This window comes from Schistocerca cancellata, chromosome 12 (genome assembly GCF_023864275.1).
Source record: "Schistocerca cancellata isolate TAMUIC-IGC-003103 chromosome 12, iqSchCanc2.1, whole genome shotgun sequence".
Lineage (NCBI taxonomy): Eukaryota > Metazoa > Arthropoda > Insecta > Orthoptera > Acrididae > Schistocerca > Schistocerca cancellata.
In genome coordinates this window covers 129,708,696-129,832,881 of record NC_064637.1, presented here as the reverse complement: position 1 = coordinate 129,832,881, position 124,186 = coordinate 129,708,696, and the positions used below count along the sequence as shown (strand labels likewise).

Genomic DNA, 124,186 nt, shown 5'->3' with positions numbered 1-124,186 from the left:
CCGAGGGAAGACACACTCCGTGGGAAGCAGTGGGAGGATGACAGGGAGGTTACTGATGCGCCGAGACATTGGCTCTGACGTTAGCCAGTAGAGTGGTACCGTGTGGGCAAACAGGCCCTCCCACTAAGGTGGTGTAAGATTTTTGCACTGAATGGTGATTATATTGTAAAATAGGTTATCGTAGCCAAAAGAGTGAGGAATGGTATGGTATTTCGAATTCTGAATTAAAAAAAAAGGAAAAAAAAGTTGCATTACTTATTTAATGCCCCTCATACAATCAAAGGTTGAGTAAAATAGGTGATCATGTGCTTCCATTATTAGTAAAAATAGGAAAAGCTAATGGGCATAATACGTTGCTACTTTATAGAAAATGACTTACTTACTTTATCAATGGCAAACTGCAGTACTGCCATCCTGTTGTGTATTTTGTGCCTCAATGAACTGATTGCAAATTATTAACTTTTCAATAATGCAGAGGCCTTCAGTTATCAAGTACAAAGTACAAATAGAGTCCGATAATTAAGTATGGGATGTAGCCGAATTAAGTCAGGTGATGCTGAGGGAATTAGATTAGGAAATGAGACACTTACAAGTAGTAAAGGAGTTTTGCTATTTGGGGAGCAAAATAACTGATGATGGTCGAAGTAGAGAGGATATGAAATGTAGACTGGCAATGGCAAGGAAAGCGTTTCAGAAGAAGAGAAATTTGTTAACATCAAGTATAGATTTAAGAGTCAGGAAGTCATTTCTGAAAGTATTTGTATGGAGTGTAGCCATGTATGGAAGTGAAATATGGATGATAAATGGTTTGGACAAGAAGAGAATAGAATCTTTCGAAATGTGGTGCTACAGAAGAATGCTGAAGATTTGATGGGTAGATCACATAACTAATGAGGAGGTATTGAATAGGATTGGGGAGAAGAGAAGTTTGTGGCACAACTTGACTAGAAAAAGGGATCGGTTGGTAGGACATGTTCTGAGGCATCAAGGGATCACCAATTTAGTATTGGAGGGCAGCGTGGAGGGAGACCAAGAGATGAATACACTAAGCAGATTCAGAAGGATGTAGGCTGCAGCAGATACTGGGAGATGAAGAAGCTTGCACAGGATAGAGTAGCATGGAGAGCTGTGTCAAACCAGTCTCAGGACTGAAGACCACAACAACAACAATTAAGTATGCTTATTCTATAAAAAAAAACTTTACACACTGTTTATCATGTTGAAATGTCAAATGATTCTGTTACTTTTCTACATAGTCGCCATGTTTTGCAAGGTTTTTTGATAATGGGACACAAATTTTTCCAAACCTGTGTTATATCAGGTCAGGTCCTGTGCTTGTAACCAGCTGTTCACTGTTGATGCCTGACATCTGAGTTGGGGAAATGTGTCGGAATCACTTGGGGGTTAATATGGAGGATGCGGGAACACTTCTTAGTCTTCCTATTCGAATCTTCCGAGCTCTGCCTGGGTCATCCGAGCTGTGCGAGGCCGAGCATTGTCGTGAAGAAGGAGAACTTTGCGAGACAAAAGTCCAGGGTATTTTCTTTTGATGACAGCTCACAGATTACTCAAAACATTACAGTACCTATCTGCATTAATTATGGTTCTGCAAGGCAGGTAGTGAAGAAGCAAAATCCCAGACAGACGCAAAAGACGCAAAAGATGGTTGCCGTAACTTTCCCTGCCAAGGGTGTGACCTTTACACTTTCACCAGTTTTCTTCCACAATATGCCCCAAACATTTTGTCTCAGAAATTGAATGATGGATTCAGGTCTCATCCCTAGGGACAAGCTGCTTGAAGAGCAGATCTTCCTCTCTCTGACATATTTCCAGAAACATTCTGACTGAATCCATTTGTTGCTGCTTGTGCACATCACTCAGCAACAATGACATCCATCTTGCAGAGACTGTGCTGTGATAAATATGGTTCGTCAGGACCTTTGTAATGGATACACATCCAATTGCAGCCTCAGGATGTAGCTACATTAGGATGCTGTCAACAGTAATGTGACAATCTTCCTCCACAGTATTGCGAATTATAATAATGGCAACATTTCATGTCACTATAGTGCCCCCACCCTGTGTGCGATTCGTCATCCACATCTTCGCGCCCATTCACAAAACCGTTCAAATGGTCATGCAGTCTTCCCCATAAATCAAGGTTAACTCCTGACAGATATCGACAGCAGATAGTTGTTTTGCAGTGGGAGGGGAAAAAAGGAAGACAGAGTGCAGATCACAAACAGACATGCTTTCCAGTGGTAACTCCATGCTAGCTGGCAGCATACGGATAAGATGCTGCAGTATGCATCATAAGCAGGTATTTGTGTTCTCAAGTTCTCAAGACATACCAGTCAAACTCGCCAGCCGTTACATGTCAGGGGCAAGTTCATTTTACAGAGAAATAATACAGGGGAACTTACTTATTGGACAACCCTTGTAGCTTTTGTGGCCAGTGCTGTAATTATCCTTAACACTCTTCTTATTCAGGTGTTAAATAATTACACTATTTGAAAATTATGCTTCCATAAAAATATATAATTGCAAATATTATTTTAGACAAAATATCAATACAAGTTTGTACTACAAAAGACAGGACAAAACTGTTTGACGAAGCACTCTTTCTATACAAGACAATTTCTGACACGGTAAATAACTGACAGTAAAAATTTGTACTCTAGTAAATTGAACAGTTTCAGTGTTTCCGCTTGCCTCGGACAAACCTCTTAGCCTCCTTTTCCATTCTCTTCAAATCCTGCTCTTCTTCACCCTCGGATGTGGAGGCATCGGAACCGGAATCGGTAGGTTCGTAATCATCTGAGCTGGCATCGTTCAAGAATGGGTCGTCATAGTCGTATTCATCTTCTTCTGAATTCTCATCAGCATCTTTTGGAGCTAAAGGTGGTATAATCTATGTAACTACTTTAGAGACAATATAATTAAATGATACTACAACCAAATTAAATCAATAAAACAAGAGAACAGTTGCTGAAATATGGGAGGAGAAATAATCATGGAATTCATTGGCTTGATAACCTACTGAGAACCAATAATGCCCTTTCTATCTTACACAGATGTACAAATTCCTCATAAGCATTTAACACAAATACCTCATTTTGTTATCAGCAATCTGGAAATGGTAGAGGAGGCATGGAATTACAGGCAGGCACAATAAAAAATACTGCTAGAAATATTCAGCTTTCAGGTTAAGCCCTTCATCACACAAAGAGAGCACACACACACAGATCCTCACAAGCACAACTCACACACACGTGCTAAGTAAAAATCTATCCTTTCCACATTGTTATTCCACCCTAGATTTCCATTGCTTCATTTTGTTATCAAACATGTACATTTTCTTCTATTTATTACTTGTGTTCAACTCACTGCTAAAGTGCTAAAGTCATTTTATTTTATTACTACTGAGGATAATTTGTTTATTTCTGACAACAGTGCAATTTTCACTGGAAACTTGACTGTGAAGCCCTCAAGGGAGAGAAGCTAGAGGCAGGTATTTTCTTCAAAAATTCCTATCTGTTAACAGAGATATGAAATACAAAAGCCAAAACTTCAAGAGTCAAGATCGATAATTATAGTTTCAGTTATGATGACCAGTGTCGGCAAATCTGAGCTGCCATCTTTGGATGTGTATAGCATGTAGACTGAAAATACAAGCATAATGAGGTCAGGTATAACAGGCAGGGTGGAGTACACATTTTCACAACATGGACATATACAACATATCTTGTACAAATATATTTCAACAAAACTCCATGACGTGTGCAGGTCATAGAGACAAGTCATAACACGTCATTGCAGGAACATGAAGAAAGTGATACATTGGCATGTCAAAAGCACAACAAGATTTACACAAAATATTATGCATGTTGCACATGCTCTTATTCACACAACAGATGAAAGACTAGTGAGGATCAAAAGTCAAAGGCAAAGGCAAAAATGTTATGAACTATCAGCAGGTGGCATTGCAGCAGTAAACATACAGAAATACAATCGTAACATATAAAGCATAAGGCAGGAGTTACATCCAAGGAGTACACAAAAAATGCAATATACACAATTTTGTATGTAATTACATAAACTACTAATCCAAACAAGAGTGTACTGGAATAGCAAAACTCATTTTACATTTTTTTAAACAAAAATACTTCATTCTTAAAATACCATATACAAATCATAGTATTGTAGATCAACAACCATACAACAGATGGTCAAGATGCTACCATAATGTGGTGGTTGAGGTCTATGTTCAAATGTGTGTGAAATCTTATGGGATTTAACTGCTAAGGTCATCAGTCCCTAAGCTTACACACTACTTAACCTAAATTATCCTAAGGACAAACAAACACACACCCATGCCCGAGGGAGGACTCGAACCTCCACTGGGATCAGCCGCACAGTCCATGACTGGCGCACCTTAGACATGACTGGAGCACCTTAGATCGCTCGTCTAATCCTGCGCGGCAAGGTTGAGGTCTACTCTCGGTGTAATAAACTACTAGTAAGACTGGAAATTAAGTAATGAGTAATCGTATACAAACAATTTGCAATATAGTGATCTGTAAAAGGTATTTTAAGAATGCAACATTTGTTCCCTTTTATTACCTACATACAACATGCCATGTACTTTGTTCATTCTTTCTGTACCCTCATCATCTGAATGTTGATTGTACTTACCTTATGGATGTTTTGACTATATATGCAGTAGGGTAGTACAGTTGATATACAATACTTCCATTTAAATTGGTATAAAATTTGTAAATCTAAAATTTTTAAAACATTAACTTTTTTATAAAACAAATTTTGTCATTCCAGTATACCACAATCTGGATTATGCAGCTCATGTGACTACATACAAAACTGTGTTCACTATAGTCAAAAGTTTTCAATTACCCATGGCAGAAACTTTGTATGATGTGTTTGTACATTGAAATAAAGTAAATCAAATAGACCAACAAAATAAATATTATCTCTCTCTATCATTAAATACAATAAATATGTTTTAGATTTTAGCCTCTTCAAAGGAAACAGCCTTTGCATTCAGAACAGCTGCTCAAATTCTTGGCATTCTGTATGAGTTTGTAGTGTTTTTGCAGATATTGCAGACCAAATCCATTGTAAATTATTCCATAGATCTTCAACATTAGATGACTTCAGTTTTCTGACCTTCCTGTTGAGTTCATCCCATAAGAGTTTAAAGCAATTTAAATCAGATGACTGATTTGGCCAAATCACATTCCTCGGTTTGCCACATTTCTCTTTTCTACTGACACACCTTTTGCACAATTTAGAAGCATGTTTGAGATAACTGTCCTTCTGCAGAGCAAACCTACAATTAATATAAGCCTCCTGCCAGATGGAAGTGGACTGTTGATCAGTATCCTGTGATATCCTTCCTTCTTCTGGCACTGATGTCCTTGCTGTTTGGTCCCCATCCCCCAACCAGACACCCTTTCTTTTTTAATGTTCCATTAATTCTCAGTTGATCACCAACTTTATCACCCATGAAACATCACCACACCACAACTGGCAATCCATCATGCTTCACCGTTGGCATCACACACTGACCCTTCATATGTTCTCCACAAAGTCGACAAACAAACATTTACGTGGCTTCCAGCATTTCAAACATAAGAGTCATCTGTGAATAACGTTTTGGACCATTACTGCACACTTCAGTTTTTATGTCGCTGTGTCCATTGCAATTATTTCACTTTGTTTGTGTAATAAAGGTTTTTTGGCCGCTATGCACCTCTTTAAACCTGGTTCATGAAGACGGCGTTGCATGTTGAGACAGAGATTGCCTCAGCTCGCATACCATTTACTTCCTCATGAGTTTCAGGTGCAGTACAAGTCTTCTGACTTTTACTCAGTACACATATGAACCTATCTTCCTTGTATGGTGTTACTCAGGTTCTTCCAGATCACAAAAAACTTGTACTGGCACCAGTTTCCTTGAACTACTGCAATAGATACACCACTGTAGATGTGACTATGCAAACTTTTGTTGCTATTATCCCACTAGAATAACATCTGCAATGCAGGACTACAGTTACAGCATGTTTTCCAATACCAATCTCCTGCTTCTGTCCTGTTAGGAGGTAATATGGTATGAAACTGACCAAGTATACAAAAACCCACTGCAAGACAATCACAATATACTGCAAACTGATGCGAACCGATTGATAGAATATTCAGAACTAAATCTGCTTTAATCACAGATCCATAGTTGTGATGGGTGATCAAATGGCTTGGCTCTAAGCACTATGGGACTTAACATCTGAGCTCATCAGTCCCTGATAGGTGATCAAAAACTTTTGACCAGTAGTGTATATTGCATTGTTTTGTGTAATCTGTGGATGTAACTTCTTCCTTATGCTTTATATGTTACAATTGTATTTCTGTATGTTTACTACTGCCATACCACCTGCTAGTAGTTCATAAAATCTTTCTCTTTGACTTGTGATTCTGTCATCTTTCATCTGTTGTGTGAATATCAGCTTGTGCTATTGGTATAACGTGCATGATATTTTATGTAAATGTTATTGTATTACTGACCTGCTGATGTATCACTTTCTTCATGTTCCTGGAATGATGTGTTACATCTTGACACTACATATTACACATATGATGGACATTTATTCAGCTGTATTTGCATAAAGTATGTTCTATATATCCATCCACATCTTGGGTAAATTTGTGCCCCAGCCTATTATATCCAACCTGATTCTGCTTGTATTTTTGACCTGTATGTTTTACAGAGCCAATGATGGCAACTTAGATTTGCCAAAACTGGTCATCAAAAATAAAATTCAGGGTGTTTCAACATGAACATGCGGGTTTTAAGGCTTTGTAGCACATATTACATTCACCTCACAATTATAAATAATACACCAAATGAAAGATAAACACAAACAGTTTTTCTTACAATTATTCAGAGTGAACACTAATGACACATAGTGTCGATAGGTGAGTTGTTCCAAAACCTTGATCTTGTGTCAGGAGTAACTGTTGCTATAACACTGTTTCTAAAGTAGGATAGATCAGCTGGTATCGGAGGCACATACACACAATCATGTCAGATCGTGTGTGAATGTGAAGGTAGCACATAAAATGCTGTGTGAACTGGTCCCCTTGCTTTTATATCTTCAAATTTAACACATATTTCGGACAACACAACAACACATATAAGTCACTGAGTAAGTTGACCTGTGTACAAGTCGGCATTCGATTAAACACTGAGTCTCAGTCTAGCGGCCGCTGCTCGGCTGGCCGCTTAGGTGGCGCAGCTGCTGCCTGGCTGGCAGACAGCGCCGCATGTAGAGGACGTGCGTAATTGCGCGGCGGCACTTTGAATAATCGGCGAGTACAACACTTTTCCCCCCTTTGAAATTGTTGCACTGGTCTTGATGGAGGTGTCCTGGAGATGGCTAACGTCCATAGGCGTTGTTTGACTCGCCGTAAAGTCTCGAGGAGGAGGCTTCCTGTACGGACGGAAGTGTCCCCGATGATAACGGGTCGAGATGACAGGAGACGTAGGGGTTGAATCTGCTGGGGCCCCCTGCACCAATCTGCCCGTTGCGGCAAGTCCAGTTGATATGACAGGAGACATGGGCGATGTGTCGGCGTCTGTTGGAGGAGGAGGCGAGTAGATGTACTCTGACAGAGGACGGTCCTCCGGTTCCTGCATGGGCACGTCTCCTGGTGGCGTCCGTTCTGGTGCTGGCATCGCGATGACGGTGAGAGGGCTGCGTTGTGAGTATTGAGAGATGCCAAGATCCCGAGCATCAGGTAGAGCTAAAGGTGGTGTGGTGGCATTCGGAACAGGCGTTGCTGGCACCCGAGGCCGAAGCTGGTCCGAATGACGCACTGCAACACCCGTGTCCGTCTGGATTTCATACAGGCGTCTGCCACGGTGTCGTAAGATGCAGCCCGGGCTCCATTTTGGCCGCCTGCCATATCCCCGTACCCAGACGAGGTCGTCAGCGGTGAACCGGCCAAGTGAAGGCACCCGCGGTCGTGAGGTGGGAGGCCGCAGAAGATGAAGTAGCGTGCGGGGCTGTCGGCCATGTAAGAGCTCAGCCGGGCTGTGATCGCCCACGGGGGTGAAACGGTAAGACGCCAGGAACTGGAGAAGTGCGTCATCAGCAGCAGAAGAAGTCAGAAGTTTCCGCATCTGAGCCTTAAATGTGCGGACCAGTCGTTCAGCCTCACCGTTGGATTGTGGATGGAATGGCAGGGCCGTGACATGCGTAACGCCGTGACGAGCACAAAAATCTGCAAAGTCGGAAGAGGCAAATTGCGGACCATTATCAGTAACAAGAGTAGAGGGGAGGTCTTCCAAAGAAAAAATGTGGGCGAGAGCACTGGTGGTTGCCGCGGTGGTAGGTGACGTGCAATGGACAATGAAAGGAAAGTTAGAATAGGCGTCAATTACGAGGAGCCAATAAGTACCTATAAAGGGTCCCGCAAAGTCAGCACGAATGCGCTCCCAGGGCTTCTCAGGCGAAGGCCACGGCGACAAAGATGACTTCGGGGCAGCGGCCTGTGACGCACAAGGGCCGCAGGCAGCGACCATGTGTGCAATGTCAGAGTCGATGCCAGGCCAGTACACATGACGGCGTGCCAGAGATTTTGTGCGAGACACACCCCAGTGCCCCTGGTGAAAGAGGCGCAAGACCGAAGCATGCAAAGACGCAGGTACCACAACACGCGGCGAAGCATTGTCAGTAGAGAGGAGGATAACACCATCCCTAGCCGTGAGGCGGTAGCGCAAAGTGTAGTAGTTCCGCAACGGATCAGAAGTCTTAGCGGACGGGCGATCTGGCCAAGCCTTCTGAATACAGCGTAAAACCCGGGAGAGGGTAGGGTCAGAACCCATAGCAGCCGTCAGCCTGTCCCCAGTGATGGGGAACCCGTCCACAACCCGCTGCTCGGCAACATCCAGGTGGAAACACAAAAGTTCGTCCCTATCGAATGCCTGATCAGGACCCATGGGATGGCGAGACAAAGCATCAGCATTCGCATGTTGAGCCGTTGGCCGGAAATGAATCTCATAATTGAAACGGGACAAGTAAAGAGCCCAACGCTGGAGGCGGTGTGCAGCCTTGTCGGGAAGTGATGTTGATGGATGAAACAAGGAAACAAGCGGTTTGTGATCCGTAACAAGATGAAATTTTGAGCCATAGAGAAAAACACCAAACTTATGAAGAGCATAAATGATGGCCAAAGCTTCTTTCTCAATTTGAGAATACTTTTGCTGGGCATCCGTGAGCGTTTTGGAGGCATAAGCGATGGGTTGTTCAGAACCGTCAGAAAAACGGTGCGCAAGGACTGCACCGACCCCGTATTGAGAGGCATCTGTGGCAAGAACAAGATGTTGGCCAGGTCGATAAGTAGCCAGGCACGGGGCCTGTTTCATCATAGTCTTTAATTTCCGGAAAGCCGCGTCACATGACGCGGACCAGTGAAAAGGCACGTTTTTATGCAACAGGCGATGCAACGGCTGAGCAACCGACGCCGCAGATGGTAAAAACTTGTGATAGTATGCTATTTTCCCCAAGAAAGCCTGCAGTTCCTTAATAGATGTAGGGCGAGGAAGGGCATCGATCGCAGCAACAGTGTGTTGAAGCGGACGAATACCATCCCGAGAGAGTTGAAACCCCAAGTACGTGATAGATGCCTGAAAGAATTGTGATTTCTGAAGATTACACTTAAGACCGGCAGTCTGTAAGACATTAAAAAGTGTGCGGAGATTTTGAAGATGTTCTTCAGTGGTGGAGCCAGTGACAACAATGTCGTCCATGTAACTGATACACCCCGGGACAGAGAGCAATAATTGTTCCAAGAATCCCTGAAAAAGAGCAGGGGTGCTAGCAACCCCGAATGGCAAGCGTTGGTATTGATAGAGGCCGAAAGGCGTGTTAAGGACCAGAAACTGCCGGGGAAGCAGCGTCGAGAGGAAGTTGATGATAAGCTTCCAACAGGTCAGTTTTAGAAAAATACTGTCCTCCAGCGAGTTTAGTGAACAGTTCTTCAGGACGGGGCATAGGGTAAGTGTCGATGAGGCATTGAGCATTTACAGTGGCTTTGAAATCGCCACAGAGACGAATATCACCATTGGGCTTAGCAACTACAACGACAGGAGAGGACCACTCACTGGAAGTGACAGGAAGCAAGACCCCTGAAGCAGTGAGACGATCCAACTCCCGTTTTACCCGATCACGAAGGGCCACAGGAATGGGCCGAGCCCGAAAAAACTTAGGCCGAGCAGTGGGTTTGAGCGTGATATGAGCTTCAAAGTCGTTTGCATGGCCTAACCCAGGAGAAAAAAGGGACGAAAATGTCGTCAACAAGGAATCCAGTTGAGCATAAGGAATAGCGTCAGAGACAATATTGACAGAGTCATCTATGGAGAACCCAAAAACGCGAAAGGCATCGAAACCAAAAAGATTTTCTGCGGCACTCTGGTCGACCACAAATATGGGAACAGTGCGAACGACGGATTTGTAAGATACCTCAGCATTAAACTGTCCCAAGAGAGAAATCTTCTGTTTATTGTACGTCCGTAATTGCCGAGTGACAGGGGACAGGAGTGGAGAACCCAGCTGAAGATACGTCTGAGAATTAATTATAGTGGCAGCAGAACCAGTATCCACTTTCATGCGAACATCTCGACCAAGGATTTGGACAGAGAGGAATAACTTCCCTGAAAGGGAAGAAGTGCAATTGACAGACAACACAGAATCAGAATCAGCGTCATGTTCATGAACATCATGTATGCGGTCGGATTTACAAACGGAAGACACATGACCTTTCTTTTTGCAATTGTGACACACAGCCCAACATTGGGGACAATCCTCGCGTGAATGTTTCGTAAAACACCGCGGACATGAAGGAAGTTGCCAGGGATTTTGCTGTAGTTTCTTAGTGGGTTGTTTACGGCTAGGCCGAGGCTGCGCGTGGGAGCATACTGCGGCCACGTCGGCCGGCGGGGACGCGCCGCACGCGTCGTCAACAGCGCACAGAGGTTGTATTTCCCCGACGTCACCCCACGCTTCTATTTGCGCCCCAGCGGCGCGAGAAATTTCAAAAGACTGCGCAATGGAGAGAACTTCATCTAGAGTCGGATTCGCCAACTGAAGGGCACGTTGCCGAACTTCTTTGTCGGGCGCCGACCGGATAATAGCATCCCGTACCATGGAATCGGCATAGGATTCTTTGTGAACGTCAGTAACAAATTGACACTTTCGGCTGAGGCCGTGAAGTTCAGCAGCCCAAGCGCGATAGGACTGATTTGGTTGTTTTTGACAGCGATAAAAGGCAACACGAGAGGCTACCACATGCGTTTGCTTTTGAAAATAGACAGACAGAAGGGAGCACATTTCAGCAAAGGACAAAGATGCAGGATCCTTCAAAGGAGCCAATTGCGACAACAACCGATACATTTGAGGTGAAATCCAGGAAAGGAATAGAGACTTACATGGTTGTTCGTCCGTGACATGAAATGCCAAGAAGTGCTGTCGAAGACGTTTTTCACAATCAGACCAGTCTTCCGCCGTCTCGTCGTAAGGTGGAAAAGGAGGTACAGCCAACGACGAGAAACGCCCCGCATTGGACGCCGCGACGAAATTGCGAATCGCCGCTGTTAGAAGCGTTTGCTGTTCAAGGAGATTTTGCAAGAGCTGCTCGACAGTAGCCATGGAACCCTGTGAGTCAACGGTGAAAAGGAAAAATCCACTACCTCGTCGCCAATTTTTATATCTTCAAATTTAACACATATTTTGGACAACACAACAACACATATAAGTCACTGAGTAAGTTGACCTGTGTACAAGTCGGCATTCGATTAAACACTGAGTCTCAGTCTAGCGGCCGCTGCTCGGCTGGCCGCTTAGGTGGCGCAGCTGCTGCCTGGCTGGCAGACAGCGCCGCACGTAGAGGACGTGCGTAATTGCGCGGCGGCACTTTGAATAATCGGCGAGTCACAACACTTGCGCCCAATCCACTGGTCGCATACAATGTAGTTCATCCAGTCGCGTACTGAGTTATGCCAGTGAGGCGGTGCACCATCTTGCTCCCAAATAGAGATGTGTTGTTCAGCTTCTTTCTATTGAGGCACAGGCCATAGCTGTAGCACATCAAAATAAGAAACATCAGTTACAGTTGATTCACCAAAAAAGAAAGGCCCATAAACTTTCTGCAGGGATATTTCTTGGGGCTAAGCGTGACAGACTCGCACTTGTTCAACAAGTTTTTCAGTCACTCTTTGTCATTCCATACTCTTCTCATTGCACACAGGTATACAAACAAAGCTGTTCGAGTTGCTCTTTCATTTGGCATATTATTTACAATTGTAAGTTGAATGTAATAAATGCTACAACACCTTAAAACCAGTATGTTCATTTTGAAACACCCTGTATAATTAATAATCTTGGCTGTTGAAGTATGTACTTCTGCATTTCATACTACTCTAGATCATCCCCATACTTGAGTGATGTCAAGCATATATAATATAAGATAGAATAAGGATAGGACATTAAATAACAGAAATTTTACTAGAACTTTTGTACAAAGATACTTAAGCAAGTGATTGTTACTTTGCTTTACAGCGTGTTTTTTCCATCTGTACATGAGGTTGAGGATACCAGACAAGGGGGGATGAGGTGCAGAAAATTGTGACACAGGTCACATCTACCTTTTCACAGCTTTCATAAGCCTAAAAGAACATTTAGCAACACAAATATTCTTTAAAAAAGATCCAAGCAAATGACAATCTGATGGCACCAGTTCTGAGCTCTGCAACTGGTATTTCAACACCTTAAGTTTCAAATAATGAGGTGTATTCTTCTTATACAGAGCTGTATGGCAGTCTGTGTTGTCACAGAGCAGTAATATTCTATTTGAGAGAAGTGCCAAGTGCTTCGTTCATACGACAAGCCTTCTGAATGTGTCACAGGGTCACGCATTATCCCATTTCAACTGCCTTATTTTCTGGTTCATAACAGTGCGCTCTCTATTTCTACTGAAGAAAAGCACCAACATGTAACAGCTGAACTTCTCCCAAGACACTGTCTGTTGCACAGGGTCATTAGGCAGCATGTTCCAGTAGTTAAGTCCGTTATAGATTTTACTGTACGTAGGTCCACGATTAGTATAGAAATCCGCAGCAACACACTCAGTGGCCCATCCCCTGTTTCACTGTCTCAATTTGCAGACATACTGCTTCTCCAATGTTCATTGCTGACTTTGTGCATACCATGAATGACAGTAGTAGGCAGTCATATGCAGTTTAACACAACTCTACTTACACTGTGTATATGTGTGGTGTTCATTCTGTCTGTCAGACATTACTTTGTGTTTCACAAAATACAACTGAGAAAATGTAACGAATCAGCATTTTAAGCTGACTGCAGAATGATTCTTCTGCTGTCAATGTACATTTCATGTAAGGACCATGAAAATAAGATAAGAGAAATTAGGGCTCATACAGAGGTATGTCAACAGCTGTTTTTCCCTCGCGCTATTTGCGAGTGGAACAGGAAAGGAAGTGACTAGTAGTGGTACAAGGTACCCTTCTCCATGTACCTCAAGGTGGCTTGTGGAGTGAGTATGTGTGTATGTACACTCCTGGAAATGGAAAAAAGAACACATTGACACCGGTGTGTCAGACCCACCATACTTGCTCCGGACACTGCGAGAGGGCTGTACAAGCAATGATCACACGCACCGCACAGCGGACACACCAGGAACCGCGGTATTGGCCGTCGAATGGCGCTAGCTGCGCAGCATTTGTGCACCGCCGCCGTCAGTGTCAGCCAGTTTGCCGTGGCATACGGAGCTCCATCGCAGTCTTTAACACTGGTAGCATGCCGCGACAGCGTGGACGTGAACCGTATGTGCAGTTGACGGACTTTGAGCGAGGGCGTATAGTGGGCATGCGGGAGGCCGGGTGGACGTACCGCCGAATTTCTCAACACGTGGGGCGTGAGGTCGCCACAGTACATCGATGTTGTCGCCAGTGGTCGGCGGAAGGTGCACGTCGACCTGGGACCGGACCGCAGCGACGCACGGATGCACACCAAGACTGTAGGATCCTACGCAGTGCCGTAGGGGACCGCACCGCCACTTCCCAGCAAATTAGGGACACTGTTGCTCCTGGGGTATCAGCGAGGACCATTCGCAACCGTCTCCATGAAGCTGGGCTACGGTCCCGCACACCGTTAGGCCGTCTTCCGCTCACGCCCCAACATCGTGCAGCCCGCCTCCAGTGGTGTCGCGACAGGCGTGAATGGAGGGACGAATGGAGACGTGTCGTCTTCAGCGATGAGAGTCGCTTCTGCCTTGGTGCCAATGATGGTCGTATGCGTGTTTGGCGCCGTGCAGGTGAGCGCCACAATCAGGACTGCATACGACCGAGGCACACAGGGCCAACACCCGGCATCACGGTGTGGGGAGTGATCTCCTACACTGGCCGTACACCACTGGTGATTGTCGAGGGGACACTGAATAGTGCACGGTACATCCAAACTGTCATCGAACCCATCGTTCTACTATTCCTAGACCGGCAAGGGAACTTGCTGTTCCAACAGGACAATGCACGTCCGCATGTATCCCGAGCCACCCAACGTGCTCTAGAAGGTGTAAGTCAACTACACTGGCCAGCAAGATCTCCGGATCTGTCCCCCATTGAGCATGTTTGGGACTGGATGAAGCGTTGTCTCACGCGGTCTGCACGTCCAGCACGAACGCTGGTCCAACTGAGGCGCCAGGTGGAAATGGCATGGCAAGCCGTTCCACAGGACTACATCCAGCATCTCTACGATTGTCTCCATGGGAGAATAGCAGCCTGCATTGCTGCGAAAGGTGGATATACACTGTACTAGTGCCGATATTGTGCATGCTCTGTTGCCTGTGTCTATGTGCCTGTGGTTCTGTCAGTGTGATCATGTGATGTATCTGACCCCAGGAATGTGTCAATAAAGTTTCCCCTTCCTGGGACAATGAATTCACGGTGTTCTTATTTCAATTTCCAGGAGTGTATGTAGATGTAGATGTGGATTATTGTAAAATTTGTAAACTACAAAGAGCCAAAACAAAGATAAAAGTAAACCATCCAGTTTCTATTCCCCCCCCCCCCCCCCCCCCTCCTCCGGGTGCAAAATTTTTGTAAGTGGCTGAACCTCAAAGTCTTAAAAGAAGTTTCTAGTGTGATCAGAATGAAAGCAATTTCAAGCAACTATGTGCTATTGTATTTTTATAACAACTTAGACTACAGCACAAGTGAAACATTTGCGATACTCCAGCAGTCACATGAAGATAAAGGTTCATACAGTTCCAGTTTTCAGATGCTTGGATGTATTTTCATATGTTTATGAACCAGTAAGGAACAAAACTCTCAAAAGATGATAATCAAAATCAAAAGAAAGGAATACTAGAGTTTAACACCTACTGATGATGAGGTCATTATGACAGAGCATGATCTCTGACTGGGGAAGGAAATTGGCCATGCCCTTACTGAGGAACTGTGCTGACATTCCTTCAGTGTTTAAGGGAAGTTGCAGAGGACCTAAAACTTGATGGTCAGATGAGTCCAGTGTCTTACTGCTATTCAAAATCATTTGGTATCAATACACTGGCAGAGGCAACAATCTTATATTGCCTAACAGCAAAAATGATGGGAAGAAGAAGGTGAAAGAAGATTAGGGTCTACGGCCAACAGTGAATGTGCAAGGGCGCACGGACAGATTCGGTGCAGTAAGTTATGGAGAAAGAAATCAGACATGGCCTATTATAACATCATTGCAGAATGGATCAATTTAAAACTAACACTGCCACATGTAAATGAATTGCAAATGAGAAAAGATTGTGCAAAATTGGTTGCAAAACACCTATCTCAGAGACTGAATGACTGTAATGTGGAAGTGGTTCTCTTTTTTTGGAGACAACTCAAAGATGAACCTCACTGCTCTCTCAGGTTTTCTCAGTGCAATCAATTAATAGTGCACTTTCGGATGTTCTGTCAAGCTTTTGATATCATTTCGATTACTGACCCAGCCAACAGAATAGAATCACACTGTTAATCAATCACGCCCAGAAAACCTGAGAAATCACGTGAGATGTTCCACGATGCACCCAAATTGGACAATCTCCACCCAAAAGGTCAACTTCTCAGTGTGCTCAACTCAAATTTTTAATATCTGAAGAAGACAACTGGGTCAGCCACCAAAATGGAATCAACGATTCAGCTGAACACCCGAAAGCAGACATTTAGTGAACCTTGTTTCCGTAACATGTAATTACTGGTAATAAAAGTGACATTTTCAAAAAGGAGATTCTTTAATAAATTTCTGAGGACGAGAAACATCTCAGCGTCCTTTATTCTCCAAAACTTGTCCTCAAACATTCCTTCTATTCCACAGACTGAAAGAGCAGCATTTTGAGAAAATAGAGAACAGTATAGGAGGTGTAACCAACCATCAGAGAGGTAGTCCACGGTCCAAGTACCACCACTACAATGAAGTGTGGTTTTCCAATGGCACTGCTTTAAAGGCTCTAATATGAATTTATGGCACAGCTGGTCAACATCTTGTTTACATTCTGGGTTCCATAGTGGAGTAAAAGATTCCTGTACAAAGTCAGTCACATTAATTGTGATTCCACAGATTTACTGAGCAACTGGATGCAGCTAAGGGAGTGCTCACTGTGAAAGACATTGCTGACAAGAAGGAAAGATTTGTCACCAGAATGCATCACAAGTTGATGAGCCAAGCTCTGTAAACAAATACAAAAAATTTAAAAGTAAATTAAAAGATACACTGACGCAGTCTAATTACACACTGATTGGAACTACCAGGCCCTTCCGTCTACATGCTGTTTGCTTTCGGCTAGACTACATCTATTCTCTTTCTTTTTTAACAAATAATTGTTCATTTGGTTCGCTGGTAGGCTGCTGGGACTTCAGTCATTTATAAAGAACAGTTTAACATTTAAAGTAAACATTGTGGTAATATCAGAATTACAGCCACAACGAATGCCAGTAAAACAGATGGGATTCTTGTTACTGGCATGTGGGAATTAGGAATTCACATAAATTTCCATTAGTTCCTAAAAACTTATACCTTTACAAGAATTATTCTCTCATTAAGGTTTGCACAGCTGCAAACCATTAACAAAAAGGTGATTAATAGCACTGTAGCAAAGCATCCAATATAAGAAGTTTATAGTTCATAGTACCTACAAAGTGCCTTAAATAGCAACCATTTTTATGAGATGCACAAAAATTGGTGCAACACTGAAATCATCACAAATCCATTTAATTTTTTGTAAGAAATAAAATATGATCTGAAACTGCCAATTCTGGAGAAGTAATTTTAGTTAAACACTATGTAAGTTTTAAAAAATATGCATATTTGTTAGAACAGACTTTAAGTACTACAATACCATTTTAAAGAGGGCTTTCATAAATGCTTCCACTATAGTCTAAATACATTTCTATTGCAACATGTTAAATGAAACTAAATATATAATTATAATTTTTTTAAAAATTGGTGCTACAAAACCACCAGGCTACATTTTGACAATACTGAGTTTCAGAGAGTTTGAAATTTATGATGTATTACATGATAAAAGAAAAAAGAAATTTGAATATGTCATTCCACTTAGTATCAAGTGCTACCAGCTTGTTACACTTCACACTGAGGATTCTAATAGTAAAAAAGAAACAAATGACAGATGTAACATACTCTGTACATTGTCATTAACCAAAAAGAACCAGGCCCTTTAACACAACAGTTTCTTAGCAAAGACAACAACTCTAGCAAGAAACTATGAGACTTGGGAAATGTAGAGCTGAAAATCTGAGGCCCATAGGCACATCATCCCACTAAAAAAGGGAATTACTCTGGATAAGCAGTGTGCAAAATGCTGAACCAATGTCAGACCAGAGTCTCATGTTGTGAGGCAATGCTACCTGAATGAGGAAAATGTCGTACACTTCTGCAGAGGAACCCAGCAGTTGCCAATGTGTACAAATGTGCCCTTCAGAATAGAGGATCTCAGCCAAATACTGGATGAGCATAGACTTAATCTCCATTAACACGTCTCTCTCTCTCCTTTCTCATCCTGTTCTAATTCTTAACTGCACCATTCATCTCTCTTCCCGCTAATCTGTCTTTACTTTTCATTCTATCCTTGTCACCTCAGGCCTGAAGCCCGTTTAGTGCTTACCAATGTGCCACCATTGTCCTACTATCCCTGATGGCTGCCCCTGCAATTCTGTCTACCCTCATCCTCACTACATGTGGCTCCCTTTCACACTGGGGCCGACAAGGAGAAGACTTTTTGAAACCATCTATACCGTTATGTAGTTTAAGATCCCAGGTATTGCGGTCATTCATCCTGGTGGGCCCGCATTTGCAGGTCACTGATGAAAAAAATTTCGGAATTTTGTGTGAGGCTCAACAGTGTTAAATAGTTGAACCAAGTAGTCTGGTTGCATGGTGTAATAGATAGGATACCAGATTTGCATGTAAAAGATTGTGGGTTTGAATCTCGCCAGGTGCAGTAATTTTTTTAATCATTATCAAAATGACTTTGATAATTATTTTTATTCAATTAATCGAGTTAAATGTAATTTTTTATTTCCATCCCTTTGTCACATTATTTTAGTTATAATGTCAACTTCTTCATTTGCTCTCATTTTTCTTCTTAACAGTCTTTTCCCATTTGGAATATTTCTTCCTGTGTTTTTAATTAATTTTATGTGTTCATTTTGATTTAATTTCTTTTCTTTTATCGCCCTGTTTTTTTCACACACATTATAGTGTTCATTATATCTATTTCTCATTTTGTTTGAATTTCATTATTTCTATAAACCCTTCCTTCATATAAATCTTCATCTAAGTTATTTTGTCCATCGTACAATAGGTATTTAGGTAATGACTTAAATGTTTTTATGAGATTACCGTGCAAAAAAATGCACATCTGTTAACAAAAGATACACACCACTGCATGGTCAATATATGTAGGTTATCTGGTCTTTTGTTTTTTAAGTGATAGTTTGTAATTTTCAAATAACTGAATATTATAAAAAATAAATACAATTAAATTCATATTCACAAAAATTCCTATTAAAAAATGGAAGATATAAAGAAAAATGAAACAAGTGAAAAAAATTCATATAGTGATTAAAATAATGTGACGAAGGAATAGAAAGAAAAATTTATATTTAAACCAATTAACTGAATAAAAATAATTATCAAAGTCATTTTGATAAAGATTAAAAAAAATACTGCACCTTGTGAGATTCTAACCCACAGCCTCTTGCATGCAAAGCTGTTATCCTATCTATTACACTAAGTAACCGGATCATTTGGTTCAAATATTTAATGCTATTGAGCCCCACATAAAATTCCAATTTTTTTTTGTCAGTTAGTGCAAACGAGGGCTAACTGGGGTGAACGGCTGCAAGGTGTGATACCTGGGATCTTAACCTACATCATCCAACATTTAGTTTCAACAAGTTGATCCCACCACTGGGGACCCTCTCCTTTGTGAGTGGCCTGCCATTCCTTTTCAAACTATCCCTCACTTTTGTCTAAGGAAGGAAGTAATAGTTCTGAAAACTAGGAATTGTGTCAATTTTACTTTTTTGTGTGTCTATCAGCAGTATTACACATTTCACCAAACCCCCCCCCCCCCCCCCCCAAAGTTAAGTACTGGTCAGTAAATCTGTCTCATATTTATTAGACATTAACGATCCACCAGTCTTTGCACGGGTAGCACTGACGAGGAAACGTCACCAACTTGATGTCATATTTTAAGGAGACAAAAGCAAACATGCATGAGATCAGCACCAGCAATCACACCTACAAGAAAATTTGGGTCATAATTCTAACAGTACACAGTTATGGCCTTCTTAAAGTACAGCTTTCGAACTTTTGCACGCACCAGTCGGCTGTCACTTGTTCCACCCCACTGCTGTCCCCTAATGCCAGAACGTGTAGTACTGTACAATGGAGTGACAACCAGAGCCTTCCTACTTGTGGGGATGTTGAAGGTGATAGAAAAGGAGTGGTGAGGTAGATACATTTGCACAACATGCTCCGAAATCTAGTTTGAGGACATGTTATTCTACATAGAAAATGTATGTCAGCCTCACACACATATTTGTTGAATAGTATTTTAAGAATTTTCTTGTACTGGTATGCTGCAGCTTTTTGCACACCTCAAAATAAAAATTAATAAACCTAAAGAATTATGACAAAATGAAATTAACAATTTACAATTTAATCATGCCAATCCCATTGAAGAATATCATATCTCCTGCAAATGTACTTCTTCAACATTATCAGCTTTAAAAACCAAAGAAATAATGCACAACAGAGATGTTAATCACTACATAGCACTACACTAGTTCATTAATGGCACACTCATTTGTTTCATTCACTGTGAATTGCAACATAAAAGAGCTCAAAGTATAGAGATCTCTGGCACCAGCTGCAGGTTGGAAACTGCACACTTTGGCACAATGAAGAAAGCATGTCAACAGTGTGAAAAGAGCAATTCACAAACTTCCTTCTCACTCCACTGCATAGCACTTCACACTCAAGACATCAGGCGGCTGCAGTGGGGTGGAGTGAGTGACAAACATATGATGTGAACCAAAGTTTAAAAACTATATCTCCAGAATGTCCTGCTTGCATTTTATTAAAATTATGAGCCAAACTTCCATGCAGGCTCTAGTGATGGGGCTGAATATCATCTTGCAAATGTGCTTTCTTCTCCTTAAAATACGAGGCCAAGTTGGTGATGTTTCCTTGTGCCAAGTTGGCATGTTTCCTTGTAAGTATCTACTGTCGAACACCTTGTCTGGTGTAGCAGTAATTTTGTTTATGGTGTACTGGGTAGATTTACGATTAAAAATCAGAGAAAATATTAGGTAACTGAATACTATAACTTTCATACAAATTACGCAATTTAAGCAGTATACGGCACTTGGCAGCATACTGAAGTGCCCAGAGGCTTGAGCAGACTGCCCAACCAGAACCCACTAACAATGCAAGCTGTGCAGCACAGGCATCTGTGGCCACTCATTTGTCATCAGGGCTGTTGCACCAGTCCACTGCAAGTATCAAGGTTCTGACAGTAGTTCCAGAGAAAGAAAGAAAGAAAGAGAGAGAGAGATTCTGGTAATAATAGTTTCATGTGGCTCAATGTCCTGGTGCAGGTCTCACAACCTATAGTTTAGTGTGGAACCTGAAATACTTTTTAAAAAACAACAAAGACAACGCTTCACCGCTAGATTATCAACCCCAACTTTGATTCTGCTCTGAGAAAATGAAACCTACAGTTTAATCTCATTGAGAGGTGAATGATAGGTTGAAAACACAGTTATCCTGTGCCCTTTCAGTTTTCAAGCACACACTAGACCATAAGGCCTAAATAGTGTTCTTCTCATGCTTCTCAGCAGTTCAGAGTTGCCGTGGATGTACTGCTACATGGCTAGATGGCAATGCCATTGTTTTCACAGTGGCGGTGGACTTAAGTTCATCATAGTTCAGCTAATTTCCATGAAATAATTTATAAATTGTATACATGAACCTTCTTCTTGAATCATTCTGTCTATTAGTCAAAACCAGATCAAAATTCTTACAGTAGTTCCTGAGATTAGCCCGTAAATAAGAAGTGTGTCTGGAGAATAAGTACCGTTTTGTTCTACCACCACCACCACCACAGTACTAGTATTGCAGTTCCCACACATTTGCACTGCTCTCTCTGGCTCACTGTCTTTCCACTGATGCTATTACAGCCAGATTGCATTGTGTTAGCATTAATTCACGACTGTTCAAAATGTTTAAGTCAATCTCTGAGTCTACTGAGTGTGAAATGTTTTCTGTAATACGGTTTTTGAACACAAAGAATGTTAAACCAGCTGAAATTCATTGTCAGCTTTTAGAAGTTTGTGGTGAAAATATAATGACTGATGGAACTATGAGAAAGTGGCCGAGACAGTTCAATGCCAGACGAATGAATGTTCTTAACGTTGCGAGTGGTCTTCTGATGTCAGTGATGGTTTGGTTGAGAAAGTGAATCAGAAAATTTGTGAAAACAGATGGTTCTCAGTAAGAATGCTTTGCAATGAGTTTCCACAAATTTCAAAAACTGTTTTGCATGAAATTGTCACACATCACAAATTTTCACAACACGTTTTCTCGTTGGATTCCAAAAATGCTTATCAATGTCTACAAAACAAAGCAACTTGGCAGTGCTTTGGCATTTCTTACCTGACATAGTCATGAGGGAGATGAATTCTTAAACAGAATTGTGACCGGTAATGAAACTTGGTTTGTCATGTCACTCCACAATCAAAACAACAGTCAATGGAGTGGAGGCACTGGCAATTTCCCCCAAAATAATAATAATAATGATAATAATAATAATTTCAAAATAACACTGTCAGCACAAAAAATCATGTACACTGTGTTCTGGGACAGGCTGGGGATTCTGCTTAGAGTTCCTCCCCAGAGGTGAAGCGTCAATATGGTACAATATTGTGAAACACTGATGAAACTTTAGCACGTAATTCAAAACAGAAGATGTGGAATGCTCAGTCAAGGCACTTTGTTGCTTCATGACAACAGAAGTCCCCATTTTGCAAGGGGTCACTCAAAATCGTATCCAAAAATTTGGTTGGGAGCAGTTCGAGCACTATCTGTACAGCCCCAATCTTGCACTTTCTGACTCCCACTTTTTCTTGAACTTGAAGTGTGATTTTGGAAGGTGGTTCTCTGACAGTGATGATGGAATTCATCAGTGGCTGCCTTAACAAATGACTTCTTCCTACAAAGAGGGCATAGCAAAGTTGGTTTCCCAATATGACTAATGTCTGAACAGTGGTGGCAGCTACGTAGAAAAATAGTTTAATAAATGCTCTTTCTTGTAAAATTAACTTTTGGTTTGGAAAAAAAATGCTTTTATGGCCTTTTCCAAAACAGTTCTTACTTTCCATACAAGCCTTGCTCAAACAGAAGCAAGCAGGGAACGAGAGAGAGAGAGAGAGAGAGAGAGAGAGAGAAATTAGAGTGTAGAGTGGCAAATTTGAAAGTAAGCTATATGACTCACCGCCTTTCTTCACCCTCTGCCTCTTCTTTGGTGGCTTCTTTGTATGCTTGTAGGTCTGTCTGTGGAGTGGATTTTTTGTGTAGCATTCTGTTCCATAACGACATTCTGGCCGGTCATCTTTATAATCAGGATCGCCAGGGTGGCTGAACTCGGTGAAATGCTGAGGGTTTTTCCTAAAGAACGATACAGATCTTTTAGTCTCCTAAGATGATGGAAAACTTATAAACAGCCTGCAAAAAGATACAGTTCTAGGTTTCACACTGCATGCTAACAACAACAAAATTGACAAAATTAACACACACACACAGAAATGTTACAAGCTCACTGGACAAACTACTAGTCTCCCTTAATAGTGCGTGTCCAGGTCTTCTGGCCCGACCATTCTCTTCAGGTGGTGTGAGTTTTGCTGTTATGTGCACTTGCTACCTGGATTTCAATCAGAGTGTGAACTGTTGTTGGTCTCACACCATTACTTATAGCTGAGTTCATATTGTGCACAAAATGGAAATAATGACTCAGCAGAACCCACGGAAGCACACTATTAATCAATCGTGCCGAGAAGACCTGAGAGATCGTATTAGTTACCCTTTAAAAGAGCACAATGGTCGCTTTGAAGTGCTGTAGAACTGGTACCAGGCAGCTCGTGTGACCCTCCACCACGTACAGTGTCTGCAATAAAAGTATCGGGAACAAAATTTCCCTGACGTGACTGTAAGTCACACTGTGCACGCACCACGGATGCTCGACAGTGGGAGGGGGCTGAGGCGGGCCTTCAACATGCCCGAAGTGCCAGTCACCTGTCAGTGTTTGTTTGGCGAGATTGTGTTTTTTAGTGGAACTCTGTCGAGTGACTCGGTGTAAGTGGAAAATGCAGCGAACGGTCAAACACCGGTACGCCATCAAATTTTCTGTCGGACTGGGAAAACCGGGTACGGAGACGTTAGTTGTTATTCACTAAGTGTTCAATGACGAATGCGTGTCACAAACTGCAGTTTTTAAGTGACACGAGCTTTTCAAAGGGGGCTGAAAAGTGTGGAGAATGAACCCTACACTGGACTGCTGCTGATGTTAAGAACCAATGACAACTTGCAACACACTTATGAAGTGTTGAATTCAGACTGTCTGTTACACGTGCACACAGCTGCAGATGCAACTGGCATTGATAAGATGACACTGCACATCATTATCAGTGAACATTTGGCAATGCACAATATCTGCACTAAATCTATCCTGAGGACACTGACGAGCACCCGAACGCAGAGGCGAGTGTCTGCTTGTGAAGACCTTCTGCAACATGTTGAAGAATACTAAAGCTTTTTTGGCACCGTCATCGTGGGAGACAAAACTTGGATATTCTAATACAATCTAGAAACAAAGTGCCAAAGTTCTGAATGGTACACTGCAGAGTCACCTTGTCCAAAAATGGCTAAATGAGGAAACCCACACTGAAAGCCATCCTTCTCATTTCCTTCAACATCGAGAGGTGGTCGACTACAAATTTATACCCGAATATTGCTTTTTATCCGGAAGTGCTAAGAAGACTGAAGAGAAGGCTCAATCGAGTGAGGGTATCGCTGGAAATCGGACATTACGACACGACAGCCCCACCTGCTCCGAGATCGTCGACTACCTGACGATAAACGGCATCGTGATGATCCCCTGACCCCCTTACAGTCTCAATTTGGCACCGGCAGGCTAGTTCCTATTGCAAAAAGGTGAAATCTTCCCTCACAGGATTCTACCCTGGGACTGTAAGTGCTGTCATAGAAGCTTGCATATATACCCTCAAGGTCCTTCCTGAATCCATCTACCACAGAGACTTCAAATTGTGGAAAAGCCTCTGGCGAAAGTGTGTCGATGCTCGAGTACTATACTTTGAAGAATTTCCCAATACTTTTCGCACAAACTCTGTATGTAGTTGGTAGCGGTGATGTTTTGCGGTGTATATTGGTCACTTGGCTGTATGGAATAAGGGAAGTAAAATGGGCCAACATGGAGACATGACAGAATGGCAAAAATAAGAGGTCACGTGTGGACATACATAAGGTCACACTGTGAATGAAGTTGTCAGATTTGCTGGTGCATCATTGCTGCCTATACAGTGTGTCTATGAAGAGTGGTGTACCATCTGCAGCCATTTAATATGGCAAAAGAACAGTGGTTGTAAAAATATCCTAATGGGGAACTGTAAAAAGTGTCACACCGTGTCATTGGTTTCAGACCCAACAGAAATTATTGATATTGGTGAATGTGGTTTTCAGTGGGCCAAACAATGACACAGAAACTAGGACAAAAGATAACTGGAGGCACACAGCACAGTGTCACAAATCACAAATTTGCACCTTCTGTAATTATGTGCACCACTGAGTTGAAATGTAGCTGAATGTGGTCACACAAAACTAATCTATCGATGCCCCTTGCAATTGAAGATTACAATACCTGAATCGTGTATTTTGATTACTCATATGAGATAATTTTTATTTTCATGTATGAGGTGTGCTTTTTAAGTACCATTTTGACATAAAAATGAAACAAGTACACTTTTCCTAGCAATTTTATATCTACTTTTCTACATAATTCTGATCAATATTTAGTGTGTTTATGTTTGTTAGTAGTGTATGAAGTGCATCCTCCGGTTGAGAATCCTGCCAACTATGAAATACGTGCTGCGATTTGTTTTCTTAGTGCTAAAGCCTTAAAGTGCTGAAATTCATCAGATCAGTGGCGAATGTGGAGAAAACATTATGAGTGATGAGATGGTATGGAAATGAGTGAGGGCTTTAAAAAAATGGCTGTATAAATCAGCACAATGAGGAACAAACTGGGTGTCCTTCAATCATTACTGACAATTAAGTGCACAAAGTTGTTGAAAAAGTGAGAGATATCAAATGCTTTATGGTTTTGATGTTAAGTGATGAGCTTTTACAAGTGTCTAGAAGTGCACTTAATTCAACAGGCAGCAGATTTCTAAAACGATGGTATTCAAAAGTTGGTTGTATGATACAATAAGTGCCTTTCAACCAAAAATAAAATTACTGAGAAAACTCTACTTGTTTTATTTTTATTTCAAAGTGGTTCTTACTTAAAAGGCATGCCTCATACATATGTATACTTCACAGTAGAATGCCTATACTCATAAAAAATGTAATTAAACTATTTAGTGATGCAAATGATGAAATACTCATGAAAGCATCCAACTGCAAAATGTTTCATCACTGTCAGAACATAAACAAATTGGAGACTCAATATATAATGACCTTTGTGAATAAAAATGTTTGGTTCACTAAAAAGTAAAATAGCAGAGAATATGTTGGCAATGTTTTGTTTACAGTGAAATCATTGTAATTCATATTTTTATACCTGTCATTATTGTACTTAATTTTATGTAATCAAGCATCACAACATCAATGCATACACGAAATTATCATCCCGCAAAGAACTTTGGAAACTGTCAATGACTTCATCATCTCAAAATTCATTAATTAAAGATACTGTAATTTTTTTGATGTCTAGTTCCATTGGGAACCGTGTGCACAAGGTCCGAATAGTTTGCACTGAAGATGGCCATACAGTGACCGAATTTGATCTGTAAAACAAAGGATTTCAATATTTATGACCAATGCTGCCACTTATCCAAAATACTTACTGTAATTGTATCTTCATGAAAAGTATGAAATAAAAAATGTAAACATTTGTAAAGCATTACTTTAATATTATTTAAGAGATGCAGTTGATGCCACATCAGTGGCAGTATCGGTTCAGTTTCCAGAGGCGAAGTCTGTAACGTTTGGCTGAGTAAATTGTCTCAGAAAATATAACTACTCTCAGAATTCCAAATCTTGTGTCCAGCCTGATTCTTTCAGTAGATATGATCGTGCAGCAGCACAAAGAATCTGTGCACATTGAGATTTCTACAGCATAGTAAATGAGTAACAGCCACATGTGTACAATATGAAATCCAGTCACAAAGTTAAGTGTGCCAATTGCGTTTGTTTTTTAAGAGTGCACAGACAGCCCAATGAGGTGATTAACCTGGAGTGTGCAAAGGGTGTAGTTCGGGCTGGAGGTGATTCTGTGATGTTTTGGATGTTTTGCCTGGAGGTGGTTCTGAGATCTTTTGGGAATATTTTTCCTTCCTGGGAGTGGTTCCATGAAGTTTTGGAGATGCTTTTCATGCCATGACTCGGACCTACTCATTCAGATCACGCAATTCTACATCTTCATTACAAGTATGTTGTAGACACTCCTGTTTTCCTAGATCATAACAGCAATGTTCACAGGCTTGTGCGTGCGCGCGCCCACACACACACACACACACACACACACACACACACACACACACACACACACAGCTAGTGTATCTACATCTGTATCTACATCTACACTGTGAAGTCCACAATAGAGAGTAAGTCCCACTGTACCAGTTGTTTGGGCTTCTTCCCATTCCATTCCAGTATTAAGCATAGGAAAAATGATTGTCTAAATGCCTCTTTGTGTGCTGTAATTAATCTAATCTTGTTCTCATGATCCTGGTGTGAATGATATGTAGGGGTTACAGTATATTCCTACAGTCATCATACAAAGCTGGTTAGAAGGGCTAACTTGGCTCCAAATTCAGTATAAAATCTGAAATGGATTCCATTGGGCTCTGGAGCTTTGTTCAGTTTTAACGATTTCAGCTATTTCTCCACACCACCGACACTAATACTTACTTCATTCATCTTTTCACTGGCTTGAGGATTAAGCTGGGGCAATTCTACTGAGTTTTCCTTTGTAAAGGAACATTTGTAAAAAGGAGTTAAGCATTTCAGTTTTCACTGTGTTACCTTCAGTTTTAGTTCCTGTCTCATTCACTAGGGACTGGACCCTATCTTTGGTGTCATTAACAGCCTTTACATATGAGCAGAATTTCTTTGAGTATTGTGACAGATCACTTGACAGTATTATGCTACAGTAGTCATTGAAGGCATTACACAGCCAAAAGCGTTTCACTCAGCATCTCTCTATCTATATCCCTATGCTTTGTTTTACACCTATTATGCCATGATCTCTGCTTCTTTAGAACTTTCTTCACGGTGACTGTATATCATGGAGTGTCCCTCACCAAGACTCAGTCACCCTATTGCACCTAGACTGGATCTGTGAATCAATTGACCTTAAACCCGTGGAAAATATCTGGTACAGTGGGTGAAACATAGCAAATCAATATCCTCACGATTTGGTAGTTCTACTGGATCTAATCATTAATGAGGGGCTTTAGCTGGTGATGTCGTAACCAAAGATAATTGTGGATTCTCTTCCTCACCAAACTGAGGCCACTGCTCTGTCTAGATCAAATGTGACATGGTATTAGTGTCATGTCTCTCAGTATTTACTAATATTTTGCCTGGTGAGCTTAAAGAGAGTGTAAATGATAACAGTGTCCATGTATCACAGTGGTGTAGAGACAAACAATTTGATATGGGACATTTGTGCTCTATTGAGCTGGGAAACAGTCTCAAATTGATTTTATGTATATAGACTGAAGTTGCAAGTGAAAATTTGTACCAAGACCGGGAATCAAACCCTGGTCTCCTGCTTACTAGGCAGGTGCGCTAGCCACTAAGTCACCTCGGCGCAGCGGTCACACAATTGCTTGGATTATGCTGGCGTGCTCCCACCTCGATCTAAATTCTCACTGCCGCCCCAGTCTACTTTAAATTCCCCCTTCAGTCTATATACATAAAATAATATCTATATGAGACCAGTAAAGTTTCTGTAGTCGTGTCATTTCATTTGTACAAGTCTTAAATTGGCTTACACAATTTGCCTAAGCTATAGCACATGGGCACTATACTAGATTTTCAATATTCTCTTGCTCTCTTACACTATCAGGTTTGTTAGCTGTTTTATTAATATTATTAACTTAAACTTTCTTGTGAAGGTAATGAAAGAAAAAAAGGCTTTTGTAAATGTTGTGCACAACGTAATTACTTTTAATACTCAGTTTAATCTTAACCCTTTCAGGCAAAGTAGTCTCACAGTAAGAAGGCCAGACAAATAGACTGATTTTACTGTTAATTCTATGCTGTTAAAATTCACAGTGTTTTGAGATAAATTTTGAACAAATGCCAATTTCATATTTTGTAAGTGCATGAACGAGGGGATATTTAATATTAAAAAAACTAGCAAACAATCTCATGTGGCACACGTGCGCTCTAGCTTCATCAGTTTTAGTAAACCCATTTGAAGCTTTTTCTCGGCTCAATACTCATACATCAATTTGTTCATCTCAACTTCACAGACACTGCTGTGGTATGTTGCAAACAGTTATTGTTTATTTCTGGTATTCACACTTACTATAGGGAAATACTTGCTGATCACCTGGAACAATTTCACATCAAATAGAAAAGAAACAAAATCTTCCCAAGGTATACCTATCTCTGCCTTCCAAACTCAATGCCTAGTGATGCTAGCCATGTTTTAATCTTAGGGTTTCTCCAGACAGCAAAAAGTATATGCTAGAAGCTGAAATAGTTCTCTTTGCTAATGATATAAGTACTTAAGTCAGGCCTAATGGAGAAACTTCAGTACATGAAAAGATTATAAGATGGATATCAACAAAAGTAAACAAGAGTAATGGAATGTAGTCAGAATAAATCAGGTAATGAGATATTAAAGGTATTAGATGAGTTTTGCTATCTGGGACAGTCAAAGGAAAATGAGGCAGAGGAAAAAATTGGCCAGGTGCAAGTAGGACTTGCACTCTGAAGGTTCTGTACAAACTTAATCATGTATATAGATACCCCATCCATTATGGGAAATCCGATACTGAAAAGATATCAGTCCCAGGAATTACAAGACTTTTGAGAATGTCTGAAGTTTGAAGTTGGATAACAAATGACAAAAAACAATTTTTTTCATGTGATGTAATTACAAATTAACAACATTCAGATTTTTTCCTTTACTTGTACAGTGGAACTTCACTTCTCTCAAATTTTATGATTCTAGATCAAAGGGAGTATCCTATAGGTTTTAATGAGTAAGTGTCAGAGTATCAAAATATATGACAGAAATGGCCATATCTTTTGATTGCATTGACTTAGATGCTCAAATCATTTAGACCAGCAATAGACTATAGACTTTAGTATGTGACACAAATTTTAACTTGATTCGGCTACCTGTTCCTAAGGAAATAAGTTTTTAACAGTCAGTCAGTCAGACAGATAGACAACAAAGTGACCCTATAAGGGTTCTGTTTTTACCGATTAATGTTTCAAACCCTATAAAGAAAGTAAACTTTTAAAATTTCAAAAGTAATTGCCATAACTGATAACACATTTATCCCACTGTGACACAAGATAATCAATACCTTCATGGAAAAATGTTTGCTGTTGCATATGGAATCACGATTGTCCTTAGGTGTGCATCTCTTTGTCCAAAACAAATTGACAACCACAAATGTTGTTCTTCAGGGCTCCAAAATTAAGGAAATTGCTTGGGAAGAGCTCGAGACTGTAAGGAGGCTGTGTAAGAGCTTCACAGCAAAACTCCTGAAGCGTAGTCTAAATGACCTCGGCAACACGTGGGCCTACCAGGTGGGAAGCACTTACACATCATACAGTCCCAATCTCTCCCCATTTGATTTCCACATTTTGGAGCCATGAAGAAAGACATTTGTTGTTGCCAGTTTGCTTCAGACAAAGAGTGCATGCCTGGGTACAATTGTGGTTCCATGGACAACCACAAGCATTTTTTCATGAAGGCACTGAGCATCTTGTCTCACAGCAGAATAAATAAATTAAGATTTATGGTGATTATTTTTGAAATAATAAACAGTTTACTTACTTTTTTCCCCATCTGTCTCATTTTCATATAACTGCCCCTTACAAGTCATGATAGCAGCGAAAGAGGAGATATAAAATGCAGACTGGCAATAGCGAGAACCAAATTTCGCAAAAGACAAATTTGCTGTAGTCAAATGTAAAATTAAGTATTGGAAATTCAGTTCAGAAGGTATCTGTCAGAAGTGCAGCCCTGTATGGAAATGAAAGGCAGATGATACATTGATAGCAGTTCGATTTTTGGGGAAAATTTAAGTGTACATCAAAAGGATAGGCAAATGTGAAATGTATTTGTTGCAGTAGACAAGAAACTCAAATGCACAGAGGTAGAAATTGAAGCTGCATGTGAGATTGTTTGGGTATGACTTAGTACCAGAGATGGGTATAAAATTATATTGGATCCTTCTATCGCCCAACAGACTCATCTCTTGACATAGCCGAAAACTTTAGAAGAAACCTCAGTTCTCTTGCATGTAAGTTCCCGAATCATATTGTGATCATTGGTGGAGATGTTAATTATCTGACAATTACTTGGGAAAATTGCAGTTTTGTTAGCGGTGGGTGTGATAGGATATACTGTGAAATTTTACTAAATGCATTCTCTGAAAACTACCTAGAGCAGATAGTTACGAACCTCACTCATGATGGAAATATATTGGATCTAATGGCTACAAATAGACCTGACCTCTTTGAGGATGTCACAGTGGAACTGGTATCAGTGACCATGACTCGATTGTGGCAACAATGATTGCCCAAGTACAAAGGACAACTATAACACGCAGAAAGATATATATGTTCAGTAAACTAGATAAAAACTTATTAGTGTTGCATCTCAATGAGGAACATGAAACTTTCAGCACATGACAGGAGCATGTAGAGGAACTCTGGCTGAAGTTTAAAAGAATAGTTGACCATGCACTGGATAGAAATGTACCCAGTAGAGCAGTTCATAATGGGTGGGGACCTCCATAGTTTACAGTAACTGTAAAGAAACTTCTAAAGAAACAGAGATCACTGCAGGTGTAATACAAAGCATGGGGCTGCAGATAGAGAGAAGCTGAATGAAACGCATTTGACTGTCAGAGAGCAATGTGCGATGCCTTCAATGACTTCCATAGCAGAATATTGTCAAGCGTTCTTTCACAGTACCCAACAAAATTCTGGTCGTATGTTAAGACTGTTAGTGGCACTAAAGTTAGGGTCCAGTCCATAGTGAATGAGACAGGAACTGAAACTGAGGGAAGCGCAGAAAAAGATGAAATGCTTAACTATATTTTCAAATGTTTCTTTACAAAGGAAAACTCAGGACAATTGCCTCAGTTTATTCCTCATTCCACTAAAAAAATGAATGAAATGAGTTTTAGTGTCAGTGGTGTTCAGAAACAGCTGAAATCATTAAAACTGAACAAAGCTCCAGGGCCCGAAGGAATCCGTGTCAGATTTTATACCGAATTTGCAGCTGCGTTAGCCCCTCTTCTAACTATAGTTTATCATAGATCCCTCGAACAAAAAATGTGCCCAGTTCCTGGAAAAAGGCACATGTCACACCTATCTACAAGATGGGTAGTAGAGGTGATCCACAAAACTACCATCCAATATCCTTGACATTGGTTTGTTGTAGAATCTTAGAACATATTCTAAACTCAAACAAAACGAGGTATCTTGAACCAAATGGCTTCCTCAATGCTAACCAGCACAGCTTTCGAAAATATCGATCATGTGAAACCCAACTTGCACTTTTCTCACATGGCATACTGAAAGCTCTGGATCAAGGCAATCAGGCAGATGCTGCATTTCTTGATTTCTGAAATGTTTGACTCAGCATCACACTTACACTTACTGTCAAAAGTATGATCACATGGGGTACCAACTGAAATTTGTGACTGGATTTTGGATCTCTTAATAGGGAGGATGCAACATGTTATCTCGGATGGAGAGTCATCGTCAGATGTAGCAGTACCTTCGGGTGTGCCACAGGGAAGTGTGTTGGAACCCTTGCTGTTCATTTTGTACATTAATGACCTATCAGACAACAATAATAGTAAAACCAGGCTTTTTGGTGATGATGCAGTTATCTATAATGAAGTACTATTTGAAAGAAGATCCATAAATATTCAGACAGATCTTGATACGATTTCAACATGGTACAGAGATTGGCAACTTGCTTTAAATGTTCAGAAATGTAAAATTTTGCACTCCACAAAACAAAACAAAAATGTAGTATCCTATGACTAATATCAATGAGTCACTGTTGAAATCAGCCAAACAAATATCTGGATGTAACACTTTGTAGGGATATGAAATAGAATGATCACACAGGTTCAGTTACTGGTAAAGCAGGTGGTAGACTTAGGTTTATTGGTAGATTACTGGGGAAGTGCAATCAATCTACATAGGAGATTGCTTACAAATCACTTGTGGGACCAGTTCTAGAGTATTGCTCAATTGTGTGGAACCCGTACCAGACGGGACTAACAGGGAATACAGAACGTATACAGAAAAGGTGAATGGTCACAGTTTCGTTTAATCCATTGGAGAGTGTGACAGATACTAAAGGAACAGAAATGGCAGATTCTTCAAAACAGGTGTAAACTATGCTATTAACAGTTTCAAGAACCAGCTTTAAACGATTATGCTAGAGATATACTATAACTCCCTACGTATCGCTCACTCAGGGATCATGAGGATAAGATTAGAATAACTAGTGCACACACAGAGGCATTCAGACAATCATTTTTCCCATGTTCCATACCTGAAAGGAACAGGACGGAACCATAATAACTGGTACAATGGGACATACCCTCTGCCATGCATCTCACAGTGATTTGCAGACTATACATGTAGGTGCAGATGTAGATGGAGATAAACCCATCTGATGAGAAGAGAACAGAAGTTTTCAAAATGAGGTGCTACTAGAGGAGAATGCTTAAGCTTAAATCACACATATAACAAGCAAGGACAAAGAAATTTGTGGCACAACTTGACTAAATGAAGGGGGTAATTGATTGGACACATCCTGAGGCCTCAAGGAATCATCAGTTTGGCAACTGAGGGGGGGATGGAGGGGGGGGGGGGGGAGAGAGAGAGAGAGAGAGAGAGAGAGAGAGAGAGAGAGAGAGAGAGAGAGAGAGAGAGAGAGAGTGGTGGGGGAGGGGGAGGGGAGGTAAATATTGAGGAGGAAGACCAAGGCTTGAATACAATAAGCAGTTTCAAAAGTTTGTAGGTTACAGTAGCTATTTCTTGATATAGAGGCTTAGCACAGGATAGACTAGAGTGGAGAGTTGCATCAATCCAGTCTTTGGGTTCACAATCAAAAGAACAACAATAGCAACTGGAAAATAAAAATATTGTGGAATTAGGATATCCCTGGCACTCCCAAGGATAGGGATTATGGTAAGGGTAGGTGAGAGAATTAGGTAACACGCACGCAACAGTCTGCCAATGCCTGAAGATACTTCAACCAAATGTGGCGCACATATCGCTTGCCATCTAAGAAAAAATATTGTGGCTGTAAATACGATACCTATTACTGTCAGCAAGCCTCTCGGTGGGAGGGAGACAACACATAAGGTTGGGATGCACAAGGGATTTGCTCATTCTGGGTGAACAGCTGATTTAAGCCAAAAGTGTGATTTATTATTCAATGCAAACCTGTAACAAGCACTCCCGTATTTGCAGGGGACTCGAACTGAGGTTTGGACAGGCGAAGGGTCACGAGTGTAGTTGGCAGTGGCACCCTGCCCGTCTCCACTTTGCTGCTTCTCTTCTGCGCCTCCACTCACTCGTTCCAAATCCCTCACTGGCCTCGGTGACAGCTGCCTCTGTATAGGCTCCTCTTCCGACGGCTTCTCCGTGGCCAGCCCTTCAGAATCGCCATCGTCGCTCATCTGGTGGATGGCCGAGGTGGGTGCCACATCCTCACGAGCCCCCGTGTCCGCCACCCCGCTGTCCCTATCGACACTGGCATCGGTGTCCTGTGCCGGGCTCTTTTCTTTCGCCACCTCCACTGCACGCACCTTCTCGGTCCCCGATTCTTCACCAGAGAGCTCTTCTATCCTCCGCTTGGCCCGCTCGGTTGCCGCTAACAACCACTTTGGCACATACTTGCTAGCAGACATGGGAGATGCGTCTGTGGGGCCATTCTTCGTTTTGTCACTCAGTACATCCAGATCTGTCAATTCACCACTCAGGTCCGCAGCACTACTAACACCGGCAAGCGCCACAGACATTTCCCCACCGGGATCGTCAGCTGCAGGTGTAACTGTAATGGTACACAACGATTCTTCATTTACAGATGGCACACCCGTTTCTTCTACTGTAAACGGCTTCTCCTCAGTGTTGGCACCATTATTTATATTTTCACTACTAGAAGTGCCTTCTTCAGATGGGGAACCATTATGTGAACTAACTTTTACACAGTAGCAGTAGCTGTCTGGTAGAAAGGAAAATCTGTCGCCTATCTTCAGCTCCACAGAAGAAGATTTTGTTATCACTTTCTCATCATTGTAATAACATGGATTGAGGCTTGTCTGAAAAATAAAATCATGAAAAATTGCAACATCACAAGTTATCATATTTGCCAAATAATAAAGACATTAACATAGTGTTTAAATAAGACAAACTGGATTATGCAGTGCTTTACTCACAGAAGTAAGTTCGATTTTTCCATCCTCTGAAACTTTAATCTGGGCATGTGTTCGGGACACTCTTTTATCAGTGCACTGCAAATAAAAGTAACAAATAAAACACTGACCATACAATTAAGACTTCACAGTTGGTGTTTACATCCTCATCAATACTGGTTTTTTTGAGGGATTAGTCTGTGGTCTAAGGCACAGGGACTCTTCAATCATCACCGTATTACGATGCATAGAGGGGTCACAGAAATTCTTAAACACAAAAGAACCTTAACAGAAAAGAAGAAATGTAATTAGGAAAATTGTGTACCTAAGTGCTAAACAAAGCAACAGCATCTGCAGGGCTCTTTTCTGCCACCACCTCCACTTCACACACCTTCTCAGTCCCCGATCTTCACCAGAGAGCTGTCTATACTAACACTATAACATCACATCTCAACAACTGTGAGGTTAAAAGTAGACAGTTTGACTGTTTCAGAGAGCTGAGTAAGTTTACAATGAATCAACAACAACCTACATTTCCAAAATCACAGAAGGAGATGAAATCGCAAGCAAAACAATATGCCTTAGACCACAGTTCAGTCCTCAGAATCCTAACATCACCAAGGGTGAATGAAACAGATTCAGACTGACCCAGTAAAACATTTAATCAATACTGTGCTGCTTGATAGTTGCTGAGGAACAACTGACACTTGCTAAGAACAAATGACAATTGCTTAGAAAACCTCACCAATAATAGTAAAAGGAAAAGCTGAGGGCGAATGAATAAATTGCAGCAAAGGCTGTGCATGAATGCTTTATATGAATTCTACAGTTCAAGTATGGTGTTTGACGAAGGCTGTTATGGAACCAATTAGTGCAACATTTCCTGTTGTAAGGTAACATCTCTGCAAGACATTAGTTAAGCATTTAAGATTGTGGATGAGCAGCTGGACGGCTTGAAGCCGATAAAAATGTCGTCAGTCTGGCCACAGTAATGGGTGGTTCCAGAAGCATTATCTCCAATTAAAAAAGGCCACTGAACGTGAAAATGCTATGAGAATGCGTGCTGGTGGTCGTAGATGGATCGATACATAGCCCTATTGGCGAAAAGGATCACACATCTCACTCCTAGGCAGATTGCTGCAGACCTGCCAACCGGTACTTCACAGCGATTAAAGCAGGCTGGTTTGTACACTCGGAAGCTCTGTTAAATGCAACCTGCTTCAACCACAACACCATCGAGAAAGAGTTTATTGGCATCTAGAGCATGTTGGTTGGGGTTAGCAACAGTGATCCAGAGTGATGTTCTCTTATGATTCCTGCTTACTGTGGCATGTGATTCTCACCACCAGTTAATGTAGAGAGAGAGAGAGAGAGAGAGAGAGAGAGAGAGAATGCATTACACACTACAGACTGTTGATGAATGTCACTGGTATGGCCTAAGCATTATGGTGTGGGTAGGCATTATGTGCAATGGTTGAATACAGCTGCATATCTTTGCGTGAGATACCGTTACAGCATGGGAGTACTGTAGGGAGATAATTATGGATCATGCTCATTTGTTTAGCAGTACGGTAGGTCGTAACTTTCTGTTTATGGATGAGAATTCCCGTCCACACGGGACTGCTGAGGTCTCGGATGCAGTGGATAGTGAAGATATGGGATGGCCTGCATACTCCCCAATCCTAAACCCTACAAAGCATGTATCGGATGCTCTTAGCAGACAAATTTCTCAACGAGAACCGTGCAAGAACTGAAAATCACCTCGAGAGAGAAGTGGGAAAATATCCCCCAAGGGCTCCTCAACAGTTTGGTAACCAGCATGAATAACAGGTGCAAAATGTGGATTAGTGTCACAGGAGGGCATATTCATAGTCTGAGATTGACCTGTGTCAAACACGAATGTTATTTATGTGTGTTATCCTGCCTTCCCATGGGGTGAAATCTGTACTATTTTTCTTTATAAATATATCACTCCATCTCTATAACATATGTACTCTGTTCCATGTCATCCATAATTGCCTGTGATTATTCCTATTCAGCAAAGGCCCTGTTCCTTAGCAACTGTCAAGCAGTGTATGACATTAAATACGCTCAGACAAAATTTCATATTGTGTTAGTAGAACTAGCAGGAGCAGAAGCAGCAGCTGCATCGCAATTAAAAACATAACCAACTGACTGCAGGCAATATGTAATAGAGACAACAAAAACAATCTAATAAAGTGCCATTTTAAGTGTCCTCACTTTAGATAGGAGAATAAACAGGACATGGAAAAGATAAATGAAACATGCTACTTCTGTTGCTCTGTGTCAATTATCCAACTTCATAGACCTTGTGTTTTCAATTTTGTTCAACCGCCCAATCTTTTAATTTAAAAACAAACACCAGTAATGGACTAGGCCCTAAACCTGTTCTGACTAGCCGACTGTTGCCTACGAGGCAGTATGGTGAGTGATCTACTGATTAAGAGACACATGATCAGGATGTCACCAATCTCTCCAGCCATTATTGCCAGTAGACGAATCCTGCTGGTGCTGTTACTTCTTTATTCAAGCATCTCCTCTTCTGGCATCATGAGTGAAACCAGTTATCTCAGAAAAATCCGAGGAGGTGCCTTCTTATTTAAAGAGTTTCAAATTATGCCATTTGCATCCCTTGTGTGTTATTAATCTTCTCATTTAAACAGCTTCCCATTAATTATGCTCAAAGGATTATACACTGAGGTGAAAAATGTGTGATAGTGGTATGCACATATACAGACGGCAGTAGCATCACGTCCACAGGGTATAAAAGGTCAGTGCATTGGCAGAACTGTCATTTAAACATAGGTGATTCACATGAAAAGGTTTCCAATGTGATTATGGCTGCACGTTGGGAATTAACAGACTTTGAATGTAGAATGGTAGTGGGAGTTAGACAGATGGGATGTTCCATTTCATAAATCATTAAAGAATTCAGTATCCTGAATCTACCATATTTCAGGCATTACCTCTCACTACGGACAATGTAGTGGCCAATGGCCTTCATTTAACAACTGAGAGCAGCAGCATTTGTGTAGACTTGTCAGTCCTAACATATAAGAAACACTGAGTGAAATAACAACAGAAATTACTGTGGGATGTATCCATTGTGGCAATGCAGTAAAATTTGGCATTAATGGGCTATGGCAGCAGATAACTGACACCAGTGCCTTTGCTAACAGCACTACATCATCTGCAGCACCGCTCCTGGGCTCTTGACTATATCGAATGGACCATAGATGACCGGAAAACCTTGGCCTGGTCAGATGAATCTCGATCTCAATTGTGTTTGCAGATTGCATGAAGCCACGGACCCAGGTTGTCAACAGGGCACTGTGCAAACTGGTTATGGCTCCTCAATGGTGTGGGTGTTAACATGCAATGGACTGGGTCCTCTGGTCCAACCGAGCCAATCACTGACTGGAAATTTGTTACTTTCGTCTACTTGGAGGCCATTGGCAGCCATTCGTGGAATTTACGTTTCCAATCAATGACAGAATTTTTATGGATGACAATGCGCCAGGTCGCTGGGCCTCAGTTGTTAGCGACTGGTTTGAAGAACATTCTGGACAATTCAAATGAATGATTCAGCCACCCACATTGTTCTATATGAGCCACATCAAACATTCGTGGGACAAATTCGTGTCAGATTGGTCAATGATGAGGATGGAAATTGGCCTATGTCTTTTCACAGCCCCCATTCCAGATTCACATAAGGTGCTTTAAGAGATAATATTTATGCAACTGACAGAAAATGTAAATTTTCACTTAATATTTTATCAGAAGAACACACCGACAATGAGTTCCCAAAGTTTCAATGATGAAATCACATCCAAAGTGCCTGAAAAGTAATGAAATATGTGACATGACCTACCTGCCACACCCATTTTTTGAAGAACCACTTCAATACCAGCTTGATAAACAACAGTTCTGTTGATGATATTCGCTAGGAAAGGCTTCCAAATTGTTTCCTGGATGCTGTCAAGCCAACTTACAGGTTTCTGACCGATCCTGAACTTCTAAAAAAGTGTGTTAATGGCAAAACCCAGAATTCAAATGAGTCTCCAAATTCACTCATGTGAAACCACATTTTCATCTGCTACAGTTGTCAGAATTGCAACTTATGATGCAGTTCTTGTGTTTAATGATTGAAACATAGGGAGGATGTAGGTATTAGAGAGAATAGGCTTTAATATAGGAAACTTCACTCAAGACATATTGAGAAAAATAAATTACAGCACCTCCCTGAAGCTGAAAAGTCAGCTGAAGATGTGGTAAAGAAAAGAAGGTAGTAAAACAAGAAACCAGAATAGAAGCATTGAAGAGAAAGTGGACCCTGAGTACAAATCAGGGACCTTCTGATGAGGTGACCAAAAAAAGTTTAAGTTAAATGCACTTTCTTCTCAGAATCTATGATGGCTAGAATAATGAAATTTTGTACACTCATTTCTATAAACCCAATAAATGTTGTCTCAAGAGCAAATGTTGAAATCCCTGGTGTAAGCTGAGATGTGGGGCAAAGCACTTGGAATATTGAACGAATTTTATATTATACTTACAGAATTGAAATTAGATAAATTATTAAACTTCTCATATTTGTTGTTGTTGTGGTCTTCAGTCCTGAGACTGATTTGATGCAGCTCTCCATGCTACTCTATCCTGTGCAAGCTGCTTCATCTCCCAGTATGTACTGCAGCCTACATCATTCTGAATCTGCTTAGTGTACTCATCTCTTGGTCTCCCTCTACGATTTTTACCCTCCACCCTGCTCTCCAATACTAAATTGGTGATCCCTTGATGCCTCTAAACATGTCCTATCAACCGGTCCCTTCTTCTTTTCAGGTTGTGTCACAAACTCCTCTTCTCCCCAATTCTATTCAATACCTCCTCATTAGTTATGTGATCTACCCATCTAATCTTCAGCATTCAAGCTTCTATTCACTTCTTGTCCAAACTATTTATCATCCATGTTTCACTTCCATACATGGCAACACTCCATACAAATACTTTCAGAAACGACTTCCTGACTCTTAAATCTATACTCGATGTTAACAAATTTCTCTTCTTCAGAAATGCTTTCCTTGCCATTGCGTCTACATTTTATATCCTCTCTACTTCGACCATTATCAGTTATTTTGCTCCCCAAATAGCAAAACTCCTTTACTACTTTAAGTGTCTCATTTCCTAATCTAGTTCCTTCAGCATCACCCGACTTAATTCGACTACATTCCATTATCCTTGTTTTGCTTTTGTTGATGTTCATCTTATATCCTCCTTTCAAGACACTGTCCATTCCGTCCAACTGCTCTTCCAAATCCTTTGCTGTCTCTGACAGAATTACAATGTCATCGGTGAACCTTAAAGTTTTTATTTCTTCTCCATGGATTTTAATACCTACACCAAAATTTTCTTTTGTTTCGTTTACTGCTAGCTCAATATACAGACTGAATAACATCAGAGAGAGGCTACAACCCTGCCTCACTCCCTTCCCAACCACTGCTTCCCTTTCATGCCCCTCGACTCTTATAACTGCCATCTGCTTTCTGTACAAATTGTAAATAGCCTTTCGCTCCCTGTATTTTACCCCTGCCACCTTCAGAATTTGAGAGAGAGTATTCCAGTCAACATTGTCAAAAGCTTTCTCTAAGTCTACAAATGCTAGAAATGTAGGTTTGCCTTTTCCTAATCTATTTTCTAAGATACGTCATAGGGTCAGTATTGCCCCACGTGTTCCAACATTTCTACGGAATCCAAACTGATCTTCCCCGAGGTCAGCTTCTACCAGTTTTTCCATTCCTGTGTAAAGAATTCGCGTTAGTATTTCGCAGCTGTGACTTATTAAACTGATAGTTCGGTAATTTTCACAACTGTCAACACCTGCTTTCTTTGGGAGTGGAATTATTATATTCTTCTTGAAGTCTGAGGGTGTTTCACCTGTCTCATACATTTTGCTCACCAGATGATAGAGTTTTGTCAGGACTGGCTCTCCCAAGGCCGTCAGTAGTTCTAATGGAATGTTGTCTACTCCCGGGATCTTGTTTCGACTTAGGTCTTTCAGAGCTCTATCAAACTCTTCACGCAGTATCATATCTCCCATTTCATCTTCATCTACATCCTCTTCCATTTCCATAATATTGTCCTCAAGAACATTGCCCTTGTATAGACCCTCTATATACTCCTTCCATCTTTCTGCTTTCCCTTCTTTGCTTAGAACTGGGTTCCCATCTGAGCTCTTGACATTCATGCAAGTGATTCTCTTTTCTCTAAAGGTCTCTTTAATTTTCCTGCAGGCAGTATCTATCTTACCCCTAGTGAGATAAGCCTTACATCCTTACATTTGTCCTCTAGCCATGCCTGCTTAGCCATTTTGCAGTTCTCTCATTTGATACACTCAGAAAAACCTCATGAGAGAAGTTAATGTAAATGCACTAAACAGAGAGAATTTTGTAGAAATACATATATAATTTTTTTGAAAATAAAAATTTTTAGATCCAATGAAAAAGGTTAAATACATGTAATTCAAGAAACTTAACAGTAAATGTATTAATTTCATGTAAAGTATGGAACAAAATTTCATTGCTGTATCTTCAAAATTGTGATTTGGCGCATCTTTTAAATAGTGTGTTTTTCATGAATGTCCCCCATTAAGGAGATTCCAGAAAACTCTATTTGGGATGCCCATACACGGACTCAAACCTCACTCTGCCCGTATGTGCACACAGTGACTTAGCTGTTAAGTCACTTTGCTCAGTTAGCTATACAAGGAATATCTGGAAGAAAAATATGACAGGCCACTGCAATCATCTCTTCAAATGGTGTAAACTACCATTCAGACTGGAAAACCATAACACAGGGTGTCCCGCAAGGTTCGATCCTCGGTCCAATTTTCTTTCTATTATGTGTCAACGACTTACCATTAAACACAAATTCACTATCCATTCTGTTTGATGATGACACGTCTGTCTTGATAGAAAGTGAAGAAACAGAAACGATTCCTCATAGAGTCACTGGTACATTAGACAGGCTAGAGTCATGGTTCCAGTTAAATGGTCTGAAGCTTAACATATCAAAAACAAACTTGATGGAATCCAGAACCAAACAGTCAAGAGACCAGGAAATTAGTATAAATCATAAAAGTGAAAAATTAACAGAAGTGCATTCTGCCAAATTTCTAGGTCTACACCTCAATAAGAATTTAAACTGGAACACACATATTGAGTGCCTGTGCAGCAAACTGGGTAGCTTTGCATAAGCCATGCATATATTATCAAGTGCTACTAACATGTAGCATATCTACGTTACTTTGAATCAGTGATAAGATATGGCATTATTTTCTGGGGGCGCTCCAATAATATCTCTCGTGTACTGAAGCCCCAGAAGAAAATTAACAGACATATGTGCACTGCACAGCAAAGAGAATCATGTTATCCATTATTACAGAAACTAAAAATTTTGACTGTCCTCTCCCTATACAAATACGAGCTAATGATTTTTTACACAACAAACTGGAATTGTTCATTAGAAACCAATTTGATCATCCATACAGTACAAAGAATAAAGATAATTTTATGCTTCCTGCCCATAGATTGAAATTATATGCTCAGTCCCCACAATATGTTGTTGTTGTTGTTGTTGTTGTTGTTGTTGTTGTTGTGGTCTTCAGTCCTGAGACTGGTTAGATGCAGCTCTCCATGCTACTCTATCCTGTGCAAGGTTCTTTATCTCCCAGTACTTATTGCAACCTACATCCTTCTGGATCTGCTTAGTGTATTCATCTCTTGGTCTCCCTCTACGATTTTTACTGCCCTCCAATGCTAAATTTGTGATCCCCTGATGCCTCAGAACGTGTGCTACCAACCGGTCCCTTCTTCTTTTCAGGTTGTGCCACAAACTCCTCTTCTCCCCAATCTCTTCAATACCTCCTCATTAGTTATGTGATCTACCCATCTAATCTACAGCATTCTTCTGTAGCACAGCATTTCGAAAGCTTCTATTCACTTCTTGTCCAAACTATTTATCGTCCATGTTTCACTTTCATACATGGCAACACTCCATACAAATACGTTCAGAAACGACTTCCTGACTCTTAAATCTATACTCGATGTTAACAAATTTCTCTTCTTCAGAAATGCTTTCCTTGCCATTGCCAGTCTACATTTTATATCCTCTCTACTTCGACCATCATCAGTTATTTTGCTCCCCAAATAGCAAAACTCCTTTACTACTTTAAGTGTCTCATTTCCTAATCTAATTCCCTCAGCATCACCCGACTTAATTCGACTACATTCCATTATCCTCGTTTTGCTTTTGTTGATGTTCATCTTATATCCTCCTTTCAAGACACTGTCCAGTCCGTTCAACTGCTCTTCCAAGTCCTTTGCTGTCTCTGACAGAATTACAATGTCATCGGCAAACCTCAAAGTTTTTATTTCTTCTCCATGGGTTTTAATACCTACACCAAATTTTTCTTTTGTTTCCTTTACTCCTTGCTCAATATACAGATTGAATAACATCAGAGAGCAGGCTACAACCCTGTCTCTCTCCCTTCCCAACCACTGCTTCCCTTTCATGCCCCACGACTCTTATAACTGTCATCTGGTTTCTGTACAAATTGTAAATAGCCTTTCGCTCCCTGTATTTTACCCCTGCCACCTTTAGAATTAGAAAGAAAGTATTCCAGTCCACATTGTCAAAAGCTTTCTCTAAGTCTAAAAATGCTAGAAACGTAGGTTCGCCTTTCCTTAATCTTTCTTCTAAGATAAGTCGTAAGGTCAGTATTGCCTCACGTGTTCCAACATTTCTACGGAATCCAAACTGATCTTCCCCGAGGTTGGTTTCTACAGGTTTTTCCATTCATCTGTAAAGAATAAGCGTTAGTTTTTTGCAGCCATGGCTTATTAAACCGAGAGTTCGGTAATTTTCACATCTGTCAACTCCTGCTTTCTTTGGGATTGGAATTATTATATTCTTCTTGAAGTCTGAGGCCATTTAATCTGTCTCATACATCTTGCTCACCAGATGGTAGAGTTTTGTCAGGCTGGCTCTCCCAAGGCTATCAGTAGTTCTAATGGAATGCTGTCTACTCCCAGGGCCTTGTTTCGACTCAGGTCTTTCAGTGCTCTGTCAAACTCTTCACGCAGTATATCTCCCATTTCTACATCCTCTTCCATTTCCATAATATTGTCCTCAAGAACATCGCCCTTGTATAGACCCTCTATATACTCCTTCCACCTTTCTGCTTTCCGTTCTTTGCTTAGAACTGGGTTCCCATCTGAGCTCTTGACATTCATGCAAATGATTCTCTTTTCTCTAAAGGTCTCTTTAATTTTCCTGTAAGCAGTATCTATCTTACACCTAGTGATATGGGCCTCTACTTTCTTACATATGTCCTCTAGCCACCCCTGCTTAGCCATTTTGCACTTCCTGTCGATCTCATTTTTGAGACATTTGTATTCCTTTTTGCCTGCTTCATTTACTGCATTTTTGTTTTTGTATTTTCTCTTTTCATCCATTAATTTCAGTATCTCTTCTGTTAACCAAGGATTTCTGCTAGCCCTCGTCTTTTTACCTACTTGATCCTTTGCTGCCTTCACTATTTCATCTCTCAAAGCTACCCATTCTTCTTCTACTGTATTTCTTTCCCCCATTCTTGTCAATCATTCCCCGATGCTCTCCCTGAAACTCTCTACAACCTTCAGTTCTGTCAGTTTATCCAGGTCCCATCTTCTCAAATTCCCACCTTCTTGCAGTTTCTTTAGTTTTAATCTACAGTTCATAACCAATAGATTGTGGTCAGAGTCCACATCTGCCCCTGGAAATGTCTTACAATTTAAAACCTGGTTCCTGAATCTCTGTCTTACCATTATATAATCTATCTGAAACCTGTCAGTATCTCTAGGCTTCTTCCATGTATACAAGCTTCTTTTATGATTCTTGAACCAAGTGTTAGCTATGATTAAGTTATGCTCTGTGCAAAATTCTACCAGGCAGCTTCCTCTTTCATTCCTCACTCCCATTCCATATTCACCTACTACTTTTCCTTCTCTTCCTTTTCCTACTATCGAATTCCAGTCACCCACGGCAATTAAATGTTCATCTCCCTTCACTATCTGAATAATTTCTTTTATCTCATCATACATTTCATCAATCTCTTCATCATCTGTGGAGCTAGTTGGCATATAAACTTGTACTACTGTAGTAGGCATGGGCTTCGTGTCTATCTTAGCCACAATAATCCGTTCACTGTGCTGTTTGTAGTAGCTTACCCGCACTCCTATTTTTTTGTTCATTATTAAACCTACTCCTGCATTACCTCTATTTGATTTTGTATTTATAACCCTGTATTCACCTGACCAAAAGTCTTGTTCCTCCTGCCACCGAACTTCACTAATTCTCACTATATCTAACTTTAACCTATCCATTTCCCTTTTTAAATTTTCTAATCTACCTGCTCGATTAAGGGATCTGACATTCCACGCTCCGATCCGTAGAACGCCAGTTTTCTTTCTCCTGATAACGACGTCCTCTTGAGTAGTCCCCGCCAGCAGATCTGAATGGGGGACTATTTTACCTCCGGAATATTTTACCCAAGAGGAGGCCATCATCATTTAATCATACAGTAAAGCTGCATGCCCTCGGGAAAAATTACGGCTGTAGTTTCCCCTTGCTTTCAGCCATTCGCAGTACCGGCACAGCAAGACCGTTTTGGTTAATGTTGCGAGGCCAGATCAGTCAATCATCCAGACTGTTGCCCCTGCAACTACTGAAAAGGCTGCTGCCCCTCTTCAGGAACCACACATTTGTCTCGCCTCTCAACAGATACCCCTCTGTTGTGGTTGCACCTACGGTACGGCCATCTGTATCACTGAGACACGCAAGCCTCCCCACCAACGGCAAGGTCCATGGTTCATTGGGGGGCCCCACAATATATGGACATGAAAGTCTACAACAAACTTAAAGGCAAAAACATTCTAAACATGGAACTAGGGATACTAAAAAAGAAGTTACATGAAATTCTTATACACAAATGTTATTACTCATTAGAAGAGTTCATGGAAGATAAACTGATAATATGAGCAGAATTCAACCGCAAATTAGCATTATATTGTGAAAAAAAAATTGTCCAGTATCAAGAAAGATATTTACCTATGCTGGAAAATAAGAAAATATAGATACTGTTATATAGACTAAATATAGTTTTAAAAATTAATATTAGATTCTAGTTTGTAATTTTTGACGTGTCTCCTGTACCATAATCACATGATTTGTAAGTGTATGTTATGAGACTAATAAATCACAATTCATAATACCTTCTGGAGGCAAAATTCCAAGTACTGCCAATGGACGCAATCAAAATCATAGGAAACAAAATTAGGAAAAACGACTCCATTAATTACTTTAATTACATGTTCCCAACCACAGTAAACTTCTTCAAAATTGAAATAATTTTACCACCACTGAGAGTCTGAATTTTGTAAAATGAATGTTTCTTGTCAGCTATCAACTGATTTTGGTAGATGACCATTCATCATCAAGTACTTTAACAATGAACACCACTTCACAGCCATTGGAATAGCACAGGAGTGTACAGAAAACTTGCCCCGGGCAGCAATCTGCGGTTGTTTGCTGATGATGCCATGGTGTACAGTAAGGTGTCGAAGTTGAGTGACTCAAGGAAGATACAAGACAACTTAGACAAAATTTCCAGATGGTTTGGTGAATGGCAACTAAACCTTAATGTGGAAAAATGTAAATTGATGCGGATGAGTAGGAAGAAGAAACCTGTAATGCCTGGATCAGTATTACTAGTGTCCTGCTTGAAACAGTCAAGTCATTTAAACATACGAGTGTAATGCTGAAATTGATATGACATGGAATGAGCATGTGAGAACTGTAGTAGGGAAGGTGAATAGTTGCCTTCAATTTATTGGGAGAATTTTAGGAAAGAGTAAAGGAGATGGCATATAAGACACTGGTGCAACCTATTCTTGAGTACTGCTCAAGTGTTTGGGATCTGTACGAAGTTGGATTCAAGGACAACATCAAAGCAGTTCAGAGGCTGGCTGCTAGATTTGTTACCAGTAGTTTTGAACAACATTTAAGTGTTATGGAAATGTCTCGAGAACTCAAAAGGGAATCTCTGGAGGAAAGGCGATGTTCTTTTCGAGAAAAACTGTTGACAAAATTTAGAGAAATGGCATTTGAAGCTGACTACCTGGTTGTTTGGGGAAGGAGACCAGACAGCGTGGTCATCGGTCTCACCGGATTAGGGAAGGATGGGGAAGGAAAGTCGGCCGTGCCCTTTCAGAGGAACCATCCCGGCATTTGCCTGGAGTGATTTAGGGAAATCATGGAAAACCTAAATCAGGATGGCCGGACACGGCATTGAACCGTTGTCCTTCCGAATGCGAGTCCAGTGTCTAACCACTGCGCCACCTCGCTCGGTGAAGCTGACTACCAAATGATTCTACTGCCGCCAACATAGACAGTGTGTAAGGACCACAAAGATAGTACAGACAGTCACTTTTCCCTCACTCTATTTGCAAGCGGAACAGGAAAGGAAATGACTAACAGTGGTACAGGATACCCTCCGCCACGCACCATACGATGACTTGTGGAGTATCTATGTAGATGTAGATATAGATTTCTGGTATTACCAAAGGAGACAATGTGGAAATGAATTAGGCAGTCATTTACTGAAAGGCAATGGTTGGACACTCCACTGTGGATTCAAATATAATGGGTGTTTCATAAGTAACACAACTTTTGAAATCTATCACTCCTGTTCTAATACGTTGGTAGCATTGACAAATGCACAATTTTATTTTGTTTTCTTTGTGGTTAGTAATGGAGTGCTCCACCAGGGAACAGCATGTTGTCATAGTGAAAATCTAGTACAAATGTGATGAATGTTGTGCAGATCATTCGCAAACTTCATGGGAAGTTTGCTCAATTTAATGAACCAAATACATTGACTGTGACAGACTCATTGCTAAATTTGAGGAAGCAAGTTTGATTGTAGACATTAAATACTCAATGCATCCTTGTGTTAAACATTCTGTGGAAAACAATGTTCATCATAAATAATTATTTTACTGAATGTCTGGTGAAACACATTACCCAAATTCACAACCACTGGGTGTTTCCAGAACCAGGATGAAATGATTTCTGAAAGAATATGTACACCTTTGGGCCTATGTAATAAAACTGACACAAAAAATGAAGCCAAACATTCACTGACTGGGTGATGTTTTTGCATTGGTGACATAAAATGGACACTTAGATCTTGCAAACTGACATCGTGTGATTTCTTTCTGTGGGGAGGTTTGAAATCTTGTGTGTACACCAACAGACCATCCTCACTTCCAGAGCTCAAGGCCATGATTCAGGGTGTAATTTCAGAACCAGATCTGCAAGTATGCTGAAAAGTTATCAAAAATTCATCGAAAGATCAAAAGTAAGCCAGAAAAGTCATGGAAAGCATTTGAATAATATCATATTTCATATACAGGGTGTCCCATTTATCTTGACCACCCTAAATAACTGTTTGTCCTGATGCAAATTACAAAATTGAAAAGCAAATGTTCTTTAGCCATCAGGGGACATCAATCAGCATGATTGCCTTTGTTGTAGCTTTGTTTTTTACAAAGATATGAACAGCAATATGACTTTTTTAAATGACACCCTGTATTTTTTATTCGGTAATTCATTTCCTCTCCTATAGACCTATTCAAAAATGTATCACAGTGTACCATTCACTGAAACACAACGTTATTAATTACATAACACAACATTGACTTTGAGCCCGGAATCACAAACTTGTCCACTTGATGGAGTTGTCAGAAAACAAATGAAAACCAAGTAGAAACATAACACAAAACTGACTTTGACTCTCCTGTATCATTGCCCAGGAGTAGAACATTCAAAGGTGCTCAAAGTGGTGACCCTGGACACCGATACAATGGTGCACTCATTGAATGAAAGAATTATTTAATGCTTCCAGTGTTGCCTGCTGAAGAGAATTACAAGCAAGCACGATATGTTCCTGTGTGTCCTCTGGAGTTGGAATATTGTGATAGACAATGTTGTATTGCAGCCCCAAAGAAAAAAGTCAAGAGGATTTAAATCAGGAGACCTTTCAGGCCAAGTAACTGTTCCTCCTTGACCAGTCCATCTGGCAGGATACCTTCGGTTCAGAACAAGACATGCACACAAGGCATTACATGCTGGACATCCATCCTGTTGATACCACATAAGCATTCTGGTTCTTAGCAGCACTTCATCCTGAAGAGGAGGAAGAATTCATCTGAGAAAGTTTGCATACTCTGTGCTGTTTAGACTACTATCGATGAAATAAGGGCCAATAATTGTAGTACCAAGCAACCCACACCAGACGTTAACTCTCCGTTGACACTTATGTTCCACCTGTCTAAGCAATCATGGGTTATCACTGGACCAATAATGCATGTTCCTTGTATTCACCTGTCCTTTGTTTGAGAAGGAACATTCATCGATAAATAGAACACTGGAGAAGATGTTCAGGTTGGCGAGGATTTGCTGCTGTGCCCACTGACAGAACTGCACACAACTCTGGAATCATTCCCATGCAATTCTTGATGTAGGTGTACATGATAAGCATGGAACCCATGACATGTAATAATACGATATACACTGGTCTGAGGAATGCCAATCTCGTGTTCAAGCTGTCGTGTGCTCACATGTGAATTCATAGCAACGGAAGCGAGAATAGTAACTTCGGCAGCTTCGTTTGTGCAACTGCTACGACGATTGCATTGTCGTGGGTTTAAACTTCCCATTTCTGGAAGCGTAGCAACAAGATGAGAAAACATCTGTCGGGAAGGTGAGTTCTTGTCAGGATATCGCTCTCTGTACAGTTCCGCCGCCTGCATAGCATTTCGCCTACTTTCAACAACAACAATAAAAGAAATGTTATGTCTATATAGTTTGTAGAAAGGACAGCCTTTACTGTATGCCTACTCTACACAACAGTATTTAAAAGGACTAAACTACTGTACTAAATGTACCCATACATAAGAGAACAGTATTGCAATTCTGTTCTGCTAACTTACATTCCCCATAGATGAGTAGCACTTCTACCTTCTCTTCGTTGGTGTACATCTACTCACACGACTCTTCAACTGATGATGGTTGACAGAATGACGGGTGTGCATTCTACTTATGTTTACATTTGTCCTCTGTCAACATCAGCGAGTGGATGTGTTCCATTACCCCGAGTACCTGCACTAAGCGCTGGAAGTGTCAATGTCAATGTTGTGTTACGTAATTAATAACATTGTGTTTCAGTGAATGGTACACTGTGATACATTTTTGAATAGGTCTTTAGAGGAGAAAATGAATTACCGAACAAAAAATACAGTGTGCCATTTAAAAAAGTCATACTGCTGTTCATATCTTTGTAAAAAAACAAAGCTACAATGAAGACAATCATGCTGATTGATGTTTCCCTGATGGCTAAAGAACATTTGCTTGAAACATTTTGTAATTTGCATCTGGACAAACAGTTATTTAGGGTGGTGCAGGTACACGGGACACCCTGTATAATCACGTGTAGCATACACTGCAATAATACGTAAAATTCTCAATTTCATCAGTAATATTAGAAAAAGGATATACTGCTACTCACAGCACAGGTGATCCATTGAATTGCAGACATGCACCATGAAGAGACTGTTAACATTATAGTGATCATGTGTGCAAGAGGTGAGCTCACTTGTGTGAATACGTGTGTGTTTGTTTTCTCTGCTGAAGTGGTTCATTCTTGTGGACAGACATTTTGGCTGTCATGCCCACACAGGAAGCAGCACGGAAGTTGCAGCTTAGTTTGTAGATCCCATGACTGCTTTCACAGGTAGCCATGCCACTGATGGGGTAGGTTGTGCCTCAGACTGGAGTGGAGTAGGTGGTGGTGGGAGGATGTTATGGGACAGGACTTGCATCTAGATATATTACAGGGATATGAGCAATGAGGTAAGAGTTTGGGAGCACGGGTGGAGTAGGGACGGGCTAGGATATTGCATAGGTTTGGTAAGTGGTGGCAAATCACTGTGGAAGGGGTGGGAAGGATAGAGGGTAGTATATTTCTTATTTCAGGCTTTGACAAGAGGTAGCAGAAACCCTGGTGGAGAATGTGATTCATTTGTTCCAGCCTTGGGCAGTACTGAGTCACAAGGAGAGTGATCCATTGTGGCCAAACGGTGGGAATATGGGAGGTAGTATGTGACTGGAGAGACAAGGTACAGGAGATCTGTTTCTGTACAAGATTGGGAGGGCAATTACGATCTGTGAAGGCCTCAGTGAGACCCTAGGCATATTTGGAGATGGCTGCACATCACTACAGATGCAATGGGTATCGGTGGGCAGGCTGCTTGGAAGGGGAGTCTTAGTATGAAATGGGTAACAGGTATATTTGGAGAGGGCTGCTCGTCACTACAGGTGGGTGGGCTCCTTAGAAGGGGATTCTTAGTATACAATGGGTGGCAGCTGTTGAAGTGGAGATATTGGTGGTGGTTGGTACTACTGATACAGCCAGAGGCACTGATACAGCCATCTTTGAGGTGGAGGTGAACATCGAGGAAGGTAGCTGGTTCGGTTGAGGAGGACCAGGTTAAGTGAATAAGGAAAAGATCTTGAGGTTCTGGAGAAATGTGGATGGTGTGTCCTCACCCTTGGTCCAGATCACAAGAGTGACTCTGGAACTGGTGATGGCTTTGGGATTCTGGGTAGTTAGGAAGGATTAATCCAAATGACCCATAAATAGCTTGGCATAGGACGGTGCCATGCAGGTGCCCATTGCTGTACTACAGATCTGTTTGTACATGATGCCTCCAGAGGTGTAGTAATTGTGGGTGAGAATGCAGGTGGTCATGGTGACCAAGAAGGGGGTTGTTAGATTTGGAATCAGCCATTGGGAAAGGCAGAGTTCAACCACAGCAAAGCCATTGGCATTAGTGATGTCAGTGTAGAGGAGGAGACATCAGTAGTGATGAGCAGGGCACTGTGTGGTAAAGGAAAAGGAACTGTGGAGAGTCGATGAAGGAAATGGTTGGTGTCTTTGATATAGGACAACAGGTTATGGTTGATAGGCTCAAAGTGTTGGCCTGCAAGAGCAGAGATTCTCTCCCTCTTGTTGGGGACATCCTGAGTGGATGGGTTTATGGACTTCAGGATGCATGTAGTAAGTGGGAGTGCCAGCAGTGATAGGGGTGAGGAGAGAGAAAGACTCAGGAGACAGGTTCTGTGATGCACCTACGGATTTGAGGAGAGACTGGAGATCCTGTCGGATTTGTGGAAATGACCCCATCCTTCCTTATCACCCAGAATCTCAAACCCTTCATCTGATTCAGGTTCATTGATGATATCTTCACAATTTAGATTGAGGGTGAGGACACCCTACCAAGATTCCCTCAGAAAGTCAACACCTTCTCCCCCATTTGTTTCACCTGGTCCTCCTCAATCGAATAAGCCACCTTCCTCAATGTTGACCTCCACCTCAAAGATTGCTATACCTCTGTCCATTCAAACCTACCAACCACCAGCAATACCTTCACTTTGAAAGATGCCACCCACTCCATGCCAAAAAGTCCCTTCCATATGCCCTATCTAAGCATGGCTGTTGCAACTATAGTGATGAGCAGTCCAGCTTCAAATATACAAAGGGTTTCATTGATGCCTTCACAGACCATAATTACCTTCCCAACCTTGAACAGAAACAGATCTCCCATGCCTTATCTCTCCAGTCTCCTATCACTTCCCAGAGTACCACTGTTGGGCTATGAAGGAGTGATCCCCTGTGACTCAGTGCCACACAGGACTGGAGCAATTGAACCACATTCTGCATCAGGTTTCTGACTACCTCTCCTTGTGCCCTGAAATGAGGAATATCCTACCCATTATCCTTCCCACCCCTCCCACAGTGGCATTCCACTGCCCAGTGAACCTATGCACTAGCATTGTGCATTGTTGATACACCCCCACTCCCAAGCCCTTGCCTCATGGCTCGTATCCTTGTGACAGGCCAAGATGCAAGACCTGTCCCATACATCCACTCCCACCATCTATTCCACTTTAGTCACAGCATCACCTATCCCATCAAAGGCAGGGCTATCTATAAAAGCAGCCACATGCTCTACTAACTAAGCTGCAACCAATGTGCTGTGTTCTATGTGGGCATGACAACCTTCAAGCTGTCTGTCCACATGAATGGCCATTAACAAACTATGGCCGAGAGACAGCTGGACCATCCAGCTGCTGAGCATGCTGCCCAACACAATGTGCTTCACTTCGTCCCTATCCATCACCCACCTACCTCCTTCCCTGCTCCCACTCCAACACTACACAGTCCTCTATTCCACCAATGCAACCACAGTCTTTCTACTTCTCTCCTTTTCCACTGCACCCCCTCCCCCTCCAGCCCTCTGTGTAACCTTCTGACTGCACCTAGCTGCCCTGCCCTCCCTCCACCTTGTCTCTGCATGCTCCCACAAGCAGTACTTTACCATCACCAACCCCAACCTGCTATCCCTTGGCCTACCCACCTCACCCTCCTCCTTACTCCCACCACCCAGATTGCTTCTCCAATCATGTGCATGTGCTCGCAGTCTGGCCTCGGTGGCCAGAGACAGTGGTTATGTGCATGTGGCTTGTGCCTGCATGAACTGTGTGTGTTGCCTACTGTAAAAGAAGGCCTTTCGGCCAAAAGCTCATATGTCTAGCAGCCCTTCTGTTGTGCCTATTTGCAACTCGGTACCTCTTGTATTTGTTGAGTAGCAATCTATCAGTTTCATAATACTGTCACTGTTTCATCCTGGATTTCCTATTGTTTAAAGTACACTATCAGATTTTTTAAGAGTAACTTTTTCTATGATGTACAGCTTATTTCCTGTAATGCCAGCTGTAGGCAGGTAGTTGAATTTCTGTGATACTCTTACATAGCACACATTTCAAATTGTGAGACAATACTTGGTCATGAAATGAAATTTTCGTAAGTAACCTGCTTCGCGGCTAAATTAAAACTCTTTTTAGCACCTTTTGAGTGAATTGTTGTCTGTACTGGCTTTTCAAGGAAAAGGAGGATTTCATTACTCATAAAAACAGCCCAGTGATATGAGATGGCAGACAGGGAGCAGACCCTTCTGGTAATCACTTTGTACAAGAATGTGACAACAGCCTACACACAAAAATGGAGTATGGTATGTTTGCTGTCTGTGTGCTGCAGAAATCTGGATCATCAAGGAAATGAAAAATGTATGGTGCCTGCATGTGAAAAGACAATTCTGTGAAGTTAGAGAGGTATAACAAAAATGAAAAAATGAGAAATGGCATTGTTAACAGAAAAAACTGTGAGGAATTCCTACAAGAGAAGACTGAGGACAAAAGACTAAAATGCTTTGGGCATGTGAAGATAATGGGTGAGAAGAGGATCGCATGAGATGGAGGGGAAGAGTCTGAGGGGAAGGCCAAGAGCCAAGTGGATAAAAGGAGTGGAAAGAAGTATTTGAAAGAGAGATGCAGATTGGGGGGCCAGAGTAGCAGCAGAGAAGCAGTGGGAAGGTCAGAGATGGAGAGGCTTGTGTTCCAAGCATACCCTCACAGTGGTGGGAAGCTGTATGACATGATGATGATGATGATGATGATGATGATGATGATGATGACTGCACTGACTTTGTAAAGGCTCTTGAGATAAAGAAACTGTCTTCACCAGCAATCCTGCCATGACCCCACTCCAGAAGAGTTCTCACCAATGCCCACATAAATCTTTAAATCCATACCAAAAACTCTCACCTTAATGCATACATCCCCCCCCCCCCCTCCCCGCCAATCTGTTGAACTCCACAGTCATGCTGTAATGTTCCATTCTACAAATAATTTAAGCACACTGTTCAGAGTGAAGGTTTTAATAAATAATTAAGTTATCTCTTAAATGCTTATTCTCACAATCAACTACTCTTTTGAACAAGGATGTTTCCCAGATTGATTAAAATATGCTGAAAGTTGTATTGTATTCCATTCTAATAACACATTCTTTTTACAAAGAACTTTTTTCAGTTGAATGACCCTTATAAAAAGGCAGCAACTGGAGCAAGTTCAATGAAATACAGCTGAAAAATGAGAGTTCAGAAAATGGAAAATGGCTAAGTTGGGTTGGTTAGAGGATAAATGTAAGGCCATAGAAATATGTGTGACTATGAGAATGATGGATTGATGGATGCTACCTATACAAAGATTAAAGACCCCTTCAAAGAAAAGAGAAGCACTGTAAATTTCAAGAGCTCTGGTGGCAAAGCGATACTTAGCAAAGAAGAGAAAGCTGAAAAGTAGAAGAAATGTATAGAAGGGCTGTACACAGGAGATAAACTTGAAGACAACAATGAGTGATAAACAGTTCAGCCAGTAAAATGGGTGATAAACAGTTCAGAAAGGATAGAACAGACGGCATTAAAATGTGGTGCTGCTGAATAACGCTGAAGATTAGAGAGGTAGATTGAATAATTAATGATGATGATGAGTTGGGTTGAGGGGGCGCTTGGAATAACTAATGAGGAGGTATTGAAATGAACTGTGGAAAGTACAATTATGGAACAATTTTACCAAAAGAAGCAATCAGTTTAAAGAAGTGGTTAAGTATGGGGGGGAGGGGAGCGGGTAAAAATGTAGATCTAGACAAGAATAAGGTAAAAAGCTCCAAATGGATGTAGGTTGCAGTAGCTGTAAAGAGATGGAGAGGCTTGCAAAGGATACACTACCATGGAGAGCTGCTTCAAACCATCCATAGAACTGAACACAACACCAATAATCAAACTCACATGTATAAAACAGCCTCTAATGTCTGATTACTTTATAAATAAGTTAATTTGTTATATATTTTCCATTAACTAAGATAAGTGAGAAAAAGTTTAGAAAGGGTTTGAAATTATATGTAAACATTTCTGGAAGTCGCTAATTGTTCTCACTCTTAAATACTGGATGAATGACGGCTGTATATTTGCACAAATCAGTTACGATGCCTCAACAGACACACACACACACACACACACACACACACACACACACACACACACACACACACACACACAGTTTCTAACTGCAACACTTGACTTAGTGTGCTCAACATAATATTATGCATCTTTGTTGTTGTTGTGGTCTTCAGTCCAGGGACTGGTTTGATGCAGCTCTCCATGCTACTCTATCCTGTGCAAGCTTCTTCATCTCCCAGTACCTAATGCAACCTACATCCTTCTGAATCTGTTCAGTGTATTCATCTCTTGGTCTCCCTCTACGATTTTTACCCTCCGCACTTCCCTCCAATACTAAATTGGTGATCCCTTGATGCCTCAGAATATGTCCTACCAACTGATCCCTCCTTCTAGTCAAGTTGTGCCACAAATTTCTCTTCTCCCCAATTCTATTCAATACCTCAATATGTGATCTACCCATCTAATCTTCAGCATTCTTCTGTAGCACCACATTTCGAAAGCTTCTAATCTCTTTTTGTCTAACTATTTATCGTCCACGTTTCAATTCAATACATGGCTACACTCCATACAAATACTTTCAGAAACGACTTCCTGACACTTAAATCTATACTCGATGTTAACAAATTTCTCTTCTTCAGAAACGATTTCCTTGCCAATGCCAGTCTACATTTTATATCCTCTCTACTGCGACCATCATCGGTTATTTTGCTACCCAAATAGCAATACTCCTTTACTACTTTAAGTGTCTCATTTCCTAATCTAATTCCCTCAGCATCACCTGACTTAATTCGACTACATTCCATTATCCATGTTTTGCTTTTGTTGGTGTTCATCTTATATCCTCCTTTCAAGACACTGTCCATTCCGTTCAGCTGCTGTCACTGACAGAATTACAATGTCATCAGTGAACCTCAAAGTTTTAATTTCTTCTCCATGGTTTTCTAATTCCTACTCCAAATTTTTCTTTTGTTTCCTTTACTCCTTGCTCAATATACAGATTTAACAACATCGGGGATAGGCTACAACCCTGTCTCTCTCCCTTCCCAACCACTGGTTCCCTTTCACGCCCCTCGACTTTTATACCTGTCATCTGGTTCCTGTTCAAATTGTAAATCACATTTCGTTCCCTGTATTTTACCCCTGCCACCTTCAGAATTTGAGAGTATTCCAGTCAACATTGTCAAAAGCTTTCTCCAAGTCTACTAATGCTAGAAATGTAGGTTTGCCTTTCCTTAATCTATTTTCTAAGATAAGTTATAGGGTCAGTATTGCCTCATGTGTTCCAACATTTCTACGGAATCCAAATTTATCTTCCCCGAGGTCGGCTTCTACCAGTTTTTCCATTCGTCTGTAAAGAATTCGTGTTAGTATTTTGCAGCCATGGCTTATTAAACTGAGAGTTCGGTAATTTTCACATCTGTCAACTCCTTCTTTCTTTGGGATTGGAATTATTATATTCTTCTTTAAGTCTGAGGGCATTTCACCTGTCTCAACATCTTGCTCACCAGATGGTAGAGATTTGTCAGGCTGGCTCTCCAAAGGGTATCAGTAGTTCTAATGGAATGCTGTCTACTCCCAGGGCCTTGTTTCGACTCAGGTCTTTCAGTGCTCTGTCAAACTCTTCACGCAGTATCATATCTCCCATTTCATCTTCATCTACATCCTCTTCCATTTCCATAATATTGTCCTCAAGAACATCGCCCTTGTATAGACCCCTCTATATACTCCTTCCACCTTTCTGCTTTCCCTTCTTTGCTTAGAACTGGGTTCCCATCTGAGCTCTTGACATTCATGCAAGTGATACTCTTTTCTCTATAGGTCTCTTTAAGTTTCCTGTAAGCAGTATCTATCTTACCCCTAGTGATATGGGCCTCTACTTTCTTACGTATGTCCTCTAGCCACCCCTGCTTAGCCATTTTGCACTTCCTGTCGATCTCATTTTTGAGACATTTGTATTCCTTTTTGCCTGCTTCATTTACTGCATTTTTGTTTATGTATTTTCTCTTTTCATCCATTAATTTCAGTATCTCTTCTGTTACCCAAGGATTTCTGCTAGCCCTCGTCTTTTTACCTACTTGGTCCTTTGCTGGCTTCACTATTTCATCTCTCAAAGCTACCCATTATTCTTCTACTTTATTTCTTTCCCCCATTCTTGTCAATCATTCCCCAATGCTCTCCCTGAAACTCTCTACAACCTTTGGTTCTGTCAGTTTATCCAGGTCCCATCTTCTCAAATTCCCACCTTCTTGCAGTTTCTTTAGTTTTAATCTATAGTTCATAACCAATAGATTGTGGTCAGAGTCCACATCTGCCCCTGGAAATGTCTTACAATTTAAAACCTGGTTCCTGAATCTCTGTCTTACCATTATATAATCTATCTGAAACCTGTCAGTATCTCTAGGCTTCTTCCATGTATACAAGCTTCTTTTATGATTCTTGAACCAAGTGTTAGCTATGATTAAGTTATGCTCTGTGCAAAATTCTACCAGGCAGCTTCCTCTTTCATTCCTCACTCCCATTCCATATTCACCTACTACTTTTCCTTCTCTTCCTTTTCCTACTATCGAATTCCAGTCACCCACGGCAATTAAATGTTCATCTCCCTTCACTATCTGAATAATTTCTTTTCTCTCATCATACATTTCATCAATCTCTCCATCATCTGCGGAGCTAGTCGGCATATAAACTTGTACTACTGTCATATACGTGGGTTTCATGTCTATCTTGGCCACAATAATGCGTTCACTATGCTGTTTATAGTAGCTTACCTGCATTCCTATTTTTTTATTCATTATTAAACCTACTCCTGAATTACTCCTATTTGATTCTGTATTTATAATCCTGTATTATACATCTTAACAAGTAGATTACGAAAGCATCTTAAATTTTTAAATTCTGTCACTAATTACACAAAATATTGAAGACTGAATTTTTGTTTCTCCTAGGGTGCAACTGACACCATGTTCTGGGACAGCATTTCAGTAACATACACCGACATAAAAAGTTGCTAGGCATGTCTCTACATCTAAAAGATGATGTCTTTTCAAACTTTTCGCCAGTTGCACGAGAGTGGCACTAGTAGCACCACTATACGGATGCAAATTAGGTGTGCTTTAAATACACGGTGTAAAGGTCATGAGCATTAGCTACATTTGAGGTTAGATGTGGTGAGTTGATATTATTCAAGAATACATTTAAAGCAGTGAAGATGCTATTATCAATACCTCATTGAGTTTGAACAAGGTCACGTAATAGGGCTATGAAAAGCTGGATGTTGCTTCTGCAGTATTGCAGAAAGGATCGGTAGGAATGTAGTCGCCGTAGGCGATTGCCAGCAGCAGTGGTCACGAGAATGAACGGTCGCAAACAGACCGAACTTCAGACAGCCATGTGGCACTACTGAGAGGGAAGACCATTGTGTTTGGTGTATGGCTCTGATGCATAGTACTGCATCTGCAGCATCAATCTGAGCAACAGTTGGCACCACAGTGTCACAACGAACTGTTACAAATCGATTACTTCGAGGACAGTTCTGAGCCAGAATCCCCGTAGTGTGCATTCCACTGTATCCAAAACACCACCATTGCAGCTTCTCTGATGTCAAGCAAGAGACTGGCGGGCAGGATGGAGGCCTGTTATGTTTTCTGGTGAAATCTGGTTGTGCCTCAGTGCAAGTGATGGCCATTTACTGGTTAGTGGGAGGCCAGTTGAGAGCCTGCAACCAACCTGCCTGCAGCTGGACACACTGGACCTGCACCTGGAATTATGGTATGGGGTGGGATGTTGTATGATAGCAGCAGCACTCTCACAGTTATCACACACACCTCGACTGCAGATTTGTAGATTAATCTGGTGATTCAACCGTTCATGAACAGCATTCCAGGGGGTGTTTTCCAACAGGATAACACTTGCCCACACACACTGTAACCCAACATGCTCTACAGTGTGTCAACTTGTTGTCTTGGCCAGATCACCAGATCTGTCTAGCATCATCGGACAACAACTCCTGCGTCATCCACAAACAGCTGACTGATCGAGTGCAACAGGCGTGGAACGCCATCCCACAAACTGACATCTGGCACCTGTACCACACAATGTATGCATGTTTGCATTCAACATCCTGGTAGTTACACCAGTTATTAGTGTACACTACTAGCATTTCACAATTGCAACAACTTCCCTCACACTTACATTTACCCTTGATCTTGCAATGTCAATCACTGCAATGTTTCCAAAATTTCATTACTTTACATTAATTATTTTTCGGTGTTACGATTTTTTTCCCATCAGCGTAGATAGATAATTACAGGCCCACCAAGGGATTAGTACTTTATATGTGTAATGCTCCTCGCAGATACATACATTGATAATGTGGTTTTCCCAAAGTGCGTGGGAGTGGAATATTGCTTCCTTCTTACGATCTGATTGTTGTGGCTTGCCGATCTTTCAAAGTGCCGCCGCGCAGTTACGCGCGTCCTCTACATGCGGCGCTGTCTGCCAGCCGTGCAGCAGCGGCACCACATACGCGGCCAGCCAGCCAGTGGCCGCTAGACTCGGACTCAGTTCTGATTTGACTGTTAAAGTGTACACACATCTTACTTTGTTTACTTGATTTGTGACTTACATGTATTGTGTCGTCCTTGAAATATATTTGTTCAACTTGAAGTTATAACAATTGGTGACGAGGTAGTGAATTTTTCTTTTTCATCGTTGACCCACAGGTTTCCATGGCTACTTTAGAGCAACTATTGCAAGGTCTCATAGAACAGCAAACACTTCTCACAAATGCGATTTGTGATTTCGTCGCGGCAGCCATGCCATGCTCTCGTCGTTGTCTCTCCCTCCTTTTCCTCCTTACGACGAGACAGCGGAAGACTGGTCTGATTACGAAAAACGTCTTCGACAGCACTTCTTGGCATTTCATGTCGCGGACAACCAAACATGTAAGTCTCTGTTCCTTTCATGGATTTCACCTCAAATGTATCGGTTGTTGTCGCAATTGGCTCCTTGGAAAGATCCTGCATCTTTGTCCTTTTCTGAAATGTGCTCACTTCTGTCCATATATTTTCAAAAGCATACGCATGTGGTAGCCTCTCGTGTTGCCTTTCATCGTTGTCAAAAACAACCGAATCAATCCTATCGCGCTTGGGCTGCTGAACTTCATGACCTCATTTGAAAGTGTCAATTTGTTACTGACATCCACAAAGAATCCTACGCCGATTCCATGGTATAGGATGCTATTATCCGGTCAGTGCCCGACAAAGAAGTTAGGCAACGTGCCCTTCAGTTGGCAAATCCGACTCTAGATGAACTCCTATCCATCGCTCAGTCTTTTCAAATTTCTCGCGCCGCTGGAGCGCAAATAGAGGCATGGGGTGACATCGGGGACGTACAACCTCTGTGCGCAGCTGACGAAGCGTGCGGCGTGTCCCCGCTGGCCGATGTGGCCGCAGTATGCTCCCAAGCGCAGCCTGGGCCTAACCGTAAACAAACCTCTAAGAAACTGCAGCAAAACCCACGGCAACTTCCTTCATGTCTGCGGTGTTTTACGAAACATTCACTAGAGGATTGTTCCCAACGTTGGGCCGTGTGTCACAAATGCAAAAAGAAGGGTCATGTGTCATCCGTTTGCAAATCCGACAGCATACCTGATGTTCATGAACATGATGCTGATTCTGCTTCTGTGTTGTCTGTCAATTGTACTTCTTCCCTTTCAGGGAAGTTATTCCTCACTGTCCAAATACTTGGTTGGGATGTTCGCATGCAGGTGGATACTGGTTCTGCTGCCACTATCATCAATTCTCAGACGCAACTATGGACTTACAATAAACAGAAGATTTCTCGCTTGAGACAATTTGATGCTGAGGTATCTTACAAATCTGTCGTTCGCACTGTTCCCATATTTGTGGTCAACCATAGTAATGCGGAGAATCTTTTTGGTTTTGATTCCTTTCGCGTTTTTGGGTTCTCCATAGATGACTCTGTCAATATCGTCTCTGATGCTATTCCTTATGCTCAATTGGATTCCTTGTCGATGACATTTTCATCCCTTTTTTCTTCTGTGTTAGGCCGTGCAAATCACTTTGAAGCTCATATCACGCTCAAACCCACTGCTCGGCCTAAGGTTTTTCCGGCTCGGCCCATTCCTGTGGCCCTTTGTGATCAGGTCAAATGGGAGCTGGATCGTCTCACTGCTTCAGGGGTCTTGCTTCCTGTCACTTCCAGTGAGTGGTCCTCTCCTGTCTTTGTCGTTGCTAAGCCCAATGGTGATATTTGTCTCTGTGGCAATTTCAAAGCTACTGTAAATGCTCAATGCCTCCTCGACACTTACCCTATGCCTCGACCTGAAGAATTGTTCACTAAACTTGTTGGAGGCCAGTATTTTTCTAAACTTGACCTGTCAGAAGCTTATCATCAACTTCCTCTCAACGCTGCTTCCTGGCAGTTTCTGGTCCTTAACACACCTTTTGGCCTCATCAATACCAACGATTGCCATTCGGGGTTGCCAGTGCCCCTGCTCTCTTTCAGCGATTCTTGGAATAATTATTGCTCACTGTCACTGGGTGTATAAATTGCATGGACAACATTGTTGTCACTGGCTCCACCACTGAAGAACATCTTCGGAATATCCACACAGTTTTTCATGTCTTAAGTGTAATCTTCAGAAATCAAAATTTTTTCAGGCATCTATCACGTACTTGGAGTTTCAACTCTCTCGGGATGGTACTCGTTCACTTCAGCAAACTGTCGCTGCGATCGATGCCCTTCCTCGCCCTACATCTGTTAAGGAACTGCAGGCCTTCTTGGGGAAAATAGCATATCATCACAGGTTTTTACCGTCTGCTGCTTCGGTGGCTCAGCCGTTGCATCGCCTGTTGCATAAAAACATGCCTTTTCACTGGTCCGCGTCATGCAATGCGGCTTTCCAGAAATTGAAGACTATGCTGCAATAGGCCCCGTGCCTGGCTACTTATCGAACTGGCCAACATCTTGTTCTTGCCACAGACGCCTCTCAATATGGGGCTGGTGCAGTCCTTGCGCACCGTTTTTCTGACGGTTCTGAACAACCCATTGCTTATGCCTCCAAAACACTTACGGAAGCCCAACTAAAGTATTCTCAAATTGAAAAAGAAACTTTGGCCATTATTTATGCTCTTCACAAGTTTGGTGTTTTTCTCTATGGATCCAATTTCATGTTGTTACAGATCACAAACCACTTGTTTCCTTGTTTCATCCATCAACGTCACTTCCCGACATGGCTGCACACCACCTCCAGCATTGGGCTCTTTACTTGTCTCGTTTCAATTATGAGATTCATTTCCGGCCAACAGCTCAACATGCAAATGCTGATGCACTGTCTCGCCTTCCCGTGGGTCCTGATCTGGCATTCGATAGGGACAAACTTTTGTGTTTCCACCTGGATGTTGCCGAGCAGCGGGTTGTGGACAGGTTCCCCATCACCGGGAACTGGCTGACTGTTCCTACGGGTTCTGATCCCATCCTCTCCCGGGTTTTACACTGTATTCAGAAGGGTTGGCCTCATCGTCTGTCCACTAAGACGTCTGATTCGTTGCGGAACTACTATGCTTTGTGTTACCGCCTCACGGCTAGGGATGGTGTTATCCTCCTTTCCACCAAAAATGCTTCACCGCGTGTTGTGGTACCTGCGTCCTTGCGTGCTTCGGTCTTGCGCCTCCTTCACCAAGGACACAGGGGTGTCTCTTGCACAAAATCTCTGGCGTGCCGTCATGTGTACTGGCCTGGCATCGACTCTGAAATTGCACACATGGTTGCTGCCTGTGGCCTTTGTGCGTCACAGGCCTCCGCCCCGAAGTCATCTTTGTCACCGTGGCCTTCGCCTGAGAAACCCTGGGAGCGTATTCATGCTGACTTCGCGGGACCTTTTTTAGGTAATTATTGGCTTCTCATTATTGACGCCTACTCTAACTTTCCTTTCATTGTCCGTTGCACGTCGCCTACCAATGCGGCGACCACCAATGCTCTAGTTCACATTTTCTCTTTGGAAGGCCTTTCCTCTACTCTTGTTACTGATAATGGACCGCAATTTGCCTCTTCCAATTTAGCGGATTTTTGTGCCCGTCACGGCATCATGCACATCACGGCCCCTCCATTCCATCCACAGTCAAATGGTGAGGCTTTACCGTTTCACCCCCATGGGCGACCACAGCCCGGCTGAGCTCTTACATGGCCGACAGCCCCGCACGCTACTTTATCTTCTGCAGCCTTCCACCTCACGGCCGCAGGTGCTTTCGCTTGGCTGGTTCACTGCCGGCAACCTTGTATGGGTACAGGGATATGGCAGGCGGCCAAAATGGAGTCCTGGCCGCATCTTATGACACCGTGGCCGACGCCTGTATGAAATCCAGGCGGACACAGGTGTTGCAGTGCGTCATTCAGACCAGCTTCAGCCTCGTGTGCCAGCAACACCTGTTCCGGATGCCACGACACCACCTTCGGCTCTACCTGATGCTCGAGATCCTGGAATCTCTCATTACTCACAACACAGTCCTCTCACCACCCTCTCGGTGCCAGCACAAGAACTGACGCCAACATGAGACGTGCCCACGCAGGAACCAGATGACCACCATCTCTCGGAACAACTCTACTCACCTCCTTCTCCTACGGATCTACGGATGCGGACACATCGCCTATGTCTCCTGTTATAACAACCGGACTTGGCGCAACAGGTAGATTGGTGCACGGGGGCCCAGCAGATGCGACCCTCACGTCTCCTGTAATTTCGACACGTTATCATCGGGAACACTTCCGTCTGTACAGGGAAGCCTCCTCCTCGAGACTTCACGGCCTGTCAAACAACACCTATGGACGTTAGCAATCTACAGGCCACCTCCATCAAGAAATGTGCAAAAACTTCAAAGGGGGGAAAAGTGTTGTGACTCACCGATCTTTCAAAGTGCCGCCGTGCAGTTATGCGTGTCCTCTATATGCGGCACTGTCTGCCAGCCATGCAGCAGCAGTGCCACCTAAGCGGCCGCTAGACTCGGACTCAGTTCTGATTTGACTGTTAAAGTGTACACACGTCTTACTTTGTTTACTTGATCTGTGACTTACATGTATTGTGTCGTCCTTGAAATATATTTGTTCAACTTGGAGTTACAACACTGATATCACCGTATTTTTTACATGGCAATTTTGAAGTAATCCATGTAACTTCACTTTTGTCTTTTAAACTTATCTGCATTATGGTCTATATTTTACATTTGAAGATGGCTAAAACCGTCAATTTCTTATTGAAATTATGTGTGACTGTTCTGGAAAATACACTATTTTTAGAAACTTAAAGATTTAATTTCTTTTGCCTGAACATTATTAATGTTTAAGTGGAGTCACTGATTATTACATTAAGCCTTACTGCATTTTGTAGTGAACCTTTCCTTCATCTGCACTCAAATTTCTGACATTCAGCACACTTGGAGCTGCTCACAATTCTCTGTCCCCAGGAGCACCTCATCTGCTTGTCGGCTAATCTCTTTGGGAGATATCTCTGCTGAAGACTGTAATCAGGAATGATTTCTTGTACCTGGAAGTCTTATCCAGTGCTTATAAAATAAGGCTTTATGGTTGTGAATAAAATTCTTCTCAACCTACTGCGGTGTCAAAATTTTAATATAAGGTTATACCTCTTAATAAGTAGTTCATTACAGCATTTAAATTTGGTCAATAATTATGTAAAATATTTACATGTTATTGCTATTATGAAACTTTTATTTATTCGAGCTAATCATAAAATTACCCCGCCCTTCTATGTGATTTCACGTGTTTCGCTGTAAATATGTTTTCTGGATCACCATTCGTAAATGTCATTCTTTTAACTGATTTTATTACTCATCTAATAATTTTCCACCCTGTCTTTCCTCCAGTTCTTAGTTGGCATTGAGGAATATATTTAAACTGCACACACAACTACTGACCTAAAATAGTTTTAAAGTGATTTATTTTGATGTTTGAAGAAAGCTCCAGCTCCGAGTGTCCAGCATACACTTACTGTTACCGTATTCCATCTGAAATTTTTCTTCACACAGTGAGCAGCAACTGTTTTAGTATCAATAGTAGGTTAAAAACAATAAAAATAAAGTAATTCACATATACAGACATTTACATACTTGGTCTAGTATAACAATGTCGAAGCAGGTAGCCAGCCTTGGTCATATAGTAAGAACCATCCTGACATTTGCCTGAAGTAATTTAGGGAAATCACAGAAAACCTAAGTCAGGATAGCTGAATGAAGATTACAAGGCCATTCTGTTTAAAACAGTGCTGCCCCATTTGGTTTATTGCTAGCATACAATACTGTTTTGCAAATAAGTTATTTAATAATTTAAAAGGCTAATGCTACACTATTCATCCACTTCTCATACACAATCACAGTACACATTACATTTGCTACACACACATTGTTTTATAACACAACACACACTATCAGTGTTCCACAACTTCCCAGTTTCTTGCCTGAAAAAGTCTGTCAGCTACCCCGCCTAACAAGTGAGAGGCTGAACTCTAGAAACAGCATAAGGTGTTAGCATTATACATTGCATAGCTTTGGCAGTAAGTTTTCCCAAAAAAGAAAAAAAAAGAATGAAAAATACAGTGTAAAAGTGTTATGTGGAATGATGGATGTTTTATTATCATTATTATTATTATTATTATTATTAGTAGTAGTAGTAGTAGTAGTAGTAGTAGTAGTAGTAGTGGTAATTATTATAATTATTATTATTTATTTTTTACCAAACCTCTGCTCTGTGTCATCTAAGTAATCCTTAATGTATAGAATTTGCTGCTTAACAGGTACTGTTTTACTGCCTTTTTAATTAAGTTTCTTTCAACAATTTTTTAAATCTATTTTGGTAATTTGTTCCTTGGCGGAAAATGCTGTTTTGATTTTTATGTTTAGTCTTTCTTAATAAATATAAGTTCAGTGCAGGTCTTGTACCATGATCATGGACAGAGCTGTTTGTGCAGTAATTAACTATAAGTTTTATTTTTGATGTGTACAACTGATGGGTAAATGCACTCACACATTGCAGTTTAAATCTCCAGTGTTCTGAGCAGATCTTTACAATGAGCTCAATTACAATTCTCTGTTATTATCCTTATTGCCCTTTTCTGCAGTTTTGAAAATTGTGTTCATATTTTGTGCATTTGTTCACCATAAAAGAACGCCATAGCTAACATTTGTGTGTACAGATAAACAGTACGCAACTAAATGACACTGGCTGTTTTATACACTGATGACAGGACTCCAAGAGCATAATATGCTGCTGATATCCTGTTTGCAGGTATCTACATGTGTTCACACCACTTCAGCTGCGAATAAATATTCATTCCTAGAAATTCTGCATTTATTACACAGTCTATAGAGGTCCATCTACATTTCACATTTAATTTAACAATTTCATTTTACCCTCTTCAAACCGATATTCATGGCATTAGTTTCCTTTATGTTCAATGTCACTTTATCGCTTACTGACCAACCGTAAACTTCTTTGAGGGTTTTATTTGCTTTCTCTGCAAGGACCTCCCCCCCCCCTCTCCCCCCTCACTTTCTCCCCCCCCCCCCCCCTCTCTCTCGCCCCCCACCCCACTGGGTCATTAGAATACTGCTGTCATTTGCAAAGAGAATTTATTTAATTTATTGCACATGCCTAACACTACTGTGAAGGTGATGCACATCAGGAACAGTACTGAAAATGAAATGACCGTATGGCATTTATTGGCCGGGATATCCCCTTTGGGTCTTTTAGTCTATGTCACATCGGTGACTTGCGTGTCAATGATGATGAAAATGGTGATGAAGGACACACACCACCCAGTCCTCTGCCGGGAATCAAACCCGGGTGCCCTTGCGTTGTAGGCGGTAATGCTACCACCGTGCTACGGAGGCGGACAGGAACAGAACTAGTCATAATAAACTACACTGAGGAACAGTCATATTAATGTGTTTTGGTTCTGATAAGTGTTTTAGTAAAAGTTTGGACTTATTTGAGGTATGTGTTCTCTCTACTCTTTGTAGCCTACCTGCTAGGTATGACTGAAACCAGTCATTAGCTATTACTTCTATTGCTTCTAGCTTATTTAGTAGAGCATGTTACAGTCAACAGTTATCAAAAGCCTTAGAACACAAAGCCTGATCACTCTCTGCACTATCAACAGTCATTTATTCATTCAGCCATCCATTCATTTAAACATTGTGTTGAGCAAAAATGGAGGTGAAAGATAGTCTTAGGTGATGTGGAATGATTCAAGTTATACAACAGACAGAAGCACACACGCTGCTGCATCATGATAAGCATTCCTGAAACTTTACTAATTTCTCACAATACTATTAGCTATCTGTTAGCAAAAAAAGTTTAAATCTGTTTAATATGAGCATTAGTGTCACTGGGAATTTATACCCAGAGCTACAAATATTCTGATAAAAGTACAGCAGTGGCTTTGCTCTCTTTTTGAATACACTATCTTGGCTGATAATAATAAAACTGGATTAATTACAATGTGTAAAGAGGCATCTGAACTGTTATTTTTCCCATACTCCAAATACAAATGGAATGAGAAGAAACCGTAATAGGGGGCAAAATGGGAAGTACCCAATGTCACCCACTTCAAGGGGTTTGCAAGTTATGTATGTAGATGAAAATGTATATATCTTTGTTTGTGTGTGTGTGTGTGTGTGTGTGTGTGTGTGTGTGTGTGTATGTGTGTGCGTGTATGCAGCTAACTCACAGTTTGCCTGTACTGCTCCTTGCAAACATGACTAACTTTGAAACATACGGGCACCTTTTTGGACGCATTTTTTCTTCAAAGAAATTAGCACCATTCAAAATTAGACTGAAGCACCAAAGGAACTGGTATAGCCATGAGTATTCAAACACAGAGATATGTAAACAGTCAAAATTCGTTACTGCAGTTGGGAGCGCCAGTATAAGACAACAAGTGTCTGGCACAGTTGTTAGATCAATTACTGCTGCTACAATGGCATGTTATCAAGATTTAAGTGAGTTTGAACAAGGTGTTATAGTCAGCGCACGAGCAATGGGACACAGCATCTCTGAAATGCTGATGAACTGAGGATTTTCCCGAATGACCATTTTACAAGTGTACCATGAACATCAGGAATTTGATAAAACATCAAATCTTCGACATTGCTGCGGCTGGAAAAATATCCTGCAAGAACAAGGAGAACGACGATTGAAGAGAATCATTCAAAGTGACACAAGTGGAACCCTTCCGCCAATTGCTGCAGATTTCAATGCTGGACGTTCAACAAGTGTCAGTGTGCGAGCCATTCAACGAAACATCATCAATATGGGATTCCGGAGGCGAGGCCCACTCGTGTACCCTTGATGACTGCACGACACAAAGCATCATGCCTCGCCTGGGCCCGTCAACACCAACATTGGACTGTTGATGGTCAGATGAGTCCCGTTTCAAAATGTATCGAGAGGATGGTCGAGTATGGGTATGGAAACTGTAACATGAATCCATGGACTCTGCATGGTATCAAGGGACTGTTCAAGGTGGTGGAGGTGCTGTAATGGTGTGGAGCATGTGCAGTTGGAGTGATATGGGACCCCTGATATGTCTAGATACGACTCTGACAGGTGACATGTACATAAGCATCCTGTCCATTGTGCATTCCGGTGGGCTTATGCAATTCCAGCAGGACAATGTGAAACCCCACATGTCCCAAATTGCTACAAAGTGGCTCCAGGAACACTCTTTTGACTTTAAACACTTTTGCTGGCTACCAAACTCCCAAGACAGGCACATTACTGGCATATCTGGGATGCCTTACAACATGCAGTTCAGAAGGGATCTCCAGCCCGTCATACTCTTACGGCTTTATGGACAGCCCTGCAGGATTCATAGTGTCAAATTCTCCCCAGCACTACTGCAGACAGTATTCAAGACCATGCCACATCATGTTGCGGCACTTCTTTGTGTTCACAGGGGCCCTAATGATATAAGCAGGTGTACCAATTTCTTTGGCTCTCCAGCGTAGCATATCAACCTACACATAGACATCAGTTTACTGGCTAATTCATTACTGAAATGAAACATAATATCTGTTTGACACAAAACTAAAATCATTTGATAATTAGCCTATACTGAGTGAATGAATGAATAATGCTAAGTACTTTCTTAAACACCTAAGTACTGTGTACAAAACAAATGTGGCAATCATAAAGTTACTTAACACTTTCAAAATTTCTTAGATTTGTATACAAACAGAATTATTGTGTTTCTCAATACAATGCTACAAGTCACTATGCAATCTGATAGCACCACAATCAGATATGAAGTCAATCCCAAAAGTCTCTCCTGAGAAGATGAGGTACTGGCAGAAGTAAAACTGCGGGGATAGGTCATGAGTTGTGTGTTCTTGGGTATCTCAGTTGGTAGAGTGCTTGCTTGCAGAAGGTAAAACATCCTGAGTTAAGAGTCCTGGTTGAGCACACAGTTTTAATCTACCAAGAAGTTTCACCACTGACTTTATACCTAATGTTGCCATGGAACCACATGTGCACAGATTATCACTGTACAGCTGCCATCTGTTGAGTATAGTGCCTTCTGTCAGTTATTGCTCCACATGAGAAGCACAGGCCTATGTGTAACAGTGATGTTGCAAACACGCCCTCTGTCGTATTATGGGCCTGTGAATTTACAATCCTGTGGCCAAGATAATAAAATTAACTATCTCTAGATATCTAATCGGGTGTACAATGTTTGTCTTTCTGAAGATACACCTTACCAAGTTGAAAGCAGGAATTACAATAAAGAAGATCTTTTGCCTAATGTATTTCATCAGGTTCTTTAATAATTGAATCTTTGTGGCTGAATAATCCAAAGAATGCCCTGTGGAGATACGGTTCTCATCTATGGCTTACCTATTGGCCTGCAAGAGGCAAATGTGGTGAGCACATTCCATGTACCTTTCGTGCACTGTGTGCACGGTTTGATCAATGTAGGCTTTACCATATTGATGTGGTGTCCTGTAGACACCAACCTTCTGCAAATCCAAATCATTCTTTACAGTGTCGAGAACACAGTTCTTTGTATGTGGCTGGAAGATTGTTTTAACATATTTTTTCTTAACGATTTTACCTAACTTAGACAAAATATTGCCCACATATGAGAGGAATGCTCTGAGCTTTAAGAGGCCCATGTCTTCTTTATCTTGTGATTTGTATGTTTACTCCTGATTGAAGCTGTGCTAATATGATGTGAAGAATATCTCTTTTCTTTCAGTACAAATTGTAGGTTTTCCAGCTCCTTTGCAAGGCTGTCTCTACCATATAAAATATGTACTGGGTGTCTACTGTCCAAAGGACAGCCATAAATTGCAAAACTGTGGTGGCAACTAGATGCCTGCACATACAGATCTGTATACATGGGACCTTGGTAAACAAAACATCCTAATGACCCATCAGATTTGTGACTGAGTAAGACATATAGAAATCGTAGATGGCCACCTTTTTCCACTTCCACTGTACATTGTATATTCTTGTGGAGTGAATTTAAATGACATAAAAATTGTAAAATAATCCCTGGAAAGCCATGTACATGGAACTATTCAAGGATACCGAATGTCTTAGTAGTATTGCTGGGTATCTAGAGCTTCCAGACAATCTCTATTAGGTGATGTCCACAACTCAAAACCTGTTTAATTGCTGCCTTCAACAAGTTGCCTCCTGAATCCTCACTGAAAGTGGCTAAGGGACAGAACTGCATTCTAGATCCAGACAGAGTGGTAAAGTCTTTCCCACACAGCTGGTGACAGCAATAATACGACAGCTACTTGGGTATGCACAGTTCTTATGAGGTTTAAGGAGGGCATTAAGGCAGCTGTCTTCCTGCGCATCAGGAAATTATCCAGATACCCATATAACCTTAATATTAGCAATTCCACAAGGTTCCCCAACATGTTGCAATGAATTTTCTTGCAACCTCATGCCATGTGATGTGCCCCAGGCAAAGCTGACTGCACCTTCCACAAGGAGAAGGGACAATTACATATTTCATTTAATGTTAATGTATTATGACATTATTTGGAAACCGAGTGCCACCTCTTTAGGTATCAATATCAGTTCTGCAAACAGAAATCTTGTGAAATTCAGCTCACTATACATCTACATCCACATTTTGCAAGCCACCTTACAGTGTGTAATAGGGAGTACATTGTTACCACTGGCATTTCCCCCTTTCCTTGTTCGTCATGTACAGTTTGCAGGAAGAACGATTCCCAGTAAGTCTCCACGTGAATTCAAATCCGTCTAATTTTATCTTCATGCTCTTTTCACAAGCTAAATGTACAAGGAAGCAATATCCTGATTGAATCTTCTAGCAATGTACACTCTTGAAACTTTAACTGTAGACAATATTGGAGTTCACTGAGCATCTTACGGCCTTCACACTTACTAAATGAACCTGTAATAAAACACACTGCTCTTCTTGGGATCTTTTCTACTTCCTCTACAAATCCTATCTGGTACTGATCACACAACTGATGAGCAATAGTCAAGATTTGATCAAATGAGTGCTTTGTAAGCTACTTTCTTTGTTGATGGGCTACATTTCCTTGAGAGTTCTTCCAATGAATCTCAGTCAGGCATCTGCCTTACTCATGATTCATTTTATGTGGTTGTTCCACTTCAAACTATTTCATATGCATAATCTCAGATATTTTATGGAAGTAACTGCTTCCCGTAATTGTTCTCCAATTGTGCAATCATACAATAAAGTGTCTTTCTGTATAGATATTCATAATTGTTACATTTTATAAAATGGAGAATCAATTGCCACTCCCTGCACCATGTGCCAATCCTCTGCAGGTCTTCCTGCATTTCACTACAAATTTTCTAGCATTGCCACTTCTCTGTATACAACAGCATCATGCACGAAAAGCCTCATGGAACTTCCGACAGTATCTACTAGTTCATTCATATGTATCGTGGGATGTAACAGTTCTATAACACACTCTTGGTGCCGCGCTTGATGTTACTTTTAGGTCAGTGTGGAATGACTACTATGTTTTGTTTGCTACAAAATCTTCTATGCACTCACACAGCTGGCCTTATAGTGACTATACACTTGTATTTTGTTCATTAGGTGGCACTGCGGAACTGTACTGAATGCCTTCCTGCAGTCAAGGACCACACATACACCTGGCCACCTGTATCCACTGCTTTCTGCGTCTCATGGACAGACAGAGCAAGAGAGCTGGGTTTCACATGATCACTGTTTATGATCATTGTTTTCGGAACACACACTGATTCCTACAGGAGAGATTTTCAGTCTCTAGAAATGTCATAATATGTGAGCATAAAATATGTTCTGAAATTCTACAACAGAATGACGTAACAGATACAGACCTATAGTTTTGCAAGTGTGTCTGATGGCCATTCTTGAAAATGGGTATGAGTCCCCCCCCCCCCCCCCCCCCTCCCAAATAATTAGGAATGCTTCTTTCCTATAAGTGTAAGACACTTACAGCACGCGGCTGCTAAACTGGAGTGAACGTAAGAAGACAGCAACACAATGGGTTCTCTCTCTCTCTCTCTCTCTCTCTCTCTCTCTCTCTCTCTATTCTCCCCCCCCCCCCCCCCCCCCCCCCGTCCCATGCCTAACACTCCAGCTGCTGCCAACCCTGGCAACTGGCAACACAAGGGTGAGCACTACAATGACCAAGCCAATGTTTCTGCTTCTGACTCTGCCTAGCAGAATTTATATGCTTGGAGAAACTATTGCTATCATTTCTTAATGTAAAACTCGTCGTGTTTGTTTTACATCACCCATAATTAACACTATAGTGGTTAAGTAACGTTGCTATACCTAAACTATACATTAAGACGACAAAAGTCATGGGACACTAATATGCACAGATACAGATGGCAGTAATATCACGTACAGAACATATAAAAGGATGGTACATTGGTGGAGCTGTCATTTGTACTCAGCTGATTCATGTGAAAATGTTTCCAATGTGATTACGGCCGCATGACAGAAATTAACAGCTTTGAACACAGAATAGTAGTTTCAGCTCAACACATGGGACATCCTATTTTGGAAATCAGTTGGGAATCCAATTTCGAGATCAGTGTACCGAGAGTGTGCCGAGAATATCAAATTTCTTGCATTACCTCTCATCATGGGCAAAGCAGTGGCCAATTGCCCTCAATAAATGAGCAAGAGCAGCAGTGTTTGCAAATATCTGTCAGTGGTAATAGATGAGTAACACTGCATGAAACAACCACTGAAATCAATGTGCGATGTATCCGTTATGACGATGCAGTGAAATCTGGCGTTAATGCACTATGGCAGCAAACAACCGACGCGCGTGCCTCTGCTAACAGCACGCCATCGCCTGCAGCATCTCTGCTGGTCTCGTGACCATATCGGTTGAACTCTAGACAATTGCAAAACCGTGGCATGATCATAAGAGTCCCAGTTTCTATCGGTTATAGCTGATGGCAGTGTTCGAGTGTTGTGGCGCAACACCATACGAAGCAATGGATCCAAGTTGTCAACAAGGCACTGTGCAAGTTGGGGTTGGCTCCATAACATTGTGGGTTGTGTTTACAGGGAATGGACTGGATACTCTGGTCCAAGTGAACTGATCATTGAATGGAAATAGTCACTTGCGGCTAATTGGAGACCATTTTCAGCCATTCATGGATTTTACATTCCCAAACAACAGTAGACTTTTTATGGATGGCAATGCTCTATGTAATCAGCCACACCTGTTCATGATCAGTTTGAAGAACACTCCGGACAATATGAGGGAATGGTTTGGCCACCCATATCAAGCGACATGAATCCCATTGAACATTTATGGGACATAATTGAGAGGTTAGTTCATGCACAAAATCCTGCACCAGCAACACTTTAGCAACTGTGGATGGCTGTAGAGGCAGCAAGGCTCAATATTTCTGCAGTGGACTTCCAACAATTTGCTGAGTCCACACCACGTCAAGTTGCTACAGAGCGCTGGGCAAAAGGAGGTCCAACACAATATTAGGAGGCATCCCATGACTTTCGTCCTCTCATTGTAAAAGAGTGAGGAATTATTGCACTCCCTTTCTTTTGCCATTTTTCTCTGAAGCGTTTGAAAGCACTGCAGCAAAACAGATTGAAAAATTTCTTATTATAATGATATAATTTTAAAAACCAGTTTGTATTAAAACAAGGAAAAAGCCTGTAAAGCTACCAATGCTCCTCATTAGATAAGAGCAGAAAGATCACAAGAATATTCTGTGGTCTGATCAAAGCATTTGAGCCAGAGAACCAATCTTTTCTTCTACAAAAATTACAGAGGCATGGAATCTGAGACACGGCTATACAATGGTTCAACTATTACTAAACAGATAGGAAACAAAGAGTAATTCTAACTTCAAATTCGAGCAGTTACTCCTCTAATTGGGAAACTATTTCCCAAGAGGTCTTGTATGGTTTGATAGTGGATACCTACCTGTTTACAAATCACTTGCATGATTCTTACTGAAATACTGTTCAGGTGTGTTGGACGATACCAAACAGAGCTAACGTGGGATACTGAATGTGTACAGAGAACGTTAGTATGAATGGTCACAGGTTTGTTTTCCCACTGAAAAGTGTCACAGAGATTCTAAAGGAACTAAACTGGCAGAAGCTTGATAACAGATGCAAATTATCCCAAGAAAGTTTCAAAAACCAGCTTTAAACAAAGAATCTAGGAACACACTTCAATCCCCTATGTATTGCTCCCATAAGGATCATGGGGGCAAGATTATACTAAGTACAGTGTGCACATAGGCACTTAAATAATCATTCTTCCTGTGATTTATGGGTAAATGGAATGGGAAGAAGCCTTAGTAACAGGCACAGTGAGAAGTAGCCTCTGGCTTTCAGAGTACGACTGTAGATGTAGATGGCACAGACAATGATAATTAAATTTAAATATGTAAATGGGACATATTCAGTAATCCTCTAATCATTTATAAAGATGGTAATACCCACATTTAGTCTTCTGCCCCTTGAAGAAATTATAGTTTGCCAACAATGGGTGTCCGAGTCTAAAATGGATCTCTTTCTTGCAGACAGAGGCATTGTGCTAACTATAAGAGTGTAAGGAGACCGACATGCATCACGAATGACAGAATGTAAAATCATCATCATCTTATTTCTCTTGTGTCTTAGCTCTGCATTGGCACAAGGTTGGCAATGTTGTTATTAAAATATTTGGTATGGTTAATTTAAGGGGTGGCCGGATGCCCTTACTGTAACCACTCCGTTACTCCTCACCCCCTTCCCCACCTCCGGTACAATATATATGTACCCCAACTGTCTGCATGTAGTGATATTCATGTGAAAATAAGAGAAAATTTTCTACATGTCGCAAATTGTGTAACTGAGATGGGATCTGGTAACAGCCTGTTATTCAGTTCATCAGACGTGGGAAACCACCTAAAAACCACATCCAAGCTAGCTGGCACACCAATCCTCCTCGTTAATCTGCTGGCAGATTTGATCCGAGGCTGGTGCACTTTCCCATCCCAGAAGCGGTATTTTTACACACATGGCTATTTGGGTGGGCTACACTCAGAGTCAACAACAAAAATTACCCTGTTGGCATTTTTTGTGATCTTGCCAAGGCCTCTGGCTGTGTTGACCAGAAAATTCTGCTACAAAAACTGAGGTAGTTCAAAATGGTTCAAATGGCTCTGAGCACTATGGGACTTAACTTCTAAGGTCATCAGTCCCATAGAACTTAGAACTAGTTAAACCTAACTAACCTAAGGACATCACACACATCCATGCCCGAGGCAGGATTCAAACCTGCGACCGTAGCGGTCGCGCGGTTTCACACTGTAGCACCTAGAACTGCTCGGCCACCCCGTCCGGCAACTGAGGTGGTATGGCATTAAAGGTCTTCTCATTGCATGGATGGAGTCATATCTTAAATATTAAATATAGTGCACAGAATGTTTCGGTGCTTGGCTGGTCCTGTTCTTGATCTACATAAATCATTTACTGGGAGCATGGGAGGAGTCTGCAAAAACCGAACTGTTTGCCGATGACACAAGTGTTATCAACAAGGGGTCCAAACCACCATCTTCTGTGGCACTGCAGCTAAAGAGGGTGTCGCATACTCAATATTTATTGCACGATAATATTGTCAGTATATGAGGTGCATTCAATAAGTACAGCAACACATTTACATTGGAAAAAAAAGGCAGAATTGGTTGCGGGACATTGTGGAATATTCTCACTTCAGCTCCTATACTTTCTTGAAGTACTAACAGGTGACGGCACTATACGCAGTCTTCAAATGGTTCAAATGGCCCTAAGCACTATGGGACTTAACATCTGACGTCGTCAGTCCTCTAGACTTAAACCTAAGGATATCACACACATCCATGCCCAAGGCAGGATTCGAATCTGCGACTGTAGCAGCAGCACGATTCTGGACTTAAGTGCCTAGAACCGCTTGGCCACAGCGGCCGGCCCGCAGTCTTCAAAATGGTGTCTGTGATGGAGGCATGTTCCCAGCAGGTAGCTGTCATTGAGTCCCTTTCAGCAGAAAACCAGAGTTTCAAAGATATTCGCAAGTGCCTGCAGAATACCTACAGAGACCTGGCAGTGAACAAAGCATGGTGAACCATTGGGAAAGGCCTCTACCATCATTGCAACAAGGTTGCACAATCCTATCCAATTTCCTCTGTGCTGGCCAGCCACACACATCTGTGACTCCTGCACTGTCAGAGTCTGCGGACACCCTCATTTGAGGCTGCCTTCGCAGCGAATGTGTCATCGCTTGACGATGTGGAACTTGCATGTATTACAACTGCTGTTGCTATGTGCTTGCTTCAAACACCTCACTGCACAACTGTACGATTCTGTTGGCAGTACTGAGACACATCCACCAGTCGGCGTACTCAAAAGTGTCCCTTGTCACCTAACAGAAGACCATTAAGAGCAAAGAAGGATAATCTGTCCAGGATTCCTTGCATGTTACAAGACTGATGATGACAACTGTTTGCTGAACATCATCACAGGCAATGAAACATGGGTTCATCACTTCCACTTCGAACCTGAAACAAAACAGCGATCCACGGAGTGGCACCACACCACGTCCCCTCCAAAGTTCCAAGTCACACCTTCAGCTGGCAATAGTCTTCTGGGACTCTGAAGGTGTTATTCTGCTTGATGTCCTCCCTCATGGTGCAAGTGTACAGTGCTACCCTCGAGACATTGAAGAAATGACTTCAGCATGTTTGTCACCACAAAAATGGAAACGAATTTTTCCTTCTCCACGGCAACACAAGGCCTCGCGCAATTCTACACACCTGAGAGGAGCTCACAAAAATCCTCATGCACCATACACCCCGTATCTTGCACCTTCCGACTTCAATCTGTTTGGCCCAATGAAGGAGGCACTTCCACAGGACGCAGTTCATGGATGATGCGGAGGTTATTTATCCAGCAAGATATTGGCTCCAGCCAACCAGTAAAGTGATAGCAGGCATACAAGCCCTCTGAGTAATGTGGTGTAAGGCCATTGCATTGAACAGAGATTACACTGAAAAATAGGATTTGTAGCCAAAAGAGTGAGGAATAATAAGGTAATGGGAATCCTGAATAAAACAAAGCTGCCTTCAGACACAAGTGTGTTGCATTATTTATTGACCATACATCATATTTTGCCAAAAGTCCTGAGGCCAAGAATGGCAGAATATTATTGCACAATATTTATGCATGGGATGGATCAGAACCCTGCCTTCGCAGCGAATGTGTCATCGCTTGACGGTGTGGAACTTGCGTGTATTGCAATTGCTGTTGCTATGTGCTTGCAAAAAGAAAAACAAGAGGAAGTGGTGGTGATTAAAAAAAGTGGCCTGGAAAGCACTCTAGACACAGCCATAATAAAATGCAAAGAGAAAATGCAGCAGATACGGGTGACTATGGGAATTTTTTTAAGGATGAATGAGGAATCTTACAACAAACTGAAGAATGGTACTGTTCACATACTAGTTGGATTTAACTTTCTGCAATGCTGGAAGTGATCTATGAACATGAAAAGATTAAGATACTTCATTGTAGAGGATACACAGGTAGTGCTGTTATGTATTTCTGCAACAAATAATTCAAGCTTTGAAAATGAACAAATAAGTATTTGCATTGTTATCTCCCAGCACTTAAAAACACTTTTGGCGAATATTTCTACAGCTAGTTACTGAATATGTATTAAATATGTAACCAAACAACTCCCCTGAATGCACATCAACAGATGATTCCTTTGTCTTTCCGTACTCACATTCAAACGACATTGCAAAATCAGTTGTTTACATGTTTGCAAATCACAAAGTCTCAGCAGGGACAGGTGTGTATGGTGGAATACAACCCTTACATGGTACAATATACTGAGCGAGCACCAATATTTTTAAAGCTCTGCTGTCTCTTTGAACGTACTGCAAAAACAGTCAAAACTGCTCTCACACAGTCAATATTAATGCACAATACTCATAATTGTGCAATGAATATTGAGTGCATGAAGCTACCTTAACCAGACCTCAACTAATGCTCCTTACATAAGAACTTTCTCGTACTTCATCTTGTTACAGACACTGGCATTCTTGCAATACCATACAGTGCTTCCTCAAGTACAAAAGTCATGCTTTTTCAGAAGTACATTTGACTCATTTCATCATTAAAAGTGCATTCTGAGAAGCTACATGTATTCTGCTACTGCTATTTCCATTTCTTAGATAACTTATCTTCAAGGAGATTTCCAAACCATACATATTTTTTGGGTCAAGTGTTAATATGCCCAACAGGCCAACCTGAACCTCTCTGAGTATTTTACTGGAAATAAATTGACACTGGCCATTTTGCCTCCTAGCAGTAGCTGGGATAAACAAGTTGACTTAGGCAAAGCCTCATTACACTTGAATGTGTTTAATGCAACAGAGATGCATCAAGCACACAGGATGTCACCCACTAAATGACTCCAGAGCACACTTCCAGACTGAAGTTCACCTTACATAGATTTGTACCATCCATGCATTTGGATCATCACTGTCTGACAAACAATTATCTACTGGTAAATTCATCACAATCATCCATGACAATGTCAATGATTGCATCAACTACAGTAGTACCATCTAAAGTGTCCCCTCCTTCCCAACCCAAGTTTGACCCTAAATTACTAATATCTCTACAGGACCCCCTTCATTGAACACTTTTTGCTACATACATATTTGTTTGTTCTGACTCCAATGTTGGACAATGCCTGGTACAATGTTCTCATTACTTTCTTTTTTCTAGTCTGCTGTCACAGGTGTACAATACTGATACACGCATTCTGAGTACATTAATGCCTGTATTAGCCACAGGGTTTACCTCACAAGTATTCTGGCACTGGCCTCTTCTGTTTGGCTGGAGCTCAAGTGGGAGCCACTGGCAAGTTGCAAAGACTTGTCTGCAGAGGGAGTTGGTGGACAGCCAGTTCGTGAGTGACACAGAGAGACAGTAGGCAGAGGACCAATGGGCATCGGTAGAGCGTCATAGGTGGGGGTGCACCCGGGTGGAAGTGGTGACTTCGGAGTGTGTAGTGGCTGTTGCAAAGCTTCACGGGAGCTGTGCATTGTGTGGCAGAACTGGGCTTTGTTGGGGCAATATGTGTCATCTCCGGGAATAGCTTGCAGCATTCAGTCCATGTGAGCTGCTCTGCTGATTGTTACCCTTCTCGGCGAGTCTCGTTATTTTAAAGGTTCTGTTTGGAAGTTGTTCAGTTTTCACTATTAATGGTTACTGTCAAAGCTCTCCTATCTGCAACATACTGAGCTCCTACACCATGACAGCATAGTTGTTATTTAACTTGGCTCAGTTGTGCCTGTCTTCTTAGGCCTCTCCAGCACCTCACATTCTATGAAACTTCCAGCTTGCTAATTGGTCACTAGTACCATAATTCTGGAAGTTCTTCGCCTGACCTGAAAGGAGGATCTAGAAGATAAAGTCTCAACATACCAGGGTAGGTCAGTGTTCTATCTTTCCCTTACATTGCTGTTTTCAGTGAATGTGTTTCATAGCAGTTTTTGGTTCTACAGGGGTAGAGGCAGCAAACTATGTTAAAGAGACCTCTCTCCAGCAGTTTGTGTTTACATAGGAAGCCAACAATATTTCCATCATTTTAGCATGGAGCAATCATTGTGAATAGTAATAAGAACAATAAATATACATTTCACATGGTGGATAGGAAAGAAATTTCAGATTTTAGCGGATGGTGGTTGGATTTCTACCTACGGCCTTGCCACAGTGGTAACACCAGTTCCCATCAGATCACTGAAGTGAAGTGTTGTCGGGCTTGGCTAGCATTTGGATGGGTCAACTGCCCAGGTCTGCCAAATTATGTTGGCAAGTGGGGTGCACTCAGCCCTTGTGAGGCCAATTGAGGAGCTACTTCATTGATAAGTAGCAAACTGTAGACGCCAGTGTTATTTCTCCTGATAACGATGTTCTCCTGAGTAGTCCCTGCCCTGATATCCAAATGGGGGACTGTTTTACCTCTGAAATATCTTACACAAGAGGATGTCATCATCACATAACCACACAGTAGAGCTGCATGTCCTCAGGAAAAATTATGGCTGTAGTTTCCCCCTGACTTCAGCCTTTCACAGTACCAGCAAAGCACAGCTGTTTTGGTTGATGTTACAAGGCCAGGTAAGTCAATCATTCAGACTATTGGTCCTGCAACTACTGAAAAGGCTGCTGTCCCTCTTCAGGAACATGTTTGTCTGACATCTCAACAAATACTCCTCCTTTGTGGTTGCACCTATGGTACAGTTATCTGCACTGCCTCCCCACCAACGGCAAGGTCCATGGTTTGTGGGGGGTGGGAGTATCATCATAGTGCCCAGAAATGAGGAATATCCTACCAACAATCAACCCACCCCTCTTAATGTGGTATTCCATCACCCATTCAACCTATCTGACATCCTGGTCCATCCATATGCCACACCCACTCCCAACACCATGCCACATGTGTCACATCCCTGTGGAAGACTCAGGTGCAAAACCCATAAATTTACACAGCTGTCGCATCCTGCTAAACACATATAACAGGTGTATTCTATCCCATCAGAGGCAGGATCAGCTGCGAAAGCAGCCACGGCACATACCAGCTCTACTCCAATTTCTAAGCAGCATTTGATGTGGGTATGACCACCAACCAGCTGTCCACCAGAATGAATGGCCACCACTAAATTGTGGCCCAGAGCAGTGTTGACCACCTAGTGGCAGAACAGTCCACTGACTACAGCATGCTCAATTTCAATGGCTGTGTCACACCTCATTCCTTCTAGACCCTTACCCCAGCACTAGCTTTTCTGAACTACGGGAGGAATTATCCTTGCAACACATCCTTTGTTCCAGTGGCCTCAATAACTGCTAGCCCCTGTTCTGCACCCAATTCCACCCTGTCCCAGTACTCTACCTTCTCTCATCCTGCACCCACACCCTCATCTCCCTCCTCTTTCTACATTCTGTCACCCACTCCCCGACATCATCGCCATCATGTGCTGCACTACCTCACCGACTCTGGAGCTCATGTGTTGCATACCTATCCTGCGCAGCTCCTGCTTCCCTCCCCCACGTTCCAGCCATCCCTCCCCAACCCTCCCTCCTGCTCCTCACCTTCTTTCTCACCTCCCTACGACCCCTCACCACAAGTCAAGTTGCAGAACTGCAATCTCAAAATTGTGTATTCAGCAGGCACAAGGTAGCTGTACAGGTATGCAGTGTGTCTGATGGGGGGGGGGGGGGGGGAGGAGGAGGGCGGGGGGCATGCTATTTTTCAGCATTTAAAGATGCAATTTACAATAGGTGTTCACAGTGGCGGGTGCTGTGTAAGAGCACAAGAGGACGTGAACACCCTAACTTTTGACACCTTGTGAATTCATTGCTTATTTTTGTTTGAATACTGTGAACATAGCATAGATGCTGGAATCTGAAAGAAGCGGCACTTACATCTACTGTGCTACTGCCTCTCTAGACTCCGTGAAACTTGGCATCAGGGTCTCATGCACATCTTCAGTTGTGCACGTTTTAAGGAGCTTTTGCGCATGTGCAACTCGTGGGACGTAATTGCCTTACGCACCAAATACATGGGGATATCACAAACAATGTGCATAATTCACGTTGAGCACAGCTACCCCTTGCCACTAAGCTAGAAGTTTACATCAGTGCCACTAGATGGTAGCACACTGCAGCAGAGTTTTATTCCCGTTCACTTGACATAAACTCTGCTAGATGATAGCACACTCCTCAGATATGCTGATTCTCTCACTATATACTACAATAAAATCACATCAGACTTCAGTATATGTTAAAATTGTACTGACAGTAAATCTATTTTGTAGATTTCTAAATGAGTTACAGTATACTAAGTTATGAATTTTATGATACAGTAATCCATTTGAGGCGCTGAGAATGGCCAAAAGCACATCACCGTCGATTGTAGCATTGCATTTATTCATTCTTCTGGACTCTGTTGATCTTATGGTGCATCAGGTTTATCTGTGCTGTAGTCCCACACTGAACATATGAAACTTAACAAAAAGCAGTATCACTGGTTTCTGATACTCTCTTAAAAGTGGAATTGACAGCGTTGTTCTTTAGGTCCTTATGGATCTCAGCACCTCATCTGCATTCTAGTCAAGTACCATGTTGATAGACATTGCTACTTGAGTTTAATCATTTCCACAAACGGCACTTTGTGTTTAGAGTTGGTTGTTTACTGTGTGGGAATTGGCTTTCATGTGCAGTGTAAACATGAAATATATTACATCTATTTTAAATGCTTACAGAAAAGTAAAGCTGTGAGGAGGGGTCGTGAGTCATGCTTGGGTAGCTCAGTCAGTAGAGCACTTGCCCGTGAAATGCAAAGGACCCGAGTTCGAGTCTTGGTCCAACACACAACTTTAATGTGCCAGGGAGTTTCATATCAGCCTGTACATCACTGCAGAATCAAAATCTCATTCCGCAAACAGAAAAGGTAAATCACCAGGAAAAGTTAGACGCAAAGGAACTAGGGCCTCCGAGAACAGATTCCTTGATTGAGAGAGTGATGAAATCAAATAAGTGTGACTACAAGCGAACATTTAACAAGGAAATGTAAAGTTAGCACAAGCTGTTGTGTGAGTGCAGCATAATAATATCAGATTTTCAGGCCAGAAGTAAATTCATGAACTAATACATCTGTTAGGGATCTTGTACATTTGTCCGAAAGACTGAAAAAGCACAAAAACTCCCACAAACACAAAAATGCAAAGTGGAGAGCTGTGAAAGCTTACATGTTATTTCATAACTGCCCTACACTGTACTCAATGATGTACAAAACAACAAAATTCCACAACAATAATTCTTTCTTTTGTCAGACAAGTTATGAATCTTTATTATTATCACCACCACCACCACCACCACTATTATTATTACTGGCAGTGGTTGTAGTTGTATAAACTTGTTGATAAGCATAACTGTTGTACAGCAGACGCTATTAATTTCAGACATTCAAATTTATCTGAATCTAAAAATTTGTATGAATGTGTACTCACAAGCCACCACTGGGCATTCGATAAGTAATTTGACACATTTCTTTTTTGAAAGCAGGTTTGTTTTATTCAGGCTTCCAATACACCATATCCACTCCCCCCCCCCCCCTCTTCTGGCTAAGAAACCCTATTTTTCAACATAATCTCCATATGCAATGTGATGGCTTTACTGGGAGGGCTGTATGCCCACATGGTATTGCTTTACTGGTCAACGCTCAAGCCAGCATCTTGTTGCATCAGTAACATCCCCATCATCCACATACTGCTTCCCACAGAGTGCATTCTTCACTGGAACAAACAGATGAAAGTCAGAAGGTGCAAGATCCGGGCTGTAGGGTGGATGAGGAAGAATGATCCAATGAGGTTCCATTAGCTTCTCTCCGATGTGCAGAATTGTGAGAGGTCTTGCATTGTCATGGAGAAGGAAAAGTTTGTCTGAATTTTTGTGGCAATGAAATGCTTATGTCATTTATTCAATCTCCTGAGCGTAGCGCTGTACACTTCAGGGCTGATCTTTGTGCCGTGACAGAAGACATCAAACGGAATAACCCCTTCAGAGTCCCAGAAGACCATTGCTATTACTTTACCAGGTGAGGGTTCATCCTTTAACTTTTTCTTCAGAGGAGAGATGATGTAGCTGCCACTGAAAGGACTGCCGTTTTGTTTCCGGTTCAAGATGTTTGACAAAAAACTGTCACAATTAGCCTCGTAATGCACAAGCAATTCCACATCTATGGTCTTCTGTTAGGCAGCCAAGAATCTAGCAGATGCATATCTTTGACTACCCCAACTGGTGGAGAAGTGTGTTAGCAGTGCCAACAGAGACAACCACATGCGTAGCATGGTGTTTGATTATGACCCATCAATCTTGCATGAAATTATAGGGGCTGAAGCGACAATATTCTTTGACATCTCACAACAAATTCTTCATTTTTTCAACCAAAATCAGCTGAGAAAAAAAGGGTTGCATCTCTCATTGAACGCTTCTCGTGTGTGTTTCTCAAAACCTAGCCTACGTTAATATGGGGTCTGTCAAGACAGTACCCACCCCCTCCCCGCTCTCTCTCTCTCTCTCTCTCTCTCTCTCTCTCTCACTCACACACACACACACACACACACACACACACACACACACACACACACACACACACAAACTTCAATTCTTCTCAACTGCCTTCTTAGGGAAATACAGCAATGAAGGGTATATGGAAGGGGGCACAATGCACATGAGGGGCTTAGGGATGTTCTACATGCCTGTTCTGAAGAAGAATGTAACTCCAGAAGCTAATCTACAGTACTGAACACCTCACCTGTTGGGCTATTTGCTGCCCAATGCCTCACTGAATGGTGAGCAGTTCTCTTCTTTCACTCAACACTGATTTTTCCATATTACCATTCACAGTAGCACCTACTTTTAAAATCGGTAAATTTCCAGCACTTTTTTTAACTGATTCATTTTCATTTTATTGTCCATGTCCATAAAACAATCACTTTGACATTTTGCCTAAAACTTCAGTATGTGCACTTGTCAGGCGAAGGAACAATACAATTAGCGCTAAGCAAAGGGAGGTAAAAAGACTACTCAGTCACAAAGGATTTGAACTGTAATCACAGGCATCATGAATCAGATGTATAAAGGGAATATATACAATAATTACCTTATTCCATTTAACAGATGGAAAGAGAGTAGCTCGAACAACAAATTTTGCTGAATACAAAAGTTCCTGATCCAACAGAGAGCTAAAAATACAAAGAGAAAAGAAACTAAGAAATTCCCCAGCATGCTGATGCACAAAAATGAAAGATGAACATGTGAGCTACCTATGACACAACAGCATTCCACTGATAGTTAAGAATGAAGATTATTAACTGAATCAAATGTAAAGCTAACATAGCCTACTATTACAAGGAATGAATATAAGCACATATTCAGTCCTTAACATGGCAGCTCAGTCTGTACTGCATTATTCCATAAACTCACCAAAAAGATAATGGAAGTATTATACAAATGAGAAAACAGTGTGTAATGTAATTATAAGACATGTCGGGACACGCAGGATAAGAAAATAATTCAATTAGTAAACCAGACATCACCTTTCCCTCTGTTGTGTAATGATGTTGTTGTGTGTAACATTTTATTTGTGCATGTACAAAACTGAATACTGACAATATTTATTCTGCATGTCTTAATATTTTGGAATGTAGGTTGTGATGACTGACTTATCTAAAGCATATCCCAAGGTATAGGTAGGTTTGGAGATGACTGTTATATTTTGAATTGGCAAAGCCAAAAAATACGAAAACTTAGTTGTGGTGACATTCTAACCTGGATCATAACCTTGGATGTAGGTTGCGCAAAGAATGCAATGACACATGCATATCCATAATTGTTATAGAACATATTTTATACATATATATTGCATTTCAATGAGTGATTTATTTTGCAATTTTACGATGATTGCAAGTCAAACCAAATGAGTAGTATTGGTAAATCCAATGTACCCTACACCACAGGCACCTTCTGTAATGCTCAACCTGTACATGAATATCAAACACGCTTGTGTGTTTTGAGCATTGAAAAGAAAGAAAGGTACCTGGATACAAACAGAAAAGCAGTAAAACTTTACAAAGGGCCATCAGAGAAATCTAAGATTGTGGAACAGCTAAACTGTGAATCAATGTTCATATGACTTTTTTAAAATTAAATCATGGGGATAGCGAGCTGGATCGGTGAAGATAAGTGATCAGTTTTTACTATTACCAAAAGTAATAACACAGTTGCTCTTAAATCATACAAGCATAGGTATTGCCAACATCTGTGCGTGGGTGGCCCATTGTATACTTTAGCCATAATATTAATTCAAGTGTCCACTTGCAATAGAGCTAGAAATGTAAGTAGTAACATATACTTCACCAATAATTAAAAAAGAGATCAACTTTCTAAAATTCCTTACCCTGTGAAACGGAAAAAAATCGGCTTGTGTTTGTAAAACATGGGTGGGAATAAACTAAAAGGGAACACAACTAACAATTTAGGACAATGGATAAGAAAATCAAATTTCTGAGCTACACTTTCCCCATCACAGAATATGTTTAAAATGGTCAGGGATCGCACCATGAAACATTTTGAGAGTATGTAAATTGAATGTCTAATTTTTTTGTGCCATATTTACATTATGAACAAGGCATATTTCATTTCAGTGCGGACTGTCAACAAGCTACCGAGTCGCAGTGTTTACAAATAACCACTGAAATAGGAGTAGGGTAAATTTTAAGTAGTGAGTTCCACAAAGGACTCAATCCTTCAGTTTAAATCTTTATTTATCCACAAACGTACATACTGTATAAACTTACTCATCTTTTCCTTAAAACTCAAACACTTAACCAAAACAAACAAAAAATTGGAGCTGCGAGCACCATATTCAATAAACGCACATTACATATTACAAAGCGTAGTCTCAGAAGTGTAAACGTACTGGCGAACTACATATATCAGCCAGCTCTGAGAGTTAGTGTTGTCGTAACATGTGTATTTACAAGTATATTTTGGGAGCTAAATGTCAATATATCTGCTCTTATTTATCGGCACTCACTTGCATCACTGGTCCGCGACCGATTATAGTCTCACCAACCGGAATATCAACTTCATGTTTCGCGTCTCCATCTAACCGCACGAGTGTAATCTTGCTCATTATACGAAATTATTATTAAAATGTAATTGGATTTAATCAAACAGAAGACGAAAGGAAGTAAAAGCATAACAAATTTTCTTTTGCGCCTGAATAAAACCAGTTACCATGACAACCAAAGATCACATACATGATACGTGTTACACTGTTACTGAAAGTCTGGTTTCCTTTCTATGAAATTATTCGTAATCTCAATAGTTTCAATTTAATTACTTAAAATTTGAGGCTTCACCATTGATTTTGATACATTTTTCATTTTGATTTATAATAATAACTGGGTTAATCATTTTACCTACTCGTTCTACTATCACTCAGAAAAAATTTCCATATCCTTTCACTATCAATTAAGAATTTACCAATTAACATAAAAACAGCAAAACTGAATGAGTATTATTGTGACTGAAATCGCAATAACAATTTTGCTAGTTTGACACGTTGTGGAACAATAGTAAGCAAAACATGTACATAGAATTAGTAGGAGCATAAAATTTCAGAATTACTTTTTTATTAGATGTTCACTTCATGATTAATTTTCCTTTTTACTTAGCTGCGAAAGACATAATTTTTTTCCTCCCTCGCGCAGGAGTGTCTCCCGACAGTACGCACAAATGGAATATCTCTGAATGTAAGCTCTGAGATGCCCTCAACAACTTTGGCATACACATCTCTTTCCTGTTGATCGTAGAGGATTCGGAAGGTAGGAACGCTTGTAATGATTATTCTATCGGGTTATATCTTCACAATCTGTTGACCAGTGTCGATTTTCTTAACTGTTATTAATTTAATGTGTGTTTGTTAACAGTTGCGTATGCTACTGTAATAGTTTAAAGAAATTAGTACCCTAAATATGTATCTTTAGATTACGGTGATCATGGCTGCAACGTGTTCACATAAATTTTATAACCCTCTTATATTTTAGTCAAGCGTTGCTTATATTAATGATCATTTTATTATACCATTTTCTTGGTTTTAATATTAATCGCTTTATTACAGATTGGTACCCCATTCCATAGTCGGCCATGGGGGCCTATAAGTATATTCAGGAATTGTATAGAAAGAAGCAAAGTGATGTTATGAAATTTTTGCTTCGTATAAGATGTTGGCAATACAGACAGCTGACGAAAATGCATAGGGCTCCTAGACCCTCACGACCAGATAAAGCTCGAAGATTAGGGTACAGAGCAAAACAAGGTTTGTTGACTACTTTGTGTGTTAACTTACAATTACCAGTGATGATGATTTGTACATGCACCACGCTTACATTGTGTGTGGGGATATACTGTACCACTGATAGTTTCCGATAGGTTTTGTAAACTGATCCATATGAACATCGAGATACTAACGTCTTCATATTTCAGGATTTGTCATCTACCGCATTCGTGTTCGACGAGGTGGTCGTAAGCGCCCTGTACCAAAGGGTGCTACTTACGGAAAGCCTAAAAGCCATGGAGTTAATCAGCTGAAGCCCACACGTAACTTGCAGTCCATTGCTGAGGTCAGTTTCCGAAAAATCTGCTAAATACAACTGCATTGAAATGCAACTTGTGATATTTGTAATTTGACTACGCCGTGAAAAATTCTTTGGCGTTATTTTCTTCGACTTTTCTGCAAAAGACCTCGGAAGGAGCGATGTATATGATGAAACATCTAGTGGACTGAGAGCTATGATTGAGTGATCTTCCTTGGATGTCTGATACTCCATAAATCATTCATATATTCGTTTCTATCTTTCGAATTTGACTAATTGTATGAAATACTTCCTGCAGGAACGAGTTGGAAGGCGTTGTGGTGGTCTGCGAGTGCTTAACTCTTACTGGGTTGCACAGGATTCCACATACAAGTATTATGAAGTAATATTGGTGGATCCGGCTCACAAGGTTAGTTTTCTTACATTTCAAGCTGTGTTTTCTTGAACATATGTTTGTCTACAAAAAGTTTATTATTTGTGTAATATGATTTCTATAATTGCTTCTGTGACCTATGTTTCGTTATTGAGGAGAGTATTGAAATGCAAATTGCTGTGGTAGAATCTTCTGTTGATGTATGTCTCATTGCCTAGGATACACCCAGGCCATTTCCTTGTAGCTTTAGTTATTAACTTGTCCTCTGACCTTGGTTGTAGAACAGAACTTGTATCACTCATCTGCAATGAGTTGACTGTTACATCAATGTTACTGAATAGACATGATATTTGAACGCATTCCTTGGATTTTGTGACTATTAACAAACTGTTGTGAATTTTTGTGTTGCATGAAGTCAATTTGAAACTGCAACATAACAAAAGGGTTAATGCCCTGACTTTCCCTTGGGTGTTGACTTGACACACAGATTTACATTGTGTATCATGCTTGTTCCATGTAAACTGTCAGTTATTACATGCTTGTTGGCTAGGTGAAGTTGTACATTTTACTCTGAAATTTTTGTGCAGGTTCTTTTTAAGAGTCCTGGCTTGCTGGCATTGTTTCTCCTTTTCAATATTTGGGTATCTTTAAGAAAGAACATGAATGCTATCTAGATGAACGGCTGATTATTGCAATCGAGTTCAACATTGAATTAATTGGACAAATTTGCTACCCAGAAATAGGCCTAAGCAGTTTAGTATACTGTAAATATATTTTACTCTACATAAGCAAGGAAGTCTTTCCCGATTGATAGCTCATTGAATTTTGGGATCCCCGGCTCCACATCTCTGTAGATTCCTGCTGGAAACCAATCTTGTAGGGCCATTGCATTTGTTTTTACTTCCTTTTGTGGGGTATGTTGTTCTGTCCAATAACATTGCTTACATTCACTTTGATCTGTACATAAACTGATGGGAGTAGCCCCAAGTCTAGATTAGGTTGTAAGGTGAGAATTTGGTTGAAGAGTTGAAGCCAACAAATGTAAATGCAAGTAATGGTTGTGGTGACAGATTGTCCTGTAGTGCAGCCTGTTGACATTCACACCGTAAAGAAAGGCACTTTCCCAAGTAAAACTGCACAATACACACACATTGTAAATACTCTTATGAAAAATGCAAGGGTATCTATTATGTAACTTTCACCCATACAAAGTGGTAATAGTTTTCAGCTGCTGCAATTGTATTTCCTGGACTTGCCTTTCAACAACTAACACTTGTGTGAAAACCACACATAGAACAGTGAAAGTGTTTTTGTACAGAAAATAGTAAATATGAATACTTGTAGCTGTAGGTGCCTAAGTGTGTGTCAATTGTAAAGCTGTTTGTAAAGTTCTAGTCATTTGAGTTACAGAGTATGTGAATATGTTCATGGCAAATGAGTGGAATAATTGTCATGAAAAGCATGCAAATTGTAAATAGTCCTATCAAAGGCTCCCACTTGTTGTCTTTTATGTATTGAAGCAGCATTTTATTGATCAGTTGCAACATTTAAAGAATGTGTTGGCAGGAGAACACATCAGTGCAGTGTAAGAGCTGTAACATGTAATGAACATCAGCAGGAGAGTGCTGAAGATCAGTGTAGTGAGTTTTTTCCGAAATATATTGGGACATGCAACAAAGCAGCTGCACCAGTAGTTATTGAGGTTTGAAGAGGGTGAAATGTTGCTAACTGTGGTCATACCTAAGTTTTCTTCTAAATGTGCTCACTGTAAATCAGCATATTTGAAAATGCTTAATCTGGTTAAGAATGAAAGTTGACTAGACATAAATTAGCCAGATGTTAACTGAAAGTGGTTATAATTTTAATGTATTATTATCTGACTTCCTGCCAATGTTGCACAATAAACTGTACTGCAAAAGATGTCTTGGCTAAACCTTGAATACACTGTATCATTGAAATAGTAGACTTTTATAATATGTAATTATAAATACGTTATTCTGAATTATGGCATATTAGCTTAAGTAATAATGAACTTTTTCTTCTTGTCCAGAGGGGCAGTGAAATGATATTCTTTGTCACAAATATTTGGCTATTGTTCTACGAATACGTCACACTTTCTGGGTGTGCCATTGCGCCATTTTTCCGAATGTCTTGTGATTTTAGTGTGTGGTTAGGCTGGAACCTGGATACAGTTTGAATTGTCACAAAACACTTGGTTGTGGTGACACTGATCTGTAGCATAGTCTAAGGTATAGGTTAAGTAAGGTTAACAATTTGATTGCAAATTGGTGACGCCTAGAAATGTGAGAGCAAAAGACCTGATTGTGGTGACAGGCTTACCTATATCACAGTAGTGAAAGTGTAACCTTCCTTTTCAGGAACAATAGGCATTTTCTCAAGTACATTGAAATTCTGTAGGATGTTGCTATAGGACACAGCCTCAATTGATAGAATCATTAGAGATTACAAATTTCCTGTTTCATGAAACTATAATTTTTAAGCAATTATAGCTTGTTGCAGCTAGTTCGTAGCATGCTCGCATTGATTGTTGCAGAAGGGCCACGTGACATCGTTCCACCAGTGTTGATACTGTATCAAGAACTGTGATGTATTATGAAATTTGAACTTCGTAAAATCTGTAAGATCTTACTGTTCACACACAGAATGTGGAGAGAATTAAGGAGGTTATTTCGTGGGTTACCTAGCTGAGTGTACACTGAGGTTGAAAAGTCATGATACCTCCTAATACATCAGACCACCTTTTGCCCAATATAGATAATTCAGAAACTCAATGTGACATAGGCTCAACATGTAATTGGAATTCCCTTGCAGAAATACCGAGCGATGCTACCATTATGGCCATCTATACTGAGCCATGCTACCTTTATGGCCATCTATAATTGCGAAAGTGTTGCTGGTACAGGATTTTCTGCACAAACTGATCTCCCAATTATGTGCTGTAAATGTTTGATGGATAGCCATCATTGGCCTGAATTGTCCAAAATGTTCTTCAAACCAGCCACAAACAGTTGTGGCCCAATGACATGTTTGGAAACATGAAGTCTATGAATGAATGGCTGCAAATGGTCTGAGTAACTGTACGTAACCATTTCCAGTCAGTGATGGGATCACTTGGACCAGAGGACCCAGTCTGTACCATGTAAACACAGTCCACACCATTATGGAGCCACCACCAGTGTGCAGAGTGTGTTATCTGCAAATAGGGTCCATGGTGTCTGTGCTGCACTTGAATTGTATCCTCAGGTCTTACCAATTGAAATTGGGATTCCATTGACCAGGCCAGTTCTGCAGTCTAAGGCCCAAGCAATATAGTGATGATCCCAGCAGAGGCACTACAGGCGATATCGTGCATTTAGCAAAGGCATGTCAGTTGTCTGCAGTCGTAGCCCATTAACACCAAATTCTGCAACACAGTCCTAACATATATGCTCGTCACACATCCCACTTCATTTTTGTGGTTATTTCAGTAAGCACTTGCTTGTCTGTAAGTGCAAACAGCTCTAAGCAAATGTGACTGCTCTCGGTCATTGCGTTAAAGCCAGCGGCCACTGCATTGTCCGTGGTGAGAGGTAATGTCCGAAATTTTGTATTCTCAGCATGCTCTTGATGTAGAAGATCATGGAATATTGAATTCTGAAACAATTTCTGGAATGAAATACCCCATGTGTCCAGCTCCAACTACCATTCCATGTTCAAAGAAGTCTGTTAATTTCCATTGTGCAGCCATAATTGTCAGAAACCTTTTCATGTGAATCACCTGGGTACAAATGACAGTTCTGCCAATGCATTGCACTTTATACCTTGTGTACACTATTGTTACACCATGAATTTTGTCACCTCAGTGTATGTTCTATTGAGGATATTGCTTGAAACAGACATTACACCTCCCCCCCTTCCCCCCCCATTGAAGTGAGTAAACTTTATCGTCTGGCAGAACTGTAGTGCAGTAATTCTTTCAAAAATGCTGAAAGCATCCCTTTTGAGGAAACCAGCATGTTAACTTTCCTCAACACTAAAGTTGTGGTATGGCATCAGTTTACTTGGTTCTGTACACTTTGTAAATTACTTTAGGACATACATTTTGTTCCTGTTTCATGCTAAATATTTATCATTTGTGTATAAGCCCATTGAAAAAATGGATAATGTGAATGGTTGATGGTCATGTCTTGCTCTGTGATCCTCACAAAAGCACAGCACAATCTTGGTTTCAGTTCCTCAAGCTATTGTGCCTTATTTGCTGGATTCGTATTTATGCTTGCGTATTTCAAAAGTAAGCAGTTTCAGTGGTCCATCGCATTAGTGATATATCCAAGCCACTTTTTTGTTCTTCAGTTTATGCTCAAGTGCCAGGTGATAGTGATATGTAAAAATAGTACATTTAGTGTTCATACTGCCATTAGGATACCTTTAGTTGTTTGATCTGGCATTGTATGCCAAAGGCAAGGTTGCAGATTTAAAGTCTCTGTTGTTAGCAATAGTTTAATCTGTAAGGCAGTGTCAAAGTAGCAAACTCATAGTGGCAAAGTGACAGATTTATTTTGGAATTGGTTGTTTTATTCCTGTGGGTTTCTTAAATTAGGTAGTATAACATTTGATGTTCTTTTTAATTTGGAGGAGGTGGTTGTATTTTTACCTGTGACACTGAATCACTTCTCCCTTCTGGTTTAGCAATACACTTAACAAGTTAACCAAAACTTCTATACACTTGGTAATACTTTTCTTCATGAGAGGAGAGGAGAGGAGGGGAGCAGGCAGTAGCAGTCAAAAGTATACAATGCGTTCTTTTGCTGATTCATTGAGTCACAGAACTTAAGTATTCATTTCTGCGTGTCTTTATATTTTTGCAGGATGTTTTGCCTCACGTGCACCTGAGTTTTAAGTTTCATTTGCATTCCCTGATGCAATGAACTGATTTTTTCAAGATCAGTCACTACATGTTTGAGGTGTAGTTTGTGATCAACAATACTGGAACTGTTAGTTAACTTCCAAGATTACTTCTATGGCAAATTTTTTGTTGCCGTGGCAGTTGACATCAGTTTGTGTGTCAGCATTAATATATATGAACTTTATAGTATAATATTGCTGCTGTTTAAGCTTGTGTAAGGGAATTAAACACTAGGAAAAAATTTTGGTCTGTTTCTTGCAGGCAATTCGCCGAGATGCTAAGATAAACTGGATATGCAAACCAGTGATGAAGCATCGGGAGCTGCGCGGACTTACCTCTGCTGGCCGCAAGTCTCGTGGCCTCGGCAAGGGTCATCGCTACAGCCAGACCAAGGGAGGATCCAGGCGAGCCAACTGGCTCAGGAGAAACTCTCTGCAACTCAGAAGGAAACGTTGATTGTGTTTTGTTGGTGAAAAGCAATAAAGTTCTTTTCGTGGTCTTGTATTTTTCAGACTACTTCTTATTCATAATCCATTTCCCATGCTATGAGTTACTTTTGCCCTTTTGTACATTCAAAATTTGAAAATTTTTTGATGCTGATTGAATATTAATGCTTGCTGCCAAGAAATACAGTGACCACTGGTGCATAATAAACAGCAATCAGTAATATCAAAAGACTACCATGGAATTACCTTTGTTGTGAATAGGTTTTTAAGCAGTCTGTCCAGAAGTTGACTCACATTACAGTTGATAAATTGTAATAATGATCATTTTAGCTATTAGTTATTTTGGGTTCACTTTTGATTGAAAGTGGTGGGCTGACAGATGTAAAAGGAAATAATAGTTTACAGGGCGCAGTAGTAATGGGATTTCTTCATCGATCCTCAAGGGGAATGGTCAACATCTTGAGAAAGGTGGAACTGTATTGCTCTCTTCTGGATCGACTTTAAATGGACACTTTTGGGTTCCTGGAATATTTAAGTTAGTATGGGAATAGTAGATTTAGACTCGAAGAAATCACAGAACTAAACTCATCTTGAATGGTATTAAGAAACATGCCTGTGTTTTCCATTAATAGGCTAATTCAGTTGCAGTGGAAATATTGCTGTGTTTTTTCTTCTAAACTTTGTATTCAAGTTTTCTAATGCCAAGTGAAACATTGCAGTGATTAAAAACATTGTCTCTAGGAAATAGCTTATTTGGCTATTGATGAAAGCAAAATATCTGTTGAAGATAGTTCACTGATTTCACTTGTATTGACACAGCTGGAGTATGAGACTCATTTTATTGGGGAAATAATGGGTAATGTGACATTGATATACAGGCAGCAAATAATGTGCGAATGTGAAAAATTACATTTGGATTGGAAACCGTGGTACATGTATTGTCACACTATGGCTTCTTGATCAGTATAGATGTAGATGGGAAAGGATTGTATCTGCCAAAGTGATGCTAAGAATATTGCCACAAATTGTGTGGTCACTGTACATTCCAAAGTGGTTAGGGACAAACGTGTTTTTAGGTCATAATTACAGATTTTCACTTTACATTTACTCAATTCTAGCACGAGAATTTGACCACTGAAAACATAAAAAGAAAATCCCAGATGTTTACCTGTGCTCCTAAAATGGACGGCTGCTTGAAATTTAGAGGCTATTTTTCATTTCATATGTAAAATAATTATTACATTTGCAATATGTGACACAAATTCTTATGACACTCGGGTCTCCTAATCAAATTTGAAAATCAAAATGTCTGGATATATTTTACAGTTGGTTTACTGAAGGTAGAGAGGAAGTGGTTACCGGATACAAAGAGAACAAATCTTAATGCATTAATACCACCAAGTTTTGTCCCTGACATACCTAGAAACAAAATTCACAACCCCAGAAGATTATTAATGTGCCATTATTATACCTGCACTAGTAATTTAGAGATTAGCTATTAGTTGATGCCTGACTGCCTTGCATCTTTGTCATCAGTACACTATTAGTATTAAACTGAGTAAAGCTCTCTTGTTGCTATCTGCGTCCTACACAGCAAGTATCACTTGGCATTATAATGCACGGTCCGGTCACATCAATATTACTAAATGTCCAAAGTCTGATAAACGATCTTTATCAGCTTGGATATTCAGGAAGAGTCAGTGAGGTTCTGGGAGGTACCAACAGGGATTTGGAACTGTGCCGACTCCAGTGCAGTGGACAGCTGCACTAGGTTTCTTATTGTTAGTTGGGGATTTATGGTGTGAACAGCCCAATCGAGGTGGTCCCAAGATTCTCGATTGGGCTTAAATCCAGCAAGTTTGATGGCGAGGGGAGTACTGTAAACTCGTATTGATGCCTTTTGAACCAAACATGTATACAGTGAGCTGTGACATGCTGCATTGACCTGCTGGTAGATGCCATTTCTCTGAGGAAAAACACGTTGCATGCAGGGGTGGACGTGGTTCGCAAGGATACACACAAAATTGTGTAGATCCATTATGCCCTCAAGAATGAAGAGATCACCAAGGGAATTCCACAGAAATATTGCCAGACAGTGCTCCCTCCTTCACTCTGTACCATAATTGCTGCAGAGCTGTACATGCCAAGTCATATGCCTATTGGGGCATAAAATGTGATTCATCTGAAAAGGACACCTGTCACCACTCAGTGGATGTCCAATTCCAGTACTGGTGTGCAAATTCCAGCATTCGTCAGCATGGGTACATGAACTAGCTTGCTGATACAGAGGCTTGTATTCAGCAACATTCGATAAACAGTGGTTGAAGAGATACTGTTAGTAGCCGCTCGGTTCATCTGGGCGGTCACTTGCTCAACAGTAGTGTGCCTATTTGCCCATATGCATCTCCACAGCTGTCATTCACCCCCGTCATCTACAGCCCATGGTGCACCACAGTTTCCTTGGTGCCGGTTTGGGATGGTGCCATACTGCGATGCGTAGTATACTTTAACCATGGCAGCACGTGAAATGCTGGAAATGCTTCCAGCCTTGGCCTGAAAGGCAATGATTGTGCTCTTTTGGATGTCAGATCAGTCACTCCTGCTTCTACATTACGACTGTACTGTTTTCCGCATCCCCCGACATGCGTTAGATACCATCCCCTGCAAGTGCTGACATCTGTGTGTGGCTGTTGCACATTGATATCGACAATGGCCACATTAATGTGACTGAAGTTTGTAGATGCAGCTTCGTAGTAGCTGGATGTGACGGATCTGCAATGTCATTAAATTTTCTGGTGTGCCAAATAACGGAGTCTTGCTACTGTGTGGTGGCAACTTTCAACTGAAGGCATTCTCTTAAGAGTTATCTGGGCTGGGCAGCAGGATGTAATGACTACACATTGTAAACAACATATTATTGGTGTTCACATTAAGACAGTTCTAATTGCTACCACCACCAACACTGTTTTCTTCACTTATTAATTTACTTCAAAACTGATTGTGTGACTATGAGGGTGTGCTGGAAAGTAGTGCCTCTGAATTTATGTGAAAACTCTTACCTCTTTTTAAATAAAACAAATGTTCTGAACACCTACCATCTTTTTTGCTATGTCTACACATTTGCAGCACTCTGCCTCTGGAGGACTAATTGTAGCATTAACATGGAAGTGTGTAATATAATGCAAGTGTATAAGAAATGACACACTGTAATAGAGTTTAAAAGTTGAAGAGTTTGTCCATGCGTGGAGCACCCTCTCGTTCAGCTTGACAGTGCCATACCATACATTAGCACTGTGACATCTGCAACAGTCCGATGCCTTTGATTCACTATCATCAATCATCCTCCATACAATCTCAACTTGGTCCATCTAATTTTCATGTGTTTCCAGTATTTAAAGAACACCTCGAAGACATCACTTTGATAGTGATGGAGTGGTGCAAGCAGAAGTGAGGTTGTGACTCTGTCAACAAGGTTAATGATCCTGCAGTGATGGTATCAACAAACTGGTCTCTCATTGCGAGAAATATATTAGTCACCTGTGTGACTATGTTGGGAAATAAATATGTAGACACAATGCTTAAAGATATTTGAAAGAGTTTGAGATTTCACATGAAAAGTGCAGAGGCATTACTTTTCAGCATGTCCTCGGATTTTGTTTCATCCACTATAGGATACAGCCCTTCTTCTAGACTTTGACATACATTTCAGTTTCCAGCTGAACTACACCATGTTGCTTCTGAATATTTTTCCATGTCGTCTACCCACCTCTAATCAAGTCATTGTGTGTTTTATTACTTCTTGCAATTGAGCAAAAAAGTTTTAGTCCATTTACCATCTGTTCATTGGGCTGTATGTCCTATCCATCTTCATTTCTTTATCATTACCATCACAATTATGTCTTCCACTGTATTTTGTTCCGCAGTCTGTGTTTTTGTGTGGCTCATAATAATTCCTGTCATGCGTCTAGCATTTGAATGGCATTCACATTGGAGGTATATGACTCACTGCTGGAAGTCAAAACTGATAACACACCTGATTGATTGTAAAATTTTGTGTTCAGAAATATAGGAAGTTTAATTTTGAAACTATAGTTAGTTTGTCAAAAGCATGACAAGTCATTGTTTGCTCATGTGTTTGCTTTCTTGCTCTTATCCAGTCATCTTCAACTGCCTCAAATTAATAATGATTACCTAATTAATTTGCATATTTTCTTTTGTTTGTATTTGTTACATATTTTAGGCATAAATCACATTTGTTCTGTTAAATTGTTCCATTCATTATTGAAGTTCAACAGCAGCGAATGGAAACACTACAGTCTTGTCAGCAAAATGACAGTGATTCAGGTATGTTCCTTAAACATGTAATCCATTGTTTACCCAGTTTCAGGATCTGAAAACTTCCTCTTCAACTGTTGAGAACTGTGATGGTGACATAGTGTCCTCTAACCCGACTTTTCTTTTAATTTTGTGATTCCTGCAGTCCTGACAATACATAATGGAAACTATAGCATTGGCAGATGTATGATTAAGTATACTTAGATAAGTTATGACAATGCCTTGGTTACTTTCCCCACACTAATAATAAATGCAAGTTGGACTGCCGCACCCTGTAATTAACATTGCAGTATGATGGGTTAATGTAAACACAAGAGTAGCCATTGCAAATAAGAAATTCTGGTAATAACCGGTGTAACTGCCAGAATGTTGAATCCAAGCATGGAAATGTACTTGCATTGTGTCATGAAGGTACTGGATGTCGGTTTGTGGGGTGGATTTCCATGCCTGTTGCACTTAGTCACTCAATACAGGGACAGTTAATGCCGCCTGTGGATGATGCTGGTGTTGTCTGATGATGTCCGGTATGTGCTCGATTGGAGACAGATCTGGGGTCAGGGGAATGCATGCTACACGGTATGTGGCTCGGAGTTGTCCTTGAAGTAACCAATTTGTAACAGTTCATTGCACCACTCTGGTGCCAACTGCTGCTCAGATTGCTGCTGCAGACGCCTTATGAGGTGCCAGAACTGTTCGCTGATTACAATGGTCTTTTTCTTGGTAGTGCCAGATGGTCATCCAGAGCCCGCTCTTCTTGCGGCCTTACATTCTCGTGACCAGTGCTGCCAGCATTCATATACAGTGGGTACATTCCTACCAAATCTTTCTTCATTGTTACCGAAGGAACATCCAGGTTCTTGTAGCCCTATAACACATACCTTGTTCAAACTCAGTGAAGTGTTTATAATGATGTCTTTGTCACCTTAAAGGCATTCTTGATTTAATCTTCATAGTGGTACTATTAGCACCACTCATGCAACTGGTGCAAAATGTGAATAGACATCATCTTTCAGATGTAGAAACATGCTTACCATCTTTCATTTGTGTTGCACAGCTCTTTCTTGGTGTTGCCATTTTTTCCCGTCACTGTATATCAGAGACAAAGGTGATTTATCACTTTTTATGGGAAATCGAACTACATTCTGAAGTTCATGATTTTATCCACCTTGCTATCAAAACACATTTCAAATATTAAATTTAGTACTGCTCTCTTTTGATGTCACTATACCTGTCCTACACAGCAAATATCACCTGGCAGCATACTAGCTGCAGGTATGTACTAACTATGTCTAGTTAGTACGTACCTGTAAAGTCATGAAATTTGTCTGAGGATGTAAATAAGGGAGTTGTGTTTCTGTGTGGTGGCAACTTGCAACTCAAATAATCCCATCTCAAGTTATCTGGGCTTCGCTTTACAAAGCAGCATATGTAGTTAGACTTCATACCACAAGAAATCAACATGAAATGGGGATACAATTAATGATTTTTCATAAAAAGTAACCATTTTCTACACAGAAAATAGATATACCTCTTTTCAAAAGCGAATATAAACTGCGTTGTTAGACAATGCAAATGATCAACACTTGTACAGTGATAAGAAACATTGTCATGAAACTAGGATAAAAGTTCGTCTAACACTTTTTAAGGCTAACGTCACTATTAGGTATCAATTAACACAGAACAGCCACTCTGCACTCCATTATTTTAACTGTCGTTACACCTGGTGTCTTGACACAAATGTTGCCTTTGATTTGGAATATCAGAAATTTGATGTCTTTCAAAGCTCCACATACAGTCTATGGGGAAAATGTGTAGACCTTCTGGATCATGTTATTCAGTGTGCTTTGTGTAATGTTCATACCTCAATGTTTTATAAAGAATTCAATAGAACAGTGGTTGGAAAATTTTTAGACAAAATATAAGAAGAAAAAGTATGAGGACTGCATATTAAAAAACTGACTTAATATCAGACTCCCTAGCAAAAAAGATTACAAAGACAGTAGATCAGTGTAAATGCCAAGCCTTAATGGTTCTGTGAAGTTTCTGCAATGTTTGTGACAATGAAATCGAAATTATATTTGTTGGTCTTCTTATTCAGTGCATTCTCCACTTGAGTTTCACTATACAAGTGTGGTTTGAGAGGTCTCGTTGGTCATAGTTGATAAGCTCAATTATTCCAAGGAGCATACAGTTCATTGTTGACAGCCATCTGAATTGGTCAGTGTGTTAACTGCAAATGAAAATGGAGAAAACCGACTTTCATGCTGTTATCAAACATTTTCAATCAGAGGATTCAACTGCCACACAAATCTAAACAGAATTGGTTGTAGTTGAAGCGGGCTCTGCACCACCATTGGAAGACCATTTACTTTTGGATTAACGAATTAAAAACTGATCGGTCATGCACTGAAGGTGAAGTGTGCTCCAGCTGTCCTGTTTTGGTCACCACAAAGGGAACCGTTGACAAAATCCATGCTATAGTAATGCAAGACCACCGAATAAAAATTTGTGAGGTTGCAGAGATTGTAGGCATGTCAACTGAGTGCATGCATAATACTGTGCATGGAGAATTGGCTGTCAAGAAGCTGTGTGTGAGGTGGGTGCTGCAATTGCTCTCAGTCAACCAAAATCATATCCAGCACAACATCTCAACACAGTGTCTGGTGATGTTTGATCATACTCCATAAGACTTTTTGCATTGATTTGTGACTTGATTAAATGTGGATCTGTCGTTACACACCAGAGTCAAAACAGTGAACAAAGGCTGGTGAAAATGCACCGAAGGAGGCAAAGACAACTTTGTCAGCTGTTAAGATGATGGTCACTGTTTATTAGGGTTCCCAATGTATAATCCTCACAGATTATTTGCAAAAGGGCAGAACTGTAACTTGACCCTACCATGCTTCATTTTGTGTTTGAAACTTGCTTTGGGTTAAGAAAGACCATTTTGACATGCAAAAAAGTGCTCTTTTACGAGGATAATGCACCACCCTACAGGTTAGCGATAATTGCAAATTTGTATGAATTGGGCTTTGAATTGGTTCCCCATCCACCCTATTCACCAGACTTAGCTCCAAGTGATTTATTCCTGTTACCTAACTTGAAACTTTGACTTTCTGGGAAGAAATTTTCGTCAACTGAGGAAGTGATAGTTGCAGTCAACGAGTATTTATCAGAGTTAGACACAACCCATTTTTCCACTGAGATGAAAAAGCCGGAGGGTCACTGAACCGACTATGTTTAGAAATAAGATTATTTATTTACAAAATAAACAACTTTTTTAAAACCAGAATTAACAAACCAACCTAAAAGAATTTTGGTATAAGGGGACCAGTGGTCTCTGGTGGCTTGTTACAGAATAATGATGGAATCAAGTTTTACTCAGTTTGTCACCCCAGTTAATTTCATTTATGGAAATGCTTCCTTCACAACAGTGAAATAGTCTGTAATATGAACCACAGAATTATGCAACAACTATCAGACAGATGCAAAAGTAATGTAATGATGTTGCCATCGATGGGGAGAACATCTCGGCATAGTGCTGTGCCACTCTTCCATTGCATTTCGTGAATTCAAACATGAGGTGTGTTGTAATCACTGCTAACTAACAATTAACTCATCATAAAAAAAAAGTGCCAGAACTGAGCAGTATTGAGAATGAAAAGTAAAGTGGCTGTTACTGTTGTCAACAACAAGTTTTTTCATTCAAACAAGGTACACAGTACACATTGCTGACATTTGAATACAATACAAAATTTCATGAGGGTAAGAAATCAAAAGCAGAGCGATTATACTTTAAGGAGCCACTAGAGTTCACGGGTTCCTTGTTTCAAAATATCGGAAAATTTGTCTGAACAACCTCAGAATTTTTGCCAGTATAGTTCTGGTTCACCCATTCTCTTGAAGGTGCTCAATTTAGTTTCAAAAAATTCCAGTATTTCGTTTTAGTTTCATTCTATTACCAGATTTGAGATTGGAAGCACTCAATTTTCATCAACTCTTCCTTGGAATTCTTAAGAATACCAAGCTACAAATGTTACTACTGTCTTGGTTACTATAATTCACAATTGTAAAAGAAACATTTTGTATACAGACAAGTGTAGTTTTGATTAAACTAACAACAGTCCTAAGGAATAAATAGCTAATAGTGATTCCTGTTTCTTAGTTGTTGTTTTTTTTTTTAGTTATTAGTCATCTGACTGGTTTGATGCAGCCCACTATGAATTCCTCTGCTGTGCCAACCATTTCATCTCAGAGTAGCCGTTACAGCCTACATTCTCAATTATTTGCTGGATGTATTCCAATCTCTCTCTTCCTCTGCAGTTTTCACCCTCTACAACTCCCTCTAGTGCCATGGAAGTTACTATGTGACATATTTATGTCCTATCACTCTGTCCCCTGTTCTTGTCAGTGTTTTCCTCATGTTTATTTCCTCACTGACTCTGCAGAGAACTTCCTCATCTTATCAGTCCATTTAATTTTCAGCATTCATCTGCAGCGCCACATTGAAATGCTATGAGTGTCTTCTGTTCCAGTTTTCCCACAGTCCGTGTTCTACTACCAATTAAGGCCTATGTTTGATGCTAGTAGAATGCTCTTGGCCAGGAATGCCCTTTTTGCAAGTGCTAGTCTGCTTTTAAATCATCCTTGCTCCATTCATCATAGGTTAGTTTCCTGCCTAGGTAGCAGAATTCCTCAACTTTGTTTACTTCGTGATTCCCAATTCTGATATTAGGTTTCGCACTGTTCTCATTTTTGCTACTTCTCAATCCATACATATTCTGTACCATTAGACTGTTCATTCCCTTCAACATATCTCGTAATTCTTCTTCACTTTCATAGAGGATAACAATGTCATCAGTGAATTTTAATCACACTCTTAAACCTTACTTTTATTTCCATCGTTGCTTCTTTAATTTATAGACCGAATAGTAGGGGCGAGAGGCTACAACTCTGTCTTACACCGTTTTTAATCTGAACACTTCATTCTCGGTCTTCCGGTCTTTTTGTTCCCCATTAGTTCCTGTACAGATTGAATCTTACCCATCTTTGCTTCAGAATTTTGAGCATCATGCACTATTTTAAATTGTTGAACGCTTTTTCCATGTCAATAAATCCTAAGAACATGTCTCGATTTTTCTTCAGCCTTGCTCCTGTTCAGCCACAATGTCAGAACTGGCTCTCTCATGCCTTTACCTTCCCTAAAGCCAAACTGATCATTGTCTCATGGATCCTCAATTTTCTTTTCCGTTCTTCTGTACATTATTCTTGCCAGCGACTTGGCTGCATGGACTGTTAAGTTGATTGTGCAATAATTCTCGGACTTGTCGGCTCTGGCAGTCATCGGATTTGTGTGGATGATGCTTTTCTGAAGTCTGATGGTATACTACCAGTCTCATACGTTTACACACCAACACTTAAAGTCATTTTGTTGCCACTTCCGCGAATGATTTAAGAAATTCTGATGGAATTTTATTTACCCCTCTGCCTTATTTGAACTTTAGTTGTTCAAAAGTCTTTTAAATTCTGGTTCTAATGTTGGAGCCCCTGTTTCTTCCCTGTCAAATCCTGTTTCTCCTTACATCACGTCATCGGACAAATCCTACTTGCTTAAAAGCAAGGGTAGTAGGATTAAGAGTACGATGGGAATTCCATTGTTAAATGCAGAGGACAGAGCAGATAGGTGAATGCCTCTATGAGGAAGATTTGTCTGATGATCTGATAGAAGAAGGCTGTTTTGACTCTCCTATATGCTGAGTCGGTCCTTCGGACTATCAACGTTTTTTCTATTTCTTCACATTTTTCATGCAGCCATTTCACCTTAGCTTCCCTCCACTTCCTATTTATTTCATTCCTAACAGACTTTTATTTCTGCATTCCTGAACTGACCTTGTACAATTTTGAACTTCTTTCGTCAATGAACTGAAGTATTTCTTCTTTTACCCACGGTTTCTTCACAACTACCTTCCTTGTACCCATATTTTTCTTTCCAACTTCTGTGACTTAATGTTAGAGATGTTCATTCCTCTTCAACTGAGCTGGCTACTGAGCTATTCATTAGAGCAGTATCTAAAGCCTCAGAAAAATTATAGTATATTCCTTCATTCATTAGTATTTCTGCATCCCACTCCGTTGTGCACTGATTCTTCCTGACCAGTTTCTTAGACTTCAACCTACCCTTCACCCATACTTCGTTTTCTAAATCGATCTCTGGAGCATACGTCAAGCTGCGGAAATTCTGTTGAGTTTAAGTTTTATCTTTTTTTTTTTTTTGGGGGGGGACAAAAAACAGAATTTATGTTGCTCAGAAGGCCAAAAAAGTAACACGGTACGTAATCCTAGAAATAGTGATGAGAGAAACTGTAAAAGTTTATACAGGTTCCACAATAAAAACATTATTTGGCTGGCGAACTTCCTTCCTGAAAATCACGAAAGAAGGAAGGGCGATGTTTTAAATGAACTGAAAAAAAAAAAAAAAAAAAATTTTCGCTATTTAGCAAACACGTTTTCATACTGTTGCAGGAAAAGGGTTAGGAAAGCGAGTACAGACGTTCTTCAGTAGGTTTTTCACGGCATAAGTCTTATATTATGTTAGAAATAAGCAGACGGATCGGAAAAATAAAAAAATGTTTTATTACAGACCTAGCGACATCGTGACGAAACCGCACGGGCAAAACAGTTTCCCGCTTGTCGAAAATTCGGTAATCAAAGTCGGAAAACGCATTTTCGTAATTTACCCGTAATCGTCTCAATAATTTGTTGGCGCACATAAAACTGAAATCGAAACGTAGTGCAAGTATTCCAGAATATACTGATACCAGTTCCATATTTGTATATTGAATAGTTTGCCTGTTTGAGCGATTTGAATGAAATGTACGATTACGCATGTGTTTTAAAAAAGGTGGGGAGGTACTGAGAAAGACTCACCCGTCAGAGAATACGGTTCGAATTTCTTATTCATACGAGAGAGAATATTCTCCGGAGACTGTCCTATCTTCTATTAATACGACCATTGCCTGCAAGCTCATTACCATCACATTCAACGTGAACAGCAATGGTCTCAACACATTTCCCTGGGTCATACCTGTAGTTACTACTACTTGTGTTAATGAGTCTCGAATCAAGATAGAAAATGGCTCTGAGCACTATGGGACTTAACATCTGTGGTCAACAGTCCCCTATAACTCAGAACTACTTAAACCTAACTGACCTGAGGACATCACACACATCCATGCCCGAGGCAGGATTCGAACCTGCGACCGTGGCAGTCGCGCGGTTCCGGACTGAGCGCCTAGAACCGCTAGACCACCGCGGCCGGCTCGAATCAAGATAACTTGCTACGTCATTCTTACCAGAAAATACTCAATCGAGTCAGAAATTTCTGTTGATATGCCATACAGCCCTTCTTTCGATAATAAGCGTCTGTGTAATACTGACTCAAATGCTTTTCGGAACTCAAGAAATAAGAAATACAGCATTTTGAGTGCAAAGCGGTTTCAGTGAGGCTATTTGTCCCTAAGTCACTCCACCAATCATTTGGTGTAAGTATAGGCAAGATGAATTTTCTGGCACCCTGCATGGATTTACACATAAACATTCTCTTCCTTTGGCAGTAATGGGGCAAATAAAACCTATTTACAGAGATTTGGCAAATCCTGAGCTACTAAAGAATTGTTTACAAGGGAAGACAGAATGTGAACGAGTCCTTCAATAATGTTGTGTGGTGCCATGTGCCTAAAAATGTATTTGTTAGCCTTATTACTCTAAAGTTAGCAGTGTCTGATGCTCTAATAACTTTTAATGGTCGGAACTATGAAAGACTTAAGGTTCTGAAGAAGTTAGGGGTAAGATTTGGACAGCACACAGCTAAAGGATTGCGGGAATTAGATGAGCTTCGTGTACGTGAGGCAGAGTTAGCTGCTCAGCAAATGACAAAAGAAGCAAGAAAGAAAAGGAGGCAAGCAATGGGATGTTGTGATACTGAAGAAGACAATGGGCCAGGGCAATTCTAGTGCCTAAAAGACGCAGAAATGTAAGTCTGTATAAGAATTTGTAATAAAAAAGTATCTCTGAACTACATTTTTTGCAATAAATGACCCATTTTCCTAAAAAAGACTGATGGTAGAGACATGAAATTTTCACAGCATACCAAGTGTGAGATTCAACACACATGGAACTAGAATATTTAAGATATCCTGAGTTGTTTTGTTTTTATGTTCTTTTATTTACAAAATTCTGTCAAAAAATTGAGTGTTTGAAAAAGAAAGAGAACATGCCCCCACAATACAATTTTAGTAATATTCTAGTTCAGTGTATCTAGAAAGGCAACGGCCTTGCCGCAGTGGATACACGGGTTCCCGTGAGATCACCGAAGTTAAGCGCTATTGGGCGTGGCCGGCACTTGGATGGGTGACCGTCCAGCGGCCAAGCGCTGTTGCCATTTTTCGGGGTGCACTCAGCCTCATGTTGCCAATTGAGGAGCTACTCGACCGAATAGTAGCGGCTTCAGTCAAGAATACTATAATAACGACCGGGAGAGCGGTGTGCTGGTCCCACACCCCTCCTATCCGCATCCTCCTCTGAGGATGAGACGGCGGTCGGATGGTACCGATAGGCCACTCGTGGCCTGAAGCCTGAGTGCTGTATTTAGGAAGGTGCATTCAATAATTATGGAAAATTGTAAGTTGGTGTCTCAAAAAGTTTCCAAGACAATGGGTTAAAAAATTCGATAATTTAACATCAGTGGCATGGGACATACAATGTCCACTTAATGTAAATGTGAGTAAGCCATTGCAAATGCGAAATGCTGGTGCATTAATAACCATTGTAACAGCCAGAATGTTGAGTCCAAGCACACAAACGTGCATGTATTTTGTTGTACAGGTGCTGGATGTCAGTTTTTGGGGTGCAGTTCCATGCCTGTTGCACTTGGTCAGTCAATACAGGGATGATTAATGCTGTTTGAGAATGACGCTGGAGTTGTCATCTGGAGATGTCCTATATGTGCTCGACTGGAGTTAGATCTGATGATTGAGCAGGCCAGGACAACATGCCAACACTGCAGAGCATTTTGGTATAAAATAGCGATATATGGGGGAGCGTTATACTGTTGGAAAATACCCTCTGGCTTGCTGATCGTGAATGGCATCACAACATGTTGAATCACCAGATTGCGTGGGATAACCACAAGAGTGCTAGTGCTGTGATACGAAATCGCATCCCAGACTGTAAGGTTGAGCCAGATAGTTGGGGATTCTATCTTTATTTCCTTTCAACTACCCCCCTCCCCGCCCCCCCCCCCCCCCATGAACCATGGACCTTGCCGTTGGTGGGGAGGCTTGCGTGCCTCAGTGACACAGATAGCCGTACCGTAGGTGCAACCACAGTGGAGGGGTATCTGTTGAGAGGCCAGACAAACGTGTGGTTCCTGAAGAGGGGCAGCAGCCTTTTCAGTAGTTGCAGGGGCAACAGTCTGGATGATTGGCTGATCTGGCCTTGTAACACTAACCAAAACGGCCTTGCTGTGCTGGTACTGCGAATGGCTGAAAGTAAGGGGAAACTACAGCCGTAATTTTTCCCGAGGTCATGCAGCTATACTGTATGGTTAAATGATGATGGCGTCCTCTTGGGTAAAATATTCCGGAGGTAAAATAGTCCCCCATTCGGATCTCCGGGCGGGGACTACTCAAGAGGACGTCGTTATCAGGAGAAAGAAAACTGATGTTCTACGGATCGGAGTGTGGAATGTCAGCTCCTTTAATCGGACAGGTAGGTTAGAAAATTTAAAAAGGGAAATGGATAGGTTAAAGTTAGGTATAGTGGGAATTAGTGAAGTTCGGTGGCAGGAGGAACAAGACTTTTGGTCAGGTGAATACAGGGCTATAAATACAAAATCAAACAGGTGTAATGCAGGAGTCGGTTTAATAATGAATAAAAAATAGGAGTGCGGATAAGCAACTACAAACATCATAGTGAACGCATTATTGTGGCCAAGATAGCCACGAAGCCCACGCCTACGACAGTAGTATAAGTTTCTATGCCAACTAGCTCTGCAGATGACGAACAAATTGAAGAAATGTATGATGAAATAAAAGAAATTATTCAGATAGTGAAGGGAGACGAAAGTTTAATAGTCATGGGTGACTGGAATTCGGTAGTAGGAAAAGGGAGAGAAGGAAACGTAGTAGGCGAATATGGATTGGGGTAAGAGATGAAAGAGGAAGCCGCCTGGTAGAATTTTGCACAGAGCACAACTTAATCATAGCTAACACTTGGTTCAAGAATCATAAAAGAAGGTTGTATACATGGAAGAAGCCTGGAGATACTGACAGGTTTCAGATAGATTATACTGTATAATGGTTAGACAGAGATTTAGGAACCAGGTTTTAAATTGTAAGACATTTCCAGGGGCAGATGTTGATTCTGACCACAATCTATTGGTTATGAACTGTAGATTAAAACTGAAGAAACTGCAAAAAGGTGGGAATTTAAGGAGATGGGACCTGGATAAACCAGAGGTTGTACAGAGTTTCAGGGAGAGCATAAGGGAACAATTGACAGGAATGGGGGAAAGAAATACAGTAGAAGAAGAATGGGTGGCTTTGAGGGATGAAGTAGTGAAGGCAGCAGAGGATCAAGTAGGTAAAAAGACGAGGGCTAGTAGAAATCCTTGGGTAACAGAAGAAATATTGAATTTAATTGATGAAAGGCGAAAATATAAAAATGCAGTAAATGAAGCAGGCAAAAAGGAATACAAACGTCTCAAAAATGAGATCGACCGGAAGTGCAAAACGGCTAAGGAGGCATGGCTAGAGGACAAATGTAAGGATGTAGAGGCTTATCTCACTAGGGGTAAGATAGACACTGCCTACAAGAAAATTAAAGAGACCTTTGGAGAAAAGAGAACCACTTGCATGAATATCAAGAGCTCAGATGGAAACCCAATTCTAAGCAAAGAAGGGAAAGCAGAAAGGTGGAAACAGTATATAGAGGGTCTATACAAGGGCGATGTACTTGAGGACAATATTATGGAAATGGAAGAAGCTGTAGATGAAGATGAAGTGGGAGATACGATACTGCGTGAAGAATTTGACAGAGCACTGAAACACCTGAGTCGAAACAAGGCCCCGGGAGTAGACAGCATTCCATTAGAACTACTGCCTTGGGAGAGCCAGTCCTGACAAAACTCTACCATCTGGTGAGCAAGATGTATGAGACAGCCGAAATACCCTCAGATTTCTTGAAGAATATAATAATCCCAATCCCAAAGAAAGCAGGCGTTGACAGATATGAAAATTACCGAACTATCAGTGCAATAAATCACGGCTGCAAAATACTAATGCGAATTCTTTACAGACGAATGGAAAAACTAGTAGAAGCAGACCTCGGGGAAGATCAGGCTGGATTCCGTAGAAATGTTGGAACATGTGAGGCAATACTGACCCTACGACTTATCTTAGAAGCTAGATTAAGGAAAGGCAAACCTACGTTTCTAGCATTTGTAGACTTAGAGAAAGCTTTTGACAATTTTGACTGGAATACTCGCTTTCAAATTCTGAATGTGGCAGGGGTAAATACAGGGAGCGAAAGGCTATTTACAATTTGTACAGAAAGCAGATGGCAGTTATAAGAGTCGAGGGGCTTGAAAGGGAAGCAGTGGTTGGGAAGGGAGTGAGACAGGGTTGTAGCCTCTCCCCGATGTTATTCAATCTGTATATTGAGCAAGCAGTAAAGAAAACGAAAGAAAATTTCGGAGTAGGTATTAAAATCCATGGAGAAGAAATAAAAACTTTGAGGTTCGCCGATGACATTGTAATTCTGTCAGAGACAGCAAAGGACTTGGAAGAGCAGTTGAATGGAATGGACAGTGTCTTGAAAGGAGGATATAAGACGAACATCAGCAAAGCAAAACGAGGATAATGGAATGTAGTCGAGTTAACTCCGGTGATGCTGAATGAGACACTTAAAGTAGTACAGGAGTGTTGCTATTTGGGGAGCAAAGTAACTGATGATGGCCGAAGTAGAGAGGATATAAAATGTAGACTGCCAATGGCAAGGAAAGCGTTTCTGAAGAAGAGAAATTTGTTAACATCGAGTATAGATTTAAGTGTCAGGAAGTCGTTTATGAAAGTATTTGTATGGAGTGTAGCCATGTATGGAAGTGAAACATGGACGATAAATAGTTTGGACAAGAAGAGATTAGAAGCTTTCGAAATGTGGTGCTACAGAAGAATGCTGAAGATTAGATGGGTAGATCACATGACTAATGAGGAGGTATTGAATAGAATTGGGGAGAAGAGGAGTTTGTGGTACAACTTGACTAGAACAAGGGATCGGTTGGTAGGACATGTTATGAGGCATCAAGGGATCACCAATTTAGTACTGGAGGGCAGCGTGGAGGGTAAAAATAGTAGAGGGACACCAAGAGATGAATACACTAAACAGATTCAGAAGGATGTAGGCTGCAGTAGGTACTGGGAGATGATGAAGCTTGCACAGGATAGAGTAGCATGGAGAGCTGCATCAAACCAGTCTCGGGACTAAAGACCACAACAACAACATTCCTTTCAAAACGTTTATTTCATTTTCTTGTTATGGTCAAGCATTAGTCGGTAGTTTCAGCTGCCTGTAATTTTCTCGTTCCATGATCTGGAAGCAGTAAGTCAGCACTGAGGTGGAAAATCTCGATCAAGCGCCTCGCTCATGTGCTGACGAGGTAACGCCGCTTAGGCGAAGCTGACCGAGCCACGCTTTGTAACTTTCCATGCCACCCCCGCAATTTTCTCGGCTCCTGGCCAATCAGGGTGGAGGAAATCACATGGACGTACCCTGCCGCCCGTCGGCAGAAAACGCTCTCTGCCCTGCGCGTCCGGTGGCTGTGAACATCATCGCCTCTTCCCGGTGCTGCGGCGCTGAGGACTTTGTTTCTGTAGCTGCTATGCCATTCGGACTTGTCCGTATTTCAGCCACTACTCTTCTTTAACTTCGTTTAAGTTTGCTGCGAACTACACTCCTGGAAATGGAAAAAAGAACACATTGACACCGGTGTGTCAGACCCACCATACTTGCTCCGGACACTGCGAGAGGGCAGTACAAGCAATGATCACACGCACGGCACAGCGGACACACCAGGAACCGCGGTGTTGGCCGTCGAATGGCGCTAGCTGCGCAGCATTTGTGCACCGCCGCCGTCAGTGTCAGCCAGTTTGCCGTGGCATACGGAGCTCCATCGCAGTCTTTAACACTGGTAGCATGCCGCGACAGCGTGGACGTGAACCGTATGTGCAGTTGACGGACTTTGAGCGAGGGCGTATAGTGGGCATGCGGTAGGCCGGGTGGACGTACCGCCGAATTGCTCAACACGTGGGGCGTGAGGTCTCCACAGTACATCGATGTTGTCGCCAGTGGTCGGCGGAAGGTGCACGTGCCCGTCGACCTGGGACCGGACCGCAGCGACGCACGGATGCACGCCAAGACCGTAGGATCCTACGCAGTGCCGTAGGGGACCGCACCGCCACTTCCCAGCAAATTAGGGACACTGTTGCTCCTGGGGTATCGGCGAGGACCATTCGCAACCGTCTCCACGAAGCTGGGCTACGGTCCCGCACACCGTTAGGCCGTCTTCCGCTCACGCCCCAACATCGTGCAGCCCGCCTCCAGTGGTGTCGCGACAGGCGTGAATGGAGGGACGAATGGAGATGTGTCGTCTTCAGCGATGAGAGTCGCTTCTGCCTTGGTGCCAATGATGGTCGTATGCGTGTTTGGCGCCGTGCAGGTGAGCGCCACAATCAGGACTGCATACGACCGAGGCACACAGGGCCAACACCCGGCATCATGGTGTGGGGAGCGATCTCCTACACTGGCCGTACACCACTGGTGATCGTCGAGGGGACACTGAATAGTGCACGGTACATCCAAACCGTCATCGAACCCATCGTTCTACCATTCCTAGACCGGCAAGGGAACTTGCTGTTCCAACAGGACAATGCACGTCCGCATGTATCCCGTGCCACCCAACGTGCTCTAGAAGGTGTAAGTCAACTACCCTGGCCAGCAAGATCTCCGGATCTGTCCCCCATTGAGCATGTTTGGGACTGGATGAAGCGTCGTCTCACGCGGTCTGCACGTTCAGCACGAACGCTGGTCCAACTGAGGCGCCAGGTGGAAATGGCATGGCAAGCCGTTCCACAGGACTACATCCAGCATCTCTACGATCGTCTCCATGGGAGAATAGCAGCCTGCATTGCTGCGAAAGGTGGATATACACTGTACTAGTGCCGACATTGTGCATGCTCTGTTGCCTGTGTCTATGTGCCTGTGGTTCTGTCAGTGTGATCATGTGATGTATCTGACCCCAGGAATGTGTCAATAAAGTTTCCCCTTCCTGGGACAATGAATTCACGGTGTTCTTATTTCAATTTCCAGGAGTGTACGTTTCGCCCAGCACTACATCTTGGGTCACCCTCGCCTCCCCAGGCCTGACTCATGTTGCCCATTTGAATTCACATCTGTTGATTTTTCTGCCAATAAATGGCCTCATCTCAAGGAAAGGTTTCAGAACAATTTCTTTCAACGTATTCGCCCACCGCCTTAGCCGCTCCTAATAAAGCTGTTTCCACACAAACTAGTGTCAGAATTAGGATTCCCATAGCGACTTTGTCGCTGATTTAAACTCTTCCGGCGAGAGTATCTTGCCAGTAGCTCCATGCCATAATGTCATTAGCACTTTTCTATGGACAATGAACGGTATGCAATGGCGGGACACTTCCACTTCATTGCGATTTTAGCGCTGAGCATTTCGCGTGTATAGAATATGCCAGCCGCCCGCCACGTTTGCACCGCACGCGACGTGGCTGTGTCAGAAGAAACACACAGTAGAGATGGGCAAACTCGTTCATCCTTGGGAACTAGTTCACTGCTGATCGTTCTTTTTTGGGAACCGTTCATTTTTACTCGTTCACCGTTCATTTGTGCTTGGTATATGGTTCTTATGAAAAACTGAAAACTAGTAGTGTAGGTGACTGAAGGATGGAGGGCACCAAGAGGGGGCACTTACCTCCGCATTGGAGTATAGAGTTTTTATTCATTACAGAATTCTTACACACTTTTAGAAGTAATTTCTGTGGTTCTGCAGAGCCTCTCGTTTAGCCAACTGTAGCGTTGTGTGGCTGATCGCAGGGAAATAATATAGGGTGGAGCACGGAAAACCGGCCCCGAGTACAGACTGCTCGCCAATTACGGACGATGTATTGCCGTTACGAGCAGATACAACAAACAGACAAACATGTAATAATTAGGCAGTGAAGAAATAAGAAGCTAACGCAACCAACAATGGCGAAACAATCGATGACGATGTATAGAGAGCTGGAGAACATGAAATCTCACGCGACGTGCATGGGCTATAGCACATGTAGTCTTGTAAACCTGTTGGTGGCTGTTTCCCAACTTAATAGACCACAAGTGTCTTGTATAAAATTCTTCTTTTCGGCTTCCACTACATAGCTATGCTACGTTGTAAACAATAATCGTTTACACCCTGTATATACTTCACGTTGTCTCTGAGTTCGTAGGCGAAGTAGACTTTATGGAAGCATAAAATAATATGTGCTTTTCTCATCATACTTGCCACACGCCTAGTAAAAATTAGGTTTTTATGTTGCATTATTAAAGTTAATGCAGCAATAATAATAATAATAATTAAGTTCGCAGTAATGAAGTTTTTGCTTTGAAAGCTCCTTCTGAACAAATGTTTTTGAGATAATAAGTAAATACGATTTTATGGCACTCTATGTCTTTTCAAATGGAGAGGCACCGCTTTTCCTACTGAGCCAAAATAACCCACAACCCACTTCTTTTTTTTTCTTCAAAGAAACCAAACTAACAGGTAATGCAAATTGGAAACAATCAAACTTAAAAATAATTAGAGCCTTCCTAAATGTAATGTTTTGTATATGAAAGATACATTAGTCGTGGTATTGACCCCCGAATTGGTGGAGAAGCTGAAGCGGCCTCCCTCGCCCCTCTGTTTGATGCTGTTCGTTTGGCAGTAGTACGCGAAGATGTATTGTGCTTCTGCTCTGCCGCACGAAAAATTAAGCAAATTATTGAAAGTTAGTTGCTAAATCAAGTCGATGAAAGTAAAAAAATATGAATAACAAAAAAAACTTGCCTTGTTATAAGTATGTCTTCTGCTGTTCATCGATATAATGAAGTGAGCTGATATGCCCTTTTGTTACCTGAAAAGACGTACCTATTACATACATCGTAATTTTTATGTAATTTACGTAACTATAAAATACTTTTTGATTACCGGTCGTGGACGCTGAATAACCAGACCCAAGTGCAAGAGAAGTTTGGAACACATGTAAAATAGGCGAGCGCAGTGAACGAAACGAACAACTGGATACTGAATAACTAGGAGCAGTCGTCAGTGGAACTGAGACAGGTGGTCACGCGAAGAACGACGAGTGCGGCCGAGGGAGACCGAGACCGAGACGAGCACGCGACCGAGGCTGGAACGAGAAATGCCGAAGTGACCGCCGCGACCGAAGTGAACTATGAACCGATCGTTCCTCGTTCCCGAGAACTATTAGTAGACCGCCGCGACCGAAGTGCACTACGAACCGATCGTTCCTTGGAATTCGTTCCTCGGTCCTTTCGTTCATCTTGGTGAACCGTTCCTTCGCACCCATTCGTTCGCGAACTACCCATCTCTAACACACAGGGCGCGCTGCAGTGCCGCAGCCACTTGAGTCCAAAAAAAACCAGCGACGCGTGAGGGGCATGTAGCCGAGTGCCGGCCGAGCCACCGTCATCAGCTGCCAACACATCCACCGCTGCCCGAGGGTCCAGTAGCAGCCAGCCTGCATCTATGGCAGCCGCCGATGAACCTGCCGTCAGCCACTTCACCACACTGTCGCCGCCGCCAGCACTTCGCGCCGACTCAACTTTAACATGTCACAGCGTCGCTTCAAACCTTAACATCGCAGGCTGCCCACTGTTGGATTCGGTTATTTAGTGGTCCCTCTTTTTTTTTTTTGTACGAGGTGCATTCAAGTTCTAAGGCCTCCGATTTTTTTTTCTCTGGACTGGAAAGAGATAGAAACATGCGCATTGTTTTAAAATGAGGCCGCGTTCATTGTCAATACGTCCCAGAGATGGCAGCACCATACGGCAGATGGAATTTTACCGCCAGCGGCGAGAATGAGAACTGATTTAAATACTTAAAATGGCGACGTTTTCCTTACTTGAACAGCGTGCAATCATTCGTTTTCTGAATTTGCGTGGTGTGAAACCAATTGAAATTCATCGACAGTTGAAGGAGACATGTGGTGATGGAGTTATGGATGTGTCGAAAGTGCATTCGTCGGTGCGACAGTTTAAAGAAGGCAGAACATCGTGTGACAACAAACCGAAACAACCTCGGGCTCGCACAAGCCGGTCTGACGACATGATCGAGAAAGTGGAGAGAATTGTTTTGGGGGATCGCTGAATGACTGTTGAACATATCGCGTCCAGAATTGGCATTTCTGTGGGTTCTGTGCACACAATCCTGCATGACGACCTGAAAATGCGAAAAGTGTCATCCAGGTGGGTGCCACGAATGCTGACGGACGACCACACGGCTGCCCGTGTGGCATGTTGCCGAGCAATGTTGACGCGCAACGACAGCATGAATGGGACTTTCTTTTCGTCGGTTGTGACAATGGATGAGACGTGGATGCCATTTTTCAATCCAGAAACAAAGCGCCAGTCAGCTCAATGGAAGCACACAGATTCACCGCCACCAAAAAAATTTCGGGTAACCGCCAGTGCTGAAAAAATGATGGTGTCCATGTTCTGGGACAGCGAGGGCGTAATCCTTACCCATTGCATTCCAAAGGGCACTACGGTTACAGGTGCATCCTACGAAAATGTTTTGAAGAACAAATTCCTTCCTGCACTGCAACAAAAACGTCCGGGAAGGGCTGCGCATGTGCTGTTTCACCAAGACAACGCACCCGCACATCGAGCTAACGTTACACAACAGTTTCTTCGTGATAACAACTTTGAAGTGATTCCTCATGTTCCCTACTCACCTGAACTGGCTCCTAGTGACTTTTGGCTTTTTCCAACAGTGAAAGACACTCTCCGTGGCCGCACATTCACCAGCCGTGCTGCTATTGCCTCAGCGATTTTCCAGTGGTCAAAACAGACTCCTAAAGAAGCCTACGCCGCTGCCATGGAATCATGGCGTCAGCGTTGCGAAAAATGTGTAAGTCTGCAGGGCGATTACGTCGAGAAGTAACGCCAGTTTCATCGATTTCGGGTGAGTAGTTAATTAGAAAAAAAATCGGAGGCCTTAGAACTTGAATGCACCTCGTAACATTCATTTCATGGTCACTAGAGCCCCCTCATTTTGCAAACATACTGATAGGAACTCTAGAAATGGAACAGGATACTGCTGGAGATGCAGCTGCCTCGCAAGACCCGCTCGAGGCTATGAATGCTAGAATGAACCAATTGTTCATACAAAATCAAGAGTTAATCGAGCAAAACTGCGATCTGAAACAGACGCTGGAAGCCAGCGTGTGAACTTCTAAAAATGTTCAAATGTGTGTGAAATCTTATGGGACTTAGCTGCTAAGGTCATCAGTCCCTAAGCTTACACACTACTTAACCTAAATTATCCTAAGGACAAACACACACACCCATGCCCGAGGGAGGACTCGAACCTCTGCCGGGACCAGCCGCACAGTCCATGACTGCAGCGCCGAAGACCGCTCGGCTAATCCCGCGCGGCGTGCGAACTTCTGTACCTGGGGTTATCTCCACACCCGTAAAAACTGTACAACCTGTGACAGCTAGTACTAATTCTGTCACAAATACAACTACTACAACCTCAGGTAACATGGAAAGCGTAAGAAATTTTTCTGCGGCTTCTTTCATTTCCTCTTTTTCTGGAAAGTCCCATGAAAATGTGGTCATGTTCACACAGAATATTCGTGATGTGGGTTGTACTTGTGGCTGGCCAGATGATCTATTGGTTATTGTAGCCAGACTGAAGTTGACAGGGGAAGCAAGAATGTTCATAGAGACAATGGATGAACTGCGTGGTACGCATGATTTTGAAGTTTTGGCCTGCGGATTAACTACTCGTTATTCCGACACGAGAGGTATCCGATATTACCGAGATCAGTCATCAACTCTTGGGCAGAAGCCTAACGAGGGTTTTGATGCTTTTGCAGATCACATACGAGCCGTATCTTGTCGTACCTACAAGCCCGGCAAAAACGCCAACGAGAATAGGATTTTGCGCTCGGAAGCAGAAGCTCATGCTATTGATGTGTTTAGTCGTGGTATTTACCCCCGAATTGGTGGAGAAGCTGAAGCGGCCTCGCCCGCTCCTCTGTTTGATGCTGTTCGTTTGGCAGTAGTACGCGAAGATGTATTGTGCTTCTGCTCTGCCGCACCGCGTCTGCCGGTGCCATTACCAGTATTAGCAAGGGAAGTAATTTGTCATCGTTGTGGGGGAGCGAACCACATGGCAATGAGCTGTCGCACACTATTTGCCGGACTCAATAATGTTTGTCCAACAAAGTCGCTATTTTCTTATCCGATGCGTAGTGACCACCACAAAGCGACGTCAAATCAGGTACGAGGAGCATTCAAGTTCTAAGGCCTCCGATGTTTTCTAATTAACTACTCACCCGAAATCGATGAAACTGGCGTTACTTCTCGACGTAATCGCCCTGCAGACGTACACATTTTTCACAACGCTGACTCCATGATTCCATGGCAGCGGCGAAGGCTTCTTTAGGAGTCTGTTTTGACCACTGGAAAATCGCTGAGGCAATAGCAGCACGGCTGGTGAATGTGCGGCCACGGAGAGTGTCTTTCATTGTTGGAAAAAGCCAAAAGTCAGTAGGAGCCAAGTCAGGTGAGTAGGGATCATGAGGAATCACTTCAAAGTTATCACAAAGAAACTGTTGCGTAACGTTAGCTCGATGTGCGGGTGCGTTGTCTCGGTGAAACAGCACACGCGCAGCCCTTCCCGGACGTTTTTGTTGCAGTGCAGGAAGGAATTTGTTCTTCAAAACATTTTCGTAGGATGCACCTGTTACCGTAGTGCCCTTTGGAACGCAATGGGTAAGGATTACGCCCTCGCTGTCCCAGAACATGGACACCATCATTTTTTCAGCACTGGCGGTTACCCAAAATTTTTTTGGTGGCGGTGAATTTGTGTGCTTCCATTGAGCTGACTGGCGCTTTGTTTCTGGATTGAAAAATGGCATCCACGTCTCATCCATTGTCACAACCGACAAAAGAAAGTCCCATTCGTGCTGTCGTTGCGCGTCAACATTGCTCGGCAACATGCCACACGGGTAGCCGTGTGGTCGTCCGTCAGCATTCGTGGCACCCACCTGGATGACAATTTTCGCATTTTCAGGTCGTCATGCAGGATTGTGTGCACAGAACCCACAGAAATGCCAACTCTGGAGTCGATCTGTTCAAGAGTCATTCGACGATCCCCCAAAACAATCCTCTCCACTTTCTCGATCATGTCGTCAGACCGGCTTGTGCGAGCCCGAGGTTGTTTTGGTTTGTTGTCACACGATGTTCTGCCTTCATTAAACTGTCGCACCCACGAACGCACTTTCGACACATCCATAACTCCATCACCACATGTCTCCTTCAACTGTCGATGAATTTCAATTGGTTTCACACCACGCAAATTCAGAAAACGAATGATTGCACACTGTTCAAGTAAGGAAAACGTCGCCATTTTAAGTATTTAAAACAGTTCTCATTCTCGCTGCTGGTGGTAAAATTCCATCTGCCGTACGGTGCTGCCATCTCTGGGACGTATTGACAATGAACGCGGCCTTATTTTAAAACAATGCGCATGTTTCTATCTCTTTCCAGTCTGGAGAAAAAAAATCGGAGGCCTTAGAAGTTGAATGCACCTCGTAAATGCATGGGCAGCAGTCTTCGGCAGCCATCCTCACCCCCAACTAGAATAATACACCCGATGAGGACCGGAGAGAGTAAAGAGGTGGAACATATTAGTGTAAGTGGCATACTCGGGAACAAATTAGTTAAGATTCTAATTTATACTGGTGCACAATTTAGTGTGTTATTTGTAGACAAAACTGATCGAAGGGTGCTGCGGCCACCCCGATTTCATATTAGAGGTCTTGGAGAAGAAACAATTGTCCCTGCAGGTACGTGTGTGGTGAACCTGCAAATAGATGAGAATAATTACAGTCAGGAGATGGAAGTAGTGAGGCTAAAGAAACACGATTTCGACATCATATTAGGGAATGACTTCCTTCACCGTTATCAGGGGATAGTGAATTATCGAACGCGAACTGTGCAGTTAGGTGAAGCAATTCATCGTTTCGGCAGTGCACCAACCCATCGGGTGCGACGAAGCTGTGAAAGGCGCCATTCACAGTCTCCCGTAAAACCGCGAATGTGGGCGATAAGAACCACTGACCCTGTAAGGATAAGAGGCGGAAGTGGAAAAATTCTTTGGATAGAAGTCAAGAATCGGAGGCAGCAGAAGACAGACATTCTGGTGGTTCCACTCACCCAGAATGATGTGTTAGATCGTCAACAAGTTCATGTTAAGAGAAGTATTTGTCGACCAGAAAGAAAACAGAAAGGTTTCGCAATACCTGTGAGTATAAATAATTTTGGCATGAAGGATGTTATGATACCGAAAGGTACTATTGTCGGTAGTGGACAGGAGATTTTGGAAGAAGTAGGCCGAGCCGAGATTCAACAAAGTAAAGACGAGAAGGGATGGAAGAAAAAGAAATTTCCAGTTAGAGAAGTGCTTTATATAGCACCGTCATTACGGAATCAGTTGTCAGAGAAGTCATTTATGTATTGAGGAGAAAAAGATGTTACAACCAGTGTTAGAGAAGTTTTCTTGGTTGTTTGAAGAGAGGCAGTTTCTACCAGTTACAGATTTGGTTCAGCATGAAATTCCAACCGGTGAAGCTCGGCCGATTGTGCAAAAGCCTTATCGTTTACCGTATCATTTGCAATCAGTAGCTGAGGATACGATTCAGCAGCAGTTAGCAGCAGGAATTATTCAGCCTTCCTCAAGCTCGTGGGTGTCTCCCGTGGTCGTAGTGCCGAAGACGTCAGTAAATGGTGAGAAAGCCTATCGCCTATGTGTCGATATGAGGGCGGTGAACAGAGTAACTACTCCAGACACATATTCCCTACTGCGTATCGATGAAACCTTGGACCGACTAGGCAACTGTACATTTTTCACCACCCTTGATTTGCGCTCTGGATATCACCAGATCCCTGTTACACCTCGGGATCGCCATAAAACTGCTTTCGTTGTACCTACAGGACGATACGAATTTGTAAGAATGCCGTTTGGTTTGAGGGATGCACCCACCACTTTTCGAAGATATGCAGTGTTGTTGTTGCGCGGACTAAAACCCACGACATGTGTAGTATATTTAGACGACATTATCATTTTTTTCTAAGACCATAAAGGAACATGCAGAGAGACTGAGGGATGTATTGGAAAGGTTGAAAGGATCCCACCTGAGTGTGACCTGGAGAACTGTGCGTTTGGCCAGTCGCAGGTACAATATTTAGGACATATAATAAGTGAGGAAGATGTCAAACCAGATCCCCGTTTGACCACAGCGGTAAAGGACTTTCCAACGCCAACAAGTATCAAAGAATTACAGTCGCACTTAGGCTTTGCAAATTATTATAGACTTTTGTGAACAATTGTGCTACCATTGCTAAGCCCCTGATTAAACTATTAAAGAAAGGGGTTAGTTTCATCTGGACCAAGGAATGTGATGAAGCGATGCAAAAAATTCGACATTTTTTGACTAGAGCCCTTGTACTAGCCTACCCAGATTTTGAAAACCATTTATTCTGTCGGTAGATGCCTCAGATTATGCCGTAGGAGCCATTTTGTCACAAGAAATCGATGGAGAAGAGCCACCAATTGGTTATGCGTCTCGACAGGTTAACAAAGCGGAATTGAATTACAGTACGACTGAGAAGGAAATTTCAGTGCTCATGTTTGGCATAGCCTACTTTCGATGCTATTTGTACGGTAGGAAGTTTACTGTCATTACGGATCACGCTGCATTACAGTGGATGCTAAGCTTGAAAGATCCCAGCAGGAGGTTCGATCGTTGGGCTTTAAAATTGAGCAAATTTGAATACGAGGTAAAACATAAACCGGGCAAATTACATCAAAATGCCAATGCGTTAAGCCGGAAGGTTAGGGTAATTGTTGCCAATGATATTTCTACTGAAGAATTGAGGGAAGTGCAGCAAAGAGATGTTGAATACCAGAGGTATGAAACTTTCCCCGAATTTTCTGTCGAAGGTGGAATTTTGTATCGAAAAACCCCACTGGGTAAACGAGTAGTAATCCCGAAAGAATTACATCCTAAGATAATAGTACAATGTCATGATAGCCTGCAAGTGTGTCATAATGGTCTTCGCGCCACCAATTGTCGAATAGTCGCCCATTATTCTGTGAAGGCAGTCGGCGAGAAGTGAAAAAGTATATAAAAAATTGTTTGCCCTGCGTTAGGAGGTCATTGCCGCCTCGAACGAGGGTACCTTTACAAGTGCCAGAAGCCACTTGCCACTGTCATTACCTCCCTTTCCAGTTCCAGTCGCGTATGGTTCGCGGGAAGAACGACTGCCGGAAAACCTCGGTGCGCACTCAAATCTCTCTACTTTTAC

At 41.5% G+C, this 124,186-nt stretch overlaps 2 protein-coding genes across 3 annotated transcripts; one reads left to right on the top strand and one right to left on the bottom strand.

Annotated features, from left to right (window-relative positions):
* Positions 1 to 2,517: 2,517 nt before the first annotated feature.
* On the bottom strand, positions 2,518 to 89,060 carry LOC126109865 (aprataxin and PNK-like factor). The gene is made up of 5 exons (XM_049914931.1): positions 88,839 to 89,060; positions 35,612 to 35,686; positions 34,617 to 35,494; positions 23,143 to 23,315; positions 2,518 to 2,895 (listed from the first exon to the last, which is right to left on the bottom strand). Exons 1-5 carry the CDS (start codon positions 88,935 to 88,937, stop codon positions 2,696 to 2,698), a joined length of 1,425 nt encoding a protein of 474 aa, XP_049770888.1. The 5' UTR covers positions 88,938 to 89,060; the 3' UTR covers positions 2,518 to 2,695.
* A 462-nt stretch (positions 89,061 to 89,522) lies between these two features.
* On the top strand, positions 89,523 to 96,185 carry LOC126109704 (60S ribosomal protein L15). 2 transcript variants are annotated; one of them, XM_049914757.1, is made up of 5 exons: positions 89,523 to 89,631; positions 89,928 to 90,125; positions 90,293 to 90,429; positions 90,701 to 90,811; positions 95,943 to 96,185. In XM_049914757.1, the coding sequence occupies exons 2-5, from the start codon at positions 89,954 to 89,956 to the stop codon at positions 96,135 to 96,137; spliced, it is 615 nt and encodes a 204-aa protein (XP_049770714.1). In that variant the 5' UTR covers positions 89,523 to 89,631; positions 89,928 to 89,953; the 3' UTR covers positions 96,138 to 96,185. The 2 variants fall into 2 exon arrangements, with proteins under 2 accessions (XP_049770714.1, XP_049770715.1); XM_049914758.1 differs by lacking the exon at positions 89,523 to 89,631 and adding an exon at positions 89,711 to 89,735.
* Positions 96,186 to 124,186: the final 28,001 nt, after the last annotated feature.

What these genes read in the sequence shown, in the direction of transcription:
- LOC126109865 (XM_049914931.1), bottom strand. Translation starts at nt 88,937, where the DNA reads ATGAGCAAGATTACACTCGTGCGGTTAGATGGAGACGCGAAACATGAA. An exon ending in GTCGCGGACCAGTGATGCAA is followed by an intron (nt 35,687 to 88,838) that starts GTGAGTGCCGAT and finishes TTTTATTTGCAG; the next exon opens with TGCACTGATAAAAGAGTGTC. An exon ending in GCAGAGGGTGAAGAAAGGCG is followed by an intron (nt 2,896 to 23,142) that starts GTGAGTCATATA and finishes TACCACCTTTAG; the next exon opens with CTCCAAAAGATGCTGATGAG.
- LOC126109704 (XM_049914757.1), top strand. Translation starts at nt 89,954, where the DNA reads ATGGGGGCCTATAAGTATATTCAGGAATTGTATAGAAAGAAGCAAAGT. An exon ending in AGGGTACAGAGCAAAACAAG is followed by an intron (nt 90,126 to 90,292) that starts GTTTGTTGACTA and finishes TTCATATTTCAG; the next exon opens with GATTTGTCATCTACCGCATT. An exon ending in ACTTGCAGTCCATTGCTGAG is followed by an intron (nt 90,430 to 90,700) that starts GTCAGTTTCCGA and finishes TACTTCCTGCAG; the next exon opens with GAACGAGTTGGAAGGCGTTG.